The sequence below is a fragment of the Castanea sativa genome, chromosome 7, assembly GCF_040712315.1.
Source record: "Castanea sativa cultivar Marrone di Chiusa Pesio chromosome 7, ASM4071231v1".
In the NCBI taxonomy this organism is placed as follows: domain Eukaryota; kingdom Viridiplantae; phylum Streptophyta; class Magnoliopsida; order Fagales; family Fagaceae; genus Castanea; species Castanea sativa.
Genome location: NC_134019.1, coordinates 3,106,814 through 3,236,804, shown reverse-complemented (window position 1 = coordinate 3,236,804; position 129,991 = coordinate 3,106,814). Strand labels below are relative to the sequence as shown.

The following is a 129,991-nucleotide window of genomic DNA, read 5'->3' as shown; positions in this document are numbered from 1 at the left end:
CAATCCATCAACTTCTAAACAAACAAAAATCAAATAAAACACCATGGCCAACTCATTCGGTCAAACTGAGAGAGGGAGGTGAGACAGGGAGGAGGAAGAGAGAGATTGGTGGGTCACCGATCTCGCCGGCGCGATCACATGCGTCGATCTTGCCGACGCGAGATCGCGCCTCGATCTCGCCCGGCGCAAGATCGCGCCTCGATCTCGCCCTGTGCGAGCTCGACGGCGGGCCTTTGGGTTGAGGACGGCGTGATCTTGGCTTCACCGGCGTGATCTGACTGATTCGGTGATCTCCCTCTAGCTCTCTCTCTCTCTTTTCTGGTGTGCGTCGTTGCTCTCTCCCTCTCCTTTTCTGTTTTCCAACGGAAAACTCTATTTGAAGGTAAAATAGACATGGAAAATGTTTTACGGGTGGGGAGGGATTATTTTACGATCAATGATACTGATTTTCCGTTTGACCAAAATTTCAGGTGTTGCCAAACACCCGCAAACGCGTAAAACATATTCTGAAAGTGATTTTCTGTCGAACCAAACGCAGCCTTACTTTCTCTTTGACAAAAAATGAAAATGCACAAAAAATTCTCACAAGGAGAGTTTTTCTTCTAAAAAAAATAGTTTTTTTTTTGAATGAGGGACTATGTAAAAATTATACGTTACTAAACAAGCACTCTGATTCAGTAATAATTGTTGTGCACAGACTAACTGACTCAAAAAATTAAAATAATAAAATATTGTTATTTGGACAAGTAGACTCAATTCACATATGCCAAAAGTCTAACCCAATGTCCAACTCATGAGCATATAAACTCATATTATTTCTTTCCTTTCCTATATGGGACTCAGGATTTTTACCACTTTTAATAACATCTTCAAGTGAACATAGAAAACATCAATTTCTTATTCATTCCATACTATTTTTCCAACAATCCCCCACATGAATAAAAATTGATAAACACAATGCAAATGATAATGCAGAAATAGAGAGAGTAGAAGAAAAGTTACTGTATTGGGAAAACTAGCTTCTGGCTTTGAACTTTCCTTTGTGAAAGACTATCAGATATACTAGCTAATTAGTGAACATGATGTCTTGAACTGTTCAGCCATTTGTGTATATCAAGACAATAGAATTCACACAACTCATTTTCGAACATATTTCATTTTTATAGTTGTGTTCATTTCGGCCCTAAACATATCCTGGTAAATTCATGAAGTGTTTTAGAGAATTCAGCTTTAAAACTCTCATAGAAGCGGCCCACTTCACACTCATATAGGTGACTCTTATTAAGAATATCCTGCTATACCCCACTTGGAATTCTAAGATATAAAAATCATTAAAAGCAAAGCTTACCCTAAACATCGCTTACAGACATCACTATTTCTTCATAGAAACGGGCGGGAGATATAATCTCCATAGTGATAAAAACTAGTCTCCACGATTCGGTTGTCCCTTTGAACCTAGATCTTGGGATCTCTAGACAGCTAGGTTGGGTTGTCATCCCAGAGACTTTTATGTCATAGGCTTTAACCTCATTCCCCTCGATGAGCAGTTTACTTGCTCTCTACTCAAACCTTTGGCTAATGGATCCGCTATATTCTCTTTCAACTTTATGAAGTCAATGGAAATAATTCCATTAAAGAAAAACTACTTCACGGTATGTCTTCGACGTATATGTCGAGACTTACCGTTGTACCTATGACTTTATGCCTTACCAATAGCTGATTTACTATCACAATGTATACAAACAGAAGGCACAGATTTCATCCACATTGGCATATCCTCCAGGAAATGTCGAAGCCATTCTGCTTCTTCTCCTACTTTATCCAATGCGATAAATTTTGATTCTATTGTGAATCTAGCAATGCATGTTTGTTTAGAAGACTTCCAAGATATCGCTACACCACCAAGTGTAAAGACATATCCACTCGTGGATTTAGTATCTTTTGTGTCAGATATCCAATTAGCATCACTATACCCTTCTAGTACAGCTAGATACTAAGTGTAGTGCAACCCATAGTTTATGGTGTATTTCAAATACCTCAAAACCCTAACTAATGCCTTCTAGTGGTCCTCCCCTGGATTACTTGTGTATCTACTCAACTTGCTGATAGAATACACTATGTTCGGTCTAGTGTAGTTCATTATATACATAAAACTGTCTATTATTCCCGAATACTCCAATTGTGATATGTCTTGCCCTTTATTCTTAGTTAAATGTAAAGTTACATCTATAGATATTCTCACTGGATTGTCATTATATTTCTTAAATTTCTCAAGAACTTTCTTAACATAATGTGATTGAGATAAGACAAGTCCATTAGATTTTCTAGAAATCTTCATTCCTAGTATCACATCTGTAACACCTAAATCTTTCATGTCGAACTCACTAGTCAACATTCTCTTGGTAGATATCATTATTGCTACCTATAATGAGCATATCATCAACATAGAGACACACAATGACATAGCCATTTGTAGTATCTTTAATATACACACATTTGTCACACTCATTGATTCTAAACCCATTTGACATCATTGCATTGTCAAATTTCTCATGCCATTGCTTTGGAGCTTGCTTTAATCCATAAAGAGATTTAACAACCCTGTACACTTTCTTTTCTTGACCAGGAACAATGAACCCCTCTGATTGTTTAATATAAATCTCCTCATTTTATTCACCATTCAAGAATGTTGTTTTTACATCCATTTGATGTATCTCTAGGTTATGCAATTGCAATAGCTATCAACATCCAAATGGATGTTATTCTTGTAACAGGTGAATATGTGTCAAAATAATCTACACCTTCCTTTTGTTTGTAACCTTTTACAACAAGCCTTACCTTATTCTTGTCAATAGACCCATCAGCCTTTAATTTTCTCTTGAATATCCATTTATATTGTAGAGGTTTACAACCTGGTGGAAGATCCACTAGTTCCCATGTATGATTTTGAAGGATGGATTCAATCTCACTATTGACAGTTTCTTTCCTGAAAAACACCTCAGGTGTAGAGATAGCTTCCTTGAAGCTTTGAGGTTCATCTTCTAACATATAAGTTAGAAAATCCAGGCCAAACTATTTTGACGTTTTAGCCCTCTTACTACGTCTAGGCTCAACCTCATTCCTCTCTTCCATCAACTCTTGATCATGAGAGGTACTAGATGTAGACTCAAAATTTCTCTTAAGATGACTTGATACTTGTGTGGATTTGTAAGGAAATATTTCTTCAAAAAATACTGCATTCCTTGATTCAATAATGGTATTCACATTCATGTTAGGAACATCAGATTTATGAATTAGAAACCAATATGCACTGCTATTATAAGCATAACCAATGAAAACACAACTCACTAATTTTGATCCTGTCTTTATCCTTTTAGGAATAGGGACGGCCACCTTTGCCAAACACCCCCACACCTTTAAGAATTGATAGGAAGACTTTTTACCTTTCCATAATTCATATGGCATCTTTTTGGTTTTCTTTCTAGGCAATTTATTAAGAATATATTTGGTGGCAAGAATAGCTTCCCCCCACAAGTTTTGTGGTAAACCAGAACTTATAAACATTGCATTCATCATTTCTTTTAAGGTTCTATTCTTCCTTTCAGCAACTTTATTTTGCTGAGGTGAATAAGGTGCAGTGGTTTGATAAACAATACCATGCTGTAAACAGAACTCACCAAAAGGTGATTCATATTCCCCACCTCTATCACTCCTTTGAACCTAAATTTTTTTGTTGAGTTGATTCTCAACCTTATTCTTATATTGCATGAATGCCTCAATTACCTCATCCTTGCTCCTTAGCAAGTATACATAACAGTATCTAGTGCAATTATCTATGAAAGTGATGAAATATTTCTTACCACCTCTAGTTTGTACAAATTTCATGTCACATACATCACTATGTATTAAATCTAGAGGTTCAGTGCTTCTTTCAACTGTTTAAAAAGATGCTCTAGCCACCCTAGCTTCCACACAAGTTTCACATTTACAATCAAAATCAATTTCAAATTTAGGCAATAAATTTAAATTGATTAGTCTATGTAAAGTATGATAATTAACATGACCCAATCTACCATGTCATACATTAGATGACTCAAGTATGTAACTAGAAGATACGCCCTTATTATTATTAATAACGGTCATTACATTCATCTTAAACATGTCATTTCTCAAATATCCTTTGACCACATACAATCCACTCTTAAAGAGTGAAAATTTATTAAACTCAAAAACCAACTTAAAACCATTTTTGCTTAACAATGAGCCAAATACAAGGTTCTTTTGAATTTCTGGCACATGCAATATATCTTTCAAAGTAAGAAACTTGTCCGTAATCATTTTGAGCGCAACCTTTCCAATTCCTTCAATCTTAGAGGTTGAGGAATTTCCCATGAACATTTTTCTTCCATTACCCACAAGATTGTATGTAGAAAGCATTTTCTTTTCTAAATATACATGGCGAGTAGCCCCAGTGTCCACTCACCATACCTTGGTATTTCCTCCTACCAAGTTCACTTCAGAAATCACAGCAGAAAGGTTCATGTTGGTTTGAGCCACAACTGGATTCACAATAATTTTTTTTGACATTTGTATTCAACAAAATTCAAACAAATTGAATCCTCAAAACCAACCAAGTTTAAGAAATCACTATAAAAATTAACTTCCAAATGTTACTGTGCATAAAGGAAAGTCAAGCCAACTATTATTATTATTATTATTATTATTACACCGAATTGTAGAAATAAAGTAGCACAGTACACATAAACTAAACAATAGAATCTCAAAAACCCAGCCAAGCAATAAACCCAAAGAGACAAAATAAGCCTAATATCATATAATATATTATAAGCCAACTATATTTCATCCTCTTTACCCATATTTGTTCATCCTATGTATGGACTTCCTTGGTCAACTCATTGAAGAGAAATGCCATGAGAACCTTTGGCAGCCAGTCAAGGCCTCTCAAAATGGCCCGACTTTCTCCCATTTGCTCTTTGCGGATGACTTGGTATTCTTTGCTAGAGTGGATTATATAAACTACTCAGTCATTAGGGATGTTCTTGATGACTTTTGTAGCATCTCGAGGCAAACGGTTAGTGAAGCTAAATCAAGAGTTTGTTTTTCGCCCAATGTTGATAGGGATACAAGGGAATCACTTTGTGACATTCTTGGCTTTGCTTCCACTCCTAACCTTGGGAAATACCCAAGAATCCCCATTAAGCAACTTGATTCCTCCTCCCAAGACTTTAACTCTATCTTCGATAGAGTTAAAAACAAATTAGCAGGTTGGAAAGCTAATATGTTGTCTTTGGCTGGTCAGTCTATGTTAATTCAAGCCTCTTTAGCCACAATTCCAGCCTATGTAATTCAGTGTACCTATTTTCCGGGAAGAATTCTTGAGGGGATAGACCGGGTGAACCATAATTTTCTGTGGGGCACTTCAGATTCTGTCAAGAAGATTCATTGGGTGGGTTGGCAAAAGGTTACAAAACCAAAAGATGAAGGTGGGCTTGGTCTATAAACAACGAAGGGAAGGAATGTTTCCTTGCTTGCAAAGCTTAATTGGAGACTTTCTACTGAAAAGGAATCTTTATGGGCCAAAGTTTTAAGACATAAGTACTGCAGCTATTGGAGAGAAAGGGCTACGAATGCTGATAGACTCCCATGCTCACAGATTTGGGCAGCAATTAAGAGAGGAAGAGAAGTTTGTTCTAAGGGCAGCATGTGGATGGTTAGTAAAGACAGCAACTTGAATTTTTAGCTAGGAAATTGGACAAAAAGAGGCCCCATACGCCACCTGATACACAACCCTCTAACTATGGAAGCATCACATTGGGAAGTCAAGGATGTTGTGACGAACACGGGCTGGGATTGGGAAAAAATCCCTTTTGACCTTCCTACTGATATCAAGCTATTAATCCAAGCCACACCTGTTTCATTAACAAAGAGAGGAAGTGATAGACTGGAATGGATGGAAAATCCAAAGGCCAATTTTGATCTGAAGAGTGCCTACAATATTGCAGTGGGTTCTAGCTCTAGCCACGCCTTTACAACTAAGTGGATATGGAAGGCAAAAACTCTACCTCGAATTAAAACCTTCTTGTGGACATGTTCACATGAAAGTATTGGGGTGAAGCACTACCTTATGCGAAAAGGGGTGATTGATGATGACCTTTGCCCTGTGTGTCGAAGAGAACCAGAAACGGTGCTGCATGCACTTAGAGACTGCTTTCGAGCTAAGGCCATTTGGATCCAGCTGGGAGTTAAGCTAACAAATTCAGGCTTTTGGGTGACTAATCTACAAGATTGGCTAAATGTCAATGGGAATACTAGGACCAGCTATGTTGCTGGGAAGCCCCCTTGGAATGTGGTTTACTCTTTTGCAGTTTGGAATATATGGAAGAGCAGGAACAATGTTGTCTTTAACAGGAAAAGCCAAAACCCAAAGCTGGCTGCAGAGATTATTCACCAAGCAATGGAGTTTTTATACTGTGTAGCTTCTCCTAGACGTCCAACTTGAAGTGTAATCAAGAGAGTTCGTTGGGAGAGGCCTCCAGAAGGATGGTGCAAATTAAACACCGATGGAGCTGTCTCGGCCAAGCTAGGTATAGCAAGTTGTGGTGATCTTGTCAAGGATGAGTATGGTGGGTGGATCGCAGGCTTCTCTAGGTGCATTGGGATAACTTCCAGCTTTGTCGCTGAGCTTTAGGGATTGAGGGAAGGGCTGCTACTCTGTAGCAATCTTGACATATCCTTTCTTATCGTCGAGTTAGATGCAAAAGCCGTTGTAGATGCTATCTAAAATAGCCAATATGATAACAAAATAATCTTCCCTATTTTCGACGATTGCGGACAGCTGATCTCAAGATTTAGCCGGATCAAATTCAACCACTGCTATCGCCAATCAAACCGTTGTGCTGATGTTTTAGCTAAGATGGCTGCTGTTGCTAACCAAAGTTTAGCTTCCATTTATTTTGAAAGTCCACCTGTGGACGTAGGATGTGTTTTTAAGGTAGACCTCAATAATATGTTCTTGAACAGGCTCTGTCCTGATTCTAATGTAGCTTCTTAGTTTTAATGCATCGTCGTTTAACCAAAAACAAAATTTCAAACCCAAACAATGTAGGAACAATTCGCACAGACCAGCAAATCCAAATATATAGATCAAAGCCAATCAAACAAGGATTCATATAAGAAAAAAAGGCCCTAATAAAATAATATAAAAAGGAAGAAGGAAAGATCAACTAACAACCATGTATACAACAATCTCAATCAAGCACGTAACCGACATTATCAAAAGATCAAAGTTCACGATAAACACAAAATCAATTTTCTAAGTTTTGCTTAATGTATCTACTGTTACTAATTTGCATTTTTTCAACAAACACAAATTCCTTTCACCGTTGAATCACAAAAATAAATTAAAATATATTTTAAATCTGCTTTAAAACTGTTGGATATATTTCAACAATTTACTTTTGTGATAAGAATAAAAGCAATAACACAAATAGATGTGATAGGTAAAAGCAATAAACAAATACTGAATATATATAAAGAGAAATCTACAAATAATTAAAAACTCACAAACCAAATGCGTGAAGAATGAACAATTCAGATCAAGTCTTGTGTTTGACACAATCTCCTTAAAGCAGATTTCGCCCCTCACACAATCACTGTGGTGTTTTGAGACTCACGGACATCTGCCTCCCAAGATAAAATGATATACAACACGAAAACGAAGCACACAAGGTCGTGTTCTGTGAATTACTCAATGTCTCTTACTTTCTCTTTGACACAAAATGAAAATGCACAAAAAATTCTCATAGGAAGAGTTTTTCTTCTAAAAAATAATTATACGTTACTGAACAGATACTGTGATTCAGTAATAACTGCTATGCACAGACTAACTGACTCAAAAAAAATTAAAACAATAAAATATTATTATTTGGACAAGTAGGCCCAGTCCACATATGCCAAAAACCCAATCCAATGTCCAACTCATAAGCATATAAACTCATATATTATTTTTTTTCTTTTCCTATGTGGGACTCAAGATTTTTACCACTTTAATAACATCTTCAAATGAACATAGAAAATATCAATTTCTTATTCACTCTATGCTATTTTCCCAACAAAACTTTGTCCAACTTTACAACCATTTTTCAATAATGTGAAAGAATCTGTCTTGAAACTCTAGTCGACGAATCTAATAGAGCAATCGATCGATTGCTTTCAAGACTGTAATGAAAATTCGATTAATTCAAACTTGTCATAAGATTTTTGCATGTCGATCTTTATTCCCATCATTCCTTTTTTAAGCTTCCTTTCTTTAAAACCGTGCAAAATTTCTTGTACAATCATACCATTTTCAGAGATACAATCATGCCATTCTCATAAAAACGTAATATTAGGACAAAGCCAAAACACTTGTATGGTTAACAATAACCACCAAAAAGAAAAGAAAAGAAAAAGGTACCATTTGAAATGCCTTTACTTAAATTCATGTCAGCCACATAGTGATACTCATATAATCCATTATATCTGTGCTCTAACAAGCACATGCCTCAGATAAGTTGCAATAGAAAGGGCCCATTTCCGTGTTAGAAATACATAATTACAGCTACCAACTAAAAAGAGGTTCATCAAACAACAGGGTCAACGTATCTGAATTAATTAGATGTCGGACGCTAGATTCTCAAAAAAATAAAAACAACAGGATCAACGTATATCTGAATTAATTAGATGTCGGACGCTAAATAGTTGCCTCTTTTGTCTATTAGAGCACTTGCAGCAGTGGAGCTAAATAGCTATATAGCTATTTTAGCTCTATCAAAACACCAAAAAGAAGCATGCAGCAGTGGAGCTAAATCTATATTTTTTTAACTCATTGCTACAGTACACATCTATAGATAGATGTGCACTATTCATGAGAGCTAAAAAAAAATTAATTTTTTATTTTGTGTTCACATTACTTTTTTATTGTGGTGTTTTTATTGTAGTGAGATATATTATTTTATTGTGGTAGATATATTATTTTATTGTGATGTTTATATTATTTTATTGTGTTGAAAGCTAAAATAGATCCACTGCTGCAACATGTGTGTAGGTAAAATAGATAAAGTAATTTTTGGTGGAGCTAAATTGCTAAATTTTTAGCTCCACTGCTGTGGATGCTCTTATGATATACGTACCGCACCCTCTTTTGTCTAAGATTGTGATGGCTTTGTAGAACCATTATACTTGGTTGAGTTCATATATTCAACTACATACTCTTTAACTTAAAGAGTATATAGTTGAATATATGAACTCAACCAAGTTTGTAATCAACAGAGTACTCTGTTGATTACAAATTTGAATATCGAAGGTTTTGTACCCTCGCTACAACATACAAGGCCTTAATATTTCTGTTAAAAACACTTTTAGATGCTAATTGAGCTACAAATCTCTTAACTTAATTACAAATTTCATGTGCTATTCCCACAAAGAAAATATTTAAAATATACTGCGTAGTACATGCAACATCAATTAATGCTCAAACAAGTTATAAGAAAAAAAAACTAATATTAAAAGGAAATGGGGTGGTAATTATATGCTAATATATCTATCACTAGAGATTAATATTAGTGCTGGATAGGATATTATGAGAATGACGGAAAATCACATATTGAATTTTTTATTGCCTCCCATTCGATTGTGCCCTATTAATTAATATTTGGAATATACGCAGGCTTCAATGTTGCATCTTTACAAAGTTGCATGAATTTTCAAATTTCATAGGAGGTGAGCGACACTCGTGAGTCACAACAAGCACTTTTGTTTGCATTCTCTGTAACACCTTTTCCTATTGAGCTTTCCTCATTTAATTAAACAAATCAAGGCCAAATGGCAAAATACCCTTTTCGCTCAAAAATTCCAGGAAAATGTCTCTATTCTGAAACTATTTAAAGATATGCCCCTGTTTTAAAACTCGATTTTTTAAAAATCGAGTTTCAATGAAAAACTCGATTTAACCAAAATTGAGTTACATGCAAAAACTTACATGGAACTCGAGTTTGATGTAAGTTTTTGCAAGTTTTTTACCTATAACTTGATTTTCAAAAAATAGAGTTTTTCATTAAAACTCAATTTTAAAAAAATCAAGTTTAAAACAGGAGCATATCCCTAAATAGTTTCAGAACAAGGATATTTTGCTACTTGTTTTAGGCGAAAGGGGTATTTTGCTATTTTGACCAACAGATCAAAGTACTTCAGTTACTTTAGACCTTTTTTAGTCTCCCTTTTCTGTCAAGTTTATTATTTGTGACAAAAGTTGCCCCGGACCCATTTCACTTTTTCTTTCATTGGCTTACCATTATGAGAGATTATTAATGATTTGAGATTAAATTAATCTTTTTAACTTAATTTGTTAAAAACTTTATTTTTTTTTGTATATTTAAATATATATTTGTAGTTAATTACCATTAAGTTGTATTTTTTATGCAACTTTGTTGTGTTTATTTCATGTCAATTTAATTGTATTTTTATATTGAACTTTCTAGTATTTGTGGGCTTAACTTTGTAATTGGGTTGAGCTTAGAAGTCAGTTGAAATCTTTACCTACAAAATTGGGTAGATTTCTTTGACTAAGATTATAAAGAAACCTTTGGATTATAATGATTAAATTGAGTCTCAATCATGACTTAAACAAGAGTTTCATGAGAGATATGAAGTGGATTCAAAACTCATAACTAGCTAGTATCTTGGATACCATCCACAAATAATTTCATTATCTCTATAATGTGTGGCACAAGAGGACTATTCATACTCAAGAGAATAGTAAGATGCTTGAAAAATGTTGGACAACTAAGTTAGAAAAAATAATTACAATAAAAATAATTTTTTGTAATTTTCGTTGTATATTCATAATACAATTTACCTTTATACTATATTTGGTATGACAATTAAATTTTAGTTTGATATTTATATATTTTATTACATATATTAATTAATATTTTCTAAAGAAATTTTTTACTCTCAATCTTTTCTTTTCAACTTGTCTCCAACACTAAAACCCTTATTCCCTTTTTTCAGTAAGATATTCAGTGCTAACTTTTTTTTTTTTTTGGCCTACTATTTGCTGCTAATTAACTCAACTGTTTAAAAGTGAGAAAAAAAAAAGGTTTTTAAGAAAATTAAATAAGCTAGTTCCACTTTCTCAAAAAAAAAAAAAAGAATAAGCTAGTTCTTTTTCAAATAACCCAATTACTTATATACAGCACTACCTTATATATTGAAATGAGTAATGATTATTACACCTATGCTATTACACACCTTTTTAACTGAAAATCGGGAGTTAAAGACATGATCGTGTCTTTGTGTGTAAATCCTATAAAAATTATATTAACTATATTTTCCTTTTGTAATTTTCTTGCTTGGAATGTTCAGAGTATTGGACAAGATAAAAGCAAGCACCATCAAATGCTTTAAGAAAAGATTGATTAATAATAAAGGAGGCATGGCAATGGCATCGTCTCAAATTCTTTAAGAAATATTGATTAATAATAAAGGAGGCATGGCAATGGCATCGTCGTGTGTCCCGGACCTACAAAGTACACTAAAATGTTCCGTATGAGCAGTATGTACAATATATACGGCCGTCAAAGCAATAGATAATCATTGTCAAGACTATTGGATTACAAAACAAGGCTCACTGCCACTGAATGGATTAAGAAATTTGAGTGAGACGTATCACCGAGCACCACTTACGAGAAATAAGCCATCATAATATGCAAGTGCTAATAAGACTGATTGGGAATTATAAGTTCATTACAGCTGGCTGAGACTTGTAGTAACTTAAATTGTTCAAGCCTTTGGTATGAGGATGGAACTTCTAGTGTTTTGGGTGTTGGGATTATGTGCATTGGGTCTAGGAGGGGCTTCCATTTCATGGGCTGCCATGGATGATAATCAAAATTATGTAAAGGAATGCGGCTTTACTAGATATCCTATCCTCTGCGTTGAAACCTTGACCAGATTGGACTCAGCCAATCAACCTGTTGACATTGTGTTGGCTCTTGTTAACAAGGCCATCTCTGAGACGAAGCTGACCACTTCAAATTTTGCAAAATTCAGCTCCCAATTTGAAGCCCAAGAATTAGCTGAACGTGCCCATTATGTCACTGGTGGGTAATAACCAACAGCTTCACTTGCATGTTGTTGACAGAGACTCCAATTTCCAATTACAATATACATGTTTGTTTGTGTTACTGTTTGTGTCTCTATTTTTATATTCTTAATTGATTAAGCCCCACTTTTTGTTTTTTATATGGTAGGCTATTGTGAAGAGCTCATGAACATGTCTCTCAAATGGCTTGAGCAGTCCATGTTAGCCATAAAAGATTCTCCGGAGAAAAACAAACATGACATTCAAACATGGCTAAGTGCTGCCTTGACTTTCCAACAAGCTTGTAAAGACTCAGCCGACAGCCTCAGTCTCTCCAAAGAGTACTTCAATATAGTTCAGAACCAGATATCTAAGAAGATGGATTATCTATCTCAATTGGGAAGTAATCCATTAGCTCTTGTCAACAGGATCACCAACACTGGTACTGGTAAGTCAAAGAAGAGCATAACTTTTCCAAAGTGGGTATTTACTCGAGATAGAAAGCTAGTTGAGGCAAAGGCAAATGTCATAGTTGCCAAAGATGGTTCAGGCAACTATAAAACCGTGTCGGAAGCCATCAAAGCTGCTTCTGGGAAACAGTTTGTGATTTACGTGAAGTCAGGGATTTATAAGGAGAAGATTCAAACTAAGAAAGATGGCATCACCTTGATAGGGGACGGCAAATATTCCACTATTATAGTTGGTGACGATTGTGTTGCTAAAGGCTCTTCCACGGCTGCCTCTGCCACATTCAGTCAGTACTTTTGGCACTCTCTCTTTCATTCTGTCTCTCTCTTGCAAGCTTGTATGTTTTGTGCCTTAATTAGGCAAACATACGAAGTTAAGAGTCTATTTGCTAATGTTTTTCTAGTAACGTTGTTTAAGTGTTGTGGAAATATGTATGGGTGAAAAAGTGTTGTAAAAATATGTACAAGTGAAAAAATGTTGTAAAAATACGTGTTATATTATTTAAATAATAAAAATTATTATTTAAACAATACAACCAAACAAGCTCTAAGTGTAGTAAAAAGGCGTTAAAAAAACGAATTTGACTTCTCATCATGCATTTGAGTGCTTCTATCTAGTGCATTAATTAGAGCATAAAATGTGATATGAACATAACAAATGTCCAAAATTAATATCGCTTCAATCTTATGTTTCTGATCCCAGGATCTAATGTACTAGACAGGAAGCCTCACCCTAAAAAAAAAAAAAACAATTAGTCAAAAGAATACATTTTCAGTACAATTATGTTGTACAGTTCCCACGTATATGTAAATATGTAAGTATTCACCAAAAAATGTATATATGTAACGACTATGAATATGAACAATAATATATATATATATATATATATATATATATATATAAAGTATTCATAAGGGTTTAGCATCTATTTAGAAAATTAAGAATAATTGAATTTCTTTTTGTGATATATTAGACTTATTAGTTTGTAAGAATTATATAATAAAATTTGTACTAATGTCATTCTTAATATCTCACCTTTTCTTTTCCTTTCCTTTATTTATTTATTTATTTATTTTGTTTTGTTTTGGTAGATATAACTATTTAATTTGTGATGCTTATTTTTAAGCTAAAGAGGCCTAAGAAAATAAGAACACTATTATTCAATACAACCATGACAAATTCATTTGCCCGATAATGGATGCAACACTTGTTAATGTAGTGCTGACTTTTTGGACATATATATTCTGGCTGCGCAGCAATCACAGGTAACGGATTCATTGCTCGTGACATTGGATTTCATAACACAGCAGGTCCTCAAGGAGGACAAGCCCTGGCTGTGTATATTGCTTCAGATCATTCAGTTTTCTTCAGGTGTAGCATTGCAGGCTACCAGGACAGTTTATGTGCGTTTGCACTCCGTCAATTCTATAGAGAGTGTGACATCTATGGCACCATAGACTTCATTTTTGGAAACGCTGTGGCTGTTTTTCAGAGCTGCAATTTAGTACTTCGTAGACCACAAGGTCCACAACGTGGTTACAATGTGATCCTAGCAAATGGGAGGAATGACCCTGGTCAAAATACTGGCTTCTCGGTTCAAAAGTGTAAGATCATGGTGAGCTCAGATTTTTCTGCTGTCAAACATTCATACAATTCCTATCTAGGGAGGCCATGGAAGGAGTACTCTAGAGCAGTAATAATGGAATCAACCTTAGATGATGCTATAGCGCCTAGAGGTTGGATTGAATGGCCTGGAACCGAGAGTTCTACCCTCAAGAATCTGTATTTTGCAGAGTACTCAAATGTAGGGCCTGGAGCTGGACTTTCCAACAGGGTGCAGTGGTCTGGATATCATGTTATTGGAGCCGATGAAGCAGTCAAGTTTACTGTCTCTAAGTTTATCGCTGGGACTTCATGGCTGCCTTTCACCGGCACACCTTTCATCTCCGGTCTGGAACAAGTTAATAAAAATCTTTAATTTTATTCTGAGTGTTTCACTTTATACTCCATAAATTATGTGTTTCACTTTGTACTCCATAAATTATGTTAGGTCATGTCATTTTATCTTTTTTTTTTTATTAGATACATTCTAGTATTGTTAGTAGAGTATAATGTATAACATTAAGAAGGAAAAATAAGATTTTTATTTGCAGTAAGCAAGTAGATCTTAGGATTGCTCATGTTTTAAGATATATATATATATATATATATATATATATATATATATATATATGTGTGTGTGTGTGTGTGTGTGTGTATAGTTAATTTGTAACTCTAGATCAATTACCCAAGAAAAGAAACAAAAATACCATATTGTTCTGCCCTCTTTTTCATCTTGGAATGGTAATGATTATAAATATATGTTCCTTAATTTGGTTGCTGTTTTATAGTTGACTTCTATGCTTTATCTGGACACTGGAGGCACCTCTTGCATTTCTCATTCTCTATTGTTCAAAAAAGAACATTTCCAAAATATGTAGTAAGATTACTACTTACTAATGATATAGCTGTTATATGGAATAAAGTGAGGACTCCAAACTGAAGGCAAAAGACATTTTTTTGATTGATAAGGCAAAAGACATTAATTACTTTAACATGGGATTTCTTTTTGTGAGTGCTTCATGCGACATGGGAACATTCATCATGAAAATTTAAGCTAATAGGAATGACAATGTTGAATATAAACCATTCATCTTTCACAATTACGAAATTATCATTTAGGTCCAATGGCATTTTTTTTAGTGCTTCCAACAAAGATATTCACAATTAAAACAACCTAAGCAACAACGTTACTGAATAAGAAAAATTAGCATTTTACTTTTCTTTTTTCTTTTTTCTTTTTTGAGAAACAGCATTTTACTTATTTCATTTGGAAAATGACTCAACAGCAAATTACTATCACATTTATACCAACTGAATGAGGTGGTTTGGGCAGCGTTTGATGCCTAGTTTGAAGGCTTGTTTTGCATATCATTGTGTTACACTTAGGTGTCAAAGACTTTGCAATGACTCATGCATATAATAGCACTCTGTAGGAAACACCAAATTGAATTAACATTGTCGGTAGAGAATTCAAATTCCATTGTCGGTGGACTTGAAATGGTCATAGATAAAGTTCACCGACAATGGAATTTCTAATGAGTCAAGCCCTAAATAGTTTGTATTGAAATCGTGCATCAATGGGGTCCATTAGGGATACATTTTCTATTTTGCCTTAAATTTAAATAGAGAATTAGACTAGCTTAATTTCTACAAAGAATATTAAAGTTTGAACTTTATATATATATATATATATATATATATATATATATATATATATATATTAACACAACTGTTATTCATCCAAAAAGAAATAAAATTTATAGTATATATATAGACTTTATCTACTTTATAGATAAAGTCTCTTGTGTTAGTGTCTTTGGCTCTCTTAAAATGGTAAGCTTGGGTTGGATCTATCGACTTCTTGTGTGGTGGTGAGTTTGATTATTTTTCTCTGTTGAAAAAAAATACAGAGAGAGAGAGAGAGTTATGAGTGTAATTTATTTTAGAATTTTACTAATGTGTGTCCTTAAAAAATATATTAATAAACTATTTTAAGAAGACTTTTATAGAAAAATGAAAAAAAAAAACACAAACACAAACTTTTTTTACAACTTTTTCAATTCCCATAAAACGTTTTTAAAATGAATAATTAATGCCCTTTATTTTATAAAGGAATGAGATGTCTTTAGGCTCCTGGAATTTTCCTTGAGCAAGCACCTCTCATTTAGAGTCCTTTTTCTTTTTTTTTTCCTTTTTAATTTTGTGAGAAACGGGAAGGTTGCAACCTAAATGGATTAGAACACAATTAAGGTTGATTGAAAATAAGACTAGACTTGATGGGTGATCACAAGAACTGTAGCTTCTAGCCAGCTAGTCCTCTATACTCACATGGTTGTCCCTCCCCACTTTTAAACTAATTATTTGTCCTTTTCGAAGTCTTTATCGACTTTTAGCATCACTAAAAGTTATAGGATTTCTTATCGTGGAACACATTTCCGATCAAACTATCAATCTTTAACTTTGGTTTTGGATCATCTAACATGGAATTCAATTGTTATAATGACGATAGAGAAGATAGTTAGTTATCACAGGTAGTATCACAAGTCCCATCCCTTCGATGAGCTGATTTTTAATTAGAAGGGGTTATGGAAGGGGGTACCTAATTAATCATTGTATTATATTCACAACATTAAAAACATTTATATATATATATATATATATATATATATATATAAAAGAGAACTTCACATATGATTAATTATCATATTATATTCACACAAAAAAAAACGTTTTTATATAAGACGATTAAATGAGATAATTAATATTTGCTATTCATAGACTATTTGTTTAGGAGCAACAAATTTGCCACTACTATTTATAATAACTTGATGATGTATGTGACTGTAATTGCTAAACCATCACTTTCATATTACCATTTTTTTTTTCTTTACTAATTACTGTTACACATTGTAGAAAAAGTTCTAACATAAAAGTTGTCCACAAACTTTCTCGTTTATAGAGAACTATAACTCCATGTTTCTATGGGTTCGAGTTAACTCATTGATAAGGTCTTTTTTATCAAATAAAATATTTGAATTCAAACTCGCTTAAACCAAAAATTTGGCGAAAGATCGATGATATTAAAGCTTAAAAGCATCGCATCAAAGTAGTTAGTAAGTCCATATTTTTTGTCAAAACTAGTAGTACACCAGCACGGAATAATTAAAATTTTCATATAAAAAAAATATAAATGTTTTATAAATATTATTGAAACTATCAAAATTATTAGTAAGCTACTTTAAAGTCTAAATTAACTATCATAATACATAGAGATATTGAGTCACTTGATGTAGAAATAGTATGTATTGTGCAAGTTGTATTATATTGAAATATAAAATTATGAAAGACAATTAATATAATTAAAATAAATAATATATTTTATTTTAATTTTCTTTAAATTTTTTGGTAAGAGAATCTAAGTTGGAGTATAATCTTAAATTTTTTAAAGCCTAGAGAATAGAGTTTTATCTAGATTAAAACATCAGAACAAGACAAATAAATTTTAGTTGGAGTCCATCAAACACAAATTAGTTGGAGTAGAATTTTGAATTATTAAAACTTATAAAGTTTTAGATAGTTCAAACTATCCTAGCTAACAAGTATAAGATATAAGCTACTTTAAAAATTAATGAAAGTGTAAACCAATTGTCATATAGAGAAAGACAATTACTTGTTACAACTACGGTTTTAAGGACCCAACTTTTGTTGTAATAGAATTGAATTTTTTTTTTATCCAAATCATGTTCATCCAAATCATCATTAGAGAAAAAAAGAGCAATGTTTCTAACTTTCTTCTTAAAAAAATTTTCTTTGTCACTAGCGAAAGTCTGGGTTCCCCAACTTCTCCTAGGCTGGGAAAGAGTCAGTCCCTTCCTTTTGAAGGCTAGTTAGTCCCTGTTAGCCACCATTTGGTTACTACAGGCTAGTGGGTTTTTTCTTGTAGGGGTTTTGGGAAACACTTTATTTTCTTTTGTTTCATGGAGGAGATTACTGCGAGGTGGAATAAGATGTCTCTTCAAGGACCGGAGGATGATAAGTTTGATCTCCGATCTGACATGGGGTCAAAGGAATTCATCTTGGCTGCAAAGTTTCTCACAAAACGGGTCCTTAATGTTAATGCCATAGCTCGTAATTTCTCTCAACTATGGCACACTCGGAATGGATTCAAGATTAAGGATCGTGGGAACCATATTGTTCTCTTTATCTTCAAGAATAAGTTTGATTGTGATAGAATCTTTTCTTCTCAACCTTGGAGTTTTGATAAATTTCTGGTGATTTTTCAGAGGTATGATAATAGCACCCACGTACAAAACTTGGATTTTGAGAGAGTCCCTTTTTGGGTGCAAGTATAAGACATTCCGATCAACTTTATGAATAAAACGATGGCTAAAGGACTATTTTCAGGTATTGTGAAGTCTGCCCTTCTGATTTCTCAGCTATGGAAGGAGGTGATCATTTGCATGTGCGTGTTATTCTTGATATATCAAAGCCTCTATGTCGCAGACGTAAAATCACCCTTGAAGGTGGAACCACGAGGTGGGTATCTTTTAAGTACTAAAGGCTGCCAAGTATCCGCTATTGGTATGGTTTTTTAACTCATGGAGATAAAGATTGTGATCTATGGATCAACAGTGAAGGCACGCTCACAATGGAGGATCGGAATTATGGGGCTTGGTTACGAGCTCCGTTATCAAATCAAATTAGAAAATCCACCATATTCTACCAACAGAAAATAGATTCTAAGGTTTTAAAGGATTCAGAAAGTGCAACCTTTTTGAAATCTCACCAAGCATCCTCTTCGTAGAATGGAGTTTCGACGGAATCGTTGGAGAAGGTAATTTCAGATTCTTCGCTTCCAAATATCTCTAATTCTACTTCATATCCTATTTTCAGGGATTTGGATGATCTTCTATCGGGATTTGGGGGTCAGCTCAATGTAGAAGGAAATTTTGTGCATACTTTGCACGAAATTGATGCAGATTTGAATAAATTTGATGCGATGGAAGGCGTGGATGGGAATTTGGAAGTGTTACCAAATAAGGAGTCTGTTATTTCTGCAAAGCCTAGTGCCGAGGATATCCACGTAAGAAGTACAACTCAGCCCTCAGCCACATGTAATTCTCCATCACTTATCAACAAGTCAAAAAGACCCCCTTTGGTAGACCTCTCGAATGCATTGACTCTCCCACGTGCACCTCACTTCCACCTAAACCGTCCTAGACCCGCGTTAATCATATACCTTCTGAATCTGAGGAAAACTTAAAGGTACTCACAAGAAAAAAGAGGGCTACATTGTCCAGGAAAAATCAGCAAGTTGTTTCCAAAAAACTAAATTGGTTTCACATGTTGATGAAGAAAATGCAGTCACATTGGCGAAGGCTGGTTCCCAGCTCTGCCATGAACAATGAATCTCATCTGTTAGAACTGTCAGTGGCTTGGGAACTGGCAGACAGTTCATGAGCTTGGAGAATTATTCTGGGCACTAAATCCCTCAGTCGTGTTTTTAGCCAAAACATGGTTGGAAGAAGCAAGGCTAACCAGTATTCGTGATTCTCTTCAATTCGGTCATTACCATGGTGTTTCAAGGATTACTCGTGGGGGTGGCTTAGCTCTCTTTTGGAAGAATGGACTTACTTTAAATGTGGAATAATCATCTCAGAATCATATAGATGAGGTGATTAATAAAGGAAAGGACAATGCATGGCGTTTCACAAGAATTTATGGACCACCAGAAACGCAATTGAGATCTGAAACATGGGAGCTGATTTGTACTCTTCATAGATGTGGATCTTTGCCATGGCTGTGTGGAGGCGATTTTAATGAAATTTTGAAATCACTTGAAATGAGTGGTGGCAGACTTAGACCCTATGGCCAAATGGAACAGTTTCGTGAAGTGTTGGACGAGTGTAATTTATGGAGCACCAGAAACGCAATTGAGATCTGAAATGTGGGAGCTGATTCATACTCTTCATAGATGTGGATCTTTGCCATGGCTGTGTGGAGGCAATTTTAATGAAATTTTGAAATCGCTTGAAATGAGTGGTGGCAGACTTAGACCCTATGGCCAGATGGAACAGTTTCGTGAAGTGTTGGACGAGTGTAATTTATTGGATCTAGAATTCTCAGGAAATAAGTTCACTTGGTCAAAGACTTATCTGAAATTGGGAGGCTTGTCAAAAGAGCCTTTCGCAATGGAGTAAGCTCTCTTTCTGCCATGTGAGACGAGAGATTATTGAGAAGAAGAAGATGTTGAATGTGGCTGAACGTGAAGCAGCTTAGGGAAGACATGTGGACCAGTTCCTTAAGCTTAAATTGAAAATTGTGGACCTCCTCTGATTAGATAAAAAAAATGTGGCAGCAACGGAGCAAGGAGCATTGGATGATTTCCGAAGATCATAATTCCAAGTACTTTCATATAAGAGCTTCGCAACGTTTCCATTGTAACAGAATAGTGGAGCTCCGAAATTCAAATGGAGTGTTGGTTTCAGGCGAAGGAAATCTATCCTCTCCTCAAGGTCGACAGAAGTAGATGATGTTGTCCAGTCCATTAAATCTGTTGTGATCGAAGATATGAATAATAGTCTGATCAGCCCTTTTTCTCAGATGGAAATTGAGTTTGCACTAATCAAATGGCTCCCCTTAAAGCCCCCGGTTTTGACGGAATGCCTCCCATTTTTTTCCAAAAATTTTGGAGTGATGTTGGCGACGATGTAGTCCAGGCAATGCTGTTTTTCCTCAATTCCGGCAGCCTCATTTTAGGTCTAAACCATACTTTTATTTCTTTTATTCCTAAAGTTAAAAATCTTGAGTATGTCATTGAATTTCACCCCATTGCACTATGTAATATTTTATATAAGCTTGTATCAAAAGTGTTGGCCAACAGGTTGAAAAAAGTTTTACTTCATATCATCTCAGAATCTTAGAGAGCCATTCAATCCGATAAGGCAATTTCTGACAATATCCTGGTGGTTTTTGAGACTCTTCACCATATTAAGCAAAAGAAAAGGGGCAAAGTGGGGCATCTAGCTCTGAAGTTGGACATGAATAAAGCATACGATAGATTGGAGTAGGTGTTTCTCAAAAAGGTGATGGAAAAAATGGGTTTTCATAGTAGGTGGGTTGGCTGGATTATGGAGTGCGTTCAATCAGTGACTTACTCAGTTTTGATAAATGGTGAGCCTATGAAACCCATTACTCTAACTAGAGGTATTCGACAAGGAAATCCCTTATCCCCCTACCTTTTCCTTCTATGTTCGAAAGGTTTAAATGGCCTATTAGAGCAAGCGGTGGCGGCAAAGCACCTTGAAGGTTTCTCCATTTGTAAAAATGGGCCAAAAATATCCCACCTTTTGTTTGCCAATGATAGTCTCCTCTTTTGTCATGCTAGAGTGGAAGATGTGTCAAAATTTCTAGTGATCCTTGGGAAGTATGAGAGAGCTTAAGGGCAAAAAATAAATGCAAATAAAACCACAATTTTCTTTAGTGGTAATGTGACAGATTTGGCAAAGCTGCAAGTGCAAAGTCTCTTGGGTGTTTCAGAAATAAAGGAGTATGAGAAATACTTGGGTTTTCCGACGGTTGTGGGAAAAAATAAAAGAGCAAGTTTCAATCATATAAAAGATCGTGTTTGGGGAAAACCTCAGGGTTGGAAGGAAAAACTTTTATCCCAAGCCGGAAAGGAGGTATTGCTTAAAGCTGTGGTCCAAGCTATTCCGACCTTTGCTATGAGTTGCTTTCTTCTTCTAGTTGGGCTTTGTCAAGACATTGAGATGCTTGTTCATAGATTTTGGTGGGGTCAAAGAGGAGAACGTCGGAATATACATTGGAAAAAATGGGAAGTGCTATGCAAATCCAAGGAGGAGGGTGGCATGGGTTTTAAAGACTTATGCAAGTTCAATGAGGCCTTGTTAGCAAAACAAGTGTGGAGGTTGGTTCATGATAGGCACTCACTGTTTTATAAGGTGTTTAAAGAAAGTATTTTCCTCATGGATCCATTTTTGAAGCTACTGCATCTTCGGGGTCTTATGCTTGGTAAAGCATCATGAAATCGAGACATCTGATTGAAGCCAGTGCAAAATGGAGAATAGGAGATGGTCAGCATATTAGAATTTTCATTGATAAGTGGCTGCCTAATGGAAATGGAGTCATATCTTCTTCCTCAGTTGAGCTTCATCCGCAGGCCACAGTTTTTGAGCTCATTAATGGGACATTCGGTTGGTGGAATATTCAGCTGATTGATCACTGTTTTCATCCTCCTGATGCAGCTCGGATCAAAGCACTCCCACTTTGCTCGACTCCACAGCCTGACATGCTGATTTGGCCCTTTGAACATTTTGGAAGTACTCAGTCAAAACCAGGTATAGATTGTTGTGTGATGCCCAGGATTCCGTTGAAAATTTGCCCCTAGTCATTACTAACGAAAAGGGTTTCTAGAAGAAGCTTTGGAGAATTCAGGTCCCAGGAAAAATTACACACTTTCTTTGGAAGGCTTGCACGAACTCCCTAGCAACTAAAGAAAATTTGGTGAAACGCAAAATCCATATTGATGCAGCCTATACTCATTGCTTATGTGCTTCAGAAGATATCCATCATTCACTGTGGAGTTGCAGTGGTCTTAAGGAGATATGGGAGAAGGACTTTGGCTGGGTTCTCAAGTTTGGGATGGTCTTTACATCATTTGGGGAGTTGGTAAAGCAAGTCTTCACAAAATCAAAGACAGTAGCTTTGTTTGCTATGACTGCGTGGTTAGTGTGGTATCACAGGAACAAGACTCGATTGAATGAAAACACTAGGCCACTGGGTCAGATTGCAGGCTTTGCATGTGATTATATTCACAATTTTGTGCCTCTAAAGCGTAGTTCCCCCACTGTTCGTTAAGCTACTTCTAGAAGTTGGAGTCCACCTACACGAGATAATTGGAAGATAAATTTCGATGGGGCAATGTTTGGTGAATCTGATGAAGCTGGAGTCAGGGTGATTGTTCGTAATTCCAAAAGCGAGGTGAAGGCTGCGTTGGCAGAGAAGATCAAAAAGCCACCATCAGTGGATGCGTTGGAGTTGGTGGTTGCTAGACGAGCTGCACTCTTTTCTCAGGAACTTAGTCTTGATAGGGTGATTTTTGAAGGGGATTTGGAGCAGGTAATGAGGGCCCTTCAATGGGGTGGCTAGGATTTTGCTTCGGGTGGCAATCTAATCCGAGATATTTTATGCATCGTAAACTCCTTTATGAGTACCTCTTTCTCTCATGTCTGTAGGCAGGGTAATGTGGTAGCTCATACCCTAGCCCAGAGAGCTAGACATTGTTTTTCTATTTCAGTTTGGTCCGAGTCCTACCCAACGGATATTGCATCTTTTGTATTATCAACCTTTGAATTAATAAAGTCATCGGTTTCCTTCTAAAAAAAACATCATTAGAGGGATCAAAATCCTCTTCCTTGATGGTTTTTAAATCCATAGATTTTTCCTACTAGTCTAAAGTAGGGATAGTTCAAAAAATTTGCAAGGAGCTAACAAATGCATCAACCTTGATAGTGTCAAGGTCCTTACTCTCCCCTATGATAATGACCTTAGTACGGAATCTCTTAGGCAAATATCTCATCATTTTCCTAACAATTTTAGGCTTAAGGAATTTTCTCTACTTCAAACATAGATGTTTGATATAAAATTCATCAAATGACTCATCTCTTATCTTAATTTCTTCAAACATAAATGTTTGACATTTGAAATTTTGGAAGTCGTAACAGCTTTAATACCTTCATGCATGTGCAGTCATTGGTATAGCCCAAGCCTGTTTAGCAGTTCCAACATTAGATTTCCTCCTAAAATCTTCTTAAGATACAACCATAAATATCACATTCAAAAATTTATTATTATAGTATGCCTTCGCAAATAGATCTTTGGTCCATTAATAAGTGGGGTTTTTAGGTTTGGTTCAACATTTCTCAACAGATTACCACACTTTTTCTTCAATGGATTCTAGAAATGCTCTCATGAACTTTTTTCAATAAGCATAGTTATTTTCATCAAAGTGGAGTGAGATACTCAAGAATTGACCACGATCCATTGGATCTAAAGATCACACTCAAGAAACTAACCATGGAATCCACTAAACCTAATGCTCTAATGCCAATTGAAAAGACTTGTTTGACCCCTTAATTTAATAAGGGGTGGATTAATCAAGTTAAGCCAATTAACCACAATGAACCAAATTAAAGGCTGATGAGTTATCTAAATTAAATTATCTTAAGAATTGATGGTAAATAGAATTTTAGTTGGAGTAGAATTTTTATTTCTTGAATCTTAGTAATAGAGTTTTGACTAAAATACAAATCCTAACAATTAATAAGCTAAAATAATTTAATAATTAATTAGAGTATAGCCAATTTCTTGTAGAGTGAAAATAACCACTTAGTGTAAACATAGTTCTTAAGACCCAACTTTTATTATATTAGTATATGATTTGACTAATCTCACTCCAAAATCTCCTGCATCAAACTAGCCATCAAACACTCTAAATTTCAAATTGCTATAGTAACTTGCTAGGTTTTAGAAAATTATCTTGTAAGAAAGTGGTCTCATGCTAAAATTTCCTATAATACCACCATCTATATTTGGGAGATATCATAGCAATAAAAATATCAGTTATTTTAATCACCTCTCTCTCTCTCTCTCTCTCTCTCTCTCTCTCTCTCTCTCTCTCTCATAGTACCACTTATGTGGCATTTGTCACATGGGTCTAATTTTAAAAAAAATTTGTTTGTGATTTGTTGGTGAGCCAGATTTGCTGCTCAAAAGGTAGGGCTTGAATGGGAAGCTTGAAGGGGGTATTTATATTGGAGAATAAAAAAAAATTAAAAAGAGTATAAAAGACTATTTATATGGAAATGAAGAAGAAACAGAGAGCCTACATGCTACAAGTGAAATGAATTTTATGGTGACCTTTTAGCTAGAATATAACTTAATATTTAGATAAGTTGATATTAATGCATATTTTCTTGTTCAAGATTAACTGATAGCTCCTGGTATTTCCAATCGCTAATTCCCTTTTTCAATTATTAAAAACAACAAAAAAACAAAACTAGAGGTGAACAAATAAAGATTGGGCTTTAGCCCAACCATGTAGTCATGTAGGTTTGGGCAAAAATAACAAGGCCCAAGTAGTTTAAAATGGAAAGCTTCCTGAACAAGCTGAATTGAGGTTTAGGTTCATGATTCTTTGTCAACCCTCATTAATGGTCTTCCATTCATATTTCCTCCACCATTACTATATAAACCCCCCCTCTCCTTCATTCCAAGACACACACAAAAACCCCGTCTCTTCTCCTCTCTTAAGTTTTAGGAAGTTAAGTAGTCTTATCATATCTTGGTCTTCTTGAGACTTAAGGTATTGAGTGAGACTCACTTTTCCTCTCCTAACTCTTCTTTTCCTCCACCCTTAGGACCTCCCTCAAGAGTCTCCTTATCCGCCATATGGATCTTACATGAAGGTATAATCTCTTTCCCTAATTATTTTTTTGTGTTATCATGATGAGAGTTTAAGATTAAAGCATGATAATAATCATTTAAATTCCTTTGAATATGTTTGAATGTTCTTAATTGTTCTTATATGTTCTTCACATGTTCTTGGTTGTTCATCACATGTCCATGTATAACACTAGTTTCGATCTTAAATCCACATCAAAAATATGAAAAACATGTTTGTTTCATAATTCTTTCAAATCCTTGAATCTAAGTTATCACCATCCACACATATTCACTTGAATTTATTTTTCAATCCAAACCCAATGCTTAATAAATTGAATAAGGATCTATCACATACACATACATTAAATTCACCATGTAAATTGATTGATATATTGGATTATATGATATGAATGTTGGCCACCATAGTCTAGAAGACCGGTTTCACCGAGCAAGGTGGGTGCCTAACACCTTCCCATCTTATAACATAGCCTCCGAGTTTAGATCAAGGGTTAGTAGATCCAATGCTTATCCATGTAATTTTTCAATTTCTAGATTGTAACTAGGAAACAAAGACATGTACTTTATCTTAGATTGTGCCCAGGACCAAAGCCATGTAATTTCCTATGATCAATGTAAATTCAAATTCAAAATTAATAAAATGAAGAATTTTTCAATTTTGGTTTTCTTATTTTTTCAATAATTAAATAAGTGGTGACTCCATTATAAAACACTTAATCTAAAGGGGAAAATATAACTAGTCGAACCTCCATTTTAAGAGGCAATAACACGACTCCACCCATTCATGTGGGTTTGGCCCAACACTCTATAAAACGGGCCGAGGGAATGGTCTCTCACAACTACCTGACTGTAAGGAAGCCGCTAGAAACCTGAAGGTTCAAGCAGCGTGGTTCGTCTTGATAAATGACCACCTGTATATGAGGGGTTTCTCTTGACCATACCTAAGATGTTTAAGCCCCGGAGAAGCGAACTATGTCATGAGAGAAGTACACAAAGGGATCTGCAGCAACCACTCGGGGTCGCGGTCGTTGGTGCATAAATTAATTCGGGCTGGATATTACTGGCCCACTATGTAGAAGGACGCCCAAATTCATGTCAAAGTCAGCGACAAATGTCAAAGGTTCTGCAACAACATCCAATAGCCGATGGAAGAACTAACCCCAATGACAGCTCCATGGCCACTTGCCCAATGGGAACTGGACATCATGGCCCATTCCTGATAGTAGTGAGACAGCTGAAGTTCCTAATAATCGGCATAGACTACTTCACCAAATGGGTAGAAGCTGAAACCCTGGCCACCATCACAAAGAAGAACGTACGAAGCTTCATTTGGAAGAACATCATTTGCAAGTACGAGATCCCTAGGGTCTTGGTCTCAGACAACGGGAAGCAGTTCGACAACGACTCTTTTAGGGACTTTTGCTCATAGTTAGGGATCATGAACCACTACTCCTCCCCTGCCCACCCTCAAGCTAACGGGCAAGTTATGGTCACGAACCGATCCTTGCTTCTAATTATCAAGACTTGGCTCGAGGGGGAAAAGGGTGTATGGTCAGAAGAGTTGCCTAGCGTACTATGGGCGTACAGGACTACAGCCAAAACCCCTACAGGAGAAACGCTGTTTCGACTGGCATACGGAAGTGAAACAGTCATCCTAGCTGAGGTCAGACTCACGAGCTACAAGGTGGACAACCACGATGAAGGGAGGAATGATGAGGCCATGCGTCCACAGCTTGACCTAGTTGACGAGGTCAAGGCGACAGCTGAACAGACACTCACATTAGACCAGGACCTCATGGCCAAGCACTACAACTCTCGAGTCAAACACCGAGAATTCAAAGTTAGAGACCTCGTCTTGAGGAAAGTAATGGGCGCTGCCAGAGACCCTGCACAAGGAAAACTCAGCCCAAACTAGGAAGGACCCTAGAGAATCACTTCATGGCTGAGGAAAGGCACCTATCATCTGGAAACACTAGACGGACAGAAGTTGCACCACCCGTGGAACACCGAGCATCTCCAAAAATACTACCAGCAGACATAATAATATGAAAAGTGACATTCCTCATTCTCCAATTTGTTTAATTTTTGCTACAGTACTTTCTAAGCCCATAGGGCCGATTTTTTTTTTCTTTCTTTAACGAACAATTTTTCTATATGCATTTGTCATAATAAGAGGAGTTTTTTTATCTTGTTTCTACATGTTTATTCTACATGCCTACCAAGTCCACAAATGGACAGAATTAGTTAGTCCATAAGTGGACGGATTCATAATTACCACCAGAAGTGGACAACCTTATCATGTGAGGATGAATCAACATATAGTCCACGAATGGATGAATTCACTATTAAGTCCACCGGTGGATGGACCCATGATTATGTCCATTAAGTGGACAAGTTCATCCCACAAGGATGGCTTAATATTATCAAGTCCACAAGGGGACAGATCCATAATTAAGTGGACGGGTTCACAACTTAGTCCATAAGTGGATGAGTTCATCCTAAAAGGATAAGTAAATGCTAGTCCACAAGTGGACGGATCCATAGTTGAGTCCATAAGTGGACGAGCTTATTATTAGCCCACAAAGTGGACGAACTTATTACTAAGTCCACAAAGTGGAAGAACCTACTAACAAAACCACAAAGTGAACGAGTCCATTACTAAGTCCACAAAGTGGACTAGTCCATTACTAAGTCCACAAAGTGGACGGATTTACCAAGTCCACAAGGTGGACGAGTTTATCAAGTCCACAAATGGACGAGATACTCAGGTCCACAAAAGGACGAGTTTAGTCCACAAGTGGGCGAGCTTTTTAATCCCACAAGTGGACGAGTCTATGTCCAAAAGCAAACAGAGTTGTCCTAGTATCCTAAAATAGATATACAAAGTCCTCGAGAAGGACACATTCACAAAATAAAAAGCACACTCAATCAAGACATGAAAATCAACTAAAGCAATACATAGAGATCAAATAAAGCAATGAATGTAGAGAAACGCTACAGCACAAAAAGTGTTTTTACAAGCAAAGCCCAAAAAACAAAAGGACATTAAACATGGTCTAGAAATTAGGTCAAATTTACAATAAAAAAAAAAAAAAGGCTAAGTTCAAGAGACCGGGGGGTCTTGTGGGTCTTCGCCACCCTTAGGAGGAAGGCCCTAGATGCCTAGAGTAGAAGGGTCTTTAGCATTAGGAGGATTGGCCGACAGGAACAAAGGGATGATGGGTTGGTCCACAACGGGTTGGGCAAGGACAATACTATCACCTTTTGGGTCCGCCTCAGACTTGGTGAAGTCGTCACTTTTTTCAAAAATAGTATTGCCCACGAGTGTCGACAGCAGAGGATCATCCATAGTAACCTTAGATAAATCCAATTTAGGGTAGGCAGATTTGACCTACTTCAGGCAGTCCTCAAACCCATCACCATAATAGACGGTGCAAGCATCTATAAAAGGCTGCGAAGCCTTAAACTTTGCCACAACATCATTCCTGGCTATCTCCTCCTCCAGCTTTTCATTTAGCTTCTTCACCTTCTTATTGAGTGTATGAAGAGCTTCCTTGTACTACTTTTGCCCGTCAATTAGGTTCTTGATGTGCTTGTGTAGACGAGTGATCACCCCCTTTCTAGCGACACTTCTATCCTGCAATGCCTTCATACATACCAGTGCCTACATGACAGAAAAGCCATCAGCTTATCGAACAATCGAAGTCAATAAAAAAGGAAAGGAAGAAACATACCTGGGCAAGGTCAAAAAGGCCTAACGCCCCCAGCTTCTCCATCGCTTGCTCAACATAAGGATCCATCTCCTCGTCCTTGTTGATGGACTCCATTACCTTGACGACGTAGTCCTTGTGGGTAAGAATGTGGCGATCAGGTCCCTGAGTGACGGGGCTTGATGTCGTCATTAACCCCTTGCCTGCCCCGTGGCTCTGCTTAGGGGGCAACATTTTCTTGGGGTCCTCATCCCTAAGGGTAAGGGCAGCTTTCTTGGGAGGACGATCGTCCTTCTCGTCAGCCTTCCTTTTAGCATCCAACTTTCCAACAGCCTTAGGGGCTAACGAAGACGTCCCATCCCTCTTTGTTTTCTTTTCTTCTTCGTTCCTACAGGCAATAGCTGCCCGCACCAACGCCCTCTACCTAGCTCCCTCCATTTCTACAAAAGATGAGAAACGAGAATTAGAATAAGAAATGACAAAAAGAAAGCAACGGGAGAAATTAAGGGATACTTACGTCGACGAGAATAGGCGCTTAACTTGCGAGCTACCGAAGTCAGTTCTGGACCTCTGTAGTAAAGGTGTAGAGTGTCGAGTGTAATAAGGTCTCGACACTTCCGCTCTTCCAACAAGATTTCTGTTACCCAATGGATAAAGTCTTCTTGCTTAGCTGTGATATGTGGATGAACACTAGCTGAAGAAAAGAAAAGTAGACGGTGTTATAAATTTGAAACAAGTAAACTAACGGAAGAAGCAAACAGGATTAACCTGAATCCTTGACAAAAGTCCAAGCGTTGTCAAAACCATGGGGCATCGTCTCCCACTCTTCCTAATGGCATACCCAATTCGTCCCTTTTACAAAGAAGTACCTGCCTTTCCAATTCCTATTAGAATCAAGCATTTCGTATACTAGCTTCAACCCCTTCTTCCTTGTTGCAAAGTGGTATATCCCCTGGGACGAGACAATTTGTTGAAGTTGATAGCACCAAAAGAACTTGTCAAAAGCTAGTTGACAGTTCCCGCCACTCAGACGACCCCACAAAATCTCAGCCCCAATGAATATCCTCCAAACATTAGGGGCAATTTGGCTAACAGACAAACCCAAAAAGTTAGCCAACTGGCGGTGAAGTGTCGTCAGTGGTAGCCTCAATCCTACCGCAAACATGGCATCGTACATGCCGACATTTGCGGTCTTCCCTGAATAACACTTTTCAAACTTCCCAGGGAGACGGATTGGGATGTCTTCTGAAATTTGATAACGGTCACGTAAGGTGCTGAAAACCTTGTCTGACCGTCATCACCGTCATTTTCACCCTCGTCTCTCTGTCTCTCCTGTTCCCCCTCATACCCTCGTCTTCACCCTCACTCACTACTCCTTCCTCATCTTCTCCACTACAACTTTCCACTTCCTCGTCAAGAGATTGGGCTAATGTTTCCCTCTCTGACAACTAGGAGAAGCCCTCCTTGGGCTCATGACCTTATTGGAAAACCTCGTCGTAACCCACTCCCTCGCTGATCTACGATTGTTCACTCGTCGCTTCTCTAGACATCTAACTACCTACAAGCAACAGATTCATTCTAAGAACCTAAGTTGACAGCCTCACTATGGAATTAATTAACTAGAAAAATGAAAATAAGGAATAGAATAAGAGAAAAGAGAACTTACAAGTAAACGATTCCTTGAGAAAAAAGGATGGTCCTAGAAAGATGACGACAGTGAAGGTGACGAGACCAGCAGGCTAACGGGAGTAGGGAGTTCAAAAGACGACGGGCTCTCTCTCAAGATCAGTAAGGGTGAAAATGTAGGAAATGAGGGAGGGGTTGAGATATATATATATATATATATATATATATATATATATATATATATATATATATATATATATATATATATATATATATAGATAGATAGATAGAAAATGCACGGAAGATGAAGCGACACCTTCATTCAGAAGCGGAGCCAATTAGCTCGCGCCACGTGCTCAAGCATTTAATAAAGGCTGCTTGAGGAATCACCCATAAATGACCTTTATTTTCTCCTAAACAAATAATAATTAATAATAAAAACTACAAAGCTAACTCCATAACTCGTCAGCAAAAGCTGACGAGGCTATGCAGTAAGGGGCAACTGATAAGGGTAATTTTTGTAATATTGATACTCACCCATGCCAAGGTAGAAGGTGACAATCATAATAAGGTCGTCAGCGTCACTCATGACAAACAACGATAGCGTAATGTCTATGGCTCCACCCCGAAGCTGACGATGGCACCTTGGTGAAGGGGATACGTAAACCTTTGACGGGTCTGATGTGGCCTTACTTGGTCTCCATGCATGCGTGTATAAGGATACATCTTGTGCCCCACGCTTAACTCTAATAAAAAAAGACTCCTACAAGGAAAGAACTCTTGGAGATATGCGAATTAAATAGGTTCTCTCCTACAAGGAAAGATCTTCTGAACTGAGATACGGATGTCAACCCTACGCTACTATAAAAACTCCAAAACTCTCACAAACCAAGGTTCGCATAATTTACCTCAGCTCTGGCACTCTAGAGTTGTGAAGAATACTCTGACTTAACCTTCAGAGGGCCTTTGGCCAATACCGCACTGATACTCTCTGAGGGTTTTCTTTGTCTTTGTTTCACAAGTCTTGATTCGAGCACGTGAGCATTGTGCAGCTTATTGACGATTTTCGTCATCATCAAATTATGTAAGTAGGTTGCTTATGGGAAATTGCTTAGGTCACCAATGTTGATGACTTTCATGTTGCACTCTTAAGGCTATGCTCCATATCTACAGTTCCCTTGTTTAAAGATTTCATAGAAATGTACAATATCTTATGAGAAAGATGTTTATGTGCTAAACAGTTCCGAGTGGGCCCTAAATGTATAAACAATATCTCATCTAAAATCCTTCTCAATTGTTGGATGTGTTACTAGATAAAACATTTTGTAGTTTGTGTCATAATGGTTACTCCTGCTTAGTTGGGTACTTATTTTTTAGTGCCATCTTTGCTGCCACCACATCCAACCTCACCACTGGCATATCTAGATTTATATGGAAAGCTCTAAGAAATGGCTAAGGTTCAAGTACTTAAAAGAGAGATCTGTTGAGGTCAGTTTACTAGATAAAACATTTTGTAGTTTGTGTGCTAATGGTTACTCCTACTTAGTTGGGTAGTTCTTCTTCGGTACAATCTCTGCTGCCACTACATCCAAGGTCACCATTGGCTTATTCAGATTTGTCAGATTTGTAAGCTTAGTGTACAAGGATTTTAAGTGTACTATTCAACAAATGTTTTGTGTAGCATGTAGTGATTCCTATTTCAAATTTAAGAATGTAAATGGCGGTAGGCTGAGTAGTTGAGTTGTGTTGATTTGTACAATTTGTTTCATTGCATTAAAAGAGTAGTTTATTGAATGTTGTAATTCAATTTGGAATTGCACAATTGTGTTTATGTTTATATTTTGAGTTAGATTATTAAATTTTGATCAATGTGAAAGAGTGCATCCAAATTTTTTTTTTTATAAAGAAAATGCTTATTTCAATGTTTGCAACTCGTTGAAATTTATCTCAAGATACCCATACTTCGACGTTTATTAACCATCGATAAAAGTATAACATATTTTACAACGGTTGCATAGGCCGTAGAAAAACATTCTGGACATAGTTTTTAATGGTGGTTCTCGACGGTCATTTCAACCGTTGAAAATACTATTTTCAATGATTTCTAGTACTATTTTCAACGGTTTCAACCGTTGAAAATGGTCAAATTTCTTGTAGTGCCCCCACTATGCTTGTGATGGCTTTGAAGAACCATTATGCTTGGTTGAGTTCGTATATTCAACTAATCTTTAACTCTATTAATTACAAATTTGAAGATGGAAGGATTTGAACTCTCGCTACAACATGCAAGGCCTTAATATTTCTGTTAAAAACACCATTAGATGTTACCTGAGCTACAAAGCTCTTTGTTACAAATTTTACTTTTCAACTTAAATAAAAATTAACATTCTTTTAATTAAGTTGACATATAAGGTTTCACGTTTTTCTCACAGAGCAAGTGTTAAAAAATATACTACGTAGAACATGCAACATCAATTAATGCTCAAACAAGTTATAATCATATATTGAATTTTTATTGCCTCCCATTCGATTGTGCCATGTTAATTAATATTCGGAATATAGACGGGCGTCAATGTTGCATCTTTACAAAGTTGCACGAATCCTGAAATTTCATAGGAGGTGATGAGCGACACTCGCGAGTCACAACAAACACTTTTGTTTGCATTCTTCGTAACACCTTTTCCTATTGAACTTTCCTCATCCAATTAAACAGATCAAAGTACTTCTATTACTTTAGCCCTTTTTTAGTCTCCCTTTTCTGTCAAGTTTATTACTTGTGACAAAAGTTGCCTTGGACCCATTTCACTTTTTCTTTCATTGGCTTACCATTACGAGAGATTATTAATGATTTGAGATTAAATTAATCTTTTTAACTTAATTTGTTAAAAATTTTATTTTTTATATTTAAATATATATATATATATATATTTGTAGTTAATGACCATATTTGTAGTTAATGACCATATTTTTTATATTTGTAATTTTGTAGTTAATGACCATATATTTAAAAGGCATATTTTAAAATTGCTATTTAAAAAAAATTCATATTTTCCAATAGCTAGTCAATTAGTAAGCGCTTTAGTCTTTAGTTGAATTTATTGAATTTATGTAATACATCTTGTACAAACACATATGCACTAAAATAATACCTCAAAACTTTATTGAACATGATTAATGTAACGATTTAATGCCTAAGTTGAATATGTTGGATGAACTTGTAGTTTACCCTTTATTTTTTTGTTAGCAATATGGACAAAATTCTTATAAGGAAATCACTTTTATTGCAAAATCTATCTTCTAAGCAAATTCTTATTCACTTGAATAATCTTCTTTTAGATCCTAAACTATGAGAAAATGTCTCATCTTTTCATCCTAATGATCAAGAGAAAATAAAAAGAGCATATTTACAAAGATGTTCTTGTCAACCTCTTAGCAATGATTTCCCTAAAAAAGAAATTAGTAGAGCATTACCTTGATTTAATCCTAATTAGTTTAAAGAATACAAAATATTGGTTGGAACATATCATAAAAAAGAATGATGCATTTTGTTTATATTGTTACTTATTTAGGCAATATGTTGGTAATTGAAAGGGAGATCAGTAGTTTAATGATTACTTGGTTGTGTATATTAAAAAAGATGTAATTAATAACATTGATAATGAAACTATCATATAATAATTTCAAAATATGAAAAACTTGTAGAAGGAAATTTTAAAACTTTATGTAATTGCGACTGTTTTTTTTTTTATGTCAATATATTAAGTCTTATTTTTATTAAATTTTGTTTAATTTAAATTTTTTAATGACCACTCTCAACAAAATTTCTGGAGCCGCCACTACTTCCGCTAGGATATCTAAAAAGAAGACAAAAAGACCTGCCCTAATCTGCTGGTCACAACTGTATCCTACACTGATTTCTGCATTTGGAATTGCATCATACGTAATAATATCAAAGGTAAGTAATTAATTGGGCAAATACTATAGTCTATAGACGAAAAGTTTTAAACGTTTTCTCTGACAAAAGTATAGATAAGATCTCCACAAACCATATGGTTGGTTTCTTGTATCAATGTGTATATTCCCCCAGCCACTACATACCATCATGAAAGTAACAAGTGATGAAACTAAGTTGGGAATCACATTATATTCTTAACGTATAGACTTCGTAACATATATAGCATCAGAGAATAGGAGTTCAAACTTCGAACTTCAAATCATTAGGAAGTGGTACATAATGCAATCCTTTCATCAATTACCTTTTTTTAATAAAATAAAATAAAAAACAACAACAACAACAAACAACAACAAAAATAGGGAGGGGATTTGAATAGAAGATGTCACTAAGTTAGAAGACTCTTGACAAATAAAATACCATTATAGGAGATTTATTACTAGATCTAATAAGCTACATTTGAGGTTATTTTTGCCATAAAAAACAAAGACAAATCCATTTAATTTACCCCAAATTCGCAAGGAATGAGACTTTGGTCCAACCAATCAACACCCGAAATGAACTGGGACACGGTGAAATTAAATGTATCCAAAATATCCATTATGTGATGCCCTGACCAAGTCACTCTGTCATCTGTTGATGAGCCAGGTCCTTTATTATCATACTCCCCATAATACAAAGTGTCTAATCTTTGATTATCATCATTGGACCACTGCGTCCATCCAACTGGGTCAATAAAGTTGTCAATGTAGGATACTAGGTAGACTGTCCGAGAGTACATCCTCCATGGCCTTCCTAGGTAGCTTTTTACGTTAGAACGCAAATCCTTTTCAGCTAAAATATTACAATTCTGGAAAGAGATTCCAGTTGTCTCATCTGGGCTATTACGAGACTGTGCTGTGATGACCGTGAATTGGCCAGACATTGGCATTCTTGAAACAATGTCACACGATTGAAATACAACCGCTGCATTCCCAAATATGAAATCTATAGTGCCCCTTATGTCACATTCTCGGTAGAATTGTCGAAAGGAATGGACATACAATGTATCCTCGTAACCAATGATTGAGCATTTGTACAATGCGACAAAGTCTGCATTTACTCTCAAAGCAACAGCTTGATGTTTCTCTCCTCCAGCTTTGTTCTCGATACGTAGGTCTCGAGCCAAAAAGCCTTCTCCAGACACCGCTGCAGTTCAATTTATTATATATTACTAATTAGTTACAAGTATAAGAAAAAGAAAACTTAGAAAAAATCTTAACTTAGTTCTAATTTTATAAAAAAAAAAAACATATAAACTAATGTGACTTGATATATGAATGGTGTCACTTTAACAGCAAATAAAGAAGTGTCTAAACTATTTTTTTAGATATGCTAGGAGTGCCACAAATTCTGCTATATAACTTTTATAAATTGAGGTCACCAATCACAAAAAAAAAAAAAAAAAAGTAATTTAGTGGATTTCAATTAGGTCAACTGATAAAGTCTCTAATAGTTGAATAAGAGATTTAAGATTCAATCTCCGCCTATACCAAAAATCAATTGGTGTCTTGGTTTAATGATAAAGAGCTATCATTAGAAGCAGACGCCAAAAGTTGAAACTCTAAAAAAAAAAAAAAAACAATTCAAGGCATTCATTTATTATGTTTTTGAAATCCAATAATAAAATTTGCTACTATATCAATTATGTAGTAAAAATTATAATATTTTCACAATTTTTTCTTTTTCTTTTTTCTGTTATATGTGACGTCTCAATTTGTAATATTCATGCAGTAAAATTTCTAATATCTCTAACATCACTTAAATACTTAAGTATATCCCAACAAATTAAAGTTTATTTAGTGCTCAAACTTAAAATTTAGAGTATTGTAATTTAATTGGCATTTTTTGGTGTTCCAACAAACATGTCTATAGTTCAAATTTCTCCTTGGAATTATTTTATTTAAAAAACAAAACTTAATTAACAAAAAGGCACTACTTCATGAACATGAATTGTGCCTCACAAGTACAACTTACACGATTAAGGAGGAAAAAAAAAGGTTAATTAGTTAGGGAAGGACACAAATTATTAGATATATAAAAGTAAAACAAAAGGCATGCTTGTAATGCAATTGAGGAAATTAGCTAAACATACCAAGAGTTGCAGAGCTGAAAGTGGTCCAGCCATCTACCACGCTTCTGTTACCAGTAATGATAGTGGCATCAGTTCCTTCTCCACGAAGAAAAATGTTTAGCTTGTAACTTGGGATTACCACATTTTCCTCATAAACCCCTTGTTTCACATAGATCTCTGTTTGATCATTGCTATTGTTTGGAGCAAAGTTGATAGCATCAGTGATGGTGGTGAAGTTTCCAGTTCCATCAGCAGCCACAATCAGCCGCACCTTGCTCGGGTCATATTCACTATCCAACATCCGAGTCCGACTCTCTAATTTCTTTGAAATCCATGTTGGAACACCCACGTCCACGAGGCGCCTATTATTTTGGCTGTGTTGGCTAATATTTTGGGGGAATTGGCTAGACAGAATTGAAAGAGAATTGCTCACATGCTTGTGCGCGTTAGTTATGGAATTTTGTAGGGCTGGCTTCAAAGGACCTGAAGCTGAATCGAGCGATTCCAAGCATGTGATCTTGTTGGTGAGTGCTGCGCTAAGGTAAGCTCTTGCATCGGCTAGTTTGCGTTTATTAATGGGTACATCATTGTTTCGGGACACTGATCTTTGTAAAGAAGACAATGTGATTTGGTGGAGTTCCGTACAGTCCTGGATGGTTCCTCTTTGTTTTTCGATGATATTATTTGAGATCCCGGCCTTGGGTAACAGAGCGGAAAGCTTTCTAGACTCATTTATTGCGGTTTTGAGGGTGTAATGGAGGTAGTAGGCCGTGTTGTTTGGACTGTTAGCCGTTGATATGGAGAGTTCCAATGTGTCAAGGCAGACTTTTGGGTATGGTGTGGTTTTGCAGATAGATTCTATGTTGGCAAAATATTCGGAATGGTCCGCAGAAGTTGTGGAAGAGGAACACGAAGAAGAAGAAGAAGTAGAAGAAGTAGAAGAAGAAGAGGAAGAAGAAGAATAAGTAGAAGAAGAGGAAGAAGAAGAATAAGAATAACAATAAGAAGAAGAATGAGAAGAGTTGAGAGCCCATGTTCTTGATAAGCTGAGTGCAGGGAGAAGCAAAAGAAGTTTCAGAATATTGTTGGTGGAGGAAGCCATCAAAGTTTGATGAGATAAAAATGAAATGAAGACCCACAGAGATTAAGAGGGCCTAATTACTGATATAAATAATGCCACTGAGAAAGTTAAGTCAAAGCTTTTTTTGTTAGAATTTGATTACACTTTAGACGCGTAATAATTAGGTAAAGCTATGTACTTTTTTTCGCGGGAAATCAGTGGAGAGATTTGAGTAGGTAAATGGAGATTGAGTAGAGGGCCACAGTGAGTCAGTGATGCACAGAAATGTGTAACGATTACTTAATTTGTTGTTTACTTTATTTATTTGTCTATTTCTTTACCCCATTGGGAGGTTTGTTTGATCAGACTTCAGGAGTGATGGGCGGAAGACTGGAAACTCCCGCTTTGGAACAATCAAGTCTCCTATTGGAGACAAATGTAAGGGACTCTTGCAGCATACATTGGTAGTTGAGCATGGAAATTTATAGGGTGTTTTTGAAATATGTTTACGTAGTGCTTACTCCTCTTACATTAATGGAAGATCTTTTAATAAATTAAATTACTTGAATCTTACCATGAATTGAATTTTTTGGATTTACCATCAATATGGAGTCGCCACAAACCAATAGAATTCTAAGGTGTGATTGGTCACCTAAGTCTAATCAAATTTATTTCCTAGAATTAACTAAGAAAACCCAATAGCTCGTAAGCTAAACTAGAAAATAAAATAATGTCTCCAACTATAAATCAAAATTCGATAGTTTGATTATGTGTGGGGAATGTGTTAGGTAGCCCACAATGCTTATTTTAAAATGATAATACATAGTTTCAAATTTAACGTAATAAATCACCGTTTAAAGAATAACTAAGATATTTGGTGTTTGGTTTTAAAAAGAAATAATGATATGCATGTACATGTGCAATGATACAATGGTAAAGTCTATCCTAAAATGACATATAAGAATAAATGACATGTAATCTATCTTAAGACAACATATAAAAATGAAGTGTAATGTATGTGAGAATGACATATAATCTATTCTAGCAATAATTTATTCCTAAAAAGGAAGTGCATGATTATCATTAATCTTAAATTTATATGTTTCATACAAATTCCCAAATTAAGGTTATGCCCATGTACAGTGGCAGCGCCACGTTCAGGCCAGGGTGGTCTTGGGACCACCCTACCTAAAATTTTTTTTTATATAATAATTTAAAATTTTTTATTTATCTACCCTTAAAAAAAATTAGGAACACCCTCAAAAAAAATTTATGCCAATAAAATTAAATTTTGGTGGACAATTTGTTCTACTTTCAAGCAAAAAGAAAAAGCTCAAAAAAAATTTGAACTAAAATCTAAAAAAAATTGTAACAGAAAATCTGAAGAAAGAAAAATTGTAATACAGCAAACCCACTTAGGGAAAAAAAAACCCAACATCAATCCTAAACAAAACCAACCTCAACCAAATTTTTAAATCAAAATAATTATTAACTAAATACCCAACTGGCCTAACCCAAACGGATTCTAAAAAAAAAAAAAAACAACCAAAACCCAATACGCTCTACCGATTCATCATTCATCAAATGGTAAAGCAAAAACTAAAATCAGAAACCTAACCTAAAGAAGAAAACCTCATCAACGAAACGACCAACGGACCAAGCACTGAAGCACATCAGTGCAATGGCGCCTCCGCCTGAAACTCGAGCAACAAAGCACATCAGGCATCAGAGATCAAAGATCGGTCTGATTGGATAAGAGCTTGCGATGCTTCGGCTTGGCCTCGAGTCCTTCCTCGCCTCGACGTGCTACTGCGGCCCACGGCACCGCTGCCCCTTAGGCCTCCCTCAAGGTATTTAAGTTCTCTTTTTCTCTCTTACGTCCTTGGGTTTGCTGTGGAGTGTCAACTGTGGTCTGAGAGAGAGAGAGCTCTTTCTCTTTGAACTGAAATGAGAGTATGAGACCTTTCTCTCTATATTTGATTCTCTCTCTTTCTCTTTGAATTGTAATTGACTTGGCTTTATAGATAAGAGCTTTACTTTATAACTTTACAATTATTTGCCCCTGTTTTGACTTTATCCGTTGGTGCTGTGTTGGTGAGTTTGTCTTTTAGTGTATTGTGATTTGTGAATTTATCTGATTGGCTCCTCTTGTGACTCTTGTCTATTGAGTGGGGGGTGGATGGGGCCATAGGGCCATGTGGGATAGGATATTTGAATTGGGGAAGTAAAGGCATGCAGAGGCAGGCACCAATACATTATAAAAGACAAAATTAAATTATGTTAGACACTAGGTAGTGAGTTGAGCCGTGGATAATGCACATGGGGTGTGTGCTAGTGTGTGCTAATTAATGCATAGTAGGGTGTGTGCTAGACTGCCAGTAATTAGTAAAAAAAAGTAATGAAGCAACTAAACAATAATAATTAATAATTTAATTAACCAATACATTATAAAAGACAAACAAATTAAATTATATTAGGCTAAACAACAATTAATAATTAATGAAACAATAATGCAACAATAATGCAACAAATTATAGTTTATGCTTCTTAAGGAACACCTTGAGAAAACTTTCTAAAGCGCCACTGCCTAAACTGGTATTATAGATCTCTAAATATTAGTGGCCTTGGAAAATACCAAGTTTTGAACAAACTGAATGAACTGGCCGTCTGGATCGTTTGCATCTACTTTGCGTTTTAAACTTGTTAGGACATGATATTTGGTTAGATTCTCCAATGGATGGGTTGACAAAAGAATTTATGACCTACATATATATACAACACTACCTTATATATTGAAATGAGTAATGATTAGTACACAAATGCTATTACACACTTTTTTTTAACAGAGAATCGTGAGTTAAAGACACGATTGTGTCTTTGTGTGTAAATCCTATAAAAACATCTTAACTATATTTTCCTTTTGTAATTTTCTTGCATGGAATGTTCAGAGTACTGGAATAGATAAAAGCAAGCACCATCAAATGCTTTAAGAAAAGATTGATTAATAATAGAGGCATGGCAATGGCATCGTCGTGTGTCCCGGACCTACAAATTACTCTAAAATGTTCCTTATGAGCATTAGGTACAATATATACGGCCACCAAAGCAATAGATAATCATTGTCAAGACTAGTGGATTACAAAACAAGGCCCACTGCCACTGAAAGGATTAGGAAATTTGAATCAGACGTATCACCGAGCACCACCTATGAGAAATAAGCCATGATAATATGCAAGTGCTAATAAGACTGATTTGGAATTATAAGTTCATTACAGCTGGCTGAGACTTGTTGTAACTTAAATTGTTCAAGCCTTTGGTATGAGGATGGAACTTCTAGTGTTTTGGGTGTTGGGATTATGTGCATTAGGTCTAGGAGGGGCTTCCATTTCATGGGCTGCCATGGATGATAATCAAAATTATGTAAAGGAATGCGGCTTTACTAGATATCCTATCCTCTGCGTTGAAACCTTGACCAGATTGGGCTCAGCCAATCAACCTGTTGACATGGTGTTGGCTCTTGTTAACAAGACCATCTCTGAGACGAAGCTGACCACTTCAAATTTTGCAAAATTCAGCTCCCAATTTGGAGCCTAAGAATTAGCTCAACGTGCCCATTATGTCACTGGTGGGTAATAACCAACAGCTTCACTTGCATGTTGTTGACAGAGACTCCAATTTACAACTACAATATTACATGTTTGTTTATGTGTTACTGTTTGTGTCTATTTGTATATTCTTAATTGATTAAGCCCCACTTTTTGTCTTTGATATGGTAGGCTATTGTGAAGAGCTCATGAACATGTCTCTCAAATGGCTTGAGCAGTCCATGTTAGCCCTAAAAGATTCTCCGGAGAAAAACAAGCATGACATTCAAACATGGCTAAGTGCTGCCTTGACTTTCCAACAAGCTTGTAAAGACTCAGCCGACAGCCTCAGTCTCTTTGAAGAGTACTTCAATATAGTTCAGAACCAGATATCTAAGAAGATGGATTATCTATCTGAATTGGGAAGTAATCCATTAGCTCTTGTCAACAGGATCACCAACACTGGTACTGGTAAGTCAAAGAAGAGCTTAACTTTTCCAAAGTGGGTATTTACTCAAGATAGAAAGCTAGTTGAGGCAAAGGCAAATGTCATAGTTGCCAAAGATGGTTCAGGCAACTATAAAACCGTGTCGGAAGCCATCAAAGCTGCTTCTGGGAAACAGTTTGTGATTTACGTGAAGTCAGGGATTTATAAGGAGAAGATTCAAACTAAGAAAGATGGCATCACCTTGATAGGAGACGGCAAATATTCCACTATTATAGTTGGTGACGATTGTGTTGCTAGAGGCTCTTCCACGGCTGCCTCTGCCACATTCAGTCAGTACTTTTGGCACTCTGTCTTTCATTCTGTCTCTCTCTTGGTAGCTTGTGTGTATTGTGTCCTAATTAGGCAATCATATATACGAAGTTAAGAGTCTATTTGATAATGTTGTTCTAGTAACGTTGTTTAAGTATTGTGAAAATACGTATGGATGAAAAAATGTTGTAAAAATATGTGTTATATTATCTAAACAACGAAAACTATTATTTAAACAATACAACCAAACAGACCCTAAGTGTAATAAAAAGGCGTTCAAAAACGAATTTGGCTTCTCATCATGCATTTGAGTGCTTCTATCTAATGCATTAATTAGAACATAAAATGTGATATGAACATAACAAATGTCTAAAATTAATAACGTGCCAATCTTATGTTTCTGATCCCATGATCTGATGTACTAGACAGGAAGCCTCACCCTAAAAAAAACAATTAGTCAAAAGAATACATTTTCAGTACAATTATGTTGTACAGTTCCCACGTGTATGTAAATATGCAAGTATTCACCAAAAAATGTATATATGTAACGACTATGAATATGAACAATAATATATATATATATATATATATATAAAGTATTCATGAGGGTTTAACATCTATTTAGAAAATTAAGAATAATTAAATTTCTTTTTGTGATATATTAGACTTATTAGTTTGTAAGAATTATATAATAAAATTTGTACTAATGTCATTTTTAATATCTCACCTTTTCTTTTCCTTGCCTTTATTTATTTATTATTTTTTTTGGTAGATATAAATATTTAATTTTTCATGCTTATTTTTAAGCTAAAGAGACCTAAGAAAATAAGAACACTATTATTCAATACAACCATGACAAATTCATTTGCCCGATAATGGATGCAACACTTGTTTATGTAGTGCTGACTTTTTGGACATATATATTCTGGCTGCGCAGCAATCACAGGTAACGGATTCATTGCTCGTGACATTGGATTTCATAACACAGCAGGTCCTCAAGGAGAACAAGCCCTGGCTGTGTATATTGCCTCAGATCATTCAGTTTTCTTCAGGTGTAGCATTGCAGGATACCAGGACAGTTTATATGCGTTTGCACTCCGTCAATTCTATAGAGAGTGTGACATCTATGGCACCATAGACTTCATTTTTGGAAACGCTGTGGCTGTTTTTCAGAGCTGCAATTTAGTACTTCGTAGACCACAACGTGGTTACAATGTGATCCTAGCAAATGGGAGGAATGACCCTGGTCAAAATACTGGCTTCTCGGTTCAAAAGTGTAAGATCATGGTGAGCTCAGATTTTTCTGCTGTCAAACATTCATACAATTCCTATCTAGGGAGGCCATGGAAGGAGTACTCTAGAGCAGTAATAATGGAATCAACCTTAGATGACGCTATAGCGCCTAGAGGTTGGATTGAATGGCCTGGAACCGAGAGTTCTACCCTCAAGAATCTGTATTTTGCAGAGTACTTAAATGTAGGGCCTGGAGCTGGACTTTCCAACAGGGTGCAGTGGTCTGGATATCATGTTATTGGAGCCGATGAAGCAGTCAAATTTACTGTCTCTAAGTTTATCGCTGGGACTTCATGGCTGCCTTTCACCGGCACACCTTTCATCTCCGGTCTGGAACAAGTTAATAAAAATCTTTAATTTTATTCTGAGTGTTTCACTTTATACTCCATAAATTATGTGTTTCACTTTGTGCTCCATAAATTATGTTAGGTCATGTCATTTTATCTTTTTTTTTTTTATTAGATACATTCTAATATTGTTAGTAGAGTATAATGTATAACATTAAGAAGGAAAAATAAGATTTTTATTTGCAGTAAGCAAGTAGATCTTAGGATTGCTCATGTTTTAAGATATATATATATATATATATATGTGTGTGTGTATAGTTAATTTGTAACTCTAGATCAATTACCCAAGAAAAGAAACAAAAATACCATATTGTTCTGCCCTCTTTTTCATCTTGGAATGGTAATGATTATAAATATATGTTCCTTAATTTGGTTGCTGTTTTATAATTGACTTCTATGCTTTATCTGGACACTGGAGGCACCTCTTGCATTTCTCATTCTCTATTGTTCAAAAAAGAACATTTCCAAAATATGTAGTAAGATTACTACTTACTAATGATATAGCTGTTATATGGAATAAAGTGAGGACTCCAAACTGAAGGCAAAAGACATTTTTTTGATTGATAAGGCAAAAGACATTAATTACTTTAACATGGGATTTCTTTTTGTGAGTGCTTCATGCGACATGGGAACATTCATCATGAAAATTTAAGCTAATAGGAATGACAATGTTGAATATAAACCATTCATCTTTCACAATTACGAAATTATCATTTAGGTCCAATGGCATTTTTTTTAGTGCTTCCAACAAAGATATTCACAATTAAAACAACCTAAGCAACAACGTTACTGAAAAAGAAAAATTAGCATTTTACTTTTCTTTTTTCTTTTTTTTTTTCTTGAGAAACAGCATTTTACTTATTTCATTTGGAAAATGACTCAACAGCAAATTACTATCACATTTATACCAACTGAATGAGGTGGTTTGGGCAGCGTTTGATGCCTAGTTTGAAGGCTTGTTTTGCATATCATTGTGTTACACTTAGGTGTCAAAGACTTTGCAATGACTCATGCATATAATAGCACTCTGTAGGAAACACCAAATTGAATTAACATTGTCGGTAGAGAATTCAAATTCCATTGTCGGTGGACTTGAAATGGTCATAGATAAAGTTCACCGACAATGGAATTTCTAATGAGTCAAGCCCTAAATAGTTTGTATTGAAATCGTGCATCAATGGGGTCCATTAGGGATACATTTTCTATTTTGCCTTAAATTTAAATAGAGAATTAGACTAGCTTAATTTCTACAAAGAATATTAAAGTTTGAACTTTATATATATATATATATATATTAACACAACTGTTATTCATCCAAAAAGAAATAAAATTTATAGTATATATATAGACTTTATCTACTTTATAGATAAAGTCTCTTGTGTTAGTGTCTTTGGCTCTCTTAAAATGGTAAGCTTGGGTTGGATCTATCGACTTCTTGTGTGGTGGTGAGTTTGATTATTTTTCTCTGTTGAAAAAAAATACAGAGAGAGAGAGAGAGTTATGAGTGTAATTTATTTTAGAATTTTACTAACGCGTGTCCTTAAAAAATATATTAATAAACTATTTTAAGAAGACTTTTATAGAAAAATGAAAAAAAAAAAACACAAACACAAACTTTTTTTACAACTTTTTCAATTCCCATAAAACGTTTTTAAAATGAATAATTAATGCCCTTTATTTTATAAAGGAATGTGATGTCTTTAGGCTCCTGGAATTTTCCTTGAGCAAGCACCTCTCATTTAGAGTCCTTTTTCTTTTTTTTTTTCTTTTTAATTTTGTGAGAAACGGGAAGGTTGCAACCTAAATGGATTAGAACACAATTAAGGTTGATTGAAAATAAGACTAGACTTGATGGGTGATCACAAGAACTGTAGCTTCTAGCCAGCTAGTCCTCTATACTCACATGGTTGTCCCTCCCCACTTTTAAACTAATTATTTGTCCTTTTCGAAGTCTTTATCGACTTTTAGCATCACTAAAAGTTATAGGATTTCTTATCGTGGAACACATTTCCGATCAAACTATCAATCTTTAACTTTGGTTTTGGACCATCTAACATGGAATTCAATTGTTATAATGACGATAGAGAAGATAGTTAGTTATCACAGGTAGTATCACAAGTCTCATCCCTTCGATGAGCTGATTTTTAATTAGAAGGGGTTATGGAAGGGGGTACCTAATTAATCATTGTATTATATTCACAACATTAAAAACATTTATATATATATATATATATATATATATATAAAAGAGAACTTCACATATGATTAATTATCATATTATATTCACACAAAAAAAAACGTTTTTATATAAGACGATTAAATGAGATAATTAATATTTGCTATTCATAGACTATTTGTTTAGGAGCAACAAATTTGCCACTACTATTTATAATAACTTGATGATGTATGTGACTGTAATTGCTAAACCATCACTTTCATATTACCATTTTTTTTTTCTTTACTAATTACTGTTACACATTGTAGAAAAAGTTCTAACATAAAAGTTGTCCACAAACTTTCTCGTTTATAGAGAACTATAACTCCATGTTTCTATGGGTTCGAGTTAACTCATTGATAAGGTCTTTTTTATCAAATAAAATATTTGAATTCAAACTCACTTAAACCAAAAATTTGGCGAAAGATCGATGATATTAAAGCTTAAAAGCATCGCATCAAAGTAGTTAGTAAGTCCATATTTTTTGTCAAAACTAGTAGTACACCAGCACGGAATAATTAAAATTTTCATATAAAAAAAATATAAATGTTTTATAAATATTATTGAAACTATCAAAATTATTAGTAAGCTACTTTAAAGTCTAAATTAACTATCATAATACATAGAGATATTGAGTCACTTGATGTAGAAATAGTATGTATTGTGCAAGTTGTATTATATTGAAATATAAAATTATGAAAGACAATTAATATAATTAAAATAAATAATATATTTTATTTTAATTTTCTTTAAATTTTTTGGTAAGAGAATCTAAGTTGGAGTATAATCTTAAATTTTTTAAAGCCTAGAGAATAGAGTTTTATCTAGATTAAAACATCAGAACAAGACAAATAAATTTTAGTTGGAGTCCATCAAACACAAATTAGTTGGAGTAGAATTTTGAATTATTAAAACTTATAAAGTTTTAGATAGTTCAAACTATCCTAGCTAACAAGTATAAGATATAAGCTACTTTAAAAATTAACGAAAGTGTAAACCAATTGTCATATAGAGAAAGACAATTACTTGTTACAACTACGGTTTTAAGGACCCAACTTTTGTTGTAATAGAATTGAATTTTTTTTTTTATCCAAATCATGTTCATCCAAATCATCATTAGAGAAAAAAAGAGCAATCTTTCTAACTTTCTTCTTAAAAAAATTTTCTTTGTCACTAGCGAAAGTCTGGGTTCCCCAACTTCTCCTAGGCTGGGAAAGAGTCAGTCCCTTCCTTTTGAAGGCTAGTTAGTCCCTGTTAGCCACCATTTGGTTGCTACAGGCTAGTGGGTTTTTTCTTGTAGGGGTTTTGGGAAACACTTTATTTTCTTTTGTTTCATGGAGGAGATTACTGCGAGGTGGAATAAGATGTCTCTTCAAGGACCGGAGGATGATAAGTTTGATCTCCGATCTGACATGGGGTCAAAGGAATTCATCTTGGCTGCAAAGTTTCTCACAAAACGGGTCCTTAATGTTAATGCCATAGCTCGTAATTTCTCTCAACTATGGCACACTCGGAATGGATTCAAGATTAAGGATCGTGGGAACCATATTGTTCTCTTTATCTTCAAGAATAAGTTTGATTGTGACAGAATCTTTTCTTCTCAACCTTGGAGTTTTGATAAATTTCTGGTGATTTTTCAGAGGTATGATAATAGCACCCACGTACAAAACTTGGATTTTGAGAGAGTCCCTTTTTGGGTGCAAGTATAAGACATTCCGATCAACTTTATGAATAAAACGATGGCTGAAGGATTATTTTCAGGTATTGTGAAGTCTGCCCTTTTGATTTCTCAGCTATGGAAGGAGGTGATCATTTGCATGTTCGTGTTATTCTTGATATATCAAAGCCTCTATGTCGCAGACGTAAAATCACCCTTGAAGGTGGAACCACGAGGTGGGTATCTTTTAAGTACTAAAGGCTGCCAAGTATCCGATATTGGTATGGTTTTTTAACTCATGGAGATAAAGATTGTGATCTATGGATTAACAGTGAAGGCACGCTCACAATGGAGGATCAGAATTATGGGGCTTGGTTACGAGCTCCGTTATCAAATCAAATTAGAAAATCCACCATATTCTACCAACAGAAAATAGATTCTAAGGTTTTAAAGGATTCAGAAAGTGCAACCTTTTTGAAATCTCACCAAGCATCCTCTTCGTAGAATGGAGTTTCGACGGAATCGTTGGAGAAGGTAATTTCAGATTCTTCGCTTCCAAATATCTCTAATTCTACTTCATATCCTATTTTCAGGGATTTGGATGATCTTCTACCGGGATTTGGGGGTCAGCTCAATGTAGAAGGAAATTTTGTGCATACTTTGCACGAAATTGATGCAGATTTGAATAAATTTGATGCGATGGAAGGCGTGGATGGGAATTTGGAAGTGTTACCAAATAAGGAGTCTGTTATTTCTGCAAAGCCTAGTGCCGAGGATATCCACGTAAGAAGTACAACTCAGCCCTCAGCCACATGCAATTCTCCATCACTTATCAACAAGTCAGAAAGACCCCCTTTGGTAGACCTCTCGAATGCATTGACTCTCCCACGTGCACCTCACTTCCACCTAAACCGTCCTAGACCCGCGTTAATCATATACCTTCTGAATCTGAGGAAAACTTAAAGGTACTCACAAGAAAAAAGAGGGCTACATTGTCCAGGAAAAATCAGCAAGTTGTTTCCAAAAAACTAAATTGGTTTCACATGTTGATGAAGAAAATGCAGTCACATTGGCGAAGGCTGGTTCCTAGCCCTGCCATGAACAATGAATCTCATCTGTTAGAACTGTCAGTGGCTTGGGAACTGGCAGACAGTTCATGAGCTTGGAGAATTATTCTGGGCACTAAATCCCTCAGTCGTGTTTTTAGCCGAAACATGGTTGGAAGAAGCAAGGCTAACCAGTATTCGTGATTCTCTTCAATTCGGTCATTACCATGGTGTTTCAAGGATTACTCGTGGGGGTGGCTTAGCTCTCTTTTGGAAGAATGGACTTACTTTAAATGTGGAATAATCATCTCAGAATCATATAGATGAGGTGATTAATAAAGGAAAGGAAAATGCATGGCGTTTCACAGGAATTTATGGACCACCAGAAACGCAATTGAGATCTGAAACATGGGAGCTGATTTGTACTCTTCATAGATGTGGATCTTTGCCATGGCTGTGTGGAGGAGATTTTAATGAAATTTTGAAATCACTTGAAATGAGTGGTGGCAGACTTAGACCCTATGGCCAGATGGAACAGTTTCGTGAAGTGTTGGACGAGTGTAATTTATGGAGCACCAGAAACGCAATTGAGATTTGAAATGTGGGAGCTGATTCATACTCTTCATAGATGTGGATCTTTGCCATGGCTGTGTGGAGGCAATTTTAATGAAATTTTGAAATCGCTTGAAATGAGTGGTGGCAGACTTAGACCCTATGGCCAAATGGAACAGTTTCGTGAAGTGTTGGACGAGTGTAATTTATTGGATCTAGAATTCTTAGGAAATAAGTTCACTTGGTCAAAGACTTATCTAAAATTGGGAGGCTTGTCAAAAGAGCCTTTCGCAATGGAGTAAGCTCTCTTTCTGCCATGTGAGACGAGAGATTATTGAGAAGAAGATGTTGAATGTGGCTGAACGTGAAGCAGCTTAGGGAAGACATGTGGACCGGTTCCTTAAGCTTAAATTGAAAATTGTGGACCTCCTCTGATTAGATAAAAAAATGTGGCAGCAACGGAGCAAGGAGCATTGGATGATTTCCGAAGATCATAATTCCAAGTACTTTCATATAAGAGCTTCGCAACGTTTCCATTGTAACAGAATAGTGGAGCTCCGAAATTCAGATGGAGTGTTGGTTTCAGGCGAAGGAAATCCATCCTCTCCTCAAGGTCGACAGAAGTAGATGATGTTGTCCAGTCCATTAAATCTGTTGTGATCGAAGATATGAATAATAGTCTGATCAGCCCTTTTTCTCAGATGGAAATTGAGTTTGCACTAATCAAATGGCTCCCCTTAAAGCCCCCGGTTTTGACGGAATGCCTCCCATTTTTTTCCAGAAATTTTGGAGTGATGTTGGCGACGATGTAGTCCAGGCAATGCTGTTTTTCCTCAATTCCGGCAGCCTCATTTTAGGTCTGAACCATACTTTTATTTCTCTTATTCCTAAAGTTAAAAATCTTGAGTATGTCATTGAATTTCACCCCATTGCACTATGTAATATTTTATATAAGCTTGTATCAAAAGTGTTGGCCAACAGGTTGAAAAAAGTTTTACTTCATATCATCTCAGAATCTTAGAGAGCCATTCAATCCGATAAGGCAATTTCTGACAATATCCTGGTGGTTTTGAGACTCTTCACCATATTAAGCAAAAGAAAAGGGGCAAAGTGGGGCATCTAGCTCTGAAGTTGGACATGAATAAAGCATACGATAGATTGGAGTAGGTGTTTCTCAAAAAGGTGATGGAAAAAATGGGTTTTCATAGTAGGTGGGTTGGCTGGATTATGGAGTGCGTTCAATCAGTGACTTACTCAGTTTTGATAAATGGTGAGCCTATGAAACCCATTACTCTAACTAGAGGTATTCGACAAGGAAATCCCTTATCCCCCTACCTTTTCCTTCTATGTTCAAAAGGTTTAAATGGCCTATTAGAGCAAGCGGTGGCGGCAAAGCACCTTGAAGGTTTCTCCATTTGTAAAAATGGGCCAAAAATATCCCACCTTTTGTTTGCCGATGATAGTCTCCTCTTTTGTCATGCTAGAGTGGAAGATGTGTCAAAATTTCTAGTGATCCTTGGGAAGTATGAGAGAGCTTAAGGGAAAAAAATAAATGCAAATAAAACCACAATTTTCTTTAGTGGTAATGTGACAGATTTGGCAAAGCTGCAAGTGCAAAGTCTCTTGGGTGTTTCAGAAATAAAGGAGTATGAGAAATACTTGGGTTTTCCGGCGGTTGTGGGAAAAAATAAAAGAGCAAGTTTCAATCATATAAAAGATCGTGTTTGGGGAAAACTTCAGGGTTGGAAGGAAAAACTTTTATCCCAAGCCGGGAAGGAGGTTTTGTTAAAAGCTGTTGTTCAAGCTATCCCAACCCTTGCTATGAGTTGCTTTCTTCTTCCAGTTGGGCTTTGTCAAGACATTGAGATGCTTGTTCATAGATTTTGGTGGGGTCAAAGAGGAGAACGTCGGGATATACATTGGAAAAAATGGGAAGTGCTATGCAAATCCAAGGAGGAGGGTGGCATGGGTTTTAAAGACTTATGCAAGTTCAATGAGGCCTTGTTAGCAAAACAAGTGTGGAGGTTGGTTCATGATAGGCACTCACTGTTTTATAAGGTGTTTAAAGAAAGTATTTTCCTCATGGATCCATTTTTGAAGCTACTGCATCTTCGGGGTCTTATGCTTGGTAAAGCATCATGAAATCGAGACATCTGATTGAAGCCAGTGCAAAATGGAGAATAGGAGATGGTCAGCATATTAGAATTTTCATTGATAAGTGGCTGCCTAATGGGAATGGAGTCATATCTTCTTCCTCAGTTGAGCTTCATCCGCAGGCCACAGTTTTTGAGCTCATTAATGGGACATTGGGTTGGTGGAATATTCAGCTGATTGATCACTGTTTTCATCCTCCTGATGCAGCTCGGATCAAAGCACTCCCACTTTGCTCGACTCCACAGCCTGACATGCTGATTTGGCCCTTTGAACATTTTGGGAAGTACTCAGTCAAAACCAGGTATAGATTGTTGTGTGATGCCCAGGATTCCGTTGAAAATTTGCCCCTAGTCATTACTAAAGAAAAGGGTTTCTAGAAGAAGCTTTGGAGAATTCAAGTCCCAGGAAAAATTACACACTTTCTTTGGAAGGCTTGCACGAACTCCCTAGCAACTAAAGAAAATTTGGTGAAACGCAAAATCCATATTGATGCAGCCTATACTCATTGCTTATGTGCTTCAGAAGATATCCATCATTCACTGTGGAGTTGCAGTGGTCTTAAGGAGATATGGGAGAAGGACTTTGGCTGGGTTCTCAAGTTTGGGATGGTCTTTACATCATTTGGGGAGTTGGTAAAGCAAGTCTTCACAAAATCAAAGACAGTAGCTTTGTTTGCTATGACTGCGTGGTTAGTGTGGTATCACAGGAACAAGACTCGATTGAATGAAAACACTAGGCCACTGGGTCAGATTGCAGGCTTTGCATGTGATTATATTCACAATTTTGTGCCTCTAAAGCGTAGTTCCCCCACTGTTCGTAAAGCTACTTCTAGAAGTTGGAGTCCACCTACACGAGATAATTGGAAGATAAATTTCGATGGGGCAATGTTTGGTGAATCTGATGAAGCTGGAGTCAGGGTGATTGTTCGTAATTCCAAAAGCGAGGTGGCTAGGGTTTTGCTTCGGGTGGCAATCTAATCTGAGATATTTTATGCATCGTAAACTCCTTTATGAGTACCTCTTTCTCTCATGTCTGTAGGCAGGGTAATGTGGTAGCTCATACCCTAGCCCAGAGAGCTAGACATTGTTTTTCTATTTCAGTTTGGTCGGAGTCCTACCCAACGGATATTGCATCTTTTGTATTATCAACCTTTGAATTAATAAAGTCATCGGTTTCCTTCTAAAAAAAACATCATTAGAGGGATCAAAATCCTCTTCCTTGATGGTTTTTAAATCCATAGATTTTTTCCTACTAGTCTAAAGTAGGGATAGTTCAAAAAATTTGCAAGGAGCTAACAAATGCATCAACCTTGATAGTGTCAAGGTCCTTACTCTCCCCTATGATAATGACTTTAGTACGGAATCTCTAAGGCAAATATCTCATCATTTTCCTAACAATTTTAGGCTTAAGGAATTTTCTCTACTTCAAACATAGATGTTTGATATAAAATTCATCAAATGACTCATCTCTTATCTTAATTTCTTCAAACATAAATGTTTGACATTTGAAATTTTGGAAGTCGTAACAGCTTTAATACCTTCATGCATGTGCAATCATTGGTATAGCCCAAGCCTGTTTAGCAGTTCCAACATTAGATTTCCTCCTAAAATCTTCTTAAGATACAACCATAAATATCACATTCAAAAATTTATTATTATAGTATGCCTTCGCAAATAGATCTTTGGTCCATTAATAAGTGGGGTTTTTAGGTTTGGTTCAACATTTCTCAACAGATTACCACACTTTTTCTTCAATGGATTCTAGAAATGCTCTCATGAACTTTTTTCAATAAGCATAGATATTTTCATCAAAGTGGAGTGAGATACTCAAGAATTGACCACGATCCATTGGATCTAAAGATCACACTCAAGAAACTAACCATGGAATCGACTAAACCTAATGCTCTAATGCCAATTGAAAAGACTTGTTTGACCCCTTAATTTAATAAGGGGTGGATTAATCAAGTTAAGCCAATTAACCACAATGAACCAAATTAAAGGCCGATGAGTTATCTAAATTAAATTATCTTAAGAATTGATGGTAAATAGAATTTTAGTTGGAGTAGAATTTTTATTTCTTGAATCTTAGTAATAGAGTTTTGACTAAAATACAAATCCTAACAGTTAATAAGCTAAAATAATTTAATAATTAATTAGAGTATAGCCAATTTCTTGTAGAGTGAAAATAACCACTTAGTGTAAACATAGTTCTTAAGACCCAACTTTTATTATATTAGTATATGATTTGACTAATCTCACTCCAAAATCTCCTGCATCAAACTAGCCATCAAACACTCTAAATTTCAAATTGCTATAGTAACTTGCTAGGTTTTAGAAAATTATCTTGTAAGAAAGTGGTCTCATGCTAAAATTTCCTATAATACCACCATCTATATTTGGGAGATATCATAGCAATAAAAATATTAGTTATTTTAATCACCTCTCTCTCTCTCTCTCTCTCTCTCTCATAGTACCACTTATGTGGCATTTGTCACATGGGTCTAATTTTTTAAAAAATTTGTTTGTGATTTGTTGGTGAGCCAGATTTGCTGCTCAAAAGGTAGGGCTTGAATGGGAAGCTTGAAGGGGGTATTTATATTGGAGAATGAAAAAAAAAATTAAAAAGAGTATAAAAGACTATTTATATGGAAATGAAGAAGAAACAGAGAGCCTACATGCTACAAGTGAAATGAATTTTAAGGTGACCTTTTAGCTAGAATATAACTTAATATTTAGATAAGTTGATATTAATGCATATTTTCTTGTTCAAGATTAACTGATAGCTCCTGGTATTTCCAATTGCTAATTCCCTTTTTCAATTATTAAAAACAACAAAAAAACAAAACTAGAGGTGAACAAATAAAGATTGGGCTTTAGCCCAACCATGTAGTCATGTAGGTTTGGGCAAAAATAACAAGGCCCAAGTAGTTTAAAATGGAAAGCTTCCTGAACAAGTTGAATTGAGGTTTAGGTTCATGATTCTTTGTCAACCCTCATTAATGGCCTTCCATTCATATTTCCTCCACCATTACTATATAAACCCCCCATCTCCTTCATTCCAAGACACACACAAAAACCCCGTCTCTTCTCCTCTCTTAAGTTTTAGGAAGTTAAGTAGTCTTATCATATCTTGGTCTTCTTGAGACTTAAGGTATTGAGTGAGACTCACTTTTCCTCTCCTAACTCTTCTTTTCCTCCACCCTTAGGACCTCCCTCAAGAGTCTCCTTATCCGCAATATGGATCTTACATGAAGGTATAATCTCTTTCCCTAATTATTTTTTTGTGTTATCATGATGAGAGTTTAAGATTAAAGCATGATAATAATCATTTAAATTCCTTTGAATATGTTTGAATGTTCTTAATTGTTCTTATATGTTCTTCACATGTTCTTGGTTGTTCATCACATGTCCATGTGTAACACTAGTTTCGATCTTAAATCCACATCAAAATATGAAAAACATGTTTGTTTCATAATTCTTTCAAATCCTTGAATCTAAGTTATCACCATCCACACATATTCACTTGAATTTATTTTTCAATCCAAACGCAATGCTTAATAAATTGAATAAGGATCTATCACATGCACACACATTAAATTCACCATGTAAATTGATTGATATATTGGATTATATGATATGAATGTTGGCCACCATAGTCTAGAAGACCGGTTTCACCGAGCAAGGTGGGTGCCTAACACCTTCCCATCTTATAACATAGCCTCCGAGTTTAGATCAAGGGTTAGTAGATCCAATGCTTATCCATGTAATTTTTCAATTTCTAGATTGTAACTAGGAAACAAAGACATGTACTTTATCTTAGATTGTGCCCAGGACCAAAGCCATGTAATTTCCTATGATCAATGTAAATTCAAATTCAAAATTAATAAAATGAAGAATTTTTCAATTTTGGTTTTCTTATTTTTTCAATAATTAAATAAGTGGTGACTCCATTATAAAACACTTAATCTAAAGGGGAAAATATAACTAGTCGAACCTCCATTTTAAGAGGCAATAACACGACTTCACCCATTCATGTGGGTTTGGCCCAACACTCTATAAAACGGGCCGGGGGAATGGTCTCTCACAACTACCTGACTGTAAGGAAGCCGCTAGAAACCTGAAGGTTCAAGCAGCGTGGTTCGTCTTGATAAATGACGACCTGTATATGAGGGGTTTCTCTTGACCATACCTAAGATGTTTAAGCCCCGGAGAAGCGAACTATGTCATGAGAGAAGTACACAAAGGGATCTGCAGCGACCACTCGGGGTCGCGGTCGTTGGTGCATAAATTAATTCGGGCTGGATATTACTGGCCCACTATGTAGAAGGACGCCCAAATTCATGTCAAAGTCAGCGACAAATGTCAAGGGTTCTGCAACAACATCCAATAGCCGATGGAAGAACTAACCCCAATGACAGCTCCATGGCCACTTGCCCAATGGGAACTGGACATCATGGCCCATTCCTGATAGTAGTGAGGCAGCTGAAGTTCCTAATAATCGGCATAGACTACTTCACCAAATGGGTAGAAGCTGAAACCCTGGCCACCATCATAAAGAAGAACGTACGAAGCTTCATTTGGAAGAACATCATTTGCAAGTACGAGATCCCTAGGGTCTTGGTCTCAGACAACGGGAAGCAGTTCGACAACGACTCTTTTAGGGACTTTTGCTCATAGTTAGGGATCATGAACCACTACTCCTCCCCTGCCCACCCTCAAGCTAACAGGCAAGTTATGGTCACGAACCGATCCTTGCTTCTAATTATCAAGACTCGGCTCGAGGGGGAAAAGGGTGTATGGTCAGAAGAGTTGCCTAGCGTACTATGGGCGTACAGGACTACAGCCAAAACCCCTACAGGAGAAACGTTGTTTCGACTGGCATACGGAAGTGAAACAGTCATCCTAGCTGAGGTCAGACTCACGAGCTACAAGGTGGACAGCCACGATGAAGGGAGGAATGATGAGGCCATGCGTCCACAGCTTGACCTAGTTGACGAGGTCAAGGCGACAGCTGAATAGAGACTCACATTAGACCAGGACCTCATGGCCAAGCACTACAACTCTCGAGTCAAACACCGAGAATTCAAAGTTAGAGACCTCGTCTTGAGGAAAGTAATGGGCACTGCCAGAGACCCTGCACAAGGAAAACTCAGCCCAAACTAAGAAGGACCCTAGAGAATCACTTCATGGCTGAGGAAAGGCACCTATCATCTGGAAACACTAGACGGACAGAAGTTGCACCACCCGTGGAACACCAAGAATCTCCAAAAATACTACCAGCAGACATAATAATATGAAAAGTGACACTCCTCATTCTCCAATTTGTTTAATTTTTGCTACAGTACTTTCTAAGCCCATAGGGCCGATTTTTTTTTTTTCTTTCTTTAACGAACAATTTTTCTATATGCATTTGTCATTATAAGAGGAGTTTTTTTATCTTGTTTCTACATGTTTATTCTACATGCCTACCAAGTCCACAAATGGACAGAATTAGTTAGTCCATAAGTGGACGGATTCATAATTACCACAAGAAGTGGACAACCTTATCATGTGAGGATGAATCAACATATAGTCCACGAATGGATGAATTCACTATTAAGTCCACCGGTGGATGGACCCATGATTACGTCCATTAAGTGGACAAGTTCATCCCACAAGGATGGCTTAATATTATCAAGTCCACAAGGGGACAGATCCATAATTAAGTGGACGGGTTCACAACTTAGTCCATAAGTGGATGAGTTCATCCTAAAAGGATAAGTTAATACTAGTCCACAAGTGGACGGATCCATAGTTGAGTCCATAAGTGGACGAGCTTATTATTAGCCCACAAAGTGGACGAACTTATTACTAAGTCCACAAAGTGGAAGAACCTACTAACAAAACCACAAAGTGAACGAGTCCATTACTAAGTCCACAAAGTGGACTAGTCCATTACTAAGTCCACAAAGTGGACGGATTTACCAAGTCCACAAGGTGGACGAGTTTATCAAGTCCAAAAATGGACGAGATACTCAGGTCCACAAAAGGACGAGTTTAGTCCACAAGTGGGCGAGCTTTTTAATCCCACAAGTGGACAAGTCTATGTCCAAAAGCAAACAGAGTTGTCCTAGTATCCTAAAATAGATATACAAAGTCCTCGAGAAGGACACATTCACAAAATAAAAAGCACACTCAATCAAGACATGAAAATCAACTAAAGCAATACATAGAGATCAAATAAAGCAATGAATGTAGAGAAACGCTACAGCACAAAAAGTGTTTTTACAAGCAAAGCCCAAAAAACAAAAGGACATTAAACATTGTCTGGAAATTAGGTCAAATTTACAATATAAAAAAAAAAGGCTAAGTTCAAGAGACCGGGGGGTCTTGTGGGTCTTCGCCACCCTTAGGAGGAAGGCCCTAGATGCCTAGAGTAGAAGGGTCTTTAGCATTAGGAGGATTGGCCGACAGGAACAAAGGGATGATGGGTTGGTCCACAACGGGTTGGGCAAGGACAATACTATCACCTTTTGGGTCCGCCTCAGACTTGGTGAAGTCGTCACTTTTTTCAAAAATAGTATTGCCCACGAGTGTCGACAGCAGAGGATCATCCATAGTAACCTTAGATAAATCCAATTTAGGGTAGGCAGATTTGACCTACTTCAGGCAGTCCTCAAACCCATCACCATAATAGACGGTGCAAGCATCTATAAAAGGCTGCGAAGCCTTAAACTTTGCCACAACATCATTCCTAGCTATCTCCTCCTCCAGCTTTTCATTTAGCTTCTTCACCTTCTTATTAAGTGTACGAAGAGCTTCCTTGTACTACTTTTGCCCGTCAGTTAGGTTCTTGATGTGCTTGTGTAGACGAGTGATCACCCCCTTTCTAGCGACACTTCTATCCTGCAATGCCTTCATACATACCAGTGCCTACATGACAGAAAAGCCATCAGCTTATCGAACAATCAAAGTCAATAAAAAAGGAAAGGAAGAAACATACCTGGGCAAGGTCAAAAAGGCCTAATGCCCCCAGCTTCTCCATCGCTTGCTCAACATAAGGATCCATCTCCTCGTCCTTGTTGATGGACTCCATTACCTTAACGACGTAGTCCTTGTGGGTAAGAATGTGGCGATCAGGTCCCTGAGTAACGGGGCTTGATGTCGTCATTAACCCCTTGCCTGCCCCGTGGCTCTGCTTAGGGGGCAACATTTTCTTGGGGTCCTCATCCCTAAGGGTAAGGGCAGCTTTCTTGGGAGGACGATCGTCCTTCTCGTCAGCCTTCCTTTTAGCATCCAACTTTCCAACAGCCTTAGGGGCTAACGAGGACGTCCCATCCCTCTTTGTTTTCTTTTCTTCTTCGTTCCTACAGGCAACAGCTGCCCGCACCAACGCCCTCTACCTAGCTCCCTCCATTTCTACAAAAGATGAGAAACGAGAATTAGAATAAGAAATGACAAAAAGAAAGCAACGGGAGAAATTAAGGGATACTTACGTCGACGAGAATAGGCGCTTAACTTGCGAGCTACCGACGTCAGCTCTGGACCTCTGCAGTAAAGGTGTAGAGTGTCGAGTGTAATAAGGTCTCGACACTTCCGCTCTTCCAACAAGATTTCTGTTACCCAATGGATAAAGTCTTCTTGCTTAGCTGTGATATGTGGATGAACACTAGCTGAAGAAAAGAAAAGTAGACGGTGTTATAAATTTGAAACAAGTAAACTAACGGAAGAAGCAAACAGGATTAACCTGAATCCTTGACAAAAGTCCAAGCGTTGTCAAAACCATGGGGCATCGTCTCCCACTCTTCCTAATGGCATACCCAATTCGTCCCTTTTACAAAGAAATATCTGCCTTTCCGATTCCTATTAGAATCAAGCATTTCGTATACTAGCTTCAACCCCTTCTTCCTTGTTGCAAAGTGGTATATCCCCTGGGACGAGACAATTTGTTGAAGTTGATAGCACCAAAAGAACTTGTCAAAAGTTAGTTGACAGTTCCCGCCACTCAGACGACCCCACAAAATCTCAGCCCCAATGAATATCCTCCAAACATTAGGGGCAATTTGGCTAACAGACAAACCCAAAAAGTTAGCCAACTGGCGGTGAAGTGTCGTCAGTGGTAGCCTCAATCCTACCGTAAACATGGCATCGTACATGCCGACATTTGCGGTCTTCCCTGAATAACACTTTTCAAACTTCCCAGGGAGACGGATTGGGATGTCTTCTGAAATTTGATAACGGTCACGTAAGGTGCTGAAAACCTTGTCTGACCGTCATCACCATCATTTTCACCCTCGTCTCTCTGTCTCTCCTGTTCCCCCTCATACCCTCGTCTTCACCCTCACTCACTACTCCTTCCTCATCTTCTCCACTACAACTTTCCACTTCCTCGTCAGGAGATTGGGCTAATGTTTCCCTCTCTGACAACCAGGAGAAGCCCTCCTTGGGCTCATGACCTTATTGGAAAACCTCGTCGTAACCCACTCCCTCGCTGATCTACGATTGTTCACTCGTTGCTTCTCTAGACATCTAACTACCTACAAGCAACAGATTCATTCTAAGAACCTAAGTTGACAGCCTCACTATGGAATTAATTAACTAGAAAAATGAAAATAAGGAATAGAATAAGAGAAAAGAGAACTTACAAGTAAACGATTCCTTGAGAAAAAAGGATGGTCCTAGAAAGATGACGACAGTGAAGGTGACGAGACCAGCAGGCTAACGGGAGTAGGGAGTTCAAAAGACGACGGGCTCTCTCTCAAGATCAGTAAGGGTGAAAATGTAGGAAATGAGGGAGGGGTTGAGATATATATATATATATATATATATATATATATATATATATATATATATATATATATATATATATATATATATATATATATATAGATAGATAGATAGAAAATGCACGGAAGATGAAGCGACACCTTCATTCAGAAGCGGAGCCAATTAGCTCGCGCCACGTGCTCAAGCATTTAATAAAGGCTGCTTGAGGAATCACCCATAAATGACCTTTATTTTCTCCTAAACAAATAATAATTAATAATAAAAACTACAAAGCTAACTCCATAACTCGTCAGCAAAAGCTGACGAGGCTATGCAGTAAGGGGCAACTGATAAGGGTAATTTTTGTAATATTGATACTCACCCATGCCAAGGTAGAAGGTGACAATCATAATAAGGTCGTCAGCGTCACTCATGACAAACAACGATAGCGTAATGTCTATGGCTCCACCCCGAAGCTGACGATGGCACCTTGGTGAAGGGGATACGTAAACCTTTGACGGGTCTGATGTGGCCTTACTTGGTCTCCATGCATGCGTGTATAAGGATACATCTTGTGCCCCACGCTTAACTCTAATAAAAAAAGACTCCTACAAGGAAAGAACTCTTGGAGATATGCGAATTAAAGAGGTTCTCTCCTACAAGGAAAGATCTTCTGAACTGAGATACGGATGTCAACCCTACGCTACTATAAAAACTCCAAAACTCTCACAAACCAAGGTTCGCATAATTTACCTCAGCTCTGGCACTCTAGAGTTGTGAAGAATACTCTGACTTAACCTTCAGAGGGCCTTTGGCCAATACCGCACTGATACTCTCTGAGGGTTTTCTTTGTCTTTGTTTCACAAGTCTTGATTCGAGCACGTGAGCATTGTGCAGCTTATTGACGATTTTCGTCATCATCAAATTATGTAAGTAGGTTGCTTATGGGAAATTGCTTAGGTCACCAATGTTGATGACTTTCATGTTGCACTCTTAAGGCAATGCTCCTTATCTACAGTTCCCTTGTTTAAAGATTTCATAGAAATGTACAATATCTTATGAGAAAGATGTTTATGTGCTAAACAGTTCCGAGTGGGCCCTAAATGTATAAACAATATCTCATCTAAAATCCTTCTCAATTGTTGGATGTGTTACTAGATAAAACATTTTGTAGTTTGTGTCATAATGGTTACTCCTACTTAGTTGGGTACTTATTTTTCAGTGCCATCTTTGCTGCCACCACATCCAACCTCACCACTAGCATATCTAGATTTATATGGAAAGCTCTAAGAAATGGCTAAGGTTCAAGTACTTAAAAGAGAGATCTGTTGAGGTCAGTTTACTAGATAAAACATTTTGTAGTTTGTGTGCTAATGGTTACTCCTACTTAGTTGGGTAGTTCTTCTTCGGTACAATCTCTGCTGCCACTACATCCAAGGTCACCATTGGCTTATTCAGATTTGTCAGATTTGTAAGCTTAGTGTACAAGGATTTTAAGTGTACTATTCAACCAATGTTTTGTGTAGCATGTAGTGATTCCTATTTCAAATTTAAGAATGTAAATGGCGGTAGGCTGAGTAGTTGAGTTGTGTTGATTTGTACAATTTGTTTCATTGCATTAAAAGAGTAGTTTATTGACTGTTGTAATTCAATTTGGAATTGCACAATTGTGTTTATGTTTATATTTTGAGTTAGATTATTAAATTTTGATCAATGTGAAAGAGTGCATCCAAATTTTTTTTTTTTATAAAGAAAATGCTTATTTCAATGTTTGCAACTCGTTGAAATTTATCTCAAGATACCCATACTTCGACGTTTATTAACCATCGATAAAAGTATAACATATTTTACAACGGTTGCATAGGCCGTAGAAAAACATTCTGGACATAGTTTTTAATAGTGGTTCTCGACGGTCATTTCAACTGTTGAAAATACTATTTTCAATGATTTCTAGTACTATTCTCAACGGTTTCAACCGTTGAAAATAGTCAAATTTCTTGTAGTGCCCCCACTATGCTTGTGATGGCTTTGAAGAACCATTATGCTTGGTTGAGTTCGTATATTCAACTAATCTTTAACTCTATTAATTACAAATTTGAAGATGGAAGGATTTGAACTCTCGCTACAACATGCAAGGCCTTAATATTTCTGTTAAAAACACCATTAGATGTTACCTGAGCTACAAAGCTCTTTGTTACAAATTTTACTTTTCAACTTAAATAAAAATTAGCATTCTTTTAATTAAGTTGACATATAAGGTTTCACGTTTTTCTCACAGAGCAAGTGTTAAAAAATATACTACGTAGAACATGCAACATCAATTAATGCTCAAACAAGTTATAATCATATATTGAATTTTTATTGCCTCCCATTCGATTGTGCCATGTTAATTAATATTCGGAATATAGACGGGCGTCAATGTTGCATCTTTACAAAGTTGCACGGATCCTGAAATTTCATAGGAGGTGATGAGCGACACTCGCGAGTCACAACAAACACTTTTGTTTGCATTCTTCGTAACACCTTTTCCTATTGAACTTTCCTCATCCAATTAAACAGATCAAAGTACTTCTATTACTTTAGCCCTTTTTTAGTCTCCCTTTTCTGTCAAGTTTATTACTTGTGACAAAAGTTGCCTTGGACCCATTTCACTTTTTCTTTCATTGGCTTACCATTACGAGAGATTATTAATGATTTGAGATTAAATTAATCTTTTTAACTTAATTTGTTAAAAATTTTATTTTTTATATTTAAATATATATATATATATATATATTTGTAGTTAATGACCATATTTGTAGTTAATGACCATATTTTTTATATTTGTAATTTTGTAGTTAATGACCATATATTCAAAAGGCATATTTTAAAATTGCTATTTAAAAAAAATTCATATTTTCCAATAGCTAGTCAATTAGTAAGCGCTTTAGTCTTTAGTTGAATTTATTGAATTTATGTAATACATCTTGTACAAACACATATGCACTAAAATAATACCTCAAAACTTTATTGAACATGATTAATGTAACGATTTCATGCCTAAGTTGAATATGTTGGATGAACTTGTAGTTTACCCTTTATTTTTTTGTTAGCAATATGGACAAAATTCTTATAAGGAAATCACTTTTATTGCAAAATCTATCTTCTAAGCAAATTCTTATTCACTTGAATAATCTTCTTTTAGATCCTAAACTATGAGAAAATGTCTCATCTTTTCATCCTAATGATCAAGAGAAAATAAAAAGAGCATATTTACAAAGATGTTCTTGTCAACCTCTTAGCAATGATTTCCCTAAAAAAGAAATTAGTAGAGCATTACCTTGATTTAATCCTAATTAGTTTAAAGAATACAAAATATTGGTTGGAACATATCATAAAAAAGAATGATGCATTTTGTTTATATTGTTACTTATTTAGGCAATATGTTGGTAATTGAAAGGGAGATCAGTAGTTTAATGATCACTTGGTTGTGTATATTAAAAAAGATGTAATTAATAACATTGATAATGAAACTATCATATAACAATTTCAAAATATGAAAAACTTGTAGAAGGAAATTTTAAAACTTTATGTAATTGCGACTGTTTTTTTTTTATGTCAATATATTAAGTCTTATTTTTATTAAATTTTGTTTAATTTAAATTTTTTAATGACCACTCTTAACAAAATTTCTGGAGCCGCCACTACTTCCGCTAGGATATCTAAAAAGAAGACAAAAAGACCTGCCCTAATCTGCTGGTCACAACTGTATCCTACACTGATTTCTGCATTTGGAATTGCATCATACGTAATAATATCAAAGGTAAGTAATTAATTGGGCAAATACTATAGTCCATAGACGAAAAGTTTTAAACGTTTTCTCTGACAAAACTATAGATAAGATCTCCACAAACCATATGGTTGGTTTCTTGTATCAATGTGTATATTCCCCCAGCCACTACATACCATCATGAAAGTAACAAGTGATGAAACTAAGTTGGGAATCACATTATATTCTTAACGTATAGACTTCGTAACATATATAGCATCAGAGAATAGGAGTTCAAACTTCGAACTTCAAATCATTAGGAAGTGGTACATAATGCAATCCTTTCATCAATTACCTTTTTTTAATAAAATAAAAATAAAATAAAATAAAATAAAAAACAACAACAACAACAAACAACAACAAAAATAGGGAGGGGATTTGAATAGAAGATGTCACTAAGTTAGAAGACTCTTGACAAATAAAATACCATTATAGGAGATTTATTACTAGATCTAATAAGCTACATTTGAGGTTATTTTTGCCATAAAAAACGAAGACAAATCCATTTAATTTACCCCAAATTCGCAAGGAATGAGACTTTGGTCCAACCAATCAACACCCGAAATGAACTGGGACACGGTGAAATTAAATGTATCCAAAATATCCATTATGTGATGCCCTGACCAAGTCACTCTGTCATCTGTTGATGAGCCAGGTCCTTTATTATCATACTCCCCATAATACAAAGTGTCTAATCTTTGATTATCATCATTGGACCACTGCGTCCATCCAACTGGGTCAATAAAGTTGTCAATGTAGGATACTAGGTAGACTGTCCGAGAGTACATCCTCCATGGCCTTCCTAGGTAGCTTTTTACGTTAGAACGCAATTCCTTTTCAGCTAAAATATTACAATTCTGGAAAGAGATTCCAGTTGTCTCATCTGGGCTATTACGAGACTGTGCTGTGATGACCGTGAATTGGCCAGACATTGGCATTCTTGAAACAATGTCACACGATTGAAATACAACCGCTGCATTCCCAAATATGAAATCTATAGTGTCCCTTATGTCACATTCTCGGTAGAATTGTCGAAAGGAATGGACATACAATGTATCCTCGTAACCAATGATTGAGCATTTGTACAATGCGACAAAGTCTGCATTTACTCTCAAAGCAACAGCTTGATGTTTCTCTCCTCCAGCTTTGTTCTCGATACGTAGGTCTCGAGCCAAAAAGCCTTCTCCAGACACCGCTGCAATTCAATTTATTATATATTACTAATTAGTTACAAGTATAAGAAAAAGAAAACTTAGAAAAAATCTTAACTTAGTTCTAATTTTATAAAAAAAAAAAAAAAAAAACATATAAACTAATGTGACTTGATATATGAATGGTGTCACTTTAACAGCAAATAAAGAAGTGTCTAAACTATTTTTTTAGATATGCTAGGAGTGCCACAAATTCTGCTATATAACTTTTATAAATTGAGGTCACCAATCACAAAAAAAAAAAAAAAAAAAGTAATTTAGTGGATTTCAATTAGGTCAACTGATAAAGTCTCTAATAGTTGAATAAGAGATTTAAGATTCAATCTCCGCCTATACCAAAAATCAATTGGTGTCTTGGTTTAATGATAAAGAGCTATCATTAGAAGCAGACGCCAAAAGTTGAAACTCTAAAAAAAAAAAAAAAACAATTCAAGGCATTCATTTATTATGTTTTTGAAATCCAATAATAAAATTTGCTACTATATCAATTATGTAGTAAAAATTATAATATTTTCACAATTTTTTCTTTTTCTTTTTTCTGTTATATGTGACGTCTCAATTTGTAATATTCATGCAGTAAAATTTCTAATATCTCTAACATCACTTAAATACTTAAGTATATCCCAACAAATTAAAGTTTATTTAGTGCTCAAACTTAAAATTTAGAGTATTGTAATTTAATTGGCATTTTTTGGTGTTCCAACAAACATGTCTATAGTTCAAATTTCTCCTTGGAATTATTTTATTTAAAAAACAAAACTTAATTAACAAAAAGGCACTACTTCATGAACATGAATTGTGCCTCACAAGTACAACTTACACGATTAAGGAGGAAAAAAAAAAGGTTAATTAGTTAGGGAAGGACACAAATTATTAGATATATAAAAGTAAAACAAAAGGCATGCTTGTAATGCAATTGAGGAAATTAGCTAAACATACCAAGAGTTGCAGAGCTGAAAGTGGTCCAGCCATCTACCACGCTTCTGTTACCAGTAATGATAGTGGCATCAGTTCCTTCTCCACGAAGAAAAATGTTTAGCTTGTAACTTGGGATTACCACATTTTCCTCATAAACCCCTTGTTTCACATAGATCTCTGTTTGATCATTGCTATTGTTTGGAGCAAAGTTGATAGCATCAGTGATGGTGGTGAAGTTTCCAGTTCCATCAGCAGCCACAATCAGCCGCACCTTGCTCGGGTCATATTCACTATCCAACATCCGAGTCCGACTCTCTAATTTCTTTGAAATCCATGTTGGAACACCCACGTCCACGAGGCGCCTATTATTTTGGCTGTGTTGGCTAATATTTTGGGGGAATTGGCTAGACAGAATTGAAAGAGAATTGCTCACATGCTTGTGCGCGTTAGTTATGGAATTTTGTAGGGCTGGCTTCAAAGGACCTGAAGCTGAATCGAGCGATTCCAAGCATGTGATCTTGTTGGTGAGTGCTGCGCTAAGGTAAGCTCTTGCATCGGCTAGTTTGCGTTTATTAATGGGTACATCATTGTTTCGGGACACTGATCTTTGTAAAGAAGACAATGTGATTTGGTGGAGTTCCGTACAGTCCTGGATGGTTCCTCTTCGTTTTTCGATGATATTATTTGAGATCCCGGCCTTGGGTAACAGAGCGGAAAGCTTTCTAGACTCATTTATTGCGGTTTTGAGGGTGTAATGGAGGTAGTAGGCCGTGTTGTTTGGACTGTTAGCCGTTGATATGGAGAGTTCCAATGTGTCAAGGCAGACTTTTGGGTATGGTGTGGTTTTGCAGATAGATTCTATGTTGGCAAAATATTCGGAATGGTCCGCAGAAGTTGTGGAAGAGGAACACGAAGAAGAAGAAGAAGTAGAAGAAGTAGAAGAAGAAGAGGAAGAAGAAGAATAAGTAGAAGAAGAGGAAGAAGAAGAATAAGAATAACAATAAGAAGAAGAATGAGAAGAGTTGAGAGCCCATGTTCTTGATAAGCTGAGTGCAGGGAGAAGCAAAAGAAGTTTCAGAATATTGTTGGTGGAGGAAGCCATCAAAGTTTGATGAGATAAAATGAAATGAAGACCCACAGAGATTAAGAGGGCCTAATTACTGATATAAATAATGCCACTGAGAAAGTTAAGTCAAAGCTTTTTTTTTGTTAAAATTTGATTACACTTTAGACGCGTAATAATTGGGTAAAGCTATGTTCTTTTTTTCGCGGGAAATCAGTGGAGAGATTTGAGTAGGTAAATGGAGATTGAGTAGAGGGCCACAGTGAGTCAGTGATGCACAGAAATGTGTAACGATTACTTAATTTGTTGTTTACTTTATTTATTTGTCTATTTCTTTACCCCATTGGGAGGTTTGTTTGATCAGAATTCAGGAGTGATGGGCGGAAGACTACGGATATTTCTTGCTCATTATCAGACAATCACTTATTCACAAACCTCGTGTAAACTCCCACTTTGGAACAATCAAGTCTCCTATTGGAGACAAATGTAAGGGACTCTTGTAGCATACATGGGTAGTTGAGCATGGAAATTTATCGGGTGTTTTTGAAATATGTTTACGTAGTGCTTACTCCTCTTACATTAATGGTAGATCTTTTAATAAATTAAATTACTTGAATCTTACCATGAATTGAATTTCTTGGATTTACCATCAATATGGAGTCGCCACAAACCAATAGGATTCTAAGGTGTGATTAGTCACCTAAGTCTAATTAAATTTATTTCCTAGAATTAACTAAGAAAACCCAATAGCTCGTAAGGTAAACTAGAAAATAAAATAATGTCTCCAACTATAAATCAAAATTCGATAGTTTGGTTATGTGTGGGGAAGGTGTTAGGTAACCCACAACGCTTATTTTAAAATGATAATACATAGTTTCAAATTTAACATAATAAATCACCGTTTAAAGAATAACTAAGATATTTGGTGTTTGGTTTTAAAAAGAAAGAATGATATGCATGTACACATGCACTGATACAATGGTAAAGTCTATCCTAAAATGACATGTAAGAATAAATGACATGTAATCTATATGAAGACGACATATAGAAATGAAGTGTAATGTATGTGAGAATGACATATAATCTATTCTAGCAATAATTTATTCCTAAAAGGGAAGTGCATGATTATCATTAATCTTAAATTTATATGTTTCATACAAATTCCCAAATTAAGGTTATGCCCATGTACAGTGGCGGCGCCAAGTTCAGGCCAGGGTGGTCCCAAGACCACCCTGACATGAAATTTTTTATATATAATAATTTAAAATTTTTTATTTATCTACCCTTAAAAAAAATTAGGAACACCCTCAAAAAAATTTTATGCCAATAAAATTAAATTTTGGTAGATTATTTGTTCTACTTTCAAGCAAAAAGAAAAAGCTTAAAAAAAAAATTTGAACTAAAATCTAAAAAAAAAAAATTGTAACAGAGAATCTGAAGAAAAAAAAAATTGTAACAGAGCAAACTCAGTCAGGGAAAAAAGACCAACATCAATCCTAAACAAAACCAACCTCAACCAGATTTTTAAATCAAAATAATTATTAACTAAATACCCAACCGGCCTAACCCAAACGGATTCTTAAAAAAAAAAAAACAACCAAAACCTAATACGCTCTGCTAATTCATCATTCATCAAATGGTAAAGCAAAAACTAAAACCAGAAACCTAACCTAAAGAAGAAAACCTCATCAACGAAACGACCAACGGACCAAGCACTGAAGCACATCAGCGCAATGGCGCCTCCCCCTGAAACTCGAGCAACAAAGCACATCAGTCACTGCATCGAGCCTCAAGCTCGAGCAATAGAGCACATCAGGCATCAGAGATCGAAGATCGATCTGATTGGATTAGAGCTAGCGATGCTTCAGCTTGGCCTCGAGTCCTTCCTCGCCTAGACGTGCTACCGCTGCCCGTGGCGCCGCTGCCTCTTAGGCCTCCCTCAAGGTATTTAAGTTCTCTTTTTCTCTCTTACGTCCTTGGGTTTGCTGTGGAGTGTCGACTGTGGTCTGAGAGAGAGAGCTCTTTCTCTTTGAACTGAAATGAGAGTATGCGACTCTCTCTCTCTCTATATCTAATTCTCTCTCTTTCTCTTTGAATTGTAATTGGCTTGGCTTTATAGATAAGAGCTTTACTTTATAACTTTACAATTATTTGCCCCTGTTTTGACTTTATCCGTCGGTGCTGTGTTGGTGAGTTTGTCTTTTAGTGTATTGTAATTTGTGAATTTATCTGATTGGCTCCTCTTGTGACTCTTGTCTATTGAGTGTGGGGTGGATGGGGCCATAGGGCTGTGTGGGATAGGATATTTGAATTGGGGAAGTAAAGGCATGCAGAGGCAGGCATCAATACATTATAAAAGACAAAATTAAATTATGTTAGACACTAGGTAGTGGGTTGAGCCATGGATAATGCACATGGGGTGTGTGCTAGACTGCTAGTAATTAGTAAAAAAAGTAATGAAGCAACTAAACAATAATAATTAATAATTTAATTAATTAATACATTATAAAAGACAAACAAATTAAATTATATTAGGCTAAACAACAATTAATAATTAATGAAACAATAATGCAACAAATTATAGTTTATGCTTCTTAAGGAACACCCTGAGAAAATTTTTTGAAGCGCCACTGCCTAAATTGGTATTATAGATCTCTGAATATTAGTGGCCTTGGAAAATACCAAGTTTTGAACAAACTGAATGAACTGGCCGTCTGGATCGTTTGCATCTACTTTGCGTTTTAAACTTGCTAGGACATGATATTTGGTTAGATTCTCCAATGGATGGGTTAACAAAAGAATTTATGACCTACATATATATACAGCACTACCTTATATATTGAAATGAGCAATGATTATTACACACATGCTATTACACACTTTTTTTTAACAAAGAATCGTGAGTTAAAGACACGATCTTGTCTTTGTGTGTAAATCCTATAAAACTATCTTTTAACTATATTTTCCTTTTGTAATTTTCTTGCACGGAATGTTCAGAGTACTGGACAAGATAAAAGCAAGCACCATCAAATGCTTTAAGAAAAGATTGACTAATAATAAAGGAGGCAAGACAGGACCTACAAATTACTCTAAAATGTTCCTTACGAGCATTAGGTACAATATATACGGCCACCAAAGCAATAGATAATCATTGTCAAGACTAGTGGATTACAAAACAAGGCCCACTGCCACTGAAAGGATTAGGAAATTTGAATCAGACGTATCACCGAGCACCACCTGTGAGAAATAAGCCATCATAATATGCAAGTGCTAATAAGACTGATTTGGAATTATAAGTTCATTACAGCTGGCTGAGACTTGTTGTAACTTAAATTGTTCAAGCCTTTGGTATGAGGATGGAACTTCTAGTGTTTTGGGTGTTGGGATTATGTGCATTAGGTCTAGGAGGGGCTTCCATTTCATGGGCTGCCATGGATGATAATCAAAATTATGTAAAGGAATGCGGCTTTACTAGATATCCTAGCCTCTGCGTTGAAACCTTGACCAGATTGGGCTCAGCCAATCAACCTGTTGACATTGTGTTGGCTCTTGTTAACAAGGCCATCTCTGAGATGAAGCTGACCACTTCAAATTTTGCAAAATTCAGCTCCCAATTTGAAGCCCAAGAATTAGCTGAACGTGCCCATTATGTCACTGGTGGGTAATAACCAACAGCTTCACTTGCATGTTGTTGACAGAGACTCCAATTTCCAATTACAATATACATGTTTGTTTATGTGTTACTGTTTGTGTCTCTATTTTTATATTCTTAATTGATTAAGCCCCACTTTTTGTTTTTTATATGGTAGGCTATTGTGAAGAGCTCATGAACATGTCTCTCAAATGGCTTGAGCAGTCCATGTTAGCCATAAAAGATTCTCCGGAGAAAAACAAGCATGACATTCAAACATGGCTAAGTGCTGCCTTGACTTTCCAACAAGCTTGTAAAGACTCAGCCGACAGCCTCAGTCTCTCCGAAGAGTACTTCAATATAGTTCAGAACCAGATATCTAAGAAGATGGATTATCTATCTCAATTGGGAAGTAATCCATTAGCTCTTGTCAACAGGATCACCAACACTGGTACTGGTAAGTCAAAGAAGAGCTTAACTTTTCCAAAGTGGGTATTTACGAAAGATAGAAAGCTAGTTGAGGCAAAGGCAAATGTCATAGTTGCCAAAGATGGTTCAGGCAACTATAAAACCGTGTCGGAAGCCATCAAAGCTGCTTCTGGGAAACAGTTTGTGATTTACGTGAAGTCAGGGATTTATAAGGAGAAGATTCAAACTAAGAAAGATGGCATCACCTTGATAGGAGACGGCAAATATTCCACTATTATAGTTGGTGACGATTGTGTTGCTAAAGGCTCTTCCACGGCTGCCTCTGCCACATTCAGTCAGTACTTTTGGCACTCTGTCTTTCATTCTGTCTCTCTCTTGGTAGCTTGTATGTATTGTGTCCTAATTAGGCAACCATACGAAGTTAAGAACTTATTTGATAATGTTGTTTTAGTAACGTTGTTTAAGTATTGTGAAAATACATACGGGTAAAAAAATGTTGTAAAAATATGTGTTATATTATTTAAACAACGAAAACTATTATTTAAACAATATAACCAAACAGACCCTAAGTGTAATAAAAAAGCGTTAAAAAAAACGAATTTGGCTTCTCATCATGCATTTGAGTGCTTCTATCTAATGCATTAATAGAACATAAAATGTGATATGAGCATAACAAATGTCCAAAATTAATAACATGTCAATCTTATGTTTCTGATCCCATGATCTAATGTACTAGACAGGAAGCCTCACCCTAAAAAAAACAATTAGTCAAAAGAATACATTTTCGGTACAATTATGTTGTACAGTTCCCACGTGTATGTAAATATGCAAGTATTCACCAAAAAATGTATATATGTAACGACTATGAATATGAACAATAATATATATATATATATATAAAAAGTATTCATGAGGGTTTAACATCTATTTAGAAAATTAAGAATAATTGAATTTCTTTTTGTGATATATTAGACTTATTAGTTTGTAAGAATTATATAATAAAATTTGTACAAATGTCATTTTTAATATCTCACCTTTTCTTTTCCTTTCCTTTATTTATTTATTTATTTATTATTTTTTTGGTAGATATAAATATTTAATTTTTCATGCTTATTTTTAAGCTAAAGAGACCTAAGAAAATAAGAACACTATTATTCAATACAACCATGACAAAATTCATTTGTCAGATAATGGATGCAACACTTGTTTATGTAGTGCTGACTTTTTGGACATATATATTCTGGCTGCGCAGCAATCACAGGTAACGGATTCATTGCTCGTGACATTGGATTTCATAACACAGCAGGTCCTCAAGGAGAACAAGCCCTGGCTGTGTATATTGCTTCAGATCATTCAGTTTTCTTCAGGTGTAGCATTGCAGGATACCAGGACAGTTTATATGCGTTTGCACTCCGTCAATTCTATAGAGAGTGTGACATCTATGGCACCATAGACTTCATTTTTGGAAACGCTGTGGCTGTTTTTCAGAGCTGCAATTTAGTACTTCGTAGACCACAACGTGGTTACAATGTGATCCTAGCAAATGGGAGGAATGACCCTGGTCAAAATACTGGCTTCTCGGTTCAAAAGTGTAAGATCATGGTGAGCTCAGATTTTTCTGCTGTCAAACATTCATACAATTCCTATCTAGGGAGGCCATGGAAGGAGTACTCTAGAGCAGTAATAATGGAATCAACCTTAGATGACGCTATAGCGCCTAGAGGTTGGATTGAATGGCCTGGAACCGAGAGTTCTACCCTCAAGAATCTGTATTTTGCAGAGTACTTAAATGTAGGGCCTGGAGCTGGACTTTCCAACAGGGTGCAGTGGTCTGGATATCATATTATTGGAGCCGATGAAGCAGTCAAATTTACTGTCTCTAAGTTTATCGCTGGGACTTCATGGCTGCCTTTCACCGGCACACCTTTCATCTCCGGTCTGGACTGAGTTAAGAAAAATCTTTAATTTTATTCTGAGTGCTTCACTTTATACTCCATAAATTATGTTAGGTCATGTCATCTTATCCTTTTTTTTTATTAGATACATACTAGTATTGTTAGTAGAGTATAAAGTATAACATTAAGAAGGAAAAATAATATTTTTATTTGCAGTAAGCAAGTAGATCTTAGGATTGCTTATGTTTTAATATATATATATATGTGTGTGCGCGGCAGTTAATTTGTAACTCTAGTTCAATTACCCAAGAAAAGAAACATAAATACCATATTGTTCTGCCCTCTTTTCATTTTGGAATGGTAATGATTATAAATATATGTTCCTTAATTTGGTTGCTGTTTTATAGTTGACTTCTATGCTTTATCTGGACACTGGAGGCACCTGTTGTACTTGTCATTCTCTATTGTTCAAAAAAGAACATTTCCAAAATAAGTAGTAAGATTATTACTCACTAATGATATAGCTGATATATGGAATAAAGTGAGGACTCCTAACTGAAGGCAAAAGACATTAATTACTTTAACATTGGATTTCTTTTGTGAGTGCTTCATGCGACATGGGAACATTCATCATGAAAATTTAAGCTATTAAGAATGACGATGTTGAATATAAACCAATTACGAAATTATCAATTAGGTCAAATGGCATTTTTTTTTAGTGCTTCCAACAAAGATGTTTAAAATTAAAACAACCTAAGCTAGTAGACTCTTTTTTTGTAGTGACATTACTGAATAAGAAAAATTAGCATTTTATTTTTCTTTATTCTTTTTTCTTTTTTTTTTCTTGAGAAACAGCATATTACTTATTTCATATGGAAAATGACTCAACAGCTAATTACTGTCACATTTATACCAAACTAAATGAGGTGGTTTGGGCACTGTTTGATGCCAAGTTTGAAGGCCTGTTTTGCATTTCATTGTGTTAAACTTAGGTGTCAAAGACTTTGCAATGACTCATGCATATAATAGCACTCTGTAGGAAACGCCAAATTGAATTAACATTGTTGGTAGAGAATTCAAATTTCGTTGTCGGTGGACTTGAAATGGTCATAGATAAAGTTCACCGACAATGGAATTTCTAATGAGTCAAGCCCTAAATAGTTTGTATTGAAGTTGTGCATCAATGGGGTCCATTAGGGTTAAATTTTCTATTTTGCCTTAAATTTAAATAGAGAATTAGATTCTTTTCACTAGCTTTATTTCTACAGAGAATATTAAAGTTTGAACTAGACACACACTAACACAATTATTATTCATCCAAAAAGAAATAAATGTTATAGTACATAGACTTTATCTACTATATAGATAAAGTCTCTTGTGTTAGTGTCTTTGGCTCTCTTAAAATGGTAAGCTTGGGTTGGATCCATCGACTTCTTGTGTGGTGGTGAGTTTGATTATTTTTCTTTGTTAAAAAAATACAGATTACCATATAAAACTTTACTAGAGAGAGAGAGAGAGAGTTATGAGTGTAATGTATTTTAAAATTTTACTAACATGTACCTTGAAAAATACATTAGTAAATTATTTTAAAAAGACTTTGATGAAAAAATAAAAAAGATACTAACTTTTTTTTACAGATTTTTCAATTACTATAAAAATATTTTAAGGCACACGTTAACTTACCCTTTATTTTATAAAGGAATGTGAAACCTCTAGGCTTCTGGAATTTTCCTTGAACAAGCATCTCTCATTTAGAGCCATACATTTTTTTTTGCGAGAAAGGGGCCAGGTTGCATCCTAAATGGATTAGAACACAATTAAAGTTGATTGAAAATAAGACTAGACTTGATAGGTGATCACAAGCACTGTAGCTTCTAGCTAGCTGGTCCTCTATACTGATCACATGGTTGTCCCTCCCCACTTTTAAACTAATTATTTGTCCTTTTCGAAGTCTTTATCGACTTTTAGCATCACTAAAAGTTATCTTGGAACACATTTCCGATCAAAATATCAATCTTTAACTTTGGTTTTGGACAATCTAACATGTAATTCAATTGTTATAATGACCATAGAGAAGATAGTTAGTTGTCACAGGTAGTATCATAAGTCTCACCCCTTTGATGAGCTGATTTTTAATTAGAAGTGGTTATGGAAGGGGTACCTAATTAATGATCGTATTATACTCACAAAATTAAAAACATTTATATATATAAGAGAACCTTACATATGACTAATTAATTATCATATTATATTCACAGCTGAGAAAACGTTTTTATATAAGACAATTAAATGAGATAATTAATATTTGCTATTTATAAACTATTTGTTTAGGAACACCAAATTTGCCACTACTATTTATCATAACTTGATAATGTATGTAATTATAATTGATAAACCTTCACTTTCATATTAACATTTTTTTTTTTACTAATTACAGTTACACATTGTAGAAAAAGTTCTGACATAAAAGTTGTCCACAAACTTTCTCATTTATAAAGAACAATGACTCCATGTTTCTATGGGTTCGAGTTAACTTATTGGTAAGGTCTTTTTTATCAAATAAAAGATTTGAATTCAAACTCGTTTAAACTAAAAATTTGGCAAAAGATGGATGATATTAAAGCTTAAAAGCATCGCATCAAAGTAGTTAGTAAGTCCATATTTTTTGTCAAAACTAGTACGAAATAATTAAAATTTTCATATAAAAAAATATAAATATTTTATAAATATTATTGAAACTATCAAAATAATTAGTAAGCTACTTTAAAGACTAAATTAACTATCATAATACATAGAGATATTGAGTCACTTGATGTAGAAATAGTATGTATTGTGCAAGTTGTATTATATTGAAATATAAATTATGAAAGACAATTCATATAATTAAAATAAATAATATATTTTATTTTAAATCCACGGATTTGTTCCTACTAGTCTAAAGTAGGGATAGTTCAAATTTTTTGTAAGGAGCCAACAAATGCATCAACCTTGATAGTGTCAAGGTCCTTACTCTCCCCTATGATAATGACCTTAGTACGGAATCTCTTAGGCAAATATCTCATCATTTTCCTAACAATTTTGGGCTCAAGGAATTTTCTCTCCTTCAAACATAGATGTTTGATATAAAATTCATCAAATGACTCCTCTCTTATCTTAATTTCTTCAAACATAGATGTTTGACATTTGGAAATTTGGATGTCATAACAGCTTTAATACCTTCATGCATCTGTAGTCATTGGTATAGCCCAAGCCTCTTTAGCAGTTTCAACATTAGATTTCCTCCTAAAATATTCTTAAGATACAACCATAAATATCACATTCAAAACTTTATTATTATAGTATGCCTTCGCAAATAGATCTTTGGTCCATTAATAAGTGGGGTTTTAGGTATGGTCCAACATTTCTCAACAGATCACCATACTTTTTCTTCAATAGATTCTAGAAATGCTCTCATGAACACCTTTCAATAAGCATAGTTATTGTTGTCAAAGTGAAGTGAGATACTCAAGAATTGACATCCATTGGATCCAAAGATCACACTTAAGAAACTGACCATGGAATCGACTAAACCTAATGCTCTAAGGCCAATTGAAAAGACTTGTTTGACCCCTTAATTTAATAAGGGGTGGATTAATCAAGTTAAGCCAATTAACCATAATGAACCAATTTAAAGGTTGTTTACTTATCTAAATTAAATTATCTTAAGAATTGATGGTAAATAGAATTTTAGTTGAAGTAGAATTTTTATTTCTTGAATCTTAGTAATAGAGTATTGGCCAAAATACAAATCCTAACAATTAATAAGCTAAAATAAATTAATAATTAATTAGAGTACAGCCAATTTCTAGTAGAGTGAAAATAACCACTTAGTGTAAACATAGTTCTTAAGACCCAACTTTTATTATATTAGTATATGATTTAACTAACCTCACTCCAAAATCTTCTGCATCAAACTAACCATCAAACGCTCTAAATTTCAAATTGCATTGCTATAGTAACATTGCTAGGTTTTAGAAAATTATCTTGTAAGAAAGTGGTCTCATGCTACCATTTTCTAGAATACCACCATCTATGTTCTGGAGATACCATTGCAATATAAATATTATTTATTTTAACCACCTCTCTCTCTTTCTCTCTCTCTCTCTCTCTCAATACCACTTATGTGGCACTTGTCACTTGGGTCTAATTTTTTAAAATTTGTTTGTGATTTATTGGTGAGCCGGATTTGCTGCTCAAAGGGTGGGGCTTGAATGGGAAGCTTGAGCGGATGGGGGGATATTTATATTGGAGAATAATTATAAATAAAAAAAAAAAGAGAGTAAAAGATTATTTATATGGAAATGAAGAAGAAATAGAGAGCCTACATGCTACAAATGAGAAATGGGTTTTAAAGTGACCTTTTAGCTAGAATTTAACTCAACATTTAGATAAGTTGATATGAATGCATATCTTCTTGTTCAAGTTCAACTGATAGCTCCTAATATTTCCAACCACTAATCCCCTTTCCCAATTATTAAAAACAAAAACAACAACAGCAAAAAACAAAAACAAAAACAAAACTAGAGGTGAACAAATAAAGATTGGGCTTTAGCCCAACGATGTAGTCATGTAGGTTTGGGCAAAAGTAACAAGGCCCAAGTAGTCAAAATGGAAAGCTTCCCCAACAAGCTGAATTGAAAATATGCAATCTCCCTCCAAAAATTCCAATAAATCTCCATACCATTAAGCCCGCTCATTTCCACATCATTGCTCTTTCCTTTACCATATTCTCGTGTTTTTGCTACTCTCTCTCTCTCTCTCTCTCTCTCTCTCTCTCTGTATGTGATTGTGTGAGTGTGAGTGTGAAGTTAAACAGAAGAGAGAAAAGTAATGGAGCAACAAAGAAAGCAGAAGATGGCAGTTGAGGAACAACAACAACATGAACAAGTCGAAGAGATGCAACAAGGCCCTACCCCAGTCGAACAACTTCAGGTAAGTTTTTCATTCTCTCTCTCTCTTACTCCCAATTTTCCTTTTTGGGATTTCGTTTTTTTTTTTTAAATATAAGAAAAAAAGAACAAAGATTTCTCTTTTTAGCTTCAATCCCTGTAGAATGTTGTTCAAGACTCAATATCTGATCTGGGTTTTTTTTATTTCATCTGATTATAACTCTTTCACGATGTTATTTGATTGGCTCTAAAGTCTAAACCCTAACCCGCCTTTCTTTCTTGTCAATTATCATATGGGTTTTCGATTAAATTTGGTATCTTTGATTGCAAATGGCAAAACCCCTTTTAAAAAAATTAGTTATTTATTGAAGCCAAACACAATGCTAGCTATACCAACTAGTAAAATTTGTTATGGTTGTTCTAATGTGTGGAATGATTTGTGTTTTGATTGTAGTTAAGTAGCTTAGTTAATTGTGTATTTTGATACATTTGTTTGTGAATCTTCAACTCAAGGCGGCAGGCATTGCTTCCATTGACGTTAAGAAGCTTAAAGATGCGGGTCTCTGCACTGTTGAATCGGTTGCTTTCTCTCCCAGGAAGGAACTCCTTCAAATCAAAGGAATTAGTGACGCTAAAGTAGACAAGATCATCGAAGCAGGCATGTCCTTGTCATCATTATACTCTCACACCCTTCAATATTGCTTTTGTTGTTTGTTTGTTTTGCAATATTATGCAATTAGCCTTTGCCTTCTTTTATTGACAGCTTCCAAGTTAGTGCCTTTGGGTTTTACTAGTGCTAGCCAACTCCATGCCCAGAGGCTTGAGATCATTCAGATAACATCCGGGTCAAGAGAGCTTGACAAGGTATTGGAAGGTGAGTACTCCTGCACCAATCACCATGGTCTACAAGCTTTTCTTATTCAATGCTAAGCTGACTACTTGTTTTCGTTAGTTATAATGCCCTTTACATGAGATCAAATGATTGTTCATTTTGTTTTTCGTTTTAAAGATAATTTAATTGTGGTTTTAAAATCTATGACCTCACCCTCCACCCAAACTTGTGAGGTGAGGAAGTGTTATTTGTGCCAAGAATTATTGGCGTGATGTTTTGTATTTGCAACTTGACAATTGACATGGATAGCTTATGACAGGAGGAATTGAGACAGGATCTATTACTGAGATATATGGTGAGTTTCGATCTGGAAAGACTCAGCTGTGTCACACACTGTGTGTCACTTGCCAGGTATGCTTCTTTTTCTTCTTCTTATTTTACCCCCCATTTTATTACATGTTGCACCTTTACTTTGCAATAGAAAGCAGCTTCATCAAATGCCACATGACGTAGATGCATACTTTCTTTTCTGCTTTACAAAGTAAAATTAGAATTTCAGTGCATTTTTACTTATCCAAAAAATTAATGATAATAATTTAGTGCACTTGTTAGGATTATGTGAATGATTGTGCTTGGCTGCTATGCTTAATTGAGCTGTTAGCTCAGATGCAATAAGCCTAGCTGCTGTGATGTGATGTGCACCTGACCTTGCTGTTACAAGATGATACAATTGTATTGGATAGCTTAAGTAATGATATTCCATGTTATGTACTGTATAATGGAGCAGAGGTTATGCACTGTTTGGTAGCATAGAGAATCTGGTTGTAACTTCCTGCTCAATATACATGTGGATAATTGTACATAGTCATGCAGTTAAATAGGCAGGTAGTTGGGTGGTTAGTTGCTAAGGAGTAATTAGAGTAACTAACTGATTCTTGTAGTTAGTGCTCGAGTAGTTTAGATAAAAGGAGGATTTGATTTGTAAAGGATTCATAACAGAAATAATATTCATCCTTCTCTCTTACCTCTAGAATTTTCTTTCTATCTTGGAGGCCTGGCTCCCTTTAAGAAGCCATTTTCATAATCACATAAGCAAAGATAAGAACAAGGTTCTTATCAGCGCTTTTATGATAATTCGTTACTAATCTGAAAGGTCAGTTCATTGAGTAGATACAGCATTAATCAATCTCTATTCTTTACATGCTACTGCCTGTCTGCTGCATATGATGTCAATTTATTCAATGCATACACTTCGACATTTCAGCTTCCATTAGATCAAGGAGGTGGAGAGGGAAAAGCAATGTACATCGATGCAGAGGGCACATTTAGGCCACAGAGACTCTTACAGATAGCAGAAAGGTGTCATACAGCTACCTTAAATTGAATATGCTTCTCTGCAGTGTGAGTTATTTATAGCCAATGGTTTTGAATGCTGCAGGTTTGGACTGGATGGTCCTGATGTCTTGGATAATGTGGCTTATGCTAGAGCTTATAACACTGATCATCAGTCAAGACTTCTGCTTGAAGCAGCTTCAATGATGGTGGAAACAAGGTGCAGTACTGTATTTTTTTTCTTTATCATGCTAATGAATCTATTCTTCAATATTTTCACTATCAACCAAAGTCAAGAAAAATAAAATGTAATCTTGTTTTTTCTGTCTTATATTATTAAGAAATAACAAATTTATTCATCACATAGGAGCTTGTCATGAGGTAAAACTTGATTTGGTGAAAGACATACTCCCCTTGCTAACAGTCAATGAATTGACAACGAAATATTTTTTATCCATAATCCCAAAAGCACTGAACAGACTTGACCTAGACACAAACTGATATTTTAATTTGGAAACCCAATTTTGTAAGACAGGAGAATTTTATATTTTTCCTAATCTGATGTTTGATTTTATTTATTTTTTTTTTTTGGAACAGAAGATTTTTGAAAACTCCATTGCCTGTTGCACTATATTTGGTGATTATTGTTCAATTATGGATCGTCAGTATTTGTTAGGTGGAGGGTAATTAATTTGACATTTTCTCACAACCTATCAATAAATGAAGAATTTCTAGTTATGTGCCTGCAGCATATTTGAGTCATCTTGGGTTGCTTTGATATGCTTTGCCAGTGTGGGCAATACTAATTTTCTTCAATGGATTTGTTTCTGTAGGTTTGCTCTTATGATAGTAGACAGTGCTACTGCTCTCTACAGAACAGATTTCTCTGGAAGGGGAGAACTTTCAGCCCGGCAAATGCATCTTGCGAAGTTTCTCCGGAGCCTTCAGAAATTAGCAGATGAGGTAAGGACTCCTACATTTCGATCTCATATTACCAACAATCTTTTGTGTACACAAACATTCTTGTTGTTAGGCTTTAGGAACCCTTTTTATTATTATTATTAAGTGTTGGTCTTTAGGAACTTAGAATCATTCAATTGAGAATTCATCGTAGAGATAATTTCTTAATGTTTTCTGTTTTTGATTATGCCAATCATCATTTGCAGTTTTGCACATTGTTTATCTTTGGCATTTGTTATTCAACATTTTCCTTCGCTATTCGGTGTTCATAGTTTGGTGTCGCTGTTGTTATTACAAACCAAGTAGTCGCACAAGTGGATGGTTCTGCAATGTTTGCCGGCCCTCAAATCAAGCCTATTGGTGGTAACATTATGGCTCATGCTTCCACAACAAGGTTTGTAAAAAAAACTTTATTCTTCAGAACCCTCCCCCAAAAGAAATGGCTCCTTGTCTGAGTGTCACTGAATGTATACTCCTATTTTATGCTTTTTACAGGCTAGCTCTGCGTAAGGGAAGAGGAGATGAGCGCATCTGTAAAGTAATAAGCTCTCCTTGTTTAGCTGAAGCTGAAGCACGGTTTCAGATTGCTGCAGAAGGTGTTACTGATGTCAAGGACTGATCCATTTCAGGCCATCATTTTCCAAAACTTTTGCAAATTCTGGTTGATCTTGTGTTGTATCTTCTAATGGATCTGCAAGCCAGCAAAGTCTTTGTAATTTTGTTTACAGTTAGGTGCTTCCAAATATTAATAGCAAGCTTTGCAGGTCCTTTTTGTTTAGGGGCTGCTCTCTCTCTCTCTCTCTGCTTAAATCTTTGTGTGATATCATTAAAATAAAAGTAGAAGTATTGCATGGATTTTATAGTTTTTCCAACATTTCAAGTGATTGTACTACTTTGAGAGACGATTCATTGTTAAGTCAATTATGAAGATATTCTGAGCATATGCTTATGTAGATGTGCAATGTGATGCGTGAGAGGAGAGATAAAGGCAAGAGAGAAAGGCACGTTGAAGAAGAGGAAGAAGATTCAACAGATGACAAAGGCAAGAGAGACTTACCACGGAGAGGCTTGTAGTAGCACGGACAGGGCAAAGCAGAGAGAAGAGAGGCCGGTGTGAGTCTTTAGAGGGGGTAGAGGGAAGAGCAGAGAGATGAGAGGTGAGAGGTTCTGAGGAATTTGGCGTGAGAATTGAGAAGAGTAAAGTTAGATTTATCAAAGGATAAAGTGAAGGACAATTTGGTAATTGCACACCCAACCCAACAGATACATTAATCAAGCGCATGGGCTCTTTTAATTTGCTTTGAATAGTTCTATAAATATCATGCGTGTTCTCTTCACAATTTGGAAACACAATTTTTCCTAAAAAGTTGCTTTTTAGTCTCACCAAACGCATATATATGTCTACTTTTTCAAAAAATACTTTTTGGGGGTGGGAAAGTTGAGACAAACAGACACATAAAGCTTCAAAATGCCTAAGACTCTTGTAGCTCAATGGCATTGTTTGATTCTCCTAATGGGAATTGAGTTTTAATACCCCTTCCCTCACCCCCACTTATTGTAAGTAAAAAAGACAAAGAAATAATGAATAAATAAAATCTGATGATCTTGAGAATTTTTGTGGAACACACGATCTGCAAGCATATGATAATCTCCTGAGGTCTTCATGAAGTCCATTAATTATTTGATGCCTACTCTTTCCATCAATCTGATGATCTTGAGAATTTAGCTGGGAAAAAAAAATCACGTGATCTTGAGAACACGGGCTTTAGGTCTTCCACTTTAGGTCCTTGTGGCTTGGCTGTTGCTGAATTCTTGCCTCAATAATTCCCACTTATTAGCATCAATATACTTATGGGGTTGCAGATATCTAACATTGCCTACAGTTGTCTGTAGCATAGTGTTGGTTTGCATGACTGTCAACGAAAGGTAGTATTATTGGGAAAATTCAAGTTGATTAAACAAACAAACAAAGCTGTGCTTATGCTGCAAATATCAGTATCTTGACATTGTATTAGCGCTGGTTTCGATAGAAAAGGGGATGTAATCTAACTGATGGGGAAGAGGTCAAAACTAGTTCATAAGAATTTTTTTTTTTTTAAAAGAACGAAAAAAAAAGGGGGATTACACTTTTCCACACTAATCTTTCATCCCAATTATAATTACAAGGTGATTGGAAGACCCAATCAAAAAAAAAAAAAAAAAGTGACTAGAAGACATTATGATTTAGCTCCGATTGTACTAGTTAATGTTTCTTGATTCAGTTTAATATAGTTTTTTTTTTTTTTGTCTAGATAAATAATAATAATAATAATAATAATAATAATAATAATAATTACAATGTCCTCCAAACTTTTGAAATGCATGATTGAACTCCCTAATTTGAGAGTTTTGCTATAATGTCCCCCCTACAATCTAGTTTGGGGTTCAAACTGACGAAAGAGTTAGTCACGTCCAAAACATGTGACTCACATGAAGCAAAATGACTAAATTTTCATGCAAGGTAAATTATAATATTAAAATTAAAAACAAAAACAAGAACATTTGCATGCCACAAAAACCCCTCAAATTAGCCATTAGCAAATGAATTCAATCTAGCCTCAAAAGTTGATAAATCATGAAATAAAAAAAATAAAATTAAGAAGTGTCCTAGATCAAAATTCAACAGCAAAGCACAATCCAAAACCCTACACGCACACAAAAAGAGGGGGAAAAAAAAATCCTTTGTTGTGTTTTCATATCCCATCTCATCAAGCCTAGACTCAAACCACCACCTTACAAGCAGAACCACCACAGGTCAACCTTGTCGCTAGCAAACCCACCCAGAAACCACAACCTCAAACTACCAACTCTACCCTGAGACCCATCAAACAAACCATCTGATCCACAACTTGAAATATTACACAACCAATGTCCCATACAGCCCAATCCACCGAATCTAAAATCCCAAATAACCCACAAAGCCAACAGCCACTCCAACCCCCGTTGTCAACCCAACCCATTGGCCTCAAACACCACAACAGAGGCCCAAAAACCCCTTCGTCGTACCCATAAATGAGAGAAAGATGGAGAGAGAATGGAAATAGGGGGTCAATTGTGCATTTTATTTTTACATTAATGGGGTTAGCGAGTCTTAACTCTATAGCCTGTTTGTAGCACTAGTCAAGAAGTTTATTCTCAGCAATAACGCAGTGTAAGCAAGTCCTAACTGAGAAAATAACAAAATTGTAAATAGAATTGCACCAATAGAAATTTAGAATGGAATAATTTACAGAAAAGCAACAGAAACAATTATGCCAAAGCTTCAATCTTACATGTTTTTTAGGGAAGGGGGGGGTGAAGGGCGGAAGTGAGAGTAATTATTAGGTACTCCTGGAGCACGGTGAATAGCACCTCTTCCTTTCACAATCATGGTGGAGTCCACTTATTAAATTCATAGTTGAGTCTACCATTTCACTATACTCCCTGACTACCTCAGTACTTTCAAGGCTTTCTTACTTTTAACAGTCAAATATTAGATACCATCATTATTTTCAATAAACAAGCTACGGATCCATTTCTGTTTTCATCTGAGGTAACACACCCTTTACAAAAGGGGTTCCAATGGCTATATAAAGGCAGTACACAAAGGGCAATTTCAATCATAATTCAACATTCATGTGCCTGAGCTTAATCAGTTGATCCAGAAAATGGGAAGTGGAAAAACTTCATATAAGATGATAGAAAAAGTATAACATCAAAAATTCATATCATGGTGTACATGATAAAGGCCAATGTCCCTCTGCTAAAAATATAAACATAAATAAGACGCCAAGATACTGTACAATTACTCCAAAGAGGGATTATTTGGAGCTATACAACCATTGAAAATTTCACGGCATTAGAAGAGCCTTCTCCCTCTTCATATATAACAAAATTTAAGGATGCATTAATCTACAGGTTACAATGAGGCAGCCATACCAATAATACAAATAAGAAAGAATGAGGAAGGTGAAAATAGAAAAGAGAGAAAAAATTTTATCGACTTACATACAGAGAGAGAGAGAGAGAGAGAGAGAGAGAGAGAGAGAGAGAGAATCGCATTATCAATCAAAGTTCCCACCTTGCAAGTTTTCATCACAAAGGTCAGATTGAGACCCACTGGGAACGAGGATTGAAGAGGACCACTGATCTGGGACCATAACAAAGTAAGCAGTCATGGCTTTCCTGAAACGCTTCTTGTACTCCTGAGGTGAGATCACAGTTGGAGATGTGTTCTTAGATCCGCCAAGGATGCCCGAAGTCTTCACCCAAGTTTCTAGATGCTTGTCCCATGTATATTGCCTCATAAAATCAATGATCCCCAGAACTAGCTCATGCTTTTCCTCATCCACACCAACCAATAATGAGTAGTCCATTACATCAATCGACTGTGGCAACATATAATGATATATTAGAAAACACACAAACATAGATGTATGCGTGCACACAGAGTGAGAGAAGCATGCATTCCACTGAAGTATATCAAAAGCTCTATTAAGAGACTAAGCTATCTACCAGACTGAGCACACCCAAGGTTTCAAGGCAGGTCTCAGCTATAGAATAAAAATTAAAGGCAGTTAATCTAAGGAAGAAATCAGAGGTGCCCATCCTGTGACTAGGCAGTAGCAGCAGTATAATAGATCAAATATAAGAACACTTTAGATGGAGACTGAATGCCACAACTATTGTATGACAACCTTAAAGGATCTCTAAGAAAATAAAAACCAGTCAAATGATTGTTAACCCATCCCAACATCAAAATAACTGAAATAACAAGGTCCAGTATTAAAATACTTTAGGTCTTCTTAGGTTTAAAACAAAACCACAATTGGGAATCGTTTATTGTGTGTATGCCCATAATATCATGAAAGTCAAATCCAACTTACAGCAAGAAAGGAAGTATCATTCCAAACAGCTCTCTCTAGTAATCGTTTTGCCTTGTTTCCCACAAAAATTGGAGAGGTTGGCATTGCTTCAATCAAATTCTGATCCAGCAGAACTTTATTGCTCCCACTTGTGTCCGGATTATACCGTGAACGTGAAGATCCTTTAAGGTCATAAAGTCGGGTGACATTACGCCTATATAGAAGATTCTCCATTACCAAAACATCTAACTTCGATTCTTTCCCTCCTTTGAGATGCTTTAATGAAATCTTCAAGACATTGCCAACAAAAGAAAAACCAAATAGCAAATTAATCAACAAAGTTGTATGAAAAGAATAAGCATGTGATGAATTAATCTACGAAATAACATTCTATGGATGGATAACAGCTTCAGAAAAATTTTAACAGTGGACAATTTTAGGAGGCGAAGAAAAATTGTTTTGGATTGGTTTTTGCAGTGTAAGAATATCAGCTAGACAATAGATCATCATCCATTATATTATGCCATGGAGATGAAGTATTTGTAGCAGGTTCTATCTTTTATTTGGGGTGCATTTGGCAATGCCTAGGACATGCTAGAAAGGGAGATTCAGTCATCATGACAGTAGTAAGATTTAGAATTCTGTGTCACCTTACCTCATGTGAACACTCTAGAGAGAAAAATAATCACACTTTCAATGGAGTAGGATCCTCTCCATTTGTTTGAAATGAAGAGGGTACGTTTTATTATCAAGATCTAGATTTTCACAAATTTAAAGATGCATATTATTATCTTATTTTAAATAATGTGGCACTGCATATGCTTTTAGATTCATTAAAAACAAATAAATGAAAATTTTGTTCACAATTAAATGTCTCTCTGAAAGTGTAACTCAGATAGTTGGATTGATTTTTATTTAGTTGTACAGAATAATATTAGTTATGCAAAACAACTATGCAGGTGTGGTGGTTATGCAGTTATGAGTTTGTAGTACAGGTAGTTAAACATTCTGTTCAGTCAATTTGGCACCTGATAGACTAGTAAAGTCCTCTATAAATACAAGGGTTGTGCTCAGATTGTATGTACATTTTTTAAACTCTAAATAAACTTGTTCTTGTACATTTCTCAATTCAGTGTTTCTTCTTCTATTTGATCCTTCATCACTCTCTCCATCTCAAGGCAAATAGAGAGGGATCCTAATACACTTTCAATGGTGTTGAGCAGTTAGCTTCTATGTTCTAATGATCACTATTGATTGGAGCTATCCTCCATTGTCATTCATTTTTTGAATTTTAAATAGTAACTTCAGTAAGATACGGTGTACTCCTATGTACTGTTTTAACCTTTTTTGGGCTCTATAAGTTCCTTTTTCCACTATTTTAATAAGTTCTTATTATCTTTTTTTTTTTTAAAAGGTATTGGGTTTGATTCAAAGGGTTGTAAATGAGCTTAAAACTATAGACTCAAGCTTGGCCTATTTGTAAACAAACGAACTTGAATGAGCCTTTTATCAAGCCTAATTTAGGCTGTTCAACAACTTAGTTCATTTATAACCCTCCATCTGAAACTCTAACATAGTAAAGATGATATTGTAATTTTTTTTTAAATAAAAAATGCAAGAATTTAGACAATAAAGTTCTAATTTAGCCTTAAATCAACAGGTCAGATATCCATCCATTATTTTAACAATGTGATTTTTTTTTTTTTTTTTGCTTGAGTAACAGTATAGTATGCATGGTACCTAAGAAGCACCAACATGAACATTGCAATACATCAATTATTGAAAATTGAAGATGCGATATGGCAGGAACACTTTACCCTTAATCAACAGGTCAGATATACATCCAATATTTTAATAAAGTGATTTCTTTTTTTCATTTTTCTTGAATAACAATATAGTATGCTTGGTGCAACCAACATGAACATGGCAATAAATCAATTATTGAAAAATTAAGATACGAAATGGCAAGAACAATTTAATTAATTAATATATAAATAAATACTTTTTAAGTAAACACTAATCATTATGCTAATTTGTAGTAGAAAAGATAAAAAGAAAATGCAAAAAATTATCAAAATAAGTTTAAATAATCTAATAAAGCTACTAGTTTCATGGAGAGAAAGTGAGCGAGAGAAAAAAAAAGAGTTAAATAAATATCCCACAGTATCTGAGAGGATCCATATTGTAAACGTGTCTGGTACAAATATGGCTACTAGTTTCAAGAATCCATGGTTCATAGCATGGTACACATGGACTTGAAATTAAATCACAAAATACATGGTTTTATAGGTCTAGAGTGCGCTTATAGGTAAATTGTGATATAGCTATATCACTATCTATATTTCTTAAGAAGAATATTCAAGCAGTTAATGTAGAAAGAAATTCATCACTTAGTGTTGGCATTGAAAGATTTGGGTAATCTATGTCATTTATCAGATCATTCTGAAACCCAATTGCATTTAAAACTAGTTTTAAGCTTTTTCATTATGGCCAAATTTAGACACCATACCTGATAAATGCCCAAGATCTTTGCCAGACAAGTTGGGCTTCTTGTACTGATTGATTCAGACAAATACTTAAAGTAAGCTGGTGCAAACTTGATGAAGGACTCCAGCTCTGTCTTCGTGACCTGCTTGATGATAAATCGATCATCCAAGGTTTTTGCAAAGAAAACATTGCTTTTGCCACCCTGGGCCCCCCATTTCTTACAACGACTAATAGATCGTACGAAATCTAACTCGGAAGGGCAACAAATCCTCCTCAAAGCCTCAAATCGCTTTGCATAGTAGCAAGTTACTGTGTACTTCACCTTCCCAAGAGGGCCATCATCTGTAAAAGAAACTCTGACATGCAAATCCTTGGTGTACAAGAGTGGGTCCACAGCCTGGGAACTCCGGGACCCAGATAAGTTGCTCTCATCAATGGAGGCAAGACTTCTGTAGGAATCAAGAATTGCCTCATCAAAAGAGTTCAGTGAGAGTAGATTCACTGAATCAAAAAGAGGCAACGAGGCTGAAGTATCTAAAACATTCTTTGCTCTGTCTGGCTCAGAAATCTGGCAAAGATAATCCGAGGAGACAAGTGCATACGCTACAACACTAGTGGGTTCATCATCATATACATGCACAACAATGTCATTAACACCAGCAGGCAAAAGCAGTCTGGCACCATTTTGTCGAACCAACTCCCGAAATGATGAAACATAAACAGGATTGTACTCACCAATACCAAGCTTTTGAGCATTCAATGAAATATTTTTGCTAAATGAACCATAGAAGTTCAGAAAATGCATCCCCACCCAGCTTGTGGAGCCTTCCATATTGTCAGCTGGCTTACGAGGCAACATAGAACTAAGAGTGGAAGCCACCTCAACCCCAGCTTGGTCAACAGCAAAACTTTCCACCAGCGATTTTGCTGCAACAGAATTTACCACAGTCAAATCAGGAAGAGAACAGCCATTATCTTTTAGTGTTACACTACCTGGGTGACTTTCACCAGTCCATGCCGCATCAAGGGTATCAGATAAATTTTCCAAAATAGGATACTCTCCTTCTGAGTGGGCCCTTCGAAAATTTCCTCCACTTTTCAGAGGGTCAGAATCATCACTGATATTCTTACTAGAAGAAAGCTCAACACCCTTCCTATGATTTATATCCAAATCCATATCACTTCCTTTATGAACGTCACTAGGATTTTTAATGTGTCCAGCATTTCCTCCTTGGTTAAGGTTTACATAAGGCTTTGTCTCCAAAAGAGAGTCACAACTACTATAGCCTTTACCTGCCTTCATGGCTGCATTCATCGCGACAAGCTTCTCCACAGAACTAACAGATTTCTCCACAAGTTTCGGAATGGAACTGCTCAAACCTTCGTGGAGATTGTTGTTACTTAATCTGGCTTCATGTATCAGACGTTGGTCCCAGACATAAGAATGGAAAAGCATCTGCCTCCGCAATTTATTGATCTCAAGAATATCATAAGTCAGTTGACCAAATTTTACCTTCTTGCAGATCACTTTTTGTACTGCTTCCTAAAAAATGTCATAAATTACTCAGAAATAAGATGGTGTACCCAACCGACCTCCTTTTCCACAAAAGAAAATTAAAAGTAATGCCAAGTGATTTTATGCAGCAAGGACAACAGAAGTATGATTTAACTTTTAAGCAATAAAGGTATAGATAATGGATTATATATATTGCATGATAAAATGCATAACTTCATCTACAAGTTCAATCAGTGAGTGAATGGCCTGATTTTATGCATAGGCCAAGGTATATATACAGCATATAGAACAAAGAAACCTCTCCATAAACAAATATGTTTTGAAATGGTTAGAATAATGGGTAAATGATTAAAGTTACCATTTCTTAACAACCTATGAATATGAATAATGGTTCAAATGAATAAATTCATCACTTCCTATTAACTTAAGTTTTTGAGACAATTCGTAATTTATCATAGTATTAGAGCATGTAGCATTGAGTTTGAACCGTGTCTCCACTCTACCTCCCACTTAAAACCTCACGTGTTGAGCCTCACTTATTAATGGAAAGCATGGACCCACACGTGAGGGCAAGTGTTATAACATAGAATAATGGTTAAATAATTAAACTTGACCTTTCTAACAATTTAAGCTTTTGGGACAAATGATAATTTATCAAGAATAAAATAAATTAAACCTTGGGGAGCATGAACTGCAACAAGATACCTGATACAGGCTAAAAGAAGAAGCAAGCTTATATATATTCAAAATATTCCAAAACATAGTTTTATTTAAAGATATGGGCCAAATCAGCACCTTTCAATGGCTAAATAGCTAATAATTAGTCTCATTTTGTTAGTTAGATAGGTTAGATAGTTGCTGGTTTAACTTTAATTAAGTTTCTTTAACTTTGGTTAAAGTAGGTGTAATGTAATCCAGTAATTTCCAGATTTACTAGAATTGGCTGTGCCAGAGGCCCATTAGTCTTCTTTTAAGTATTGAAGTCTCTTTTTATACATATTTTGTTTTAGTAGCTTCCTACTTGGTTTAGAAGTTCTTTTTATTTATTTTTTTTAAATTACAAAATCCTAGTCGCTGTAGGAAATGAATTGTACCCAATGCATAAGGCTCCAGATTCTGGTGGGGTTCTGAAAGTAGTGGTTGGTAGGGAGCCTTACCCCAATTTTGGAGAGGCTAATTCCCGCACTCCAACCCGCAACACATCACTTGAGCAGTGAGAATTTTCCATATAAATGCTTTTTATTGAAGCTATCAAAATTTAGATATTGAACTTAGTGAAATTCCAGAAGCTTTGTTAAAACTGAAGGTTTGATTGCCTTCTTCCTACACATTATTGATTAGGAAACCTAAGTGAGATTACCTAAGCTGTTTCTTTTCTTCCTTTATTTTTTCTTCTTCTTTCAAATCACTGTTTCAATACCAAGTAGCCATCAATACCTAACATCCCTAAATCGTTATAAATCCAAACCCATCCAAGAAGCCTTCATTACCTCAAATTCTTGTTTCTCCTTATGTAGCAACCCTTCCAGTTCTGCAATATGATGCCTTGAGTCAGGTGCTTTCACACCAGGATCTTGTGAATCTGCCCTTGATATATTCTCTGAAATCTTACGAAGAGCCTTGTACACTTCAGTAAATAGGCCTTCAGCCATTTTACACAGCTATGACACAAGACAAATAATCTCGTAAGCATTAAAAAAATCCAAATCACTTGCTGTATTTGAAACAGGAATTGTAATCACTGCACCTCATTTACTTCTGCTTTTATCCACTCCTGATTATCATAGAAAAATTCAAGTTTTTGTGGTGGAAGATATACAGAATGGACATCAATTGAAGCATAGCGGAAGCAAGCAACCATTCTCCCAAAACTGCACATGTAAAAGCAAAAAAATTTCACATTATTTTTTTTTGGCTAAGTAAAATCCTTCAGTGAAATAAGATGAAAAAATACAATGAACCAAATCACACAGGCGTTGTGCTATGGAACCAGCAAAGTAAGGAACATCAACAATACAAAACATCAGCATACAAGGGGCACATGCAACTTGTCATCTGCAAATCATTTCAACCTAAGATTCCCCAGAACAAGTACTCCAGAGCAACAACAGAATCATGCAACCAAGCACCATGCAACGTATAATGAAAACAACGCCATGTCAAACCACAGAACTTACATCTAGGAAAAAAGGCCAACATCAAAAACAGAGGTGCACACACTCTTCCAGTCAAACATCAACTGAGCAGTTAATCTCTTGGTTCAAACAAAACAGCTGACACAATATTCAAGCATATTGATTTACTTGATTTCAGTTCACTACTTCAGTCATAGTAGATATACGAGCACAGATGCAAGTCAACATGTGTGCTTCTCAAAATTGTAAATTTCAGTAATTAAGAAATTTTATACTCATGTCCAATTTGCATAAACAGGTACCACTATATGCATATTACAGTCAACGATTCATTTCTTGATAAGTGAGAAATGAGCAGAACAAAAGGACTCAAATTAATTGGTGCATACTAAACAGTTCTGTCTCACATATTCTACTTCATATATACCACAATAATGTAATTTTAGTGGAAAAGGCATACCCATAGAACCGGAGACAATCTCTGTGTAGAGAATGTCCACAGCTTGCGACCCTACTTGCAGCTGCATGATTTGAGAAGCTCAGTTCCAAAAATTTACCAAAAGATAATCCCCAGGCAGCATCAGACATTACAACTCTCTCAGTGGCTGGAGGGAAGCCATTGGTCCGGGGACATTTAAGGCACCTGTGCCACATCCAGATTTTACCCTCTCGCTCCCCTGGTAAGAGAAACTCTGGAAGTTTCTTAACGGATATTGTAAGGCTCCCTTGCTGATGGGTATAACAATAAACATGTGCTTCTGATGGCATGTCACACGAACGACAGCGGTAACTCTGATAAAGAAGAGTGAACCCAATTTCAACTTGCAGTCTTTGGATTTTCAAGAGAGGAAACATCTTTTATGTCAAAAGAATCAGAATAATTAACAGACTAAATAATACCTGATCAAACAAATGATCTCGTAAAAACCGCCCCAAAGGCTTATCAAAGCTTCCATAATATTTGATTCGAAGGAGATGGGCTCGTTCGCACACAGTTCCTTTCCACACACAACGTGATGATAAGGACACCAAAATGCTTTGATGGTCAGAAGGTGAGGGTGGAAACTCTTCCTTTGAAGCTCCCATCCCCTCATTCTGATTATTAGTATCTCCTTTTAAGGATCCCAAATCTTGAGAACCTATGTTATTTACAGCCAAAGCATTGCCATGAGTATGACTAGTGGCAACACCTTGTTGTAATGCCCCTGAGGCACCAATAGAATCAGAAACCAGATTATCACCTATAATAGCTTTCCTTGTGTCAACTGTTTGACCCTGAAAAGACTCCTTAGGACCTGTTCTATTCTTCTCCTCCGAGGCATAATTTAAGGATAGCTCACTATAGAAAGAAGCTGAACTACCTTGCTCTGAAGAAGAAAGGGAAGTCAAGGAAGAAGAAGATTCTACAGAGCAAACGGCAGTTTCAGCATCAATAGAATGGGAGAAAAGAACTTTAGACAACCCAGTTGGACTGGCCCCTTCCAATTTGCAAATAGGGTCACTATTGGTAGATGGGGCTCCACCTGAATATGATTTCTGTAGTTTAATGAACGCTTTTGGATCCAGAGGCTTTACAGTGGGCGGAACAGTAAAACCAGGAATTGTGGAAATGGACCTCTCAATACTTGATAGTTTATCAGGTAATGCAACAGTTATTGGAGACTTCAGAGGGAGTTCTGGAAGTGAAGCACCTTCATCAGCCAGAAAAGATGTCTCCAAAGCTAGGTGATAAGCTGCAAAAACTCCGTACTGGACCACATGTTTCACCTTCTTCAACTCATCCTCATTGGCACCCTTGAGCAAAATCTAAAAATAATAATAAAAAAAGATTATAAATAAAATTAAAAAGCAAAGAAAAAGATCTACCAAAATCTTTTCACAACAATTTCTCTAGAATCAGCAGAAACAAAAATTAGGTTATGATGGGGTAACTAAGGTACTCCACTGGCTGATTGCAATGTCCCATTGGTCCAAGCTAGGTACAAATCAAACTAACAACCCTGTTCTATATGCCCTCACTAACCAACTTGCAACTCCAGTACACTAGTTTTCTAAGTTCAGTGATATGTTATGTTTGATGAAACTAGAAAACTGTCAGTCCAGACACCACGCACATGGCCTCAAAAAACAAGACACCATTAAGCCAATGACACAGACTTGTAAACCATATTGAAACAGAATAAACTTAATAATATATTTTGTGTGTGAACATGTTTTTTGTGTTCAAGGACTTACAGTACAACCGAAAGGCTTTGGACAACCCTCGAAAAACATCAGTGTCTTTGTCAATTTCTTCCCACCACGACCAGCACTGCCATCCACTTCAAGGAATTTCTCCACATGAAATGAGCCACAATACCCCAGTTTTGGCGTAGCAAAGTGATCAATTGAAGGGACTATTTTTGCACCAGTGCAGCGTGCGATACGCTCTAAAAGCGGCCTCTTAATATTCAGAACAAGTGATATGTCTTTTGCAAGAAGGTACTCTTGCGCATATCTAGAAACTGACTTCTCAACCAAAAGGATATTAGGGTGATGAGCATCAATCTTTGCAACTGCCATCTTCAAATGGTCCATTTCCTGAAAGAGAACAAAGAACACCAAAACAAGAAACATCCCACTTTTCTTAGTGAATGACAGAAAGTGAGTAATTAGAGTATCTTGTGAACTTGATCCCTCTTTAAAAATTCATGCACCCAAGGCTATGATGAGGAAAGGTAAATATTTAAACCTGCTGCAACAAAGTATCAAAACTCGACAAGTGGTTGGTAACACGCTGATACTCCAAAGCTCCTCCAAGTATCAGTAGACGCGGTTTTTCTATATTTGTTTTCATTCGCCGATGAGCTACGTTTTTCTTACAAACAATTCCTTTGACCACCACACTAGGTAAAAAGAAGAAAAGGATTAAAGATCATCCATAAAGATAACATTGGTAGGTAGCAACAAGAAGATAAATTTCATGAACCTCCCAATTATAGTTGCTGTTGGTAACTTCCTACTCACCATTAGATATAATTCAGGGCCATGCTTTATTAGAAGACATTCCATCTTATTCTTACCACCAATGATATGAAAAACAAATTGCATCTTCTCATCTTCTCCAGTGTACTTCCCCAGATAACAGGAAAAGAAAATGTGAACAATCAAGACTTGATCATTCCACCAGAAGCATGAGGCAAATCACACATTATGCAAGACAAACAATATAAAAGGGGACAGATTATCCTATCAAGCATTAGACGCATCTATTCTGCATACAGTTCCCTAAGTCAAAACTGAGAATTTGAAACATCCATTAAACACAAGTTAGCTTCCATCTTGGCCATATAAATGGTTCAGCATCAGGATTATGACTAAAATCGATGTAATCTTCTAAAAAAAATAAATAGAATCACTTATAAGTTCCCAAATATTTCAAAACATAAAGACAAGACTGTCAGTTGCAACAAGCGCAAGATTATTATTTGGACATGGCCTCCCAAAAGAAGCAAGCCAAAAGAATGTTAAGTTGGTTGCATTGATAAAAGTAGAATTATAAATCCTTGGTCTAATAATTACCTCTCACTGTGACACCCAGAAGCTATGCATTTAACCTTCACATATCCACCAGGATCCATTCCTTCACCCTTGCTTGTATCAGGCTTAAGAAGTGTGGCAGCTTCCCAGGACAAAGATGTAATTATCTCCAACCAACTCTCCTTGTCATGCTCATCACCCACAGGTAGGTTTTCAACCTGCAAAAGCTGAGATACCAAAGCTCTAAAATGCCCTTCCACCACATTTTTCATGGCTTTCCTGTGCTCCTCACATGACTTGTCCCTACTACGAGACTCCCCACTACCAAAGCCATTTGAAGAATGTAAATATCCCCACTCTCCTGCAGGACTATGATCATCACCATCATCATCAAGTAGAACAGGCTCTCTTTCATCCTCTTTATCCTCTGGCTCTGGAGGGAGCCAAAGTAGCCCATTATTCTCAAAATCCACAGGTTCAGCATCCAGACTCTCCATGTCATATGCAGAAGCTTCACAGCCATCACAGTTATCATGTTCATGTACTTCTTCCCTGAGTTTGTTAATTCCATCCTCACCCTTTGTGTCAAAATTCTCAGGTAACAGTAAGGAACTCAAATTTTTCAAGTCGTTGCTATCTCTGTTGGGGTGTGCATTATGAGGACCATAGACATTGTCAATCTCATCTATGTTAACTGCATCATAATAGTCAGAATCCCGAGAGATATGTCTTGTTTCGGAATCTAAAGGACAAACACCATAGTCATCATCCTCATCATCACTCCTAGTGGAGAAGGATAAGCAAAAATTAACATAACATTTTAAGAACAGAAAAGCTTAAAGGAAGCATTATAAATGACATTTAATGATCACAGTTATATACAATTATCCTAGGACCATTATCACAAGTGCAACATCAGAAGAAGGTGGCTTGATGCTGATGTGGATAATAAAATGTTCAAGGAAAAACAAGATTAAATACCAAAAGATTCAATATTTGTGGTATAGTTTTGATGTGGGACTTTCTTGGCACCTTTTGTAAGTTACTTTAGTTACCATTGAGTCTATGTATTATGTTTACAAGGTTAGAAAGCTGTTAGTTCAGTTTTAATTAAGTTAACAAGAATAGGGGCATTTTGGTAATATCTAAATTTTGTATTTAGAGTCCTTTTCCTATTTGGTTTAGAAATTCTGAAGTATTTTTTCACTTTTATTAATAATCCTAATCTTTCTAGGAGTTTAAGTCCTTCTATGGAAGAATTTAGCAATAGCCTATATAAAGGCTTTGTTATAGTCAATAACATTGATAGTGAGATTGATTTTATAGGTTAAAGTTCCAGCAGCTTCTTTTAAGCTTTGAGGATGTGAATGCCTTCTCCTACCTAGGTGTGATTTCCTAGTGATTTATCTTTATTTCATGTTCTTTTCATTGGTTCAATACCAAACAGGCATCAACACATTCAAGATCTCATCAAGAATCTAATTTAGTGTTGAGTTCCTAAAGATCCTATATCAGAATTGGTATCAGAGCCCATTCAGACTTCTGTCCTGCGTTAGATACACTAGTTAAGAGTACTAACTCATGCAAAGTAAGGCAAGAAAAGAGATACCTGTCGAAGCAATAGCCAAATTGCTTAGGAGATGGAGGCACTATGGCAGAGGCAAAGCTGGCACCTGTGCTCCTCTCGGATGTAAGACTGTGTTGCTCAACCATAACTGAGTCCATACGGGCAGACTGAGGAGGGCTATGAGCAGAAGAAGTATATGGCACGCGTTGATAAGGTCCAGCGGGGTAAGGAGTGGAACCAACAGTGCTGCAGCTACTTTGATAAGTGCAACTGGACTTGCTGCTGGCCACACTGGTTGCAGACGCTGATCGACTGATAGCAGGGCTGGGTGGTGCATGGGATTGGGTGCCATTATCATTATCAACTCGTGCTACTGTTGTCCCCTGCGCAGACCATTGCTTGAAGCAATAATTACACACCCTGATCCTCTCCCAATCTTCCTGAGCGCTATGCCTAGGGCAGTCAGATGGGGCAGGAACTGAATTTGTTGTACACTTAGCACAGAAAACCCGACCACAAAGTCGACAATGATGCCTGCGGTTAAAAATGGTGAACTGGGAGTCACACTCATAGCATACCCTACAGCTGTGATCAGGCATCCAGAAGTCCCTCGACCTCGACACATTGCCTGACTGTGACTGGGACGCATTGCCTTCATTGCTTGGCTGTGCCTGGGACCAGCGAATGCCAGGGATCCAGGACTTGACAAAGTTTACTAACTCAAACAATTTGTTAATGCTGCTGCTGCTGCTGTTGTTGTCGGGGGTGTCCATGGACAAAGGTGGATCACACCCAACTCAACCCCAATCATTGTGAAATACTCCTACCACCATATTGATGAGACCACGACCGTCCAGTCCTATTCATGGTGAATAATCACATCAACTTTCACAATCAAATCCAATACAAAACACATTCTCAAAAAAAAAAAAATAATCCAATACAAAACAAAAACAATAAAATTCAAGAAATTAAAAAATACCCAACAACCAAAAAAAAGTCATAAACTGAATACATAATGAACCAAACAAGTTTCAATCAACTTTTTTTTTTAAATTAAAAAAACAAATAGTTGCATTTCAATGTTAACAAGTTTCAATAAACTGTTTTTTTAATTTAAAAAAAAAAAAAACAAATAGTTGCATTTCAATGTTAACAAGTTTCAATAAACTGTTTTTTTAATTTTTTTTAAAAAAAAACAAATAGTTGCATTTCAATGTTGGAATTGGAGTAGTAGTCCTAAATTTAATTGTTCCTTAACATTACATAAGATTATAAGATAGAATAGAACAGAAACGATTGCATAGTACTAAATACTAAAAACTAGCCAAAAAGATTACCTGGGACAGTTTTTGCTGTGGTTGGCCATAAGACCTAAGACTCAATCCGACACACAACTCTCTTAAATTGAAAAGCCGTACCCGTACAGCTCAACGTGGCAGTGGCAGTGGCAGTTGCAGTTTCAGTTTCAGTTTCAGTTCCCAGAAATTCTCAAAGAACTTTTGTCTGTTACTGTCAATATTGTCTCAAAACGATTCAACAATAACACACATAAAACCAAAAACCCATCTCAATAAGGCAATGGAATTCAGGATTCCACACGATAAAAATCACTGTCACAATCAAAAATATATTCCCTACACACCCAATACGATGTTGCCGTTTTTTTTTTTTTTTTAATGCTAACCGCACAAGTTTTTTTCCTTTTTTTTTTTGTTTTTGTTTTTTTCTGGTTAAGATAATATATATTATTATGACATTAATTACAGATGTTGCAGCATGCTTGTAGAAATCCCTACCTTCTTTTCTACATTATTTACTTTCTCTCTCTTCAGTTCTCACCGTCAAGTGTCAACTACCTTTCTTTTCTTTTCTCTTTCTCTCTTTTTTTTTTTTTTAATTTATAATATTATTTGAAGTTTGACACTCTTTTTTTATTTTTGCTAAAATTTAAGGTAATGACAACTATTAGCTACGATTTCTAAAAAAAAATATCTATAAGTTCTAATCTACTCCGAAATTTCACTTAACGCGGTTTGAAAATATCATATTAACGGTTATCTTTAGGGCAATTGTTAATAAATTGTTTTAGAACATTTTTAATATTTCGATAAAATATTTTTAAAAATAGTTTCTAAATCAATACCCAAAAACATTAGTTAATTTTTACCTTAATTTATTATTCAAAATGTCTTTTATTTCCAAAGGGACAAAATTAATGTTTTCAGATTTTTTTTATTTTTTTTATGAAAGTTTTTTATTGTATAACATAATAATGGTGATCTCTAATTCGGGGAGACTTCTATCCAATAACCAGTTTCACTGGACACACTAAAATAAGGACACATGTTTAAAACTGAACACGTATTTGTATCTTAATGTGTCCAGTGGAATTGACCATTTGACACAAACTCAAATCTTCTAATTTCTATCCCTTCTTTTTTGTGTCGCTTGTGTTTGGTATAAGTTTGTTATTACCTTCTTTATCTAAAATCTTCTTTTCTGTTTTGGTCGGGTAGAGAAACGCTCTACACTCAACGTGTAATAATAAACTTTTGTTTCATTAGGAGTTTACTAGAATACTTTAGAAGCTACAACAAATTTTATCAAAAAATATATACAAGCTACGACAAAATTCATATGATAGATTCTTCTCTAAAATGTATTAGGTAGATTTGATTTGGAACAAATTTTATCAAAAAATATATACAAGCTAAGACAAAATTCATATGATAGATTCTTCTCTAAAATGTATTAGGTAGATTTGATTTGGAATGTTTCTTTCCTATTATATTCCAGTTTCGTACTCACTTGACTTGAGTCCTTGACCAACATCATCATTCATGGTATAATGAGTTTTGAGGTTTTTTAAAAAAAACTAGTTAGGATGGCACTTACAAGGCACATCCTACTTCTTAAGTGAGAAAATTAAGATAAAATTTCTACTTAAAGAAGTATAACTCTATATATAAATAATGTATGTCATACAAAATTAATCTCATTCATATAAGAATTTTTATCACACATAAAGTTATGGTACCTACTTAACATATGAACATCTATTTTACTATAATAGTTTCTTAATACTAATTTACTAGAGCCAATATTTACTCGCTAAAAAATTCTAAGAATGTTAACGAATATTATCATCTTCCAACAATAAGCAACTGATTTTTGATAAGATATGTCACAATATTTAAATTTTCGTAATAAATGATGTCATATGCTACAATTGAAGCTCTTCATCAAATGCCTTCAACCATACACAGTGAAAATTTTGGTCATTCATACTTTCTTCTTTATCATTCTACATGGGTCTAGATGCAATATTTAGTTTACTTAGTTTTTAATGAACACCAATTTTAGGTAAGAAAAGAAATTTTTTAAAAAACAAAAAACAAAAGGCATGTATCATTGAATTTTTCGTTAAATAAATTATAAGTTTCAAATATTTAAACCTAGAAAATCAATGTTCTCTAGGAAATAAGTAAAACACCTTATATTATCATTCCAACTTTCTAAGCATTACCATCATCTAAAACTCAAAGTACATGAAGAAATTTTTTAGGATGTTACAATTTAGTGGAGGTAATTTAGACATTTCACTTTGAAATATTTTAAAAATCATAAGCTTTTATTAGGGTTTAACTAGAAGAATAACAATATAACATATTTGTTATTTTCCATAATATTAAGTGAAAAATTGCTTGGTTTTTATTCTAAGTTTTGGATTTTGTGTGTGTAAAACTATGTGTTTTTACTTAAAAGGGTGCATAAAGATAAAAATACAATAAAAAAAAATATACAAAAAGTCAATCTAAGAAAACTATATGTGAAACAGTAAATTTTGGCTCAACAGAATGATACAACATTTTCATAATACCTTTATAATTTTGTTATATTTTATTTTGACTTGTAAAGAATTGACACTTCAGCGGTTGTAAATATATTATGATGATAAGAAGATGTCTTAACATTTTCATAAGAGAAATGTTATGTTTACAACATTTTCACAACAAATCATAAATAATAGGTTGTTACGAGTTGTTATTGGTGGGCAAAAAAGAAATTTCATTGGTAAGTTTAAATTAGAACCAATAAAAATTTACCACCTATGATTTGTTATGAAAATATTGTGAATATAGCACTTCTTTTTTTAGAATACCTTTATTTTTAGTTGTGATTAGTTCTAGTATGATATTTTATTTTGACTTATAAGGAATTGACACCTTAAAAATTATGAAAATATTTTGACAATTTGTTGTGTTAACTAACCGCTCTATATATTAATAAAAATAAAAATAAATTAAAAAGAGATGACTGGGCAATATTACAGGAAAAAAAAAGGCTAGTGAACATTGCAATTGAACAAACCAAAAAATAAACTGTAGCTACTACTATAGCTTTACAATTCACACTTTTGTTATGAAAGTGTGTTGTGTAAAATGTTGCGGATGTAGGATTTCTTTTTTCACAATACCTTTATTTTTAATTATGATTGGTTCTAATATAATATTTTATTTTGAACTATAAGGAATTAACATCTCAATAATTATGAAAATATTGTAACAATTTGTTGTGTTAACTAACAACTATGCGTGGGTTCCAATTAACTCAACTGATAAAATCTTTGATGGTTTAATAAGAGATCTGGGGTCCAATCCTTGCCTACACAAAAAATCGATTAGTGTCTTAATTTGATGATAAAGAACTATTATTAGAAGTAGATGTCATAAATTGAAACTATTTTAAAAATTAAAAATAAAAATAAAAAAACTAACAGCTATGTATAAATAAATAAATAAATAAAAGGGGCCAGCGAAACAGTGCAGACATTGAACAAAGTCAACAAACCAAACTCTTGTAGCTGTTTTCTGTAGCTATAATACATGGGCTCTTTTTATATATAGATTTATTTGACCACGATACAAATAAATTTTTCTGTACCAAATTTTATTTTATTTTGTATTAAATCATATATATTTAGTTAGCTTATTTGCTTAAATGAAACAAAATATAAATTTAAACAAATAAGCTCACTTTGAACCAAAAAGTCTACTTATTGTGTTTGGGAACATTTTATTTATATAGTGTTTATCAGAGATATAATTTGTAACTTTTATGGTAAATGTATTAAAAAAAAAAAAGCTAAAATTTCAATTATTATTTGCAAAAAAACAGAGATAAGAAGTAAAAAGCAAAAATCAAATAAGCAAAAGCCGAACACACTAATCACTTTTTATTTCACTTGTGCAAAGGTGGATATTCATATTATCATTACATGGAAAACTTTTATTTCTTTCAAAAATGAGAACACCACCCAATTTTAATACATTTACTGAAAAATTTTATTTTGTTGTGAACTCTCCTTTTTACTCTCCCCTTACCACCCTCTTTCTATATGAAACTCCGTACTTCATCTTTTATGTTTTATTTCAATAGGGGTTCTTTTCTTTCCTTGGACGGTACCTTAGACACATGTTGCTATGAGTTTGTTTGACACTAGTTTCAGCTTTTAGTTTTTATCTTTTGAAGTATAGATTTTTAAAATCTCATTTTTTTCTACATTATTTTTTTCATTTTTTTAAAGTATAAGTATACTTTAGTACATTTTCAATAAAAAAATTTCAGCAAAAAGTTAAATAAGTTGTTGCCAAACAAACACTAAGAGTAAACACACTCAATAGTTTGGGCCATTTGTAAAATATTTTACGAGTAAAAAAAATTACATATCAAATATTTTCAGTAAAATATTTTTAGATGTTTGGTGTGACAAGCAAAATTGTTCAAGAAAACCATCAAAATCGGTAGCTCAACTTTCGGAGTCATTAGTGCCATAGGTCTGGTGAATTGAGTGTCAAAACCAGTGACTAGACTGTCGAAACTAGTAGCTGAAACAATGGCTTTGGCATGTCTTGATGACCGAACCATCAGCACCAATGGCCAAAATGGCGTCTTCAGCCACCAGGACAATGGCTTCAATTTTTGGACCCATGACAACGATTACCGAAACGATGTCTCTAGTAACCAAATCATCGACATCAATCGTCGTCGAACCCTACCAGTTGTCACTAGAGCCGCCCGGCGACTCCAACCACCAGACTTCTGGCACCAGTCACCGGAGTAGCGACTTTGGCCACCGAACAACTAGCATCGGCTGCTGGAGTGGCGACTCTGACCACCGAATTGGTTACCCAGCCACTAGATGGGATGAAGGAACCTACCGAGTGTTTTTGTAAAATATTTTACCAAATTTTTAAAGGTAAAACATTTTACAATTTTTTATAAAGGATTTTACAATCAACAAAAAATATTTCATAAGTTTGACCACATTTTACCTACAAACAAACACCTAAAAAATGGGAAAACATTTTCCAAAAAAAAAAAATATATATTTCAAAACAAGCCGTAAATAACAACAAATATCAAAATAATCTACTTGGGTTAGTCAATATAAAGGTATAGATTAGGCATCTCCATATTTCTCCATTGGTTGTTAGCGGCTTAGACCCCATATCGTGCATAATTGAGAACTATCAATAATGATGTTCAAATTTATGAGGTTTGCGGTGGTCACTCCACAAGTATAAATGCTTGTGGGGTGTGGGGAGGTAAGGACTGGGGTTCAACTCTCTAAGAGGGAGCTTCACACACATATACACTTAGATTAGGCTAGAGTAGAAATTCTATTTTGTATCAAAAAAAATCTATGAGGTTTAGGATTTGATCAAGGACAATCTTATTCCCATTATGAAGTACAACATTTTTATGGAGAATCTATGAATAAATGAGATTTAAAGGGAGAGGATAAGTTGAGCGACGCATGTTGTGGGCTAGAAAGCACGGGTGTAGCTCTAGGGCCACCACACCCGCGCTCGACTCACGACAACGCTCCTCTGATGTGCCGATTTGCCTTTTCTTTTTATTCGCGCTGATTTCGGCTGATTTGGTGCAAATTGTGGCCAATTCGGCACCGATTTTGCCCGAAATCAGTGGAAACTGGCCGAAATACATGTTAAAAAAAATAATATAAATAAACTTGTGGGTTTTATTCTAATTTATGAATATCATGTTTTAATTATTATCTGCTATTACTCTTAAATTAGTATATATTTACAATTATATGAAAAAGTATGCTTAGCAATATATAGAAAATATAAATAAAAATATTTTTAATAAATTTTTAATCGCCACACCCCACCCTACTTTTTCAAAAATTGCCGAGTCCCACACCCGCACTCGCACCTGAATCCGGAAACTCACCCGTGCTTCATAGGTTGTGGGTTTCTTTTTTGAGCGATGGCTGTTTTCCAACTCAAAGACTACTGGGTTTTACGGAAGATGGGATGCTGATAATTTTTGGAGGGACTGTCAAACTTCAAAGCCCAGTTCTATAAGTCCATTATATGATCTTGTGTTGTTCTAGTGGGTTAGTCAAGCTTCCTTTTATAGCTGAGATGAAGGATTGCCTCCTTGTAATGCCACACTCGCCTAAGATGAGACCCAAAGCCCTTGGTTGATGAGCTCTTGATTGGTCTTTATAAGTGCAGGCTTTATTATTGGAGTTGGTTATTAGAAAAGAGGAAGGGCTTTATTGTTTTGGCCATAAAATGGGAGATTCTCCTCTTGGTAGAATGGAAGACAGGATGGGGCAAAAATTTTCAAACAAGCTGGCTTTGATGGGGAGAAAAAAAAAAAGGTGGCTAGGAGCAATAAACAATGATGGGGGCAAACTCAGTGGGGGTGATTGGTTCAATGGGAAGAAAATGGTCTAAACATGTGTCGCAGACACCACATCAATTATCACATTACCTAAGAAAGTGTATTGTGTGTAGTATAACTTACAATATCTTCCCTTAAAAGTTACCATAACTTTTGAGTGGAATTTATGGTGTACCTTTGTGTTAAAACTTATTTTCTTTTCCCTTGTGTGTGTGTGTTTGTTTCTAAAAAAAAAAAACACATTTATGGGATTAGTTCAAAATTCCATTTTATTTTGAGTTCATTAGTATTATCAATTGAGTGTTTTATGGACATGATTTTTATAAAAAGGTTTCAGATGATTTATTTTAATTAGTGAAAATTGATTAATAAATTTCATATTGGAGATTTTTCAAATTGTTGGGTGCTGATTCCTAATAGCTTAGGTGTTGATACCTAAATTTCTTGCTTTAGTGGTAATTCCAGATAACCCCTAAGTGCTGATTTTGTAAGGTTCTTTTAAATTTTTGTTCTTTTAGCTTTCTTTGATATTGTCTTGCATCAACATGCATCTCGTGGCAAGCTTACCTGTACCCTTTTGGTGCGCATGCATTTCCCTGCAAACTCGTCACCTGAAAGGAGTGGCAAATTACTACATGCTCAGAATTTCCTCCACTTCCTTAAAAACCTTACCTCCTTGAATTCGAGTTGCGTCGGGTTGGGTGCCTTTGCAGCCTTGGGTTGCTGATTGGATCCTTCGAAAAGATGTGGGATGTGTTTATTAATGGCCTGTTTGGATGTTTAAAAAATGAGGGGGAGTAGAGTAGAGGGAATGGGAGTAATTCAATTACCTTGTTTGGGAGTTTTTTAAGAAAGGAGGGGGAGGGGTTTGGAGGGGTTTTAACTACCTCCAACCCCCTCATTTTTAATTCCCCCAAATTGGAGAGATTTGGAGGGAGAGTAGAACACATAAAATTATTGATAAAGTAAATTACCTAATTTACCCTTATTATATTTATAAAATTACAATGTTAAAAACAAGGGGAAGGGCTAATTACTCCCTTCCCCCTTACTAATTATAAAAACATCCAAACAAGGTGGAGGGTAATCATTTTCCTCTACTCTCCTCCCCACTACTCCCCTTCCCTCTACTCCCCTCTACTCTCCTCTCTCTCTAAACTCCCAAACAGGCCATAAGTTTATTGACTATGTTGCTAGCAGTTTTGTGAGATGACGTGTTCTGTTGATCAAAAAGTTTATTTACTCATGTTGCTTCAAACCTTGTGACTGTTGAAACCTTTCTGCAGAAGTCTTTGCCTTGTTTCATGCATTGGGGTTTTCTTCTCATGGGCCTTCTTTGATTTCGGGTTTGCTAATTTGACATGGTCCCAAAAAAAAAGGGGTCGGAACAATGTGAGGTTGCTCATTCATTAATCCATTAAATTAAATTCTGTATGATTTAGATTCAAATTAATATAAAAATAATATTTGAATATCTTATTTTTATAATTTAAGTGCATAAGTAAACTTTGTTTTTATTTTTTCAAACACTATTTTGTTGACTGGTATGGTGACTTTTAATCTCTCTCTTTTTATTAAGTTTTTTCAAGGTTTAATTTGGCATAAATTTTGTAGTTTTAGTGTAACCGGTAAGTAAATTGTTTTGTTCTTTGGTTATCATGAGTTATCATTAGATTTAATTTAGCATTTTTTTTTTAGAATACTAAAGCTGAGTTTGGGTTGCATGTCTACGTGCGTTGCGCGTTTATGTTTCATTTCTATGGATCCTGTGCACTGTTCACGAGACCCGCAAGTACTTTTTCATCAAAAACAACTTTAAAACTAGGTTTCACGGCACTATTCAATATTGACACATTTAAAAATTATTTTGCTATAATGTTTTCAATTTTCAACAATAAGCGATATCCAAACAGACCCTAAGTATTTTTTTTTTAACACACACATAGGAAGAGGTGTTTAGCATTAATTTAGTACATTGTTTCTTCCTCTTTTTTTGGTGCTTTGGTTATCATGAGTTCTAAATAAATAAAAGGTAACGCTTGATATTATATTTGTAATCCTAGAGATAATTTAGTCTTTAGAAATAATAAATCATTATGGGCTACTCATAGTGATAAAAATTCCAAGTATATTCATAGCTAGCCACTCAACGTAAATGGTAAGAATCGCATGTAAGGCCGGCCCTAGGCTTAGGCCGCTTAAGCAATCGCCTAGGGCCCCCTACTAGAGAAAGGCCCCCAAATTTTGGGGCAAAAATTGAAATATATATTAGATTTTTTTTGAGATATAGGAAAAAAATTTAGTTTTACATTTTTCTTATACTTTTAAGAAGTACAAAGAATTGAGTAATGCTAGAGATAATACAACTTTAAATACATAGAGCTTACAAATATGTGTCACTAATTACAAGAAATAATTTAGATAGGAAAATATTGTAAATACTATAAATTTTACTTTAAAACCTTTATACAAATTAATGTGACAATTAATATAATTTGTAGATGTCAACAACCTATTAAATATATTTTTAAATTACTTAGTGATACATCTTTATAAGCATCATGTTGTAAAATTTATAATATCCCTAACATCATTTATTTAAATACTTGTTTATTATCTTCTTGAAGTGTCATTAATTACATTCATTGCTACAATTTTTGTAAGTTTTTTTAGTAAAATTTGTTATAGTTTTAGCATTTCTTCAAAAAAAAATTACAAGATAAAAAGAAGGATAAAGTTTAGCTACAAAATTAGTTGCAACCTTAGGCTACAAACTTACTTAATATTTTTTTTATTGGATGTGAATTTTTGACAAATCCATCACTAGATTTCATCTTCTTCTTATTTCCTCCATGGTTGCAAAATTTCAAGAAAATTAAAAACCAATAGCTATGTCATCAATAAAATTTTTAAACTGCAAGTTTTTGTAATTTAAAATTATGCACAAAATATAAGCTTATAGATCATAGAGTAAATAATATCCAATTGACACAAAATTTGAGATGTGTATTAAGAGCGTAAAGAACATGCAATTCAACGGTTAGATTTTCAAAATATATTGTAATATTTGTATTTATTAAGTGAGTTTATAACTTTAAGTTACAACCAATTTTGTAGTTAAACTTTGCTCTAAAAATAATGCATTTTTGTTATATAAAAATTATGACATTGAAAACGAATTAAATATTATTTAATTAATAACAAAAGGCCTCATTTAAACATATTGTCTTAGGTCTCAAAGTTTGTTGGGCCGTCCTACCAGTTGTGTTCCAGTTCAAAGGTGTTCGAAAACCTTGTTGCTTATTTTCAAGGACTGTTTGTCCACGCTAGTCTGGTGAAACCCTTAATACAATTCAAACTATGATTAGTGAGGATATGAATAGGCAATTATCTACAGGTTTCATGGAATGGGAAGTTCAAGCTACAATTAAGCAAATGGTCCCTCTCAAAGCTCCAGGTTTGGATGATATGCCCCATCTTCTATCATAATTATTAGCAACTTGTAGACGATGATGTTACTAAATCTACTCTTAGTTTCCTTAATTCTGCTTCTATTCCTCATCATCTTAACCATGCTTATATCACTCTCATCCTGAAAGTCAAATGCTCGGAACTTGTCTTTGAATCTCGGTCTATTAGCCTATGTAATGTCCTATATAAAATATTTTCGAAGGTTTTGGCTAATTGACTTAAAAAGGTTCTACCTCTGACTATTATAGAGCATAAGAATGCTTTTACCAAGAGTAGTCTCATCTCAAATAACATTTTAGTTGCTTTTGAGACCCTCCCCAATTTGCAAAAATACAACTCAAGTAAAGATGGTTTTATGGCCATTAAACTCGACATGAGTAAGCCTTATAATAGGGTGGAATGGTCTTTATTGGAGACAATTACAAGGAAGATGAGGTTTATTAAAAGATAGATAAAACTCTTGATGGTTTGTATCATAACTGCCCCAATTTGCAAAAATACAACTCGGGTAAAGATGGTTTTATGGCCATTAAACTCAACATGAGTAAACCTTATGAGAGGGTCGAATGGTCTTTATTGGAGACAATTATGAAAAAGATGAGGTTTATTTAAAGATGGATAAAACTTTTGATGGTTTGTATCATAATGCCTCCAGGGGCATTCATTAAGGAGATCCTTTATTTCCCTTCCTGTTCTTGTTATGTACTGAAGGCCTTCATGGTCTCATCTCTTAAGCTGCTAGACTGGGTGCAATTCAAGGCTTCTCTTTGTGCAAAAATAGTCCTAGACTAACTCACCTACTTTTTGTAGACGGTAGCCTTTTATTTTGCAAGGCCACTTTACAAGAATGTCAAAAAGTCTTGGACATTTGGGAGATCTATAGTAAATGTTCAGGTCAAAAAAATAAACAGGGGCAAGACGACAATTTCTTCGGTGTATGGAAACAAATTTGGGATGCAATGTTTTAAATAAGGTGAAGAGTATAATTTGGACAGCTGGCAAAAATGCTATGCCTATCAAAACGAATTTTGCAAAAATGTTTAGCAAAAGATGTTTGTGAACATTGTAAGCAATTTCTTGAGGACGTAATTCATGCCTTATTATGCCCTTGTATTTCGGCAGTATGGGACTCAGACTCTGTGCGGAACTTTTGTCGAGTCAAGCAATTTTCCAAGCTTGTAGAGCTGGTACAATATGTGATCGAGGAAAAGAAAGACCTTGAGGATTTCACTATGTATATTTGGACTCTTTGGTACTGTAGAAATCAGCTTTTCATAGTGAACACAAATCCTTTCCTATTAATCAAGTGATCCCAATGGCCCAACAAGCTCTTTCTGATTTTATTGATGCCATCCCAATCAAATTGTCTCTGCCCACTTCTGCAAATCCAGATCGGGTTTGTTGGTCATCTCCATCATGTCCTTCAGCCAAAAGTCAATTTTGATGGTGCAGTGTTTAAGGAGACAAGAGAAGCAGGTAATGTGGTGGTAGTTCAAAATAGCCAAGAGTTAGTCTTAGCTTCCAGGGCTGAAAAGTTAACTCTACCCCATTTGGTTGCTGATGTAGAAGCAATGGCTGCAGTGAGGGCTATAGCTTTTGCTCGTTAACTTGGTCTCTCTTCCATCATCATTGAGGAAGACTTTGAAGTGATCATTAAAGCCCTAAGAAGTGAAGAAGAGTCATTTGTCTCCTTTGGTCACCTTATTACAAATGGCTTCAGTTTTCTTAGTTTTTCCCACTTTCTTAGACAAGCTGTAACTCACAATTTCTTAGTTTTTCCCACATTTATAGATAAGGTAATTTTTTAACTTGTGACTTTGCTAAACATGCAAGATATGTTAACAATTTATCTATATGAATAAAGGATGTTTCTCCACACCTCGATAATGTACTTTTAGCTGATTATGACTAAGTTTGTTTAATAATAATTCCTAGCATTCATCTCAAAATATAAAAAGTTCAAAAATTTTGCTTCCTAGTGTGGCACCAAAATTATTATCATTATTCATTAACCAAACAAATGCAGCAACTTTCAAACACAATATAGAAAAATAATTAAATATTTTATTTATTATATTATTGATATGACATCAAATTCCAACTACAAATTTGGGATCAATCGCTAATATCCATTAGCTGGAGGCTCCACTTTCTATATATCAGTACTATTTTAGGTCATTAGCATTATTTTAATTCATAAATACGCCCATTGCAATCAATTACAACCAAAATTTGCTTGGAAAAAGGCTTGGAACAAGTTTGCTCAAGATTAAAAGCAATTTTTTAGGAGTAAAACATGGGAAGTGGAATTCAAACAATTTTTTTTTTTAAGTTAAAATTAAATGCCTCTTAAATATGTTTAGCTTAAATTACGTTTATACCCTAGTTTATTTTTTTGTTTAGAGTAGTGCTTAGGGGTATTTTAGATATGAGAAATGATATGTCCACAACATTTTTACAACATTTTTACAACAAATTCTAAGTGGCAGGATGTTACTGGTTGTTATTGTTGGGGCAAAAAAGTAATCATAGTGTTAGATTCAAATTTGAACCAATAACAACTAACCACGTATGATTTGTTGTAAAAATGTTGTGGACGTAACATCTCTCTTTAGATATTATAAGGAAATGGTAACTAACTTTTTGCATCCTCTATATAACCTCTTAATATATAGAGATGAAAATTTGCAAAACTAGGAGGCATATAAATGACTATCACTGTGATTGTTGTAAAAATCTTCCACCAATCAAAGTGGCGAAAAACAAAAAGTTTATTGTTTCATCATTAATAAATAGAATTGTGTTCACTCCTCGTCTGTGGCTGAACCTTCTGAGCTTGAATCTTGTTTATGGACGGTGCCATTGGCAGCAGGGCCTTTCTTTTTAACATCTTGTTCAGCTGCCTCATCTTCACTGTATTCACTCTCATAATCATCATATTCCTCTTCTTCATTCTCCTCTTCGTCTTCAACTCCATCCTCTGTAATGGGTCCCTCATCTGCAATAACGCCACCACGGCTGCCAGCCCTGGTCCGTTTCAAAATTTTCAATTTCAAGTTTGTCTTTCTGTCGCAGCCTATCCAAGAGTCACACAAAAGGTAACTAGTCAAGTTGTAATTCCCCTCTGCAGGGGCTTGCAACTTGCCCATCACCAGTCTAGACCCACCCTTCACCTTCTCAATTGCTTCTCTAACAGCCACACTGGTCTCCTTTACAGTTGCTCCTGATCCCTCCATTGTCTCCTCAATTGACTTCGAAGCAGCAGTTATCGCTGCAGCTTCATCCATGAAATTAACCTTCTGGGAAAACCACACATTATTTGAACCAGGGTCTGCAAGGAAAAACCAGTAGTTTTCTTCCTTGTGAAATGGGTAATAAGGGGCATGAGGAAGGGCACCTATCAGGCCGTTGGCACGTTTGAGTGTTACCCAAGCGTGGACTGTGACAATGTCACCCTCTTGTATACCCTCTTCACCTTCAGTCTCACATGTAACCTCAACTGTTATAGAAGGCATCATTTCCAGCACCATTTCAACATCTTGTACTTCAGCAGGTGAGAATCCAGCTACCTGAGCAAGCAGCTCAGAGCGCTCTTCCAAGCTCATTTCCTGAAGGTCCTGAAACGTTCTCACCTTCTGCAAACAATGAATAAAAAAAGCTTAAAAGAATATGAGAAGGTAAAGAAGGAAAATGGAAATTTCATCAGATTTGCAATGCATGCTGCAATTATACTTATCACGTGGGTTTAAAAGACCTATACGAGTTTGGTAAAACTTTACAATTTTTTAGGTGATGTACCTTAGATTCTCCAATTTGATTCGGTCATATGGTTGCTTGCATGGTTAAATTTAATCCGTCATTAGAAATGATGATACTTTTTTTGTTGCATTGATCTATGCAACCATGTGGTTGAATTAAATTCTTAAACCTAAGATACAACACCTAAGGAATTGCACTTTAAGTTTTGCCCTATGGCTATGAGTTTTAGTTCAACATGAAGGGCAAATGCTGAACGAGCGTTTCCTAACCAAGCACTATGAGGAAATATACAGGTACGCAGAAAAAACCACAAGTGAGATATGCATCTGGAAATAAATATATAAGACAAAAGGGGAAATAGTAGTTATAGCAGATAAGAAGACAGCAACCATTTAGATAAATATTGTGGTTCTACCATCAAAAACTAGGCAAGAGGCAATTTATTGCATACTGCTTGACACAAACCAGTGTGTAAAATTTTATTTACTTACCTTGCGGGCTATCTTTTTTATAACAGCCTCACTGAAATGCGGCAGCTGCAAAAAGGGTGCAATGCCTTCAGCAGATCCTCCAATTGACTTCCTTGCACTAAGAGGGACAGCCTGCATCAAAGGAAAATACAACAAAAGGAATCCCTTATGAACTAGGAGAGGAACAATGGAACTGAACATGGACAAAATCCAAAAGTGAAAATGACAAAAGGAAGCTGCTATGTAAAGTAAAAGACTTGACAACTGAATATAAGCTCTTGACAACAAAAATGGATAGACAAATTTTAAAAATTGAGTAAAGACAATCAATGTTCAACAAAAAATACAAACATCAACACAGCAAAGGGATCTACCAACCAACAACAACCAAGCCTTATGAGAAAAATAAATGGAAATTATTTAATGAGGTATATAGGCAAACCAATCCGACTAGGGGGGTGGAGGTTGAGGGGGTTCTCTTGGAGGCCTACTATTGATGGTTTAGACTTTGCATATTTAAACGAAGTTGAGAGGTACTCTTTGGAGAGGGAGTTTGAGGAGGAGGTTCTAGAGGCTCTTAAGGAGGCAGAAGGTGATAAGGCACCTGGGCTAGATGGTTTTACTATGGCATTCTTCCAGAAATGTTGGGAGTGTTCTGGAACAGGATGTTATGGCCTTTTTCACGGATTTTCATAGTTAGTGTGTCTTTGAGAAGTCTCTCAATGCCACTTTTCTATGTTTGATCCCCAAGAAGGTCAATGCAACCAATATCAAAGACTTTCGTCCCATAAGACTTGTGGGTAGCCTTTATTAACTTTTGGCTAAGGTGTTGGCACACAAACTTTGTGGGGTTTTGGATAAGTTGATATCTGCTTCTCAGAATTCTTTTGTTGGAGGGAGACAAATCCTAGATTTGGTTCTAATTGCCAATGAATGCTTGGATAGTAGATTGAAGAGTGGCATCCCTAGTATTATTGTTAAGCTGGACATTGAGAAGGCATATGACCATGTGAACTGGAATGCCTTATTTTATCTTATGGGGAGGATGGGTTTTGGGGTGAGGTGGGGAGATGGATTAGGGCTTGTATTTCTACAGTTAGATTCTCAGTTCTAGTGAATGGGTCTCCTATAGGTTTTTTTGGTAGTTCTCATGGTATCCGCCAAGGGGATCCCTCATCTCCATTGTTACTTCTCTTGGTTATGGAGGTGTTGAGCAAGTTGTTGAAGAGCTGAAAACGGTGGTTTTCTTTGTGGTTTTCAAGCAAGGTCTCATAGACAAGGAGGTTTGAAAATTTCTCATCTTCTTTTTGCTGATGACACTATTTTGTTTTGTGATGCTTCCAGAGAATAGTTATTATACAAACGGATGGTATTGATATTTGAAGCTATTACCAGCTTGAGAGTCATTGTTGGTAAGAGTGAGATTATGCCGGTGGGTGAGGTTAGATATTTGAATGTCTTGACCCGTGCTTTATGTTGCAGGGTGGGTAGCTTGCCCATGACTTATTTAGGCATGCAGCTTGGGGCCCATTATAAGGACTCATCGATATGGAACCCTATTACAAAAAAGATGGAGAGGCAGCTCTCTAGCTGAAAACGCCTATATCTATCAAAAGGTGGCAGACTTACTTTATTAAAGAGTACTCTCTCTAGTCTTCCCACCTATTTTTTATCCCTGTTTACTATTCCTATTCCCCAAGCGATGGTAGCTAGACTAGAAAGGATTCAGAGGGATTTCCTCAAGGAAGCCTCCAAGGATGTTTTTAAATATCCTTTGGTTGCTCAGGAGAAGGTTTGTTTACCTATGAAGGATGCTGATTTGAGGATCCAGAGGGTTGGTTTGTTTGACCAAGTTTTGCTTTGTAAGTGGTGATGGCTATTTGGGAAGGAAAGTATAGGTTATGGCATCAAGTTATTGCAACAAAGTATGGTGAGGCTAGAGGAGGCTGGTGCACTAGAATTGACAGAGGTACTCATGGGCGTGGGATGTGGAAGAGCATTAGAGAAGGACCAGAGATGTTCTTTGGACAAATAGTGTTTTATGTGGGGGGGGGAGGGGGTCATCGTATTTGTTTCTGGCATGATCCTTGTTGTGTGATTACTCCTTTAAAGGAGCATTTTCCTAATTTGTTTACTCGTTCTTTGTCTAAAGAGGCTTGGTTTTCTGATCTCATTGTATCTGCTTCAGAAGGGGGAAGTAGGAGCTGGGAGCTCCTGAGGATTGGGAGCAGGAAAATGTTTGTTCTTTCTTTGAGTTTATGTATTTCTCTATGCCAAGGGGTGAGGGGGATGATACTTAGACTTGAAAGTTGACTAAGACGGGGGTGTCTGATGTGCGCTCTTACTATAAATTGTTGTCTGGTCCTCTCACAGAGGTTTTTCCTTGGGAGTAAATTTGGTGTGCAAAGGTTCCTAAATGGGCGTCTTTCTTTTTATTGACAACAACTAGAGATGGGAAACTCACTATTGATAATCTAGTTAAGAGAGGTCAGTCCTTGGTTAATAGGTGTTGTTTATGTTGTTGTAATGGGGAATTTGTAGATCATCTTGTACTCCACTACAAGTTTTCTCATGCATTATGGAGTGAAATTTTCCAGGTATTCAGGATTCATTGGGTAATGTGGAAGACAATTAGCTCTCTCCTCTTTGCTTGGAGAAACTGGTTTGGAAAGCATTTGTCAACCATATGGAATATGATCCCGACTAGTTTAATGTTCTGGTTTGGAGGGAATGTAATACGCGCATCTTTGAAGACAATGAGAGACCCTTAGATCTCTTAAAAACTCTTCTTCTCGGTTCTTTGTTTCAATGGGCACGTGTTTGGGGTTTTACGAATTGTACTTCCATTTCTGAATTCTTACACTCTATTAGATTAAGTTTTTGAACTTCTTGTATTATTTCTTGATTAGAATGTTCACCATCGTGAACATGATGTTCAGCATTTTTGAATAAAAGTTTTATTATCTATAAAAAAAAATATAGGAAGATGTTTGAAGATCAGGAATTTCTATAGAGAGATGCAAATCTCAGTTTGTTGGAGCATTATTTTATTGTCTGTCATTGGATGCAAGCAGACCTCCAGAATTATATGAGTTCATTGATCCATTGCATTAGTATATCTTAAGGAAGTTGGGGTATACATCCAGTATAATCCACTGGTTCCTCATGTATATTCTGTTTTGTTTTAATGATATCATTTATTACCTATCAAAAAAACCATTTATGAACCTGACTGTAAAAGAACTTAAGTACACCCAAAGACAGTATTAATCCTGGACTACAAACATGTGAAAATTGCAGCATATTCAGGTTTGACACAAACAGAAGTACTGGCAAATTTCCATCAGGTTTGCTACTAGGAAATACAAAAATAATATTTGCAACATTATTAATTGAAAATCAAAAGCAATACTGAAGTTATTAGGATTAATATTAAGAAAAAAGGAAGGTGATATTAGGATGGGAAAAAAAACAAAACATGTTCAGAGAAAAGGGAGGGGGGGGGGGGAGATACATGCCGACAAGATTTAGACAAAACAAAGAGCTTTTCTGCATTATTTAAAACATTATTATAGATTTTATACATAATAAAAACAAGCTAAGAAAGTCATCTCATCTTGAGTATTAAAAAAAAAAGAATCAAAAACCTTTGTAATGAGTCATAGAGATAAAAGATAGTGTTTGCAAAGCCAATCACACCTGAATGATACACTGAGAAAGCTCAACTACCCCAATTGCAGGCCTCAGCCATCCATGTCCCTGAGAATTGCGTGGTATAACTGCCATCTGCATGGGTAATAAGGAATTATAACAGTACAGAAGTATATACCCCCCCCCCCAACCCTTCTCCTCTCTCCTTTTTCCCGAACAAACAAACACACATTCCACACAGTATAAACATCACTTTATGATGTGAGCATTGGTAAATAAGTAAAGTGACTGAGTGCCAAAGTAACACATCCCTACAATACTATCCCATCCATTTACCCCGGAAATCCTGTAGTTTATCTACTAATCTAACAATCTTTATGTAGCTATATTCAGCAGAATAACCTGCTTGAGAGCTAACTCAATATTTGTATCTAAAACTCCTACAAGACAGTAAACAGGGGCAGCTGCAGAGTGCAGCCTCTAACTGAAAAGGTTTCCCGAACAGTCAACTTCATGTATCCTTCTATGAAAATTTGGTCTCTACTGGCTTCTTTTGGAAGTTCATGAAGGAATAGAATGTAATGAATAAATTATAAAGGAATGGAATGGAATTAAATAAGTAATGGAAAAAAACTAAACAATCATGTTTGGATGTTTTAAAAGGTTTTAAAAGAAAGGAATGGAAATAAGTAATCTTGTCTAGGAGTACTATAAGTAATAGAAAGAAAAAATTTTACAACATTACTATTAGATCCCTCTTAAAATTAAAAAATAATAATAAAAAAGGTAACTAACAGTCATCTGTTATATTAGTGTAAGACAACATGATCAAGTTACAAAAATTAAGAAGTAGAAAAAATAATGAGATACCATTAGGTAAAGTGAGGCAAATAATAAGAGAGAGGTGTTATAGGGGCATTATAGACAGTTCGGTTTAATCTTCATTTAACTCCATTCCATTCCCTCCAATTCGTCCCAATTTGGGGAGAAATGGAAAATTGAGCTTTTTAGGAAAAAGGGAGGAACAGTATTTCCATTCCCTCCTACTTGAAGATCCAAACAAGGGAGCAATATTTCCATTCCCTCCCAATTAAACACTCAAACAAGGGAATGGAAGTAATATTCTTTAAAAAAAATTATTTCCATTTAATTCTTTCCACTTATTTCCCTCGTTTCAAACGTAGTGTAAGGTTATATAACCAACCCCTACTTATCAAAATAATTAAAAAAAGAAGTTATAGAACCAACCCCAAACACCCCTCCAGTAACTGACAAAGTTTACAATACAATTAACTACCCATCTCCTTCTGTGATGCTTACATCACCCTATTATCTATAAAAAAAAAAAAAAAAAAGGTTTCAGAATCAACCACCTCAACAACCCCCCCCCCCCAAAAAAAAAACCAAGGAAAAAAAAAAGAATACACTAAAACAGATGCCATTCTATATGTATTTAAACAAGTACAACTCAAACTTAAAAAATGTGCCATCTTGTATTCTGTACTAGGAAGTCCTAAAGTAAAACGATGAGAGTTAATGTACAATAATATTTCCAACAAAAGACCTCAAGAATATGCTTAGTGTGCATCTGACAACTGCAATCTGAATAATCCCACAACAAAATTCCATAACACATTTGGAGCTCAACAGAACTATATTTTTTGGGGGGAAAAACTAGAAATCTTCAAATTCAATGAAGAATATAAAAATAAATTAACAGAATAGAGCATTTTCCCTCCTTTCTACTTATGACAACCAATTCCAACACAGCATGACAGCAATATTTTTCCACCAGCTTCAGTCATTGAGAGAATACAGTACAGGCTTACAGAAGGAGACATCACAGTGTTGAAAGCAATCAGCAGTGATTCTAAAAGGGACAAAGTTTGACTCCAAACATGTTTGGAACCTTGGACTCCAACCACCGATAGAAAGATGACATTTGTCCTTGTCATGTGCAATGCACATAACTTGCTTAACTCAACCAATTAAGTAAGTCAGGTGCATTGCACATGACAGGACACATGTCATCTTATTATTATTGGTTGGAGCCAAACTTTTTCCTTCTAAAAGCATATGCTTGAAGAATGTAAAACAGGATGTAGAATCACCTTCATTAATTCTTCCAAAAGGCGGGGTGCAAGTTCCAGCACCCGTCTGAAATCACCTTGCAAGGTTGATTCTTGCAAGGCTGCTGATTCACGAGTTAATTGGGCCTGAATCAACAATTCTGTCTGAATAGAAAAGAAAGTTAAAACAAGAATGTCTATTTAGCTAAAATAACAAAACCAAAAACGAAAATTATTTTCTTAATACAGCCAACGCTTGGTGCAGAACTTACCTTAACTAGTGCTGGATGCTGCTTCCAAAATTTTGTTTGCTCTTGCTTAATGTTTTTAAGGTCAAGATTCAACTCACTTCTAACCAACATGAAAAGCTTTTGAAGGGGCTCAGTATCAGTCCTACGAACTGGAATTTCCATGTACTCGGCAGCCTTCACAAAGACATCCATGACTTTGCTGTGTAATTAAGCTTTGAAATTAGAATGACAAAAAACTAATTGCATGTTAAAATTAAACATATTCAGATATGTATGAATAACGAGGAAACACAAATGCAACTCTCAATCAAAGTGCACAGTCAAAGATGGGCATCACCAATGCATCCAACTAAATGGTATAGTGTCGAATATTGGATTGTGTGGATCATCAACTTGCTACTAAGAATTAAGTGTATCAGTAATATGTACAATGTAATGCCAATCAGATTCTTATTTCAGTTTGTTTGGAGGAGAGGTGCGATCTCCCAAATATTAAAAATACATGCGTTTGTGTGTTTTATATGTAAGCCACCCAGTTCTCACGTACTATTACTCTCATGAGTCAATGTGTAAATTGAGATAAAAAATTGCGATATTTGTTACCGAATAATGTACAGGAAAATCTATATATATGCTGACAGCATGCATACTGGTAATGAATGTAAATTGTGAACAAAATCAAAAGAAAAAAAGATCAAATATTTAAATATCACCTTTATCATTTTTTTTTTTTTGACAAATAATGGAATTGTATTAATCAAAAATCCAGGTACACCGGGTGTGTACATGGATAACAGTACATCAAACTCTTAAATTACAATGATCAAGCATTTCTAAAAAAAAAATTACCTTTATGAGAAAATAAAAATTTTATTGAAGCAAAGACTGTTACATATACATGGAAATGAGCATAAAGGATTCTAAATAAATTACACAAGATTATGTACAGGAAGAAAGAGACTCTAAAAAATCAGCAATGGAGTTACTAGCAATACCCACAGTCAGAACCAATCAAACAATGATATTTACACATGTACCTTGGGGCCAAAGAAGGTTTCATATAGAAATAATAAGCTGAGAGCGTTTGATGCATCACATAATTTCCTGTATATTTTGATGACCTCGAGAGATATACAACAGCTACCACCAAAGGCAAGAGAATACAAACACCAACTATCCAAAGGAGAAGTATTCCACCGGATGCCCCATCAATGTCTAGCAAGAATTGAGGAAGAGCTATACCCATTTGAAACCCCTGCTTCAACAAATTATCACATGTACTTTTAAAACTTGTCCACTTACAGATAATTTAGTACTAGTAGACAAACAGCAAAGAGAAATTGCAACTCGTTTCACAATACATTACCTGTCTGCCATCTGGATGACCATATTTCTCAAAATTCTCACGTGATATTGGATCTGTCAGAGCCTGATAAGCCTTTGAAATAAACTCCACAAAATACTTGTGGGCCTCTGGAAGAATAAAAATCTATTAGCATGCAAGGGTTGTTTGCATTCAGCAACATCTCTTACCAATAAAAAGGTCTGCAAATAAAACACATTAACCTAAGTACTAAAACACCATCAACCTGGATCTGGGTTTTTATCAGGATGGTATTGAACTGATAGCCTTCTATATGCTTTCTTTATATCCACATCTGAAGCTCCAGGTTCTAATCCAAGAATACTAAATGGCTCAAAAACTTGAATCTGAGAACCAATTCAAAAAAAAAAAAGAATGTGAGATGCAACATTCAAGCATTGAAACCATACTGTTACGAGTTCCTAAACAAAATCCTGATTCACTAAAAGGAGGTAACATGGAAACAAATAAATCAATTCAGATATTCAACTAATGTTCAAATTTTGATCAAAATATTTACCTCACGGCTCATATTTTTAATGTAATAAACCAGGACAATCATGACAACCCAAAGTAGTATTAGAGTCAAGTTACTATATGTTGAGAAGTTGGAAATCTGCAAGAAAGCCAGTATAGACACCATAGTTAGATCAAATAATGGGACTTCGTGTGAAATATGCAATTGAGGAGAACTTCATGGAACAAGGAAGGAACTCACTCGCTTAAATATCGATTTGCGGTACTTCCCTGAACGAGTGCATTCAGAGCACTTGCAGTGTATGCTCTTTGTTTTCGTTGAGGCAGCCCGGCATAACTTGAGAATTGTATAAGGCACCAATGGAATGGCCATTATTGTCAAAATGAAAATTGGGAACAATGAACTATTCTCCTCCGAAGCAGCCATTGAGACCACCTATCAACAACGACTCGTATATAGCTGTTAATGCCTGCACAGAAAATACTGGTTATAACCAGTCAAACACTGGCAATAACTGTTTTTCAAACTCTTACATATAACAATAAAACTGAATCAAATCTAAGTCCTAATATCCACAAACCCATTTGTTTCGGTGAAAAATGTCAACTATATTTTATAGTGTTACCAGGTATGTCACTGTTGTCACATACTCAACAAAGCACCACAAATAAACTCCACAGCACAAATGTTTTCTAGCACATTTTCAAAGGCACAACCAAACATAAGAAAACTAGCCAGTTTTTCAGAAAATGCTTAATCTCTTCCCGAAAAAATTTTCCTTCTCGAAAACCAACCTAGATTGCCAAGAGCTTTGAAGCTAAGTGGCATGGCATGTTCTCTTTTATTAGGACAACTACGGTTCAAAATTCAAATCCCCCCCCCTTCCCCATTGTTGTAACTATCAAATTATAAAAAGAAAACCAACCCAGATTAGCATTTCAATATTAATATGTGATGCTTTTTTTTTTTTTCAAGAAAGATATTAATGCCCATAACGTGGAGTGAAATTTCGGTGTAAATTTTATTTTTCTTTAAGAAAAAATTATTTAAAAAAATGAATAAATCAATAAACGAGCTCAACAAATAAAACAACACAAAATAAACAGTGAAATTAAATTGACAAAAAAAAAAACACACACAAGAAATAGATCACACACACATATATATACCTCATAATTCTCATATCAATTACAAAATTCTCTCGGGAAAAAAAAACCCATAAAAATAATAAATCAGCAAATAAGACAATTATCAAAATCAACAAATTATCACCACGAAATCAAATCCGAACTGACACGCACCAGATCCACAGAAAACAGAGAAAGATCCAAATTCTAAATTCAAAGCAAAGAGCAAAAATGAAGAAGAAGAAGAAGAAGAATTATAGGGTTTACCTCCTGAAGCTGCGAATATGTAGTAGATTAGCTTAAAATAAAAAAATAAAATAAAAAAATAAGCTGAAAGAGTAAACTAGAGTTGCTTGCTTGACTACGCCACGTATCACTGTCAAATTGCCCTAAATCTAACCGCCTCTGTTTGTTTCCCGAGAAAATTAAAAATTCATTCACTCATATAAAAATAAAACGGAAAGAGTGGGAATGAGGGGGTAACGTAGGTTTCAGATTCAGTTTTCGCCCGTGGACTCGTTAATGGAGATTGAAGAGAGAGAAGCCCATTTTTAGGACACAAAAGTTTTTGTTGACAGAGGTGTCGGGTTTGAGAGTGTTTGTGGGCTAAAAGACTAATGTTATTTGGTAGGACACAACGGTCAACGGTTTAGTTGGGCTAAAAACACTTTTTTTTTGGTGGGCTAGAGTTATTCTATTTTGCTAGTTTGCTAGTGGATAATTTTTAAGAATCACAACAATTTTTTTTTTCCTACTTTTTGTTTTGGTTTAAACCCCAAAAGTAGTTTTTTTTTTTTAAATAATAATAATAAAAAACTAATTTTTATCTTTTTATCTCACAATTAGTAAATAAGTTAAGGAAACTAGACCTTCAAGTGAAAAAAAAAAGGGACTTATTAAAAGACTTTTTGTCAGCTCACTAAGCTTTTTTATTGGGCCACTTATGTAGGATTATAGTCATTAAAGCATAACATTGAATTAGTTAAAAATATTGTGTTGGGTCCAAATATGTTTGATAAATGTAGGGGGAAAAAACACCAACATTAGATTAGCAATAAAATTGTACTATAATGCTTCTCCAAAAATGGATAGCACTATATATTAGGGAAGATTTGCTAGCTTTTCTTCTCAACTCTGGGTTTCATTGGTTGGAGAGGAAAGAGAAATAGAAAATAGGGAGGGGATAAAAAAAAATTAGGAAATATATGAGGGAGTTTGGTTTGAGAAAAAAGTAGATGTTTTCTGTATTTATAATAAAAAAAACAAATATCTAGATACAATTTATAATAAAAATTACAGACCAAAATCCTTAATTTTTACTCAACACCAACGTTAAAATCATTAGTTTATACTCCTAAATCATTTGAGAGCACCCAATGAATCCATAAAGTCCCACTGAAACTGAACCCATTAACCCAAACAAAACAGACATCAAGACCCATTGAAAAATCTCTGAAATACACAGCCAAACAACACATTAGTATGATTCCATCAGGGTGACATGTTTACTACTTTGACCATACTTGCTTGATATTATGGATCTTAGGTAGAAGACTATGATTGGAAATGAAAATGAAGATGAAAATCTTACGAGTGTGTTCTTTACAGTAAGTTTATACATGTTTACCTTAACATGATGACCTATGTTTTTGAATTTTGCACGAAGCCCACCTAAAATTTTTGGTACAATATGTATTCTTCCTAAAAAACTTCCCTTTTAAGAATGCTTTTCTTTTAAGAGCAAAATTGTTCTTGGCTTTTCAATAAACTTCAATGAAGTCCTTTGCGCTAGAAAGAGCAGTTGACACCAATAAATTTTGTTAAACACATTAAATGTAGCATGTCTGACTTGAGTAGACTTAACAATTGGTGGGGTCTAGTTGTTTTCAAGAAATTAATGAGAATGTCATTCTACTTGTTTTTACTGAAAATAAAAAACATTAGAAATGTGCATTTATTTTTTGTATTCAAATCTAAATTTTAAGATACTAAAAATGAAAACGGTGTAAAAATCCTCAAACCAAACCAATTTTAGACGTGGGTCTCACAAAAGCTAAAAATAAATATAAAAAACATCTACTTTTTTCTCAAACCAAACTCCCTGTTATATTTCCTCATTTTTTTTATCCCCTCCCTATTTTCTATTTCTCTTTCCTCTCCAACCAATGAAACCCAGAGTTGAGAAGAAAAGTTAGCAAATCTTCCCTAATATATAGTGCTATCCATTTTTGGAGAAGCATTATAGTACAATTTTATTGCTAATCTAATGTTGGTGTTTTTTTTCCCTACATTTATCAAACATATTTGGACCCAACACAATATTTTTAACTTTTTTTTTTGAGAAGCCACCCCAGAAGGGGGGGGGGGGGCAATATTTTTAACTAATTCAATGTGATGCTTTAATGACTATAATCCTACATAAGTGGCCCAATAAAAAAGCTTAGTGAGCTGACAAAAAGTCTTTTAATAATTCTTTTTTTTTCCCACTTGAAGGTCTAGTTTCCTTAACTTATTTACTAATTGTGAGATAAAAAGATAAAAATTAGTTTTTTATTATTATTATTTTGGAAAAAAAAATTTTTGGGGTTTTTAGACCAAAACAAAAAGAAGAAAAAAAAATGCTGTGATTCTTAAAAATTGTCCACTAGCAAATTAGCAAAATAGAATAACTCTAGCCCACCAAAAAAAGTTTTTTAGCCCAACAAAGCCGTTGACCGTTGTGTCCTACCAAATTACACAGTCTTTTAGCCCACAAACACTCTCAAACCCGATACCCCTGTCAACGAAAACGAGATAATATGTTATAAATTAAGATTAGTGAAGAACTCCAAAGGCGTGAGTCTAGGATTATGTTCATTAACATGCTAGATGGTAGGAGGAGGGCTTGGATGAATTACATTGCTCAAAAATGAGATTTAGTGTTATAAATTCTTAATTAGTACAAATACCTTAATAATATGTCATACATTAAGATTAGTGAAGAACTCCAAAGGCGTGAGTCTAGGATTATGTTCATTAACATGCTAGATGGTAGGAGGAGGGCTTGGATGAATTACATTGCTCAAAAATGAGATTTAGGAGTAGAAAGAGTGTCATATTGTGACCATGAAACACATGTTAGTGCCAGACATCTTTCAAGCAAACTAAGTGCATTTAGGAGTAGAAAGAGTGTCATAACAATCAATGTGATATGTTCTTGTGACCATGACATGCAATTCACATATATCCATGCTAGATAGGAAGGCAATGCAAAATGACTCGAGGGTGCTTAGTGGGGCTATTAGTAACCCGAAACACAGATTTCCATGGCCGCTAACAGGTTTATGAATTATATATATTATTATTATCTAAACCATGTATTTATTTTTGTCACATGACATCATTTTTTACTTATAAAATCATGTCTTTATTTTTCTCATATGAAACAATATCTTTATTTTTCTAACATGAAACCATGTCTTTATTTTTGGCTTATGAAATCATGTTTTTATCTTTCTAATATAACATAACGTATTTATGTAGGGTCTTACTACCTTGTTGATTCAAACTATCTAATGGATACTTCATTCCTTCCACTGCATAAATTAAATCGATCATGTACCATGTTTAGGAATACAAAACTCCTAATAGAATACCATCAAATGGTAGAGAATTATACAATTATTGGCACTCCTCAATGAGAATGGTCATTGAGCGAAGTTTTGGGGTGCTAAAGACACAGTTTCCCATTCTCAATTCAATGTCCAACTTTAAGCCATGTAGGTGATGACTGATTGTTATGGTGTGTTGTGCTTTGCATAATTTTATATGCATAAAATGGTTGTTTAGATGTTTTCTTTGATTCATGAGAGAATACTCAATGCGAGCCAAATACTAACTGGTCAAGCAATGGAGGAAACTCTGGTAGTGCAAGTGGTAGTACTAATTCCCAACATGTGAGGGAATTTTCTCAAGGAGCACAAAGGAAAATTGGTCGATTTATGGATGATATAACTAAAAGGAATGAGTTTTTTTTAGATAACATTAATTTTTTTAACAATATATAAAATAGATACACACAATTTATTATAAAATTTTTGGATAAGCACAAAAAAATAAAATAAAATACATTTTCAATAAACAAAATAAATAATAATAAAAACAACACAGTGAAGAAGAATAAAAGGATAAGTATGACTAACTCAATTAACCACAACCGTATCCAATAAAACTTAAACATATCTTTCAATTTAAAATAAAAATGATGGAGAACAAAAAAAGAAGTAGAGGCAAAGAACAAATAAGGGAGTAAAATCAATGATAGAAAAAAGAAAGAAGGATAACAAATCAGGTGTTGTAACAGTAAGTAAGAGACCTAATTGTCTTTTACATTATTTCCAAGTTTTCTCTCAAATTTGGAAATATTGTGATTTGGTGGGCTTAGGAGAAAATACATGAGACCACCAATTTTCCCTTCTAACAAAACAAGTCAAAACTAAGGGTATATTTGGTAACTATTTTTTCCTCAGTTTTTTGTTTTCAAAAACAATTTTCTGTTTTCTAAGGCAAAAAACTTGTTTGGTAACCTATCTTAGGCAAAAATCAAAAACTATTTTCAATTTCCATATTGTGAAGGAAACTGAAAACTGGTCTTGAGCTGTTTTTGTTTTTTAGTTTTCAAAAACTTTAGAAAACACGGAAGTACTCCTTAGGATTACACACTTTAATGAGCCAGCACGTAGGTTCAAACCACATGAATAACAAAAATCTTCTTTCTAATATATTTTCCACTCTCTCTCTCTCTTGCAATTTTGTCTCTCAATTTTTAGCGCCTTCCTCTTCATATCACGTATTAGAAACCCTTATATCTACTTCCTCTGTCTACCTCTGCGCCTCCACTTCCTCACAAAGACACAATTGAAAACCTTGGTTGAGAGAACCACTTGTAAGGTAAGTGATTGGTCTTCACAGACCCTCCTTCATGATTTCCTTTTGTTCTTCATTGGATTATACCATTATTTATCTCGTTTTTTTCTTAGTCTCCTTTCCTAATTATATATATATATATATATATATATATATATATATATATATATATTGTTTGCCTGATTGAACAGTTCTGAGCAACTTTCAACGTTTTTGAAGAGCTTCATAATTTTGGGGAAGTATTTCATAAGTTTAGGGACCCAATCACTCAAAGGTACGGGTCTTTTCCTTTTTTCTTTGTTCATGGATTATTACACAATATATGGTCAATTAAACGCGTTTATGTATAGTGATCATGCTTTAATTAATGAAATTTGGTTGATATTTGCACATGAAGCCAACTGCAACAAACCTCGGCTTGACTGGACTATGTTATTGTTTATTAATGTATGGTAGTCTCTCCCTCTGTTTTGGTAGTGGCTGAACAGGGTATACACTTACATGGTGTAAATGGTTTGTTGGTTGTTGTTGAGAACGGTTTTTTTTCTTTTTTTTCTTGAGACTGAAGATAGAATATAGATTACTGACTGAAAAGGTGTTACATGAAGAGTACAAACAGGTTACACATAAAGATTACACATGACCGAGTTTACATTGTGGGCCTTGTGCAGAAATCAAAGCAATTAAGAATCATGAAATAGCTCAATTATTATAAGGAAAAGCAATTGAGTGTGCCTTATGTTTCATACTTTCATTGTCTATAGATGTTGATTGATAGTATTATTGTTTGGACCTTTAGTTTAAATAGAACCCCATTATTTATTTATCCTTGAGAAATTGTGAGTGCTAATTTTGTATAAGATCCAAGCTCAGCTTTATGCATGATGTATCACTTTCCTGGGGAAAAAAATAGTGAACATTCAGTGACAAACATTGTCATCCGAGCTTCTAATATTTTTCCTTTTGATACATATATACCAGAATTCATGAATTGGTTGCATATATATATATATATATATATATATATATCTTTGTAAAGTCATAAATAATAGTATAATACTATGTAAAAAAGAAATTGGATTGTGTTATGCCTGACCGAGATTACACATAAAATCTTCTATCATTTATGACACTTTATCTAGAATGTAATTATATAGCAGAGAATGTAGTCCCTTAATTAAGTAAACCATTTAGCTAATAATAAGAAGAATGGCATTTGGGTTAGGTTGGGTTTCATGGTGATCAAAATGCACTATTAATTAGAAGCTGTGTTTGTTTGAAGCTTGGAAGCTATTTCTTAGTTGTATTTGATGGTTGTGTTTATAAAGGTTGTTCCTTAGTTGTTTTCATGTTTCATTGTATTATAATAGATGAAAGGAAGCAGTTCAATTGATAAAGATAACCTTTGGACACCACAACTTGAGAAACTATTTATTGACATAATGCTGAAAGAGATCAATAAGGGAAATATGGCAGATGGGCAATTCAGTTCCGATACTTGGTAGAAAATGTTAGCTACATTGAATGAATTAGGTAATCGGAGTTTTACAATGGCTCAATTCAAAGGGAAGTTTAATAGAATGAGTTTACTACACCGTGAGTTTTCTACACTCATAAATCAAACTGGTTTTGGTTGGGATGCTGAAACCAACACTGTTCATGCACTCGAGGAGTCATGGCAAAATTATTGTCGGGTAATTATCGTTAAAGACAATACAATATTTTATTTTGAAACATTATCCCCCATCATTTTTTTTTCTTACTAGATGTCTTTATATTTTTAGGCACATCCCAATGCAAAGATGTTTCGAACCAAAGGACTTTCAAATTATAATTTGCTTGGACTTATATTTAATAAGTCTACAGCTACCGGGGTCCTACACTGTGCATCCACCCAAGACCCTCCTAATTCAGATGAAGAGAATGCATTGGAAGAACGACTCATTCATGGGGGAGTTCATGTTAATTTAGAAAGTCCTACCCAAGATCCTGTCATGGCAATTCTTGAGTCTGACATTACAACCCGATTGAGCAAGCGTCCTAGTGATAGTTGTGACGAGCGTCCTAGTAAGAGTAAGCGAGAGTTAATGAGCTCTCAAATGAATGATGCCTTACAATCAATGGTTGAGGCCGCTAAGGCTAGGATAGAGGCATCTAAAGCAAAGGCTGAGAGGTATAAGAGGTATACCATTGATGAAGTTAGTAGCAGTATTGCACCTACAAATGACTTCTCCTTAGGCAAGTGCATTAATATCCTTGAGGCCATGGAAGAAGTCAATGATGAAATATTTATGAAGGCCATTGAGAAGTTCAAGCAGGATCTTAATGATAGAGAGATCTTTGTTAACATGAGTTTCGCTAGGAGGATGGTTTGGTTGGGTAGGCTGTAGGGGATTATGTCAAAACAATAATTTCCTATTAGATTATGTTTATTTTAATGTCTTTGAACTATGATTTGGTACTATTCTATTGTTATTTAATATTGGTAAATGATGGTTTATTATTATTTTATGGTAATCTTTTTTTTTTATTTTTTTATGTTGGTAATGTTTTATTTATTTGAGAACAAATTTGCTGTTTAATTCTTCAGGATGAATGTTGAACCTAATTATTATAGCAGTTCATCCTCTTCAGATTAGGAAGAGGACGATGATATGTTCTTCCTACTAATGTTTGTTGAGAATAAAAACAACTATATTCCTAAGGAGCCTCAACGTATCTCTATGTTAACTGGTGATGCATTTATAAAAGAGATATTGAATGGCAATCCTCGAACATGTTATGAGTTATTCCGCATGGATAGGCCAACATTTACAAGTCTCTGTAACTATTTGAGAATACATACTTAACAAACTCACGCTCGGATTACCAAGTGAGGAGGCAAGCTTGGTATGTTCCTTATTAATAGTGGGACATAATGTGAGGATAAGGGTAATAGCACAGCGTATCGTTTTCAACACTCAACTCGAAACAAAGGACGTACAATTTAAGGAAACTGTAAGAGCAATATGCCGCCTGGGAAAATTCATTATACGTCCTTCTCAAAGCAATGAAGTGCATCCACGTATTGCTAACAATACCAAGTTCTTTCCATATTTCAAGGTAATC

At 35.3% G+C, this 129,991-nt stretch overlaps 10 protein-coding genes and 1 pseudogene across 12 annotated transcripts; 7 read left to right on the top strand and 4 right to left on the bottom strand.

Annotated features, from left to right (window-relative positions):
- The first annotated feature begins 4,894 nt into the window (after positions 1–4,894).
- On the top strand, positions 4,895–5,521 carry LOC142643189 (uncharacterized). Its single transcript, XM_075817733.1, has one exon. The coding sequence runs from the start codon at positions 4,895–4,897 to the stop codon at positions 5,519–5,521; it is 627 nt and encodes a 208-aa protein (XP_075673848.1).
- A 6,185-nt stretch (positions 5,522–11,706) lies between these two features.
- On the top strand, positions 11,707–14,766 carry LOC142643691 (putative pectinesterase/pectinesterase inhibitor 54). The gene is made up of 3 exons (XM_075818396.1): positions 11,707–12,161; positions 12,312–12,896; positions 13,867–14,766. The coding sequence occupies exons 1-3, from the start codon at positions 11,855–11,857 to the stop codon at positions 14,586–14,588; spliced, it is 1,614 nt and encodes a 537-aa protein (XP_075674511.1). The 5' UTR covers positions 11,707–11,854; the 3' UTR covers positions 14,589–14,766.
- Positions 14,767–27,179: 12,413 nt separating this feature from the next.
- LOC142643186 (uncharacterized) lies at positions 27,180–27,608 on the top strand. Its single transcript, XM_075817731.1, has one exon. The coding sequence runs from the start codon at positions 27,180–27,182 to the stop codon at positions 27,606–27,608; it is 429 nt and encodes a 142-aa protein (XP_075673846.1).
- Positions 27,609–35,480: 7,872 nt separating this feature from the next.
- Positions 35,481–38,533, bottom strand: LOC142643185 (putative pectinesterase/pectinesterase inhibitor 12). The gene is made up of 2 exons (XM_075817730.1): positions 37,116–38,533; positions 35,481–36,169 (listed from the first exon to the last, which is right to left on the bottom strand). Exons 1-2 carry the CDS (start codon positions 38,194–38,196, stop codon positions 35,481–35,483), a joined length of 1,770 nt encoding a protein of 589 aa, XP_075673845.1. The 5' UTR covers positions 38,197–38,533.
- A 2,939-nt stretch (positions 38,534–41,472) lies between these two features.
- On the top strand, positions 41,473–44,241 carry LOC142643840 (putative pectinesterase/pectinesterase inhibitor 54; annotated as a pseudogene).
- Positions 44,242–56,444: 12,203 nt separating this feature from the next.
- On the top strand, positions 56,445–56,777 carry LOC142643183 (uncharacterized). Its single transcript, XM_075817727.1, has one exon. The coding sequence runs from the start codon at positions 56,445–56,447 to the stop codon at positions 56,775–56,777; it is 333 nt and encodes a 110-aa protein (XP_075673842.1).
- Positions 56,778–64,597: 7,820 nt separating this feature from the next.
- On the bottom strand, positions 64,598–67,881 carry LOC142605363 (putative pectinesterase/pectinesterase inhibitor 12). The gene is made up of 2 exons (XM_075776828.1): positions 66,462–67,881; positions 64,598–65,506 (listed from the first exon to the last, which is right to left on the bottom strand). Exons 1-2 carry the CDS (start codon positions 67,540–67,542, stop codon positions 64,818–64,820), a joined length of 1,770 nt encoding a protein of 589 aa, XP_075632943.1. The 5' UTR covers positions 67,543–67,881; the 3' UTR covers positions 64,598–64,817.
- A 2,924-nt stretch (positions 67,882–70,805) lies between these two features.
- LOC142642631 (putative pectinesterase/pectinesterase inhibitor 54) lies at positions 70,806–73,846 on the top strand. The gene is made up of 3 exons (XM_075817028.1): positions 70,806–71,160; positions 71,313–71,897; positions 72,816–73,846. The coding sequence occupies exons 1-3, from the start codon at positions 70,854–70,856 to the stop codon at positions 73,508–73,510; spliced, it is 1,587 nt and encodes a 528-aa protein (XP_075673143.1). The 5' UTR covers positions 70,806–70,853; the 3' UTR covers positions 73,511–73,846.
- A 4,124-nt stretch (positions 73,847–77,970) lies between these two features.
- On the top strand, positions 77,971–82,409 carry LOC142643607 (DNA repair protein RAD51 homolog). Its single transcript, XM_075818298.1, has 9 exons — positions 77,971–78,429; positions 78,900–79,044; positions 79,150–79,260; positions 79,538–79,629; positions 80,483–80,577; positions 80,657–80,770; positions 81,384–81,513; positions 81,783–81,904; positions 82,006–82,409. Exons 1-9 carry the CDS (start codon positions 78,328–78,330, stop codon positions 82,127–82,129), a joined length of 1,035 nt encoding a protein of 344 aa, XP_075674413.1. The 5' UTR covers positions 77,971–78,327; the 3' UTR covers positions 82,130–82,409.
- Positions 82,410–85,184: 2,775 nt separating this feature from the next.
- Positions 85,185–99,276, bottom strand: LOC142642789 (1-phosphatidylinositol-3-phosphate 5-kinase FAB1B). 3 transcript variants are annotated; one of them, XM_075817214.1, is made up of 13 exons: positions 98,958–99,276; positions 97,660–98,476; positions 96,093–96,833; positions 95,263–95,416; positions 94,767–95,111; positions 93,432–94,337; positions 92,992–93,323; positions 92,144–92,267; positions 91,887–92,057; positions 89,874–90,423; positions 88,903–89,807; positions 86,415–86,681; positions 85,185–85,916 (listed from the first exon to the last, which is right to left on the bottom strand). In XM_075817214.1, the coding sequence occupies exons 2-13, from the start codon at positions 98,388–98,390 to the stop codon at positions 85,593–85,595; spliced, it is 5,550 nt and encodes a 1,849-aa protein (XP_075673329.1). In that variant the 5' UTR covers positions 98,391–98,476; positions 98,958–99,276; the 3' UTR covers positions 85,185–85,592. The 3 variants fall into 3 exon arrangements, with proteins under 3 accessions (XP_075673329.1, XP_075673330.1, XP_075673328.1); XM_075817215.1 differs by having other exon boundaries at positions 88,903–89,624; positions 90,108–90,423; positions 98,958–99,274; XM_075817213.1 differs by having other exon boundaries at positions 88,903–90,423.
- A 12,228-nt stretch (positions 99,277–111,504) lies between these two features.
- Positions 111,505–122,566, bottom strand: LOC142643007 (dnaJ protein ERDJ2A-like). Its single transcript, XM_075817523.1, has 11 exons — positions 122,246–122,566; positions 121,092–121,320; positions 120,894–120,989; positions 120,600–120,720; positions 120,377–120,483; positions 120,048–120,265; positions 119,032–119,209; positions 118,802–118,924; positions 116,739–116,825; positions 113,061–113,171; positions 111,505–112,445 (listed from the first exon to the last, which is right to left on the bottom strand). Exons 2-11 carry the CDS (start codon positions 121,275–121,277, stop codon positions 111,615–111,617), a joined length of 2,058 nt encoding a protein of 685 aa, XP_075673638.1. The 5' UTR covers positions 121,278–121,320; positions 122,246–122,566; the 3' UTR covers positions 111,505–111,614.
- Between the last annotated feature and the right edge of the window lie 7,425 nt (positions 122,567–129,991).

What these genes read in the sequence shown, in the direction of transcription:
- LOC142643183 (XM_075817727.1), top strand. Translation starts at nt 56,445, where the DNA reads ATGAACCACTACTCCTCCCCTGCCCACCCTCAAGCTAACAGGCAAGTT.
- LOC142643185 (XM_075817730.1), bottom strand. Translation starts at nt 38,196, where the DNA reads ATGGCTTCCTCCACCAACAATATTCTGAAACTTCTTTTGCTTCTCCCT. An exon ending in TTTCAGCTCTGCAACTCTTG is followed by an intron (nt 36,170 to 37,115) that starts GTATGTTTAGCT and finishes ATTGAACTGCAG; the next exon opens with CGGTGTCTGGAGAAGGCTTT.
- LOC142643189 (XM_075817733.1), top strand. Translation starts at nt 4,895, where the DNA reads ATGGACTTCCTTGGTCAACTCATTGAAGAGAAATGCCATGAGAACCTT.
- LOC142643186 (XM_075817731.1), top strand. Translation starts at nt 27,180, where the DNA reads ATGGTCACGAACCGATCCTTGCTTCTAATTATCAAGACTTGGCTCGAG.
- LOC142605363 (XM_075776828.1), bottom strand. Translation starts at nt 67,542, where the DNA reads ATGGCTTCCTCCACCAACAATATTCTGAAACTTCTTTTGCTTCTCCCT. An exon ending in TTTCAGCTCTGCAACTCTTG is followed by an intron (nt 65,507 to 66,461) that starts GTATGTTTAGCT and finishes ATTGAATTGCAG; the next exon opens with CGGTGTCTGGAGAAGGCTTT.
- LOC142643607 (XM_075818298.1), top strand. Translation starts at nt 78,328, where the DNA reads ATGGAGCAACAAAGAAAGCAGAAGATGGCAGTTGAGGAACAACAACAA. An exon ending in AGACAAGATCATCGAAGCAG is followed by an intron (nt 79,045 to 79,149) that starts GCATGTCCTTGT and finishes TTTTATTGACAG; the next exon opens with CTTCCAAGTTAGTGCCTTTG. An exon ending in TTCAGAAATTAGCAGATGAG is followed by an intron (nt 81,514 to 81,782) that starts GTAAGGACTCCT and finishes CGGTGTTCATAG; the next exon opens with TTTGGTGTCGCTGTTGTTAT.
- LOC142642789 (XM_075817213.1), bottom strand. Translation starts at nt 98,390, where the DNA reads ATGGACACCCCCGACAACAACAGCAGCAGCAGCAGCATTAACAAATTG. An exon ending in GAGATCATTTGTTTGATCAG is followed by an intron (nt 93,324 to 93,431) that starts GTATTATTTAGT and finishes CTTCTTTATCAG; the next exon opens with AGTTACCGCTGTCGTTCGTG. An exon ending in GATTGTCTCCGGTTCTATGG is followed by an intron (nt 92,268 to 92,991) that starts GTATGCCTTTTC and finishes TTACATGTGCAG; the next exon opens with TTTTGGGAGAATGGTTGCTT.
- LOC142642631 (XM_075817028.1), top strand. Translation starts at nt 70,854, where the DNA reads ATGAGGATGGAACTTCTAGTGTTTTGGGTGTTGGGATTATGTGCATTA. An exon ending in ACGTGCCCATTATGTCACTG is followed by an intron (nt 71,161 to 71,312) that starts GTGGGTAATAAC and finishes TTTATATGGTAG; the next exon opens with GCTATTGTGAAGAGCTCATG. An exon ending in GGCTGCCTCTGCCACATTCA is followed by an intron (nt 71,898 to 72,815) that starts GTCAGTACTTTT and finishes CTGGCTGCGCAG; the next exon opens with CAATCACAGGTAACGGATTC.
- LOC142643691 (XM_075818396.1), top strand. Translation starts at nt 11,855, where the DNA reads ATGAGGATGGAACTTCTAGTGTTTTGGGTGTTGGGATTATGTGCATTG. An exon ending in ACGTGCCCATTATGTCACTG is followed by an intron (nt 12,162 to 12,311) that starts GTGGGTAATAAC and finishes TTTATATGGTAG; the next exon opens with GCTATTGTGAAGAGCTCATG. An exon ending in GGCTGCCTCTGCCACATTCA is followed by an intron (nt 12,897 to 13,866) that starts GTCAGTACTTTT and finishes CTGGCTGCGCAG; the next exon opens with CAATCACAGGTAACGGATTC.
- LOC142643007 (XM_075817523.1), bottom strand. Translation starts at nt 121,277, where the DNA reads ATGGCTGCTTCGGAGGAGAATAGTTCATTGTTCCCAATTTTCATTTTG. An exon ending in TGATAAAAACCCAGATCCAG is followed by an intron (nt 120,484 to 120,599) that starts GTTGATGGTGTT and finishes TTATTCTTCCAG; the next exon opens with AGGCCCACAAGTATTTTGTG. An exon ending in TTTTGGAAGAATTAATGAAG is followed by an intron (nt 116,826 to 118,801) that starts GTGATTCTACAT and finishes TTACCCATGCAG; the next exon opens with ATGGCAGTTATACCACGCAA.